This window comes from Heptranchias perlo, chromosome 2, assembly GCF_035084215.1.
Source record: "Heptranchias perlo isolate sHepPer1 chromosome 2, sHepPer1.hap1, whole genome shotgun sequence".
Taxonomy (NCBI): Eukaryota; Metazoa; Chordata; class Chondrichthyes; order Hexanchiformes; family Hexanchidae; genus Heptranchias; species Heptranchias perlo.
The window spans coordinates 166,042,372-166,173,482 of record NC_090326.1 but is presented as its reverse complement, the minus strand read 5'-3'; the positions used below and the strand labels follow the sequence as shown (position 1 = coordinate 166,173,482).

The 131,111-nt window shown below is 43.9% G+C and overlaps 1 protein-coding gene across 1 annotated transcript; it reads left to right on the top strand.

Annotated features, from left to right (window-relative positions):
• Positions 1-46,758: 46,758 nt before the first annotated feature.
• LOC137332540 (golgin subfamily A member 6-like protein 26) lies at positions 46,759-120,947 on the top strand. The gene is made up of 7 exons (XM_067996452.1): positions 46,759-46,774; positions 47,647-47,703; positions 48,215-48,247; positions 49,633-50,040; positions 58,268-58,360; positions 74,846-74,959; positions 120,613-120,947. Exons 1-7 carry the CDS (start codon positions 46,759-46,761, stop codon positions 120,615-120,617), a joined length of 726 nt encoding a protein of 241 aa, XP_067852553.1. The 3' UTR covers positions 120,618-120,947.
• The last annotated feature ends 10,164 nt before the right edge of the window (positions 120,948-131,111 follow it).

The following is a 131,111-nucleotide window of genomic DNA, read 5'->3' as shown; positions in this document are numbered from 1 at the left end:
CTGACCCACGGAGTGTTTTTATACCCTGACCCACGGAGTGTATTTATACCCTGACCCACGGAGTGTATTTATACCCTGACCCACTGAGTGTATTTACACCCTGACCCACGGAGTGTATTTATACCCTGACCCACTGAGTGTATTTACACCCTGACCCACGGAGTGTATTTATACCCTGACCCACGGAGTGTATTTATACCCTGACCCACTGAGTGTATTTACACACTGACCCACGGAGTGTATTTATACCCTGACCCACTGAGTGTATTTATACCCTGACCCACGGAGTGTATTTATATCCTGACCCACGGAGTGTATTTATACCCTGACCCACGGAGTGTATTTATACCCTGACCCACTGAGTGTATTTACACCCTGACCCACGGAGTGTATTTATACCCTGACCCACTGAGTGTATTTACACCCTGACCCACGGAGTGTATTTACATCCTGACCCACGGAGTGTATTTATACACTGAACCACGGAGTGTATTTATACCCTGACCCACGGAGTGTATTTATACCCTGACCCACTGAGTGTATTTACACCCTGACCCACGGAGTGCATTTATACCCTGACCCACGGAGTGTATTTATACCCTGACCCACGGAGTGTATTTATATCCTGACCCACGGAGTGTTTTTATACCCTGACCCACGGAGTGTATTTATACCCTGACCCACGGAGTGTATTTATACCCTGACCCACTGAGTGTATTTACACCCTGACCCACGGAGTGTATTTATACCCTGACCCACTGAGTGTATTTACACCCTGACCCACGGAGTGTATTTATACCCTGACCCACGGAGTGTATTTATACCCTGACCCACTGAGTGTATTTACACACTGACCCACGGAGTGTATTTATACCCTGACCCACTGAGTGTATTTATACCCTGACCCACGGAGTGTATTTATATCCTGACCCACGGAGTGTATTTATACCCTGACCCACGGAGTGTATTTATACCCTGACCCACTGAGTGTATTTACACCCTGACCCACGGAGTGTATTTATACCCTGACCCACTGAGTGTATTTACACCCTGACCCACGGAGTGTATTTATACCCTGACCCACTGAGTGTATTTACACACTGACCCACGGAGTGTATTTATACCCTGACCCACGGAGTGTATTTATACCCTGACCCACGGAGTGTATTTATACCCTGACCCACGGAGTGTATTTATACCCTGACCCACGGAGTGTATTTATACCCTGACCCATGGAGTGTTTTTATACCCTGACCCACGGAGTGTATTTATACCCTGACCCACGAAATGTATTTATATACTGACCCACGGAGTGTATTTATACACTGAACCACAGAGTGTATTAAAACCCTGAGCCACGAAATGTATTTATATCCTGACCCACGAAATGTATTTATACCCTGACCCACGGAGTGTATTTATACCCTAACCCACGGAGTGTATTTATACCCTGACCCATGGAGTGTTTTTATACCCTGACCCACGGAGTGTATTTATACCCTGACCCACGAAATGTATTTATATCCTGACCCACGGAGTGTATTTATACACTGAACCACGGAGTTTATTTATACCCTGACCCACGAAATGTATTTATATCCTGACCCACGGAGTGTATTTATACCCTGACCCACGGAGTGTATTTATACACTGAACCAGGGAGTGTATTTATACACTGACCCACGGAGTGTATTTATACCCTGACCCACGGAATGTATTTATACCCTGAGCCACGGAGTGTATTTATACCCTGACCCACGGAGTGTATTTATACCCTGACCCACGGAGTGTATTTATACCCTGACCCACGGAGTGTATTTATACCCTGACCCACTGAGTGTATTTACACCCTGACCCACGGAGTGTATTTATATCCTGACCCACGGAGTGTATTTATACACTGAACCACGGAGTGTATTTATACCCTGACCCACGGAGTGTATTTATACCCTGACCCACGGAGTGTATTTATACCCTGACCCACGGAGTGTATTTATACCCTGACCCACTGAGTGTATTTACACCCTGACCCATGGAGTGTATTTATATCCTGACCCACGGAGTGTATTTATACCCTGACCCACGGAGTGTATTTATACCCTGACCCACGGAGTGTATTTATACCCTGACCCACTGAGTGTATTTACACCCTGACCCACGGAGTGTATTTATATCCTGACCCACGGAGTGTATTTATACACTGAACCACGGAGTGTATTTATACCCTGACCCACGGAGTGTATTTATACCCTGACCCACTGAGTGTATTTACACCCTGACCCACGGAGTGTATTTATACCCTGACCCACTGAGTGTATTTATACCCTGACCCACGGAGTGTATTTATACCCTGACCCACGGAGTGTATTTATATCCTGACCCACGGAGTGTTTTTATACCCTGACCCACGGAGTGTATTTATACCCTGACCCACGGAGTGTATTTATACCCTGACCCACTGAGTGTATTTACACCCTGACCCACGGAGTGTATTTATACCCTGACCCACAGAGTGTATTTATACCCTGACCCACTGAGTGTATTTACACACTGACCCACGGAGTGTATTTATACCCTGACCCACTGAGTGTATTTATACCCTGACCCACGGAGTGTATTTATATCCTGACCCACGGAGTGTATTTATACCCTGACCCACGGAGTGTATTTATACCCTGACCCACTGAGTGTATTTACACCCTGACCCACGGAGTGTATTTACACCCTGACCCACGGAGTGTATTTACACCCTGACCCACGGAGTGTATTTATACCCTGACCCACAGAGTGTATTTATACCCTGACCCACGGAGTGTATTTATACCCTGACCCACGGAGTGTATTTATACACTGACCCATGGAGTGTATTTATACACCGACCCACAGAGTGTATTTAAACACTGACCCACAGAGTGTATTTATACCCTGACCCACGGAGTGTATTTATTTATGAGGGGGTGGACATATGAGGAGAGGTTGAGTAGATTGGGACTCTACTCATTGGAGTTCAGAAGAATGAGAGGCGATCTTATTGAAACATATAAGATTGTGAAGGGGCTTGATCGGCTGGATGCGGTAAGGATGTTTCCAAGGATGGGTGAAACTAGAACTAGGGGGCATAATCTTAGAATAAGGGGCTGCTCTTTCAAAACTGAGATGAGGAGAAACTTCTTCACTCAGAGGGTAATAGGTCTGTGGAATTTGCTGCCCCAGGAAGCTGTGGAAGCTACATCATTAAATAAATTTAAAACAGAAATAGACAGTTTCCTAGAAGTAAAGGGAATTAGGGGTTACGGGGAGCGGGCAGGAAATTGGACATGAATTTAGATTTGAGGTTAGAATCAGATCAGCCATGATCTTATTGAATGGCGGAGCAGGCTCGAGGGGCCGATTGGCCTACTCCTGCTCCTATTTCTTATGTTCTTATGTTATGTTCTTATACCCTGAGCCGCAAAGTGTATTTATACACTGACTCAAGGAATGTGTTTATAGCCTGACCAACGGAGTTTATTTATACCCTTACCTACGAAGTTTATTTCTACCCGACCCATGGAGTGTATTGATACACTCACCCACGGATTGTATTTATACCGACCCATGGAATGTGCTTCTACCCTGACCCACGGAGTGTATTTATTCCCTGACCCACGGAGTGTATTTATTTCCTGACCCACGGAATGTATTTATACCCTGACCCACGGAGTGTATTTATACACTGACCCACGGAGTGAATTGAAACACTGACCCACGGAGTGTATTTAAACTCTGACCCACAGAGTGTATTTGTACCCTGACCCACGGACTGTATTTATACCCTGACCCATGGAGTGTATTTATACCCTGACACATGGAGTGTATTTATACACTGACCCACGGAGTGTATTTACACAGTGACCCACGGAGTGTATTTATACCCTGACCCACGGAGTGTATTTATACCCTGACCCACGGAGTGTATTTATACCCTGACCCACGGACTGTATTTATACCCTGACCCACGGAGTGTATTTATACACTAACACACGTAATGTATTTATACCCTGATCCACAGAGTGTATTTACACACTGACCCACGGAATGTATTTATACCCTGACCCATGGAGTGTTTTTATACTCTGACCCACAGAGTGTATTTATACACTGACCCGAGGAATTTGTTTATACCCTGAACTACGGAGTTTATTTGTACCCTGACCCACGGAGTGTATTTAAACACTGACCAACAGAGCGTATTTATACACTGACCCAAGGAGTGTATTTATACCCTGACCCATGGAGTTTATTTATACCCTGAGCCATGGAATGTATTTATATAATGATCCATGGAGTGTATTTATGCACTGACCCACGGTGTGTATTTACACACTGACCCACGGATTGTATTTATACCCTGACCCACAGAGTGTATTTATACCCTGACCCACAAAGTGTATTTATACACTGACCCAAGGAATGTGTTTATAGCCTGACCAACGGAGTTTATTTATAACCTTACCTACGAAGTTTATTTCTACCTGACCCTCGGAGTGTATTGATACACTCACCCACGGATTGTATTTATACCGACCCACGGAGTGTATTTATACACTGACCCACTGAGTGTATTTATACCCCGACCCATGGACTGTTTTTATTTCCAGACCCAAGGAATGTATTCATATGCTGACCCAAGGAATGTGTTTATACCCTGACCCACGGAATGTATTATTCCCTGACCCACGGAATGTATTATTCCCTGACCCACGGAGTGTATTTATACCCTGACCCACGGACTGTATTTATACCCTGACCCACGGAGTGTATTTATACCCTGACCCACGGAGTGTATTTATACCCTGAACCACGGAGTCTATTTATGCACTGACCCACGGAGTGTATTTATACCCTGACCCACTGAGTGTATTTATACCCTGACCCACGGAGTGTATTTATACCCTGACCCACGGAGTGTATTTATACCCTGACCCACGGAGTGTATTTATACCCTGACCCACGGAGTGTATTTATACCCTGACCCACGGAGTGTTTTTGTACACTGACCCATGGAGTGTATTTATACCCTGACCCACTGAGTGTATTGATACCCTGACCCACATAGTTTATTTACAAACTGACCCACTGAGTGTATTTATACCCTGACCAACTAAGTGTATTTATACCCTGACTCACAGAGTTTATTTACACACTGACCCACGGAATGTATTTATACCCTGACCCACGAAATGTATTTATATCCTGACCCACGGAGTGTATTTATACACTGAACCACGGAGTGTATTTATATCCTGACCCACGGAGTGTATTTATACACTGACCCACGAAATGTATTTATATCCTGACCCACGGAGTGTATTTATACACTGACCCACGAAATGTATTTATATCCTGACCCACGGAGTGTATTTATACACTGAACCACGGAGTGTATTTAAACCCTGACCCACGGAGTGTTTTTGTACACTGACCCATGGAGTGTATTTATACCCTGACCCACTGAGTGTATTGATACCCTGACCCACATAGTTTATTTACAAACTGACCCACTGAGTGTATTTATACCCTGACCAACTAAGTGTATTTATACCCTGACTCACAGAGTTTATTTACACACTGACCCACGGAATGTATTTATACCCTGACCCACGAAATGTATTTATATCCTGACCCACGGAGTGTATTTATACACTGAACCACGGAGTGTATTTATATCCTGACCCACGGAGTGTATTTATACACTGACCCACGAAATGTATTTATATCCTGACCCACGGAGTGTATTTATACACTGACCCACGAAATGTATTTATATCCTGACCCACGGAGTGTATTTATACACTGAACCACGGAGTGTATTTAAACCCTGACCCACGGAGTGTATTTATACCCTGGCCCACGGAGTGTATTTATACCCTGACCCACGGAGTTTATTTATACCCTGACCCGCTGAGTGTATTTATACCCTGACCCACGGATTGTATTTATACCCTGACCCACGGACTGTGTTTATACCCTGAAATTGAGTGTATATACTGATCCACAGAGTGTATTTACACACTGACCCACGGAATGTATTTATACCCTGACCCACAGAGTGTATTTCGACCCTGACTCATGGAGTGTTTTTAAACTCTGACCCACGGAGTGTATTTACACACTGACCCACATAGTGTATTTATACCCTGACCCACGGAGTGTATTTCTATACTGACCCATGGAGTGTATTTATGCACTGACCCATGGAGTGCATTTATACCCTGACCCAAGGAATGTGTTTATACCCTGACCCACGGTGTTTATTTCTAGCCTGACCCACGGACTGTATTGATACACTCACCCACGGATTGTTTTTCTACCCTGACCCACGGAATGTTTTTCTACCTTGACCCATGGAGTGTATTTATGTACTGACTCACGGAATGTATTTATACTCAGACTCTTGGAGTTTATTTAAACACTGACCCATGGAGTGTATTTATTCCCTGACCCACGTAGTGTATTTATACACTGACCCATGGAGTGTATTAAAATACTGACCCACGGACTGTATTTATTTCCAGACCCAAGGAATGTATTCATATGCTGACCCAAGGAATGTGTTTATACCCTGACCCACGGAGTTTATTTATACCCTGTCCCACGCAGTGTATTTATACCCTGACCCAAGGAATGTGTTTATACCCTGACCCATGGAGTTTATTCATACCCTGACCTACGAAGTTTATTTATACCCTGACCCACGGAGTTTATTTCTAACCTGACCCACGGAGTGTATTGATACACTCACCCACGGATTGTATTTATACCGACCCACGGAGTGCATTTACACCCTGACCCACGGAGTGTATTTATACACTGACCCATGGAGTGTAATTGCACCCTGACCCACGGAATGTATTTACACCCTGACCCACGGAGTGTATTTATACACTGACCCACGGAGTGTATTTATACACTGACCCACGGAGTGTATTTACACCCTGACCCTCGGAGTGTATTTATACCCTGACCCACGGACTGGATTCATTTCCTGACCCAAGGAATGTATTTGTACACTGACCCACGGAGTGTATTTATACCCTGACCCAAGGAATGTATTTATACACTGACCCACGGAGTGTATTTATACCCTGACCCACGGACTGGATTCATTTCCTGACCCAAGGAATGTATTTATACACTGACCCAAGGAATGTATTTATATACTGACCCACGGAGTGTATTTACAAACTGACCCAAGGAATGTGTTTATACCCTGACCCACGGAGTTTATTTCTAGCCTGACCCACGGAGTGTATTGATACACTCACCCACGGATTGTATTTATACCGACCCACGGAATGTTTTTCTACCCTGACCCATGGAGTGTATTTATGCACTGATTCACGGAGTGTATTTATGCACTGACTCTCGGAGTTTATTTAAACACTGACCCATGGAGTGTATTTATTCCCTGACCCACGTAGTGTATTTACACCCTGACCCATGGAGTGTATTTATGCACTGACTCACGGTGTGTATTTATACTCAGACTCTCAGAGTTTATTTAAACACTGACCCATGGAGTGTATTTATTCCCTGACCCACGTAGTGTATTTACACCCTGACCCATGGAGTGTATTAAAATACTGACCCACGGATTGTATTTATACCCTGACCCACGGACTGCATTTATATCCTGACACAAGGAATGAATTTAGACACTGACCCAAGGATTGTGTTTATACGCTGACCCATGGAGTGTATTTCCGCCCTGACCCACGGAGTGTATTTATACCCTGACCCACGGACTGTATTTATACCCTGAAATTGAGTGCATTTACTGAACCACAGAGTGTATTTACACACTGACACACGTAATGTATTTATACCCTGATCCACAGAGTGTATTTACACACTGACCCACGGAATGTATTTATACACTGAACCACGGAGTGTATTTAAACCCTGACCCACGGAATGTATTTATGCACTGACTCACGGTGTGTATTTATACTCAGACTCTCGGAGTTTATTGAAACACTGACCCATGGAGTGTATTTATTCCCTGTCCCACGTAGTGTATTTATACACTGACCCATGGAGCGTATTAAAATACTGACTCACGGACTGTATTTATTTCCAGACCCAAGGAATGTATTCATATGCTGACCCAAGGAATGTGTTTATACCCTGACACATGGAGTGTATTTATACCCTGACACATGGAGTGTATTTATACCCTGACACATGGAGTTTATTTATACACTGACCCACGGAGTTTATTTAAACACTGACCCATGGAGTGTATTTATCCCCTGACCCATGGAGTGTATTAAAATACTGACCCATGGATTGTGTTTATACGCTGATCCATGGAGTGTATTTGGACCCTGACCCACAGAATGTATTTATACCCTGACCCACGGAGTGTATTTATACACTGACCCACTGAGTGTATTTATACCCCGACCCATGGACTGTTTTTATTTCCAGACCCAAGGAATGTATTCATATGCTGACCCAAGGAATGTGTTTATACCCTGACCCACGGAATGTATTATTCCTTGACCCACGGAGTGTATTTATACCCTGACCCATGGAGTGTATTTATACACTGACCCATGGAGTGTATTTATACCCTGACACATGAAGTGTATTTCTACACTGACCCATGGAGCGTATTAAAATACTGACTCACGGACTGTATTTATTTCCAGACCCAAGGAATGTATTCATATGCTGACCCAAGGAATGTGTTTATACCCTGACCCACGGAATGTATTATTCCCTGACCCACGGAGTGTATTTATACCCTGACCCATGGAGTGTATTTATACACTGACCCATGGAGTGTATTTATACCCTGACACATGAAGTGTATTTATACACTGACCCATGGAGCGTATTAAAATACTGACTCACGGACTGTATTTATTTCCAGACCCAAGGAATGTATTCATATGCTGACCCAAGGAATGTGTTTATACCCTGACCCACGGAATGTATTATTCCCTGACCCACGGAATGTATTATTCCCTGACCCACGGAGTGTATTTATACCCTGACCCATGGAGTGTATTTATACACTGACCCATGGAGTGTATTTATACCCTGACACATGAAGTGTATTTATACCCTGACCCACGGAGTGTATTTATACACTGACCCACGGAGTGTATTTATACCCTGACCCACGGAGTGTATTTATACCCTGACCCACGGAGTGTATTTATACCCTGACCCACGGAGTGTATTTATACCCTGACCCACGGAGTGTATTTATACCCTGACCCACGAAGTGTATTTATACACTGACCCACGGAGTCTATTTATACCGTGAACCACGGAGTGTATTTATACCCTGACCCATGGAGTGTATTTATACCCTGACCCACGGACTGTATTTATACCCTGAAATTGAGTGTATTTACTGAACCACAGAGTGTATTTACACACTGACACACGTAATGTATTTATACCCTGATCCACAGAGTGTATTTACACACTGACCCACGGAATGTATTTATACACTGAACCACGGAGTGTATTTAAACCCTGACCCACGGAATGTATTTATGCACTGACTCACGGTGTGTATTTATACTCAGACTCTCGGAGTTTATTTAAACACTAACCCATGGAGTGTATTTATTCCCTGTCCCACGTAGTGTATTTATACACTGACCCATGGAGCGTATTAAAATACTGACTCACGGACTGTATTTATTTCCAGACCCAAGGAATGTATTCATATGCTGACCCAAGGAATGTGTTTATACCCTGACCCACGGAGTTTATTTATACCCTGTCCCACGGAGTGTATTTATACCCTGACCCAAGGAATGTGTTTATACCCTGACCCATGGAGTGTATTTATACCCTGACCCACGGACTGGATTCATTTCCTGACCCACGGAATGTATTTATAGCCTGACCCACTGAGATTATTTCTACCCTGACCCACGGAGTGTATTTATACCCTGACCCATGGAATGTATTTATTTCCTGACCCAAGGAATGTATTTATACCCTGACCCACGGAGTGTATTTATATACTGACCCACGGAGTGTATTTATATACTGACCCATGGAGTGTATTTGTGCACTGACCCACGGTGTGTATTTACAAACTGACCCAAGGAATGTGTTTATACCCTGACACATGGGGCTCGAATTTAGCAGGCCTGCGGGTTCCCAGCGGGTGGTCCTCCGGGAGCGTGGTCAACACGCTCGGCGAAATTAGTGGGTTGCCCACGCGATCGTCGCAGGCAACCCACTAATAGGAATCAATTACCTGCTCCTCCGGGGTCCACGGCGCTGGCCTGCGCGTCGGTCGGGCTGCGCATGCGCAGTACGATCTGTCAGCTGGAGGCTCTCTAGTTAAAGGGGCAGTCCTCCACTGACAGATGCTGCAACCAATGGAACAAATTGCAGCATGGAGCTCCCAGTTTAATGATGCCTCACCCCAGGTATCATCAGATGGGGTGAGGAGGAGGGGGAGGATACAGATCTTCCCACCGGCGGGCGGGAGGAAGCGGCCTGCCTCTGCCACCAAGAAGGCCTGGCTCGAGGTGGCAGAGGGGGTCACCTGCGCCACCAACATATGGCCCACCTGCATACAGTGCAGGAGGCGCTGCAATGACCGCAGTAGGTCAGCCGCAGTGAGAACATGAAGTCTTTCCCCTACACTCCATCTGCCACAACACTGCCCCCACCCCACATCTCCTTCGGCACCGCCAACACTATTCTGTCACATCACCCTTCATACCCACTCAAACCCCATCCTCATCTTACCTCCACCTACTCACCTCGCCAGTACTCATCCTGCCACTAACACGCAACCCAATCCTCATACAATCTCATTGCTCCCATCCCATACTCACCCTCCCGTGCATCTCCCTCACGGCCAGCCTCACTCAACCTGCCACCACCTGTGCTGCAGCCACAGGGCATGCATCACATATGTGCAGTAGGCAGGGTAAGGCAAACGTGTTGTGAGCATGAAGGGGGTGCACAAGGGTGTCTGAGGGTTTGTCATCGGTGTTACCCATATTGAATTTCAGAGCAACAAACAGCACACATTATATTAACACCACCACTGCCATGTCTCCGCGAATCCTGTCCGATGTGCTCCTGGGTATCACTATGAGGACCCACCACTGATGCCACCCATCGTGTTACTGCAGAGTAGGTGCAGGTGTATTTGCAGGGCTCGTCCGCGCAGACGACTGAGAGACATCGGCTGTGTAGCCGGCTGCACCCTGGAAGGATGCGGAGGAGAAGGTGTGGTGGGCAGTGGTGACTTTGCCAGCGACAGGTAAGCAGTTGGTGCTGGGGCCAGCCAGGAGCAGCTCGGCATGAAAGAGGCTGCAGATCTCCACGACTACATGTCGAGCGAATCTGCGCCTCCCTGTGCACTGCTGCTCGGAGAGGTCCGGGGAGCTGCGCCTCGGTCTGTGGACCCTGTGGCGAGGGTAGTGCCCTCTGCGACGCGTCTCTCGCTGCGGTAGCCCTCCCTCCTGCTGTGCAGGTGGGCGTGCAACAACACCGTGTTGGGGGGATCCACGTCTCTGAGGCGGACGGCGTGGACTGCGAGGCTGCTGGTGCTGGTCATGCTCTTCGTCCTCCGAGGGTGTCCACACACCACCCAACTGGCAGGTGTTGGTCTGAGGGGTTGTGCAGGGTAGGTGTGTGGTTCCTTGGACTGGGGCTGCGGTTTTGTGTCGGTCTGTCCTCTGGCTTGGCGGGGGGTGGTGGAGGGCAGGGGTTGCCCTATGTGACGCGGTGGCCTCCTGCGTGGGTGAGGGCTCTCCCCCGTGGAGCGCACCTTGGCACCTGCCACAGGCTGCTGGCTGCAACACGCCTGGTTGGAGGGAGACTGTTTCCCCCAGTGTGGGAAACTCACTGCCTTGAACCTAAAACCCCACACTTCCTCTTTTGACAGCTGCTTCAGCTCATTAACTGACCACAACGAGCAAGTTAAGTACTCTCAAGTGGAACCCCGCTGGCTTTAATTGCCTGCGGGATTCCCACCAGCGGGGCTTGCGCGCGCAGCCCCGCACGTCAGCGTGGTACCCGGAAGTGGCCGGGATTTCGTCGCGATCCGGTCACGTGACCGGAGATCGGGATTTTCGGGGCCACCCCGCTGGGAACCCGCCGGAAACACGCTCCTAAAATCGAGCCCATGGAGTGTATTTTACACTGACCGACAGAGTGTATTTACATACTGACCCACGGAATGTATTTATACCCTGACCCATGGAGTGTATTTATACCCTGACCCACCGACTGTATTTATACCCTGAAATTGAGTGTATTTACTGAACCACAGAGTGTATTTACACACTGACACACGTAATGTGTTTATACCCTGACCCATGGAGTTTATTTATACCCTGACCTACGAAGTTTATTTATACCCTTACCCATGGAGTGTATTTATACCCTGACCCAAGGAATGTGTTTATACCCTGACCCATGGAGTTTATTTATACCCTGACCCACGGAGTGTATTGATACACTCACCCACGGATTGTATTTATATACCGACCCGCGGAGTGTATTTATACACTGACCCACGGAGTGTAATTACACCCTGACCCACGGAGTGTATTTATACACTGACCCACTGAGTGTATTTATGCACTGACCCACGGAGTGTATTTACACCCTGAGCCACGGCGTTTATTTATACCCTGACCCAAGGAATGTATTTATACCCTGACCCACTGAGATTATTTATACCCTGACCCACGGAGTGTATTTATTTCCTGACCCAAGGAACGTATTTGTATGCTGACCCACGGAGTGTATTTATACACTGACCCACGGCGTTTATTTATACCCTGACCCAAGGAATGTATTTATAGCCTGACCCACTGAGATTATTTATACCAAGACCCACGGAGTGTATTTTTACACTGACCCACGGAGTGTATTTACACCCTGACCCACGGAGTGTATTTATACCCTGACCCACGGACTGGATTAATTTCCTGACCCAAGGAATGTATTTGTATGCTGACCCAAGGAATGTGTTTATACACTGACCCATGGCATTTATTTATACCCTGACCCAAGGAATGTATTTATACGCTGACCCACTGAGTGTATTTATACCCTGACCCACGGAGTTTATTTATACCCTGACCCAAGGAGTGTATTTATACCCTGACCCAAGGAGTGTATTTATACACTGACCCACGGAATGTATTTATACCCTGACCCAAGGAGTGTATTTATACCCTGACCCACGGAGTGTATTTATACCCTGACCCACGGAGTGTATTTATACCCTGACCCACGGAGTGTATTTATACCCTGACCCAAGGAGTGTATTTATACCCTGACCCAAGGAATGTATTTATACCCTGACCCAAGGAGTGTATTTATACCCTGACCCACGGAATGTATTTATACCCTGACCCAAGGAGTGTATTTATACCCTGACCCAAGGAGTGTATTTATACCCTGACCCAAGGAGTGTATTTATACCCTGACCCAAGGAGTGTATTTATACCGTGACCCACGGAATGTATTTATACCCTGACCCAAGGAGTGTATTTATACCCTGAGCCAAGGAGTGTATTTATACCCTGACCCAAGGAGTGTATTTATACCCTGAGCCACGGAATGTATTTATACCCTGACCCACGGAGTGTATTTATACCCTGACCCACTGAATGTCTTTAGACCCTGACCCACGGAGTGCATTTAAACCCTGACCCACAGAGTGTATTTATGCACTGAACCTCAGAATTTGTTTATACCCTGACCCACGGAGTTTATTTATACCCTGACCCACGGAGTGTATTTATACCCTGACCCACGGAGTGTATTTATGCACTGACCAACGATGTGTATTTACACACTGACCCAAGGATTGTATTTATACCCTGACCCACGGATTGTATTCATACCCTGACCCACAAAGTGTATTTATACACTGACCCAAGGAATGTGTTTATTCCCTGACCCACGGAGTTTATTTATACCCTTACCTACGAAGTTTATTGATAACCTGACCCATGGAGTGTATTTACATACTGACCCACGGAATGTATTTACACCCTGACCCATGGAGTGTATTTATACCCTGACCCACAGAGTGTATTTACATACTGACCCACGGAATGTATTTACACCCTGACCCACGGACTGTATTTATACCCTGAAATTGAGTGTATTTACTGAACCACAGAGTGTATTTACACACTGACACACGAAATGTATTTATACCCTGATCCACAGAGAGTATTTATTTCCAGACCCAAGGAATGTATTTATATGCTGACCCAAGGAATGTGTTTATACACTGACCCACGGAGTTTATTTACACCCTGACCCATGGAGTGTATTTATACCCTGAGCCACGGAATGTGTTGATACCCTGACCCACGGAGTGTATTTATCCCAAGAACCACGGATTGTATTCATACCCTGACCCACAAAGTGTATTTATACACTGACCCAAGGAATGTGTTTATACCCTGACCCACGGAGTTTATTTATACCCTGACCCACGGAGTGTATTGATACACTCACCCAAGGATTGTATTTATACCGACCCACGGAATGTGTTTCCACCCTGACCCACGGAGTTTATTTATGCACTGACCCACGGAGTGTATTTACACACTGACCCACAGAGTGTATTTATACACTGACCCACGGAATGTATTTATACCCTGACCCACAGAGTTCATTTATACACTGACCCACGGAGTGTATTTATAGCCTGACCCAAGGAATGTGTTTATACCCTGACCCACGGTGTTTATTTCTAGCCTGACCCACGGAGTGTATTTATACCCTGACCCACGGAGTGTATTTAAACTCTGACCCACAGAGTGTATTTATACACTGACCAACGGAGTGTATTTATACCCTGACACACGGAGTGTATTTATACCCTGACCCACGGAGTGTATTTATACACTGACCCACGGAGTTTATTTTTCCCCTGACCCATGGCGTGTATTCATAGCCTGACCCACGGAATGTATTTATACCCTGACCCATGGAATGTATTTATACCCTGACCCACGGAATGTATTTATACCCTGACCCACGGAATGTATTTATACCCTGACCCACGGTGTTTATTTATACCCTGACCCACGGAGTGTATTTATACACTGACCCACGGAGTGTATTTATACACTGACCCACAGAGTGTATTTAAACTCTGACATACAGAGTGTATTTATACCCTGACCAACGGAGTGTATTTATACCCTGACCCACGGAGTGTATTTATACCCTGACCCACGGAGTGTATTTATACACTGACCCACGGAGTTTATTTTTCCCCTGACCCATGGCGTGTATTCATAGCCTGACCCACGGAATGTATTTATACCCTGACCCATGGAATGTATTTATACCCTGACCCACGGAATGTATTTATACCCTGACCCACGGAATGTATTTATACCCTGACCCACGGTGTTTATTTATACCCTGACCCACGGAGTGTATTTATACACTGACCCACGGTGTGTATTTAAACTCTGACACACAGAGTGTATTTATACCCTGACCAACGGAGTGTATTTATACCCTGACCCACAGAGTTTATTTACACACTGACCCACGGAGTGTATTTATACACTGACCCACAGAGTGTATTTACATACTGACACACGGAGTGTTTTTACACACTGACCCACGGAGTTTATTTATACGCTGACCCATGGAGTGTATTTATACCCTGACCCATGGAATGTATTTATACCCTGACCCACGGTGTTTATTTATACCCTGACCCACGGAGTGTATTTATACACTGACCCACGGTGTTTATTTATACCCTGACCCACGGAGTGTATTTATACCCTGACCCACAGAGTTTATTTACACACTGACCCACGGAGTGTATTTATCCCCTGACCCATGGAGTGTATTTAGACCCTGACCCACGGAGTGTATTATATAACCTGACCCACGGAGTGTATTTATACACTGACCCACAGAGTGTATTTATACACTGTACCACCGAGTGTATTTACACACTGACACACGGAGTGTTTTTACACACTGACCCACGGAGTTTATTTATACCCTGACCCACGGATTGTATTCATACCCTGACCCACAAAGTGTATTTATACACTGACCCAAGGAATGTGTTTATACCCTGACCCACGGAGTTTATTTATACCCTGACCCACGGAGTGTATTGATACACTCACCCAAGGATTGTATTTATACCGACCCACGGAATGTGTTTCCACCCTGACCCACGGAGTTTATTTATACCCTGACCCATGGAATGTATTTATACACTGACCCACGGAGTGTATTTACACACTGACCCACAGAGTGTATTTATACACTGACCCACGGAATGTATTTATACCCTGACTCACAGAGTTTATTTATACACTGACCCACGGAGTGTATTTATAGCCTGATCCAAGGAATGTGTTTATACCCTGACCCACGGAGTGTATTTATACCCTGACACACAGAGTGTATTTATACCCTGACCAACGGAGTGTATTTATACCCTGACCCACGGAGTGTATTTATACCCTGACCCACGGAGTGTATTTATACCCTGACCCATGGCGTGTATTCATAGCCTGACCCACGGAATGTATTTATACCCTGACCCACGGAATGTATTTATACCCTGACCCACGGAATGTATTTATACCCTGACCCACGGTGTTTATTTATACCCTGACCCACGGAGTGTATTTATACCCTGACCAACGGAGTGTATTTATACCCTGACCCACAGAGTTTATTTACACACTGACCCACGGAGTGTATTTATACACTGACCCACAGAGTGTATTTACATACTGACACACGGAGTGTTTTTACACACTGACCCACGGAGTTTATTTATACGCTGACCCATGGAGTGTATTTATACCCTGACCCATGGAATGTATTTATACCCTGACCCACGGTGTTTATTTATACCCTGACCCACGGAGTGTATTTATTCCCTGACCCACAGAGTGTATTTATACCCTGACCCACAGAGTTTATTTACACACTGACCCACGGAGTGTATTTATCCCCTGACCCATGGAGTGTATTTAGACCCTGACCCACGGAGTGTATTATATAACCTGACCCACGGAGTGTATTTATACACTGACCCACAGAGTGTATTTATACACTGAACCACCGAGTGTTTTTACACACTGACCCACGGAGTGTTTTTACACACTGACCCACGGAGTTTATTTATACCCTGACCCACGGACTGGATTAATTTCCTGACCCAAGGAATGTGTTTATACACTGACCCACGGCATTTATTTATACCCTGACCCAAGGAATGTATTTATACGCTGACCCACTGAGTGTATTTATATACTGACCCATGGAGTGTATTTATACCCTGAACCACGGAGTTTATTTATACCCTGACCCAAGGAATGTATTTATACGCTGACCCACTGAGTGTATTTATATACTGACCCATGGAGTGTATTTATATACTGACCCACGGAGTGTATTTATACACTGACCCACGGAGTGTATTTATACCCTGACCCATGGAGTGTATTTATATACTGACCCATGGAGTGTATTTATACGCTGACCCACTGAGTGTATTTATATACTGACCCATGGAGTGTATTTATACCCTGACCCACTGAATGTCTTTAGACCCTGACCCACGGAGTGCATTTAAACCCTGACCCACAGAGTGTATTTATGCACTGAACCTCAGAATTTGTTTATACCCTGACCCACGGAGTTTATTTATACCCTGACCCACGGAGTTTATTTATACCCTGACCCACTGAATGTCTTTAGACCCTGACCCACGGAGTGCATTTAAACCCTGACCCACAGAGTGTATTTATGCACTGAACCTCAGAATTTGTTTATAGCCTGACCCACGGAGTGTATTTATACCCTGACCCACGGAGTGTATTTATGCACTGACCAACGATGTGTATTTACACACTGACCCAAGGATTGTATTTATACCCTGACCCACGGATTGTATTCATACCCTGACCCACAAAGTGTATTTATACACTGACCCAAGGAATGTGTTTATTCCCTGACCCACGGAGTTTATTTATACCCTTACCTACGAAGTTTATTGATAACCTGACCCATGGAGTGTACTTATACCCTGACCCACAGAGTGTATTTACATACTGACCCACGGAATGTATTTGCACCCTGACCCATGGAGTGTATTTATACCCTGACCCACAGAGTGTATTTACATACTGACCCATGGAATGTATTTACACCCTGACCCACGGACTGTATTTATACCCTGAAATTGAGTGTATTTACTGAACCACAGAGTGTATTTACACACTGACACACGAAATGTATTTATACCCTGATCCACAGAGTGTATTTTTTTCCAGACCCAAGGAATGTATTTATATGCTGACCCAAGGAATGTGTTTATACACTGACCCACGGAGTTTATTTACACCCTGACCCATGGAGTGTATTTATACCCTGAGCCATGGAATGTGTTGATACCCTGACCCACGGAGTGTATTTATCCCCTGACCCACGGATTGTATTCATACCCTGACCCACAAAGTGTATTTATACACTGACCCAAGGAATGTGTTTATACCCTGACACACGGAGTTTATTTATACCCTGACCCACGGAGTGTATTGATACACTCACCCAAGGATTGTATTTATACCGACCCACGGAATGTGTTTCCACCCTGACCCACGGAGTTTATTTATACCCTGACCCACGGAGTGTATTTATACCCTGACCCACGGAGTGTATTTGCACACTGACCCACAGAGTGTATTTATACACTGACCCACGGAATGTATTTATACCCTGACCCACAGAGTTTATTTATACACTGACCCACGGAGTGTATTTATAGCCTGACCCAAGGAATGTGTTTATACCCTGACCCACGGTGTTTATTTATACCCTGACCCACGGAGTGTATTTATACACTGACCCACGGAATGTATGTATACCCTGACCCACGGTGTTTATTTCTAGCCTGACCCACGGAGTGTATTTATACACTGACCCACGGAGTGTATTTATACACTAACCCACGGTGTGTATTTAAACTCTGACCCACAGAGTGTATTTATACCCTGACCAACGGAGTGTATTTATAACCTGACCCACGGAGTGTTTTTACACACTGACCCACAGAGTGTATTTATACACTGACCCACAGAGTGTATTTACACACTGACACACGGAGTGTTTTTACACACTGACCCATGGAGTTTATTTATCCCCTGACCCACTGAGTTTATTTATACCCTGACCCACGGAATGTATTTATACCCTGACCCACGGTGTTTATTTCTAGCCTGACCCACGGAGTGTATTTATACACTGACCCACGGAGTGTATTTATACCCTGACCCACGGAGTGTATTTGCACACTGACCCACAGAGTGTATTTATACACTGACCCACGGAATGTATTTATACCCTGACCCACAGAGTTTATTTATACACTGACCCACGGAGTGTATTTATAGCCTGACCCAAGGAATGTGTTTATACCCTGACCCACGGAATGTATTTATACCCTGACCCACGGTGTTTATTTATACCCTGACCCACGGAGTGTATTTATACACTGACCCACGGAATGTATTTATACCCTGACCCACGGTGTTTATTTCTAGCCTGACCCACGGAGTGTATTTATACACTGACCCACGGAGTGTATTTATACACTGACCCACAGAGTGTATTTATACCCTGACCAACGGAGTGTATTTACATACTGACACACGGAGTGTTTTTACACACTGACCCACAGAGTGTATTTATACACTGAACCACCGAGTGTATTTACACACTGACACACGGAGTGTTTTTACACACTGACCCATGGAGTTTATTTATCCCCTGACCCACTGAGTTTATTTATACCCTGACCCACGGAATGTATTTATACCCTGACCCACGGTGTTTATTTATACCCTGACCCACGGTGTTTATTTATACCCTGACCCACGGTGTTTATTTATACACTGACCCACAGAGTGTATTTACACACTGACACACGGAGTGATTTTACACACTGACCCACGGAGTTTATTTATACCCTGATACCATAGAGTGTATTTATACACTGACACAGGGAGTGAATTTATACACTGACCCAAGGATTGTATTTATACCGACCCACGGAATGTGTTTCCACCCTGACCCACGGAGTTTATTTACACACTGACCCACGGAGTGTATTCATACCCTGACCCATGGACTGCATTTATATCCTGACCCAAGGAATGTATTTATACACTGACCCAAGGAATGTGTTGATACCCTGACCCACAGAGTGTATTTATACCCTGACCCATGGAGTGTATTTATACACTGACCCACAGAGTGTATTTATACCCTGACCCACAGAGTTCATTTATATACTGACCCACAGAGTGTATTTATACCCTGACCCATGGAGTGTATTTATACACTGACCCACGGAGTGTATTTACACACTGACCCACGGAGTGTATTTATTCCCTGACCCACAGAGTGTATTTATACCCTAACCCACAGAGTGTATTGATACACTGACCCACTGAATGTATTTATACCCTGACCCACAGAGTTTATTTACACACTGACCCACGGAGTGTATTTATACCCTGACCCACGGTATGTATTTAAACTCTGACCCACAGAGTTTATTTACACACTGACCCACAGAGTTTATTTTTCCCCTGACCAATGGAGTGTATTTATAGCCTGACCCAAGCAATGTATTTATACCCTGACCCACGGAATGTATTTATCCCCTGACCCACGGAGTGTATTTGTACCCTGACCCACGGAGTGTATTTATACCCTGACCCACAGAGTTTATTTACACACTGACCCACGGAGTGTATTTATCCCCTGACCCACGGAGTGTATTATATAACCTGACCCACGGAGTGTATTTTCCACTGACCCACGGAATGTATTTATACCCTGACCCACAGAGTTTATTTACACATTGACCCACGGAGTGTATTTATACACTGACCCACGGAGTGTTTTTATACACTGACCCACGGAGTGTATTTATACCCTGACCCACGGAATGTATTTATACCCTGACCCACGGAGTGTATTTATACCCTGACCCACGGAGTGTATTTATACACTGACCCACGGAGTGTATTTATACCCTGACCCACGGAGTGTTTTTATACCCTGACCCACGGAGTGTATTTATATACTGACCCACGGAGTGTATTTAGACCCTGACCCACGGAATGTATTTATACACTGACCCACGGAGTGTATTTATACACTGACCCACGGAGTGTATTTATGCACTGACCCACGGAGTGTATTTATACCCTGACTCACGGTTGAAGTGCTCACATGGAGTCACTCTTTCATTACTAGAGCAGTATGATTTGGTATGATCTTGGCTGATTGAAAGAAACTGATAACGGGAACTTTGATTCACCAGATGGGTGGAGTGTTGGTTTGGATTGAAGCCTTAAATGAAGGGTTGCCTTGTCAAGGGCAGATGGACATGGCAATCAAAAAGGCTGAGCATATGTTCATGAATTGATCGAGGCAGATGAGCGTCCCAGTCCAGAAAGAGGGAATATCAGTGAATGATTTATGCACACAGGCACACATGTACTCTCCAGAACAGCCTGAATGATTTGTAAAAGTTCCCGTCAGCACTCTGTAAACGATCTGTAAACATTAGTAACCCGTTAAAAAATAAATGGGCTAATATCTGTGCTAAAATAACAGGGAGTATGACTTTACATAAATGCTTTCAGCCTTAGTATCCCATGGTAACATTTCAGGACCACCTCTGATAAACACACGAGACCACAGGATAATTACAGATGAGGAAGATTGTTCAGCCTATATTAGTTCATCCACCCACAAGCAGCCTTTAGTCTCCCCAATGCAGCATCTTAATTGTTTCTTAAATGATTCCAGAGTTTTCGTCTCCATCCCTCTATCTGGAAGTCCAAGTATTGATTACTCGGTGTGTGAAGACAAGTTAATTTCCTGGTATCATTCCTAAAGTTTCCTTTTACTGGTTTGAACCAGTGTCCCCTTGTCCGACAATTTGAGTTCAAGCAATAGTGTGGATTTACATTTTCCATACCAGTTAACATTTTAAGACGCCTCTATTGATCACCTCATCAGACAACTCCTTTCCAGGCTCAAAAAACCCGAATTTCTCTTGTCTTTTCTCATATCTCAGACACTTGACATCAGCCTTTTCTCTGCACTGCCTCCAGCACTTGAATATCTCCCTAATGTCTCGGTGACCAGACCTGGCCACAGTACTCAAGGTGTGGTCTGACCAGACAACAACAACAACATCTTGCATTTATATAGCACCTTTAACACGGTAAAACATCCCAAGGCGCTTCACAGGAGTGTAATCGGACAAAATCTGACACCGAGCCACACAAGAAGATATTAGGACAGGTGACCAAAAGCTTGGTCAAAGTGGTAGGTTTAAGGAGCATCTTAATGGAGGAAAGAGGTAGAGAGGTGGAGAGGTTTAGGGAGGGAATTCCAGAGCTTAGGGCCTAGGCAGCTGAAGGCACGGCTGCCAATGGTGGAGTGATTAAAATCAGGGGATGCGCAAGAGGATGATTTGGAGGGTTGTAGGGCTGGAGGAGGTTACAGCGATAGGGAGAGGTGAGGCCATGGAGGGACTTGAAAACAAAGATGAGAATTTTAAAATGGAGGCATTGCTGGACTGGGAGCCAATGTAGGTCAGTGAGCACAATGGTGATGAGTAAACCTTGGAGCCATGTACAGTTTGATCATGACTTCCTCTGACTTGTATCCTACACTTTTGGGTCTGTAGTTTAACATTTTATTAACTTTGATGATTGCTGCTCTGCACTGGTTGGACATATTTAGTGTCAAGTCTACTTTCCACTTCATCCTTAGCTATTTCAACACCATTCATGCTGTACATATGTGTCTTATTTTTCCACCTTATGTGCAGTACTTTACACTTGTCTGCATTCAATTTCATTTGCTATTTATCTGTCCAAATCACTCTGTAGTTTTTGAGCTGCTTCCTCCAATTCCACTGCCCCTTCCAGTTTCACATTGTGTTTCTGAGTCTACGCACATGCACAATTATAATAGATATCGTGATAGAAATTGATGCAAATGGCAGGAATAGAAATTCAAGCATAAATGCGCATGTAATTCACCTCTCCTGTGAAGATAGTTAATAGCTCTGAAAGAACAGCCAGGAAGTGCCAAAGGACTGGCTACTTAGGTAATGAATCTTTTGACTGCCAAAGTATTTGGCTATCAAATGTAATGAGTAAGCAGCCTAACTTGCTACCTAAAGTGTGAATTTGTAGCCCTGCCTGGGGTCGTTTAATTGTTCATATTGTCAGATCATTACTTGTTCACCAGTTAATCGTCGTTTCCTTTCATAGGACCACACACTGTTAAAAATCTAAGCGACCAAGAAATGCAACAATATTTCCAACAAACTGGGCTTAATCTTAAAACTAGATATCCACCTCCACCTCCAGAACCAGAGAAAAAGAAAAGTAAGTTTGAGTCTGAAAGAAATTTGGGCTTGCTGAGGCAATGCATGCGCCTGTTTGTTTATTAGTGTTTGCACATGCATGGGCCAATGTGTCCAAGACTCCATGGGGCCAGTAACATGACGCTGGACAGCAGGTGTGATGAAGCTGCCTGGAAAATTGAATGCAGACGTCTGAGTTCTTCAGTGTGCCTGAACGCAAGTGCCAAGTGCAAAGGGAGCTGTGTGGCGGCATCCAAGTTGTGCAATAGGCTCATTAGACCCCCGCCCGGGTTCTGTTTAAATACCATCCCATAGTGCAGCTGGAATGCCTGGGCAGCCTGCACAAAGCTGCAGAAAAGGCTTCTGTTATTTAAAAAAATTAAAGTAAGAAAATTGGGCAACCCTGCCCTTTGTAAGAAAATTGGGCAACCCTGCCCTTTCCCCACTCCCCGCCCTTTCCCCGCTCCCCGCCCTTTCACTGCACCCCGCCCTTTCCCCGAACCCCGCCCTTTCCACGAACCCCCCCCATCCTCGCTCTCTGCCCTTTCCCCGAACCCCGCCCTTTCCCCGAACCCCGCCCTTTCCCCGCTCTCTGCCCTTTCCCTGCACACCGCCCTTTCCCCGAACCCCGCCCTTTCCCCGCTTCCCGCCCTTTTCCCGAACCCCGCCCTTTCCCCGCTCTCCGCCCTTTCCCCACTCTCCGCCCTTTCTCCGCCCTTCCCCGAACCTCGCCCTTTCCCCACTCTCCGCCCTTTCCCCGCACCCCGCCCTTTCCCCGCTCTCCGCCCTTTCCCCACACCCCGCCCTTTCCCCGCTCTCCGCCCTTTCTCCGCTTCCCGCCCTTTCCCCGCTCTCCGCCCTTTCCCCGCTCTCCGCCCTTTCCCCGCTCTCCGCCCTTTCCCCGCACCCCGCCCTTTCCCCTTTCTCCGCCCTTTCTCCGCCCTTTCCCCGAACCCCGCCCTTTCCCCGCTCTCCGCCCTTTCCCCGCTCTCCGCCCTTTCCCCGCTCTCCGCCCTTTCCCCGCAACCCGCCCTTTCCCCGAACCCCGCCCTTTCCCCGAACCCCGCCCTTTCCCCGCTCTCCGCCCTTTCCCCGCTCCACGCCCTTTCCCCGCTCCCCGACCTTTCCCCGAACCCCGCCCTTTCCCCGAACCCCGCCCTTTCCCCGCACCCCGCCCTTCCCTCGCACCCCGCCCTTTCCCTGAACCCTGCCCTTTCCCCGCACTCCGCCCTTTCCCCGCACCCCGCCCTTTCCCCGCACTCCGCCCTTTCCCCGCACCCCGCCCTTCCCTCGCACCCCGCCCTTTCCCTGAACCCCGCCCTTTCCCCGCACTCCGCCCTTTCCCCGCACCCCGCCCTTTCCCCACACTCCGCCCTTTCTCCGCCCTTCCCCGAACCTCGCCCTTTCCCCACTCTCCGCCCTTTCCCCGCACCCCGCCCTTTCCCCGCTCTCCGCCCTTTCCCCACTCTCCGCCCTTTCTCCGCCCTTTCCCCGCACCCCGCCCTTTCCCCGCTCTCCGCCCTTTCCCCACACCCCGCCCTTTCCCCGCACTCCGCCCTTTCCCCGCACCCCGCCCTTTCCCCGCTCTCCGCCCTTTCTCCGCTTCCCGCCCTTTCCCCGAACCCCGCCCTTTCCCCGCACTCCGCCCTTTCCCCACACCCCGCCCTTTCCCCGCTCTCCGCCCTTTCTCCGCTTCCCGCCCTTTCCCCGAACCCCGCCCTTTCCCCGCTCTCCGCCCTTTCCCCGCACCCCGCCCTTTCCCCGCTCTCTGCCCTTTCTCCGCCCTTTCCCCGAACCCCGCCCTTTCCCCGCTCTCCGCCCTTTCCCCGCTCTCCGCCCTTTCCCCGCTCTCCGCCCTTTCCCCGCAACCCGCCCTTTCCCCGAACCCTGCCCTTTCCCCGCTCTCCGCCCTTTCCCCGCTCTCCGCCCTTTCCCCGCAACCCGCCCTTTCCCCGAACCCCGCCCTTTCCCCGCACCCCGCCCTTTCCCCGCTCCACGCCCTTTCCCCGCAACCCGCCCTTTCCCCGAACCCCGCCCTGTCCCCGAACCCCGCCCTTTCCCCGCTCTCCGCCCTTTCCCCGCTCTCCGCCCTTTCCCCGCTCCACGCCCTTTCCCCGCTCCCTGCCCTTTCCCCGAACCCCGCCCTTTCCCCACACCCCGCCCTTCCCTCGCACCCCGCCCTTTCCCCACACCCCGCCCTTCCCTCGCACCCCGCCCTTTCCCCGAACCCCGCCCTTTCCACGAACCCCCCCCATCCTCGCTCTCTGCCCTTTCCCCGAACCCCGCCCTTTCCCCGAACCCCGCCCTTTCCCCGCTCTCTGCCCTTTCCCTGCACACCGCCCTTTCCCCGAACCCCGCCCTTTCCCCGCTTCCCGCCCTTTTCCCGAACCCCGCCCTTTCCCCGCTCTCCGCCCTTTCCCCACTCTCCGCCCTTTCTCCGCCCTTCCCCGAACCTCGCCCTTTCCCCACTCTCCGCCCTTTCCCCGCACCCCGCCCTTTCCCCGCTCTCCGCCCTTTCCCCACACCCCGCCCTTTCCCCGCTCTCCGCCCTTTCTCCGCTTCCCGCCCTTTCCCCGCTCTCCGCCCTTTCCCCGCTCTCCGCCCTTTCCCCGCACCCCGCCCTTTCCCCTTTCTCCGCCCTTTCTCCGCCCTTTCCCCGAACCCCGCCCTTTCCCCGCTCTCCGCCCTTTCCCCGCTCTCCGCCCTTTCCCCGCTCTCCGCCCTTTCCCCGCAACCCGCCCTTTCCCCGAACCCCGCCCTTTCCCCGAACCCCGCCCTTTCCCCGCTCTCCGCCCTTTCCCCGCTCCACGCCCTTTCCCCGCTCCCCGACCTTTCCCCGAACCCCGCCCTTTCCCCGAACCCCGCCCTTTCCCCGCACCCCGCCCTTCCCTCGCACCCCGCCCTTTCCCTGAACCCTGCCCTTTCCCCGCACTCCGCCCTTTCCCCGCACCCCGCCCTTTCCCCGCACTCCGCCCTTTCCCCGCACCCCGCCCTTCCCTCGCACCCCGCCCTTTCCCTGAACCCCGCCCTTTCCCCGCACTCCGCCCTTTCCCCGCACCCCGCCCTTTCCCCACACTCCGCCCTTTCTCCGCCCTTCCCCGAACCTCGCCCTTTCCCCACTCTCCGCCCTTTCCCCGCACCCCGCCCTTTCCCCGCTCTCCGCCCTTTCCCCACTCTCCGCCCTTTCTCCACCCTTTCCCCGCACCCCGCCCTTTCCCCGCTCTCCGCCCTTTCCCCACACCCCGCCCTTTCCCCGCACTCCGCCCTTTCCCCGCACCCCGCCCTTTCCCCGCTCTCCGCCCTTTCTCCGCTTCCCGCCCTTTCCCCGAACCCCGCCCTTTCCCCGCACTCCGCCCTTTCCCCACACCCCGCCCTTTCCCCGCTCTCCGCCCTTTCTCCGCTTCCCGCCCTTTCCCCGAACCCCGCCCTTTCCCCGCTCTCCGCCCTTTCCCCGCACCCCGCCCTTTCCCCGCTCTCTGCCCTTTCTCCGCCCTTTCCCCGAACCCCGCCCTTTCCCCGCTCTCCGCCCTTTCCCCGCTCTCCGCCCTTTCCCCGCTCTCCGCCCTTTCCCCGCAACCCGCCCTTTCCCCGAACCCTGCCCTTTCCCCGCTCTCCGCCCTTTCCCCGCTCTCCGCCCTTTCCCCGCAACCCGCCCTTTCCCCGAACCCCGCCCTTTCCCCGCACCCCGCCCTTTCCCCGCTCCACGCCCTTTCCCCGCAACCCGCCCTTTCCCCGAACCCCGCCCTTTCCCCGAACCCCGCCCTTTCCCCGCTCTCCGCCCTTTCCCCGCTCTCCGCCCTTTCCCCGCTCCACGCCCTTTCCCCGCTCCCTGCCCTTTCCCCGAACCCCGCCCTTTCCCCACACCCCGCCCTTCCCTCGCACCCCGCCCTTTCCCCACACCCCGCCCTTCCCTCGCACCCCGCCCTTTCCCCGAACCCCGCCCTTTCCCCGCACTCCGCCCTTCCCTCGCACCCCGCGCTTTCCCATCTCTCTGCCCTTTCCCCGAACCCTGCCCTTTCCCCACACCCCGCCCTTTCCCCGAACCCCGCCCTTTCCCCGCTCTCCGCCCTTTCCCCACACCCCGCCCTTTCCCCAAACCCCACCCTTTCCCCGAACCCCGCGCTTTCCCCGCTCTCTGCCCTTTCCCCGCACCTCGCCCTTTCCCCGCTCCACGCCCTTCCCTCGCACCCCGCCCTTTCCCCGAACCCCGCCCTTTCCCCGCACTCCGCCCTTCCCTCGCACCCCGCGCTTTCCCATCTCTCTGCCCTTTCCCCGAACCCTTCCCTTCCCTCGCACCCCGCCCTTTCCCCACACCCCGCCCTTCCCTCGCACCCCGCCCTTTCCCCGAACCCCGCCCTTTCCCCGAACCCCGCCCTTTCCCCGCTCCACGCCCTTTCCCCGCTCCCCGCCCTTTCCCCGAACCCCGCCCTTTCCCCGAACCCCGCCCTTTCCCCGAACCCCGCCCTTTCCCCGAACCCCGCCCTTTCCCCGAACCCCGCCCTTTCCCCGCACCTCGCCCTTTCCCCGCTCTCCGCCCTTTCCCCGCTCTCCGCCCTTTCCCTGCTCCACGCCCTTTCCCCGCTCCCCGACCTTTCCCCGAACCCCGCCCTTTCCCCTTTCCCCGCCCTTTCCCCTTTCCCCGCCCTTCCCTCGCACCCTGCCCTTTCCCCGCACCCCGCGCTCTCCCCGCTCTCTTCCCTTTCCGCGCACCCCGCCCTTTCCCCGAACCCCGCCCTTTCCACGCTCCCCGCCCTTTCCCCAAACCCCGCCCTTTCCCTGTTCTCCGCCCTTTCCCCGCTCCCCGCCCTTTCCCTGCTCCCCGCCCTTTCCCCGCTCCCCGCCCCGAACCCCGTCCTTCCCCGCACCCCACCCTTCCCCGCTCACCGCCCTTTCCCCGAACCCCGCCCTTTCCCCGCTCCCCGCCCTTTCCCTGCTCTCCGCCCTTTCCCCTCACCCCGCAGTTTCCCCGCTCTCCGCCCTTTCCCCGCTCTCCGCCCTTTTCCCGCTCCCTGCCTTTTCCCCGTTTCCTGCCCTTTCCCCGCTCCCCGCCCTTTCCCCGCACCTGCCCCGATGGCATCAATTCTGCCCCCTTCCTTTGCCCTCTGTACGGTGCCTCTCCCCTCACTGGAAAAGTGCCGAGTGCACTATGCTTCAGTCTGATATTGGCTGCTCGTGCTCGATCTGCAGCCCCCACATTCTCAGTGTGTTTCATGAGAGATTTACCCAGAGTTTGACTAAATTGTGGAGATGACTGACTGATCAGTCAGTTTTATCCGGGGTGGGGGGAGAGGTGGAGTGGTGAGGGACTCTGACCCTTTGTTTTATCCGGGGTGGGGGGAGAGGGGGAGTGGTGAGGGACTCTGACCCTTTGTTTTATCCGGGGTGGGGGGAGAGGGGAAGTGGTGAGGGACTCTGACCCTTTGTTTTATCCGGGGTGGGGGGAAAGGGGGAGTGGTGAGGGACTCTGACCCTTTGTTTTATCTGGGGTGGGGGGAGAGGGGGAGTGGTGAGGGACTCTGACCCTTTGTTTTATCCGGGGTGGGGGGAGAGGGGAAGTGGTGAGGGACTCTGACCCTTTGTTTTATCCGGGGTGGGGGGAAAGGGGGAGTGGTGAGGGACTCTGACCCTTTGTTTTATCCGGGGTGGGGGGAGAGGGGGAGTGGTGAGGGACTCTGACCCTTTGTTTTACCCCGGTTGGGGGGAGAGGGGGAGTGGTGAGGGACTCTGACCCTTTGTTTTATCCGGGGTGGGGGGAGAGGGGGAGTGGTGAGGGACTCTGACCCTTTGTTTTATCCGGGGTGGGGGGGGGAGAGGGAGACTGGTGAGGGGCTCTGACCCTTTGTTTTATCCGGGGTGGGGGGAGAGGGGGAGTGGTGAGGGACTCTGACCCTTTGTTTTATCCGGGGTGGGGGGGGGGAGAGGGGGAGTGGTGAGGGGCTCTGACCCTTTGTTTTATCCGGGGTGGGGGGAGAGGGAGAGTGGTGAGGGGCTCTGACCCTTTGTTTTATCCGGGGTGGGGGGAGAGGGGGAGTGGTGAGGGGCTCTGACCCTTTGTTTTATCCGGGGTGGGGGGAGAGGGGAAGTGGTGAGGGACTCTGACCCTTTGTTTTATCCGGGGTGGGGGGAAAGGGGGAGTGGTGAGGGGCTCTGACCCTTTGTTTTACCCCGGGTGGGGGGAGAGGGGGAGTGGTGAGGGACTCTGACCCTTTGTTTTATCCGGGGTGGGGGGGGAGGGGGAGACTGGTGAGGGGCTCTGACCCTTTGTTTTATCCGGGGTGGGGGGAGAGGGAGAGTGGTGAGGGGCTCTGACCCTTTGTTTTATCCGGGGTGGGAGGAGACGGAGAGTGGTGAGGGGCTCTGACCCCTTGTTTTACCCCGGGTGGGGGGAGAGGGGGAGTGGTGAGGGGCTCTGACCCTTTGTTTTACCCCGGGTGGGGAGAGAGGGGGAGCGGTGAGGGGCTCTGACCCTTTGTTTTACCCCGGGTGGGGAGAGACGGGGAGTGGTGAGGGGCTCTTACCCTTTGTTTTACCCTGGGTGGGGAGAGACGGGGAGTGGTGAGGGGCTCTGACCCTTTGTTTTACCCCGGGTGGGGGGAGAGGGGGAGTGGTGAGGGGCTCTGACCCTTTGTTTGCCAGTGATGCTCGTCAGGTGCTCTGGTCACATTATTGGCCCCTCCTTGTGAGGTCACATGTTAGTTTGTTCGGCCGCCTTTGAAGTTTTTCTCTTGTGTCCCTGCGCCACATGCTGTCCCTGCTGAAGTGGTGTTGTGGTGACTGTATGGGACGAGCAACCTGAGGTCAGGAGGTCAAATCCCAGCTTGGCAAGTCGTGAATTGAATTCAATAAATCTGCTAAATTGTGAGCTAGAAGCAGAAAAAAAAATTACACTTAAAGCTACCAGATTGTCATTGAGAAAAACCTAACTGCTCACTAATGTCCTTCAGGGAAGGAAACTTGCCACCCACTACCTAGTCTGGCCTAAATGTGACTCCAGTCTCACACTACATGGTTGACTCTTAATGCCCACTGAAGTAACCCAGCAAGTCACCCACATATGCCAACTGGCAATGGGCAATCAGTGCAGTTATGCCAATTTCATCACATCCTGAAAACTAATTAAAAATTGTGGCCCTCGAATATGCTTGTGACAAGCCACCTGCTTGACCAGTACGTTTCCAGACCAACGAGGAAGGAGGCATTGCTAGATTTGGTTCTGAGGAATGAGACGGGCCAAGTGGAGCAAGTGTCAGTGGGGGAACATTTAGGGAACAGTGATCATAGTATCATAAGGTTTAGAATAGCGATGTAAAAGGACACGGACCACTCTAAAGTAAAAATACTCAATTGGAGGAGGGCCAATTTCAATGGGATGTGAACAGAGCTGGCCTGGGTAAATTGGAATCAAAGATTGGCAGGCAAAGTTGAACAGTGGACGGCCTTCAAAGAGGAGATGGTTCAGGTGCACTCTAGGTACATTCCCACAAGGGAGAAAAGTAGGGCAATTAAAGCTAGAGCTCCCTGGATGACAAAAGAGATAGAGAGTAAGTTGAACCAGATGTCAGGTTGATAATACAAGTGAGAACCAGGCTGAATATAGAAAGTTCAGAGTGGAAGTGAAAAAGGAAATAAGAGGGGCAAAGAGAGAGTATGAGAATAGACTGGCGGCCAACATAAAGGGGAATCCAAAAGTCTGCTATAGGCATATAAACAGTAAACGGGTGGTAAGAGGAGGGGTGGGGCCGATTAGGGACCAAAAAGGAGATCTACTCATGGAGGCAGAGGGCATGGCTGAGGTCCTAAATGAGTACTTTGCATCTGTCTTTACCAAGGAAGAAGATGCGGCCAGAGTCTCAGTTGAGATACTGGATGGGCTAAAAATTGATAAAGAGGAGGTACCAGAAAGGCTAGCTGTACTTAAAGTAGATAAGTCACCCGGTCCAGATGGGATGCACCTTAGGTTGCCGAGGGAAGTGAGGTGGAAATTGTGGAGGTACTGGCCATAACCTTCCAATCCTCCTTAGATACGGGGGTGGTGCCAGAGGACTGGAGAATTGCAAATGTTACACCCTTGTTCAAAAAAGGGTGTAAGGATAAACCCAGCATATTGGCCAGTCAGTTTAACGTCAGTGGCGGGGAAATTTTTAAAAACAATAATCCGGGACAGAATTAGCAGTCACTTGGACAAATGTGGATTGATTAGAGAAAGCCAGCACGGATTTGTTAAAGGCAAATTGTGTTTAACTAACTTGATAGAGTTTTTTGATGAGGTAACAAAGAGGTTAGATGAGGGCAATGCAGATGATGTGGTGTATATGAACTTCCAAAAGGCGTTTGATAAAGTGCCACATAATAGACTTGTCATCCTTTTAAGATGGAAATGAGGAGGAATTTCTTCTCCCAGAGGGTCGTGAATCTTTGGAATTCTTTACCCCAAAAAGCTGTGGAGGCTGAGTCATTGAATACATTCAAGGCTGAGTTAGACAAATTTTTGATCAGCAAGAGAGTCAAAGGATATGGGGAAAAGTAGGAAAATGGAGTTGGGGTAAAAATCAGATCAGCCATGATCTCATTAAATGGTGGAGCAGGCTCAAGGGGCCGAATGGCCTACTCCTGCTCCTATCTCTTATGGTCTTATGCTCTTATGGTCGTATGGTTATCAAGATTGAAGCCCATGGAATAAAAGGGGCAGTAGCAGCATGGATACAGAATTGGCTAAGTAACAGGAAACAGAGAGTAGTCGTGAATGGTTGTTTTTCAGACTGGAGGGAGGCGTACGGTGGTGTCCCCAGGGGTCGGTACTGAGACCACTGCATTTCTTGATATATATTAATGGCTTGAACTTGGGTGTACAGGGCATAATTTCAAAATTTGCTGATGACACAAAACTTGGAAGTGTAGAGAACAGTGAGGAGGATAGTGATAGACTTCAAGAGGATATAGACAGGCTGGTGGCATGGACGGACACATGGCAGATGAAATGTAACACAGAAAAATGCGAGGTGATACATTTCGGTAGGAAAAATGAGGAGAGGCAATATAAACTAGAGAGCACAATTCTAAAAGGAGTACAGGAACAGAGAGATCTGGAAGCCTATGCACACAAATTGTTGAAGGTGGCAGGGCAGGTTGAGAAAACGGTCAAAAAAGCATACGGGATCCTGGGCTTTATAAATAGAGGCATAGAGTACAAAAGCAAGGAAGTTATGATGAACCTTTATAAAACACTGGTTCGGCCACAACTGTGTCCAATTCTGGGCAGCGCACTTTAGGAAAGATGTGAAGGCCTTAGAGAGGGTGCGGGAAAGATTTACTAGAATGATTCCAGGGATGATGGACTTTAGTTACGTGGATAGACTGGAGAAGCTGGTGTTGTTGTCCTTGGAACAGAGAAGGTTGAGAGGAGATTTGATAGAGGTATTCAAAATCATGAAGGGTCTAGACAGAGTAGATAGAGAGAAACTGTTTCCATTGACAGAAGGGTCAAGAACCAGAGGACATAGATTTAAAGTGACTGGCAAAAAAAACCAAAGGTGACATAAGGAAAGATTTTTTTACACAACGAGTGGTTAGGATCTGTAATGCACTGTCTGAGGGACTGGTGGTGGCAGATTCAATCATGGCCTTCAAAAGGGAACTGGAAAAGTACTTGAAAGGAAAAAATTTGCAGGGCTACAGGGATAGGGCGGGGGAGTGGGGCTAGCTGGATTGCTCTTGCATAGAGCCAGCATGGACTCGATGGGCTGATTGGCCTCCTTCTGTGCTGTAACCTTTCTATGATTCCTCAAGCTGCTAGTGAGCTATTCAACTGGGAGGCCTGAGACTGTCCCATAATTGGGCTTGGGGCCTCACTTCAATGAGCTGCTGGTGTCTATTGCGCTTCCACAAGCAGCTTGCCTATCTTGGAAAACAAATTTTGGTTCACTTGTCTCGCTGGCAGTAGCCCTCAGCTAAGTGCTAAGGGCGGTGGCGGTGGGGGAGGCGGTGGGGAGGGAGAGTGGGAGGGGAGCCGATCGTGAACATCAGGAGTGCAGCGGATCCTGTCCTGCTCCTCTTGACGCGACATGAATTTTTAAAATATTAAATTGACCTCTTTGGTGGCGGCCGCTTGCTGAGCCGCATCCATGCCTGGAAAAGCTGAGTGGAACAGGCCCGACACCAGCTACCCTCAGGGCAGCCATGTTTCCTGAAGAGGTCCTAATACAGTCATTAGAGCCCTGCTTAGTAAATGCAAGAGGCCTAATGCCTGTTTTAAGTGGCTGCTACGGACTCCTGAAAAATGACCCAACCCTTTTCGGATTGGACATTTTTCAGGCATCCTTGGGGCACAGGACATTGGTCCCCGAAATTGGGATTTGTTGTGCCCAGTTTACATCCGTAAAACAGATGCAACAAGGTCCAATTTCTGCCTCTATGAGTCCTGAAAATCTATTCCATCTCCTTGGCTGTGCTGCAGGTTAAGAAAGTTTGGCTTGTTTTATTTCAAAACGAGAAAAATTTAAGCTAACCTAGTTTAAGATTTCCAGATTAGTAAAGAAATTAAGACGATTGATTCAAACAATTCGTTCACTATGTTGACAGGATCAAATCCCTGAAATACAGTTAAAAAATAAGGAAGTTAGGGCAAGAGGGAAGTTAGGTGAAACCTTCTCACCTAAAGGGTGAAAGAATTAGGCATAATTTGTCAGGGAAGAACATTAAAATGGACAGTATAAATGGGTTCAAGCAAAAAGGGGGGCGATCACATTCGGGGTGGACGAGGGTTAGCAGCACAAGCGGGACTACGGCGGGAAGTCAACAGATTTTCAGGAGAGTTGTTAGAATGTGGAACTCGCCACCACATGGAGTGGTTGGTGCGAATAGCGTAGATGCATTTAAGAGGAAGCTACTTAAGTACATGAGGGAAAAAGGAATAGATGGTTATGCTGATATGGTGAGATGAAGTAAGGAGGGAGGACACTCGTGTGGAGCATAAACACCGGCATGGACCAGTTTGGCCAAAGGGCCTTTTTCTGTGCTGTAAATACTGTGTAATTCTATGTAACATTACTCTATCTGTGCTTTCATTGAAGGCTTGCCTGTCAGTGCTTACCGTAAGTCAGTTTTTTTGTTGATGTTCTAGATTTGAGCTAAGTGTCTGTCTTTTTTTGTTAACAGAGCCGGCGGGTTACAGCCCTTTTCCTCTTGCACGGACACCTCCACCACCCAAACCATGGCCAGATGTACGATCGTTGAAACCAGCACCACTGCCAATGTCACTTCCAATACCGAGGGCCCTCCAGACCCCAATGATGCCTGCTCGTAAGTTCTGAAATTGCAAGAATTCTTTAATGGCAAGATATTGGAGCACCTTTTTGAAAGTGTAATGATTAGAGAGGTGATCTAGTGAGTAACTGATCTGTATGTACCTGATAACAAGGAAAGCAGGAGCTCCCCCACCTTCCCCTTGACCGTGCCTCCTCTGATACGGGGTGGGGGTCACATTCGGGTTGGACGAGAGGTAACAGCACAAGTGGGAGTGCGGTGGGAAGCTCACAGATTTTTGGGGAGATTCTTTTTTTTGTGGTCGGTAAGATGTGATGTGACCTTAAATTGGCCTCCGAGCTGTGAAGATTATTGGTTGCTTTGAAAGTGGAGCCAAAGGCGGAACAAAAGAACTGGACACATTTGTTCAGAAACTGCATGACCAAGATCTACCAAGATATTTTTACTGGGTAAACAGCCTAACTGGCTACCAAAAAAAAACAATGTGGGCATTTTAATCTAGCCTGCCTGACAGGAAGCTGACAGGATCGGATCGACCTCCTGTTTCAAAATGGGCAGTTCCCATCAGTTCCCCGCCAGGCAGGTTAGGTTAAAATGACCCCACATTGTGAATTTCCTATGGGTAGTCCATCTGCCTGAATCACTTCTTGTGCAACATTAATTTACCTGTGCTTTCATTGCCGGCTTGCCGGCCAGTATATCCCGTAAGTAGATTCATTTTTGATGTTCTAGTTTTGAGCTAAGTGTGTCTGTCCTCATTTTTATTAACAGAAGCACCGGAGGTCTGCATGGTACAATCACCACAGCCACAACCACTATCATTGGTAGTGCCAGGGTCACTGCCAGCGCCAATGATGCCTACTTGTAAGTTCTGAAATTGCAAGAATTCTTTAATGGCAAGATAATGGAGCACCTTTTTGAAAGTGTAATGATTAGAGAGGTGATCTAGTGAGTAACTGATCTGTATGTACCTGATAACAAGGAAAGCAGGAGCTCCCCCACCTTCCCCTTGACCGTGCCTCCTCTGATACGGGGTGGGGGTCACATTCGGGTTGGACAAGAGGTAACAGCACAAGTGGGAGTGCGGTGGGAAGCCCACAGATTTTTGGGGAGATTCTTTTCTCTGTGGTCAGTAAGATGTGATGTGACCTTAAACTGGCCTCCGAGCTGTGAAGATTATTGGTTGCTTTGAAAGTGCAGCCAAAGGCGGAACAAAAGAACTGGACACATTTGTTCAGAAACTGCATGACCAAGATCTACCAAGATAGTTTTACTGGGTAAACAGCCTAACTGGCTACCAAAAAAAACAATGTGGGCATTTTAATCTAGCCTGCCTGACAGGAAGCTGACAGGATCGGATCGACCTCCTGTTCCAAAATGGGCAGTTCCCGTCAGTTCCCCGCCAGGCAGGTTAGGTTAAAATGACCCCACATTGTGAATTTCCTATGGGTAGTCCATCTGCCTGAATCAATTCTTGAGCCACAGTGATGTAATAGAGGTCTTTAAAATTATGAAGGGGTTTGATAGGGTAGATGTAGAGAAGATGTTTCCACTCATAGAAACACTCGCGGGGGAGTCCAAAACAAAGGGCCATGAATATAAAATAGTCACTAATAAATCCAATCCAATAAAGAATTCAGGTGAAAATTCTTTACCCAAAGAGTGGTTCGAATGTGGAACTTATTACTACATGGAGTAGTTGAGGTGAGTGGGATAGATGCCTTTAAGGGGAACATAGGAACATAGCAACAGGAGTAGGCCATTCAGCCCCTCGAGCCTGTTCTGCCATTCAATGAGATCATGGCTGATCTGTATCCTAACTCCATTCATATCCCTTAATACTGTTGGCCAGCAAAAATCTATCAATCTCAAATTTAAAATTATTAATTGAGCTAGTATCTACTGCTTTTTGTGGGAGAGAGTTCCATACTCCTACCATCCTTTGCATGAAGAAATGTTTCCTATCTTCTTTCCTGAATGGCCTGACTCTGATTTTAAGGTTGTGTTCCCTTGTCCTGGACTCCTCCAACAGTGGAAAAGGCTTCTCTCTATCTACCCTATCAATTCCTTTCAAAATCCTAAAAACCTTAATCAAATCAACCCTAACCTTCTATATTCCAGGGAATACAAGCCTGCTTTATCTAATCTCTCCTCATAATCTAACCTTTGGAGCCCTGGTAACATTCTGGTGAATCTGCGCTGCACTCCTTCCAAGGCCAATATATCCTTTAGAACATAAGAAATTGGAGCAGGAGTAGGCCAATCGGCCCCTCGAGCCTGCTCCGCCATTCAATAAGATCATGGCTGATCTGATCCCAACCACAAATCTAAAGAACACAAGAGGTAGGAGCAGGACCCGGCCACACAGCCCCTGGGCCCTCTGCGCCACCCACAGGGCATTGACCGATCCGAACTCAGCTTCATGTCCAATTTCCTGCCTGCTCCCCATAACCCCTAATTCCCTTTACTTCTAGAAAACTGTCTATTTCTGTTTTAAATTTATCTAATGATGTAGCTTCCACAGCTTCCTGGGGCAGCAAATTCCACAGACCTACCACCCTCTGAGTGAAGAAGTTTCTCCTCATCTCAGTTTTGAAAGAGCAGCCCCTTATTCTAAGATTATGCCCCCTAGTTCTAGTTTCACCCATCTTTGGTGTGGTGCCCAGAACTGTACAAAGTACTCCAGATGTGGTCTAACCACGGCTTTGTATAGCTGTAACAAAATTTCCTCCCCTTTAGCTAGCCTTTATATTCTAGCCCTCTAGTTATAAAGGCTAACATTCCATTAGCCTTTTTGATTATTTTTTGTACCTGACTACTACATTTTCGTGATCTGTGAACATGGACCCCTAAATCTCTTTGGACCTGCACTGTTCCTAGCTTTTCACCATTTAAAAAATACCCGGATCTATCCTTTTTTGGTCCATAATGGATGACCTGGCACTTGCATTAAAATCCATCTATCACAGTTTTGCTCATTCACTTAATTTGTCAATGCCTCTTTGTAATTTTATGCTCCCATCTACACTACTTACTATGCCACCAATCTTTGTGTCATCGGCAAACTTGGATATATAGCTCTCTATTGTGTTATCTAAGTCATTAATAAATACAGTGAATAGTTGAGGCCCCAGCATGGATCCTTGTGGGACACCACCAGTCAATTCCTTCTAATTTGGGTACATACCTATTACCCCAACTCTCTGACTTCTACCGCCTAACCAATCTCCTAACCAGGTCAATAATTTGCCTTCAATTCCATGAGTTTAATTTTAGCTAACAGTCTCTTATGTGGAACCTTATCAAATGGCTTCTGCAAGTCCATATAAATTACATCCAAAGACATTCCCCTGTTTATACTTTAGTTACTTCCTCAGAAAATTCAATTAGGTTCGTTAGACATAACCTACCCTTTACAAATCCATGTTGGCTCTCTCTAATTAGCTCAAATTTCTCTTAAGTGCTCAGTCACACTGTCCTTAATTATAGATTTCAATAACTTCCCCACAACTGATGTCCATAATTTCCTGGTTTTTCTCTCTCACTTTTCTTGTTTAAAAGGGAGAAAAGGATAGACCAAGTAATTACAGGCCTTACCTCGGAGGTGGGCAAATTATTGGAAACAATTCTGAGGGACGGCATAAATCGTCATTTAGAAAGGCATGGATTAATCAAGGACAGTCACCATGGATTTGTTAAGTGAAGGTCATGTCTGACTAACTTGATTGAATTTTTTGAGGAGGTAACAAGGAGGGTCGATGAGGGTAGCGTATTTGATGTAGTCTACATAGATCTTAGAAAGACTTTTGATAAGGTCCCAAATGGCAGACTGGTCAGAAAAGTAAAAGCCCATGGGATCCAAGGGAAAGTGATTAGTTGGATCCAAAATTGGCTCAGTGGCAGGAAGCAAAGGGTAATGGTCGACGGGTGTTTTTGTGACTGGAAGGCTGTTTCCAGTGGGGTTCCACAGGGTTCAGTACTAGGTCCCTTGCTTTTTGTGGTATATATTAATGATTTAGACCTCTATGTAAGAGGCATGATTAAGAAATTTGCAGATGATACGAAAATTGGCCATGTGGTTGATAGTGAGGAGGAAAGCTGTAGACTGCAGGAAGATATCAATGGACTGGTCAAGTGGGCAGAAAAGTGGCAAATGGAATTCAATCCAGAGAAGTGTGATGTAATGCATTTGAGGAGGGCAAACAAGGCAAGGGAATACACAATATTTTTTTTTTTATTCGTTCATGGGATGTCGGCATCGCTGTCAAGGCCAGCACTTATTGCCCATCCCTAATTGCCCTTAAGAAGGTGGTGATGAACTGCCTTCTTGAACTGCTGCAGTCTGTGTGGTGAAGGTTCTCCCACACTGCTGTTAGGTAGGGAGTTCCAGGATTTTGACCCAGCAACGATGAAGGAACGGCGATGTATTTCCAAGTAGGGATGGTGTGTGACTTGGAGGGGAACGTGCAGGTGGTGTTGTTCCCATGTGCCTGCTGCCCTTGTCCTTCTAGATGGTAGCGGTCGCGGGTTTGGGAGGTGCTGTCGAAGAAGTCGAGGTGAGTTGCTGCAGCGCATCCTGTAGATGGTACACACTGCAGCCACACTGCGCCGGTGGTGAAGGGAGTGAATGTTTAGGGTGGTGGATGGGGTGCCAGTCAAGTGGGCTGCTTTGTCCTGGATGGTGTCGAGCTTCTTGAGTGTTGTTGGAGCTGCACTCATCCAAGCAGTAGAGAGTATTCCATCACACTCCTAACTTGTGCCTTGTAGATGGTGGAAAGGCTTCGGGGAATCAGGAAGTGAGTCACTCGCCGCAGAATACCCAGCCTCTGACCTGCTCTTGTCAGTCAGGCCCTGGGAGTCCTCAACATTGACTCTGGACCCCATGAAATCTCATGGCATCAGGTCAAACATGGGCAAGGAAACCTCCTGCTGATTACCACCTACCGCCCTCCCTCATCTGATGAATCAGTCCTCCTCCATGTTGAGCACCACTTGGAGGAAGCACTAAGGGTAGCAAGGGCACAGAATGTATTCTGGGTGAGGGACTTCAATGTCCATCACCAAGAGTTGCTCGGTAACACCACTACTGTTGGAGGCCAATCATCTCAGCCCCAGGACATTGCTGCAGGAGTTCCTCAGGGCTGTGTCCTATGCCCAATCATCTTCAGCTGCTTCATCAATGACCTTCCCTCCATCGTAAGGTCAGAAATGTGGATGTTCACTGATGATTGCACAGTGTTCAGATCCATTCGCAACCCCTCAGATAATGAAGCAGTCCGAGCCTGCATGCAGCAAGACCTGGACAACGTCCAGGCTTGGACTGATAAGTGGCAAGTAACATTCGCGCCAGACAAGTGCCAGGCAATGACTATCTCCAACAAGAGAGAGTCTAACCACCTCCCCTTGACATTCAACGGCATTACCATCGCCGAATCCCCCACCATCATGTACAGCATAAACACCAGCAAGGACCTTTTGGGCCAAATGGCCCGTTTCTGTGGTGTACATTCTATGTAATTCTATGGGAGGGCTAGGGTACACAAGAAACTTCTATATTCAGTAATTTGGGAGATAGTGTATTTACAATTATATTTCAATTCTGTGTAACCTACATGAATGTTAAAATATTGCATTACTGGAATTTTATTATAAAATTTAAAATGTGTACTTCTGCTTTCATTGACGGCTTGCTGGTCAGTACTTACAGTATGTAGATTCTTTCTTTGATGTTCTAGTTTTGAGTTAAGTGTGTTTGTCCTCTGTTTAATTAACAGTTGCACCGAGACCAATGCCGACGTCACAGACATGCGCAGTGAGGCCCAAACGTAAGTTCTGCAGAAATTCTTTAATGGCAAGATATTGGAGCACCCTTTCAAAAATGTATTGAATGGAGAGGTGTTTCAGTGAGGGAAGGAAGAAGCGGGAGGGGGGAAGTAACTGTACTAATTAGACATAGCATAATGGCAGTAGAAAAAAGGGACATAACTAACAGAAGGATGGAAACAGAATCCATATGGATTGAAATAAAAGATAAGAAGGGATTGATCACGCTAAAAGGGGTATATTACAGACCACCTAATAGTGGAAAGGAGGTGGAGGAAGAAATATGTAAGCAAATATGTGAAAATGAGTAAAGGGCATAGAATAATAATCATGCACGATTTTAACCATCCCCAAATAAACTGACAAGAGATAGGTAAAGGGGTACGGGGAATGGAGTTTTTACAATGTGTGCAGGACTCCTTTCTTACCCAGTATGTAAAAAGCCCAACAAGAGAGGAAGCATTGCTGGATCTAGTAATGGGAAATGAACCAGAATAGGTAAGAAAAGCAAGCATAGGGGAACAACTAGGCAATAGCGATCACAACATAATAAGGTTTAAGATAAAGATTGAGAAGGACATAAGTAAGACGAAGACCAAAGTAATAAATTGGAAAAAAGCTGATTTTAAGGGGATGAGAATGGAACTAGGGAAAATAAACTGGACAAATTTACTGACAAAAGAAATAGAACAGCAGTGAGAAACATTTAAAATGCTGATCAAAGAGTCCAGGAGAAATATATCCCACTAAAAAGCAAGAACAAACTAGCCAGTAATGACACACCATGGATAAATAAAGAAATAAGGGCAAAATTGAAACTAAAGAAAAAGGCAGATATTAGGTACATAGACAAAGGAGAGGATGACAAAAGGGAATACGAAGAGGTTAGGAAGGCAAAGAAAAACTACAAAATTAAATTACCAAGGAATATAAAAAGAAATAGTAAAGTATTCTACAGTCACATAAATAACAAAAGAAAAATCAGGATAGGGAAAGGACCACTAAGGGATACACACGATAAAATCACAGGTAATGACAGTGAAATAGCAGAAATATTAAATAATTTCTTTGCCTCAGTATTTACCAGGGAGACTAATATAGTGGACATGACATTAGAAGATGAGATCAAAAAAGATATAAAGACATTTAAGATAGAAAGGGGGGAGATAATTGATAAACTAATCAAATTTAGAGAGGATAAAACCCCTGGTCCGGATGGATTGCATCCGCGCATATTAAAAGAAGTCAGGGAGGTGATAGCAGAGGCACTATTACACTTGTCAGTGGCTCCAAAACTAGAGGTCATAAATATGAAATAGTCTCTAATAAATCCATTAGGGAATTCAGGAGAAACTTCTTTACCCAAAGAGTGGTAAGAATGTGGAACTCGCTACCACAAGGAGTAGTTGAGGCAAATAGCATAGATGCATTTAAGGGGAAATAAGCACATGAGGGAAAAAGGAATAGAAGGGTCTGCTGGAAGGGTTAGATGAAGTAGGGAGGGAGGAGGCTCGTGTGGAGCATAAACGTTGACAGAGACCAGTTGGGCCGAATGGCCTGTTTCTGTGCTGTAGTTTCGATGTAACTCGATGTAAACCTATCGAATCCCTTAATCATTTTAAACGCCTCAATTAGATCACACCCCTCAGCCTTCTAAACTCAAGGGAATACAAGCCAAGTTTATGCAACACTGCTCCCCAGTGGCAGAGAAGAGGGAGCTCGATGCTGATAGTGGGACACTGCTTCACTCCCTAGCTCTGTAGTACCTTAATGCACAGTAAACAAGATTCATTAAGAATTTTTCAAATTACTGGCTTTCCCAGGGTGTTGCTCATGGGTAATCTCAGGCCTTCAGCTATAGTTGTGATGTTCGGTTGGTTACCTAATCTGTCCATTTAAGGCCACTGCTCGAGTACTTGCTGTAGGAATCCAATGATTTCTCCTCATATGTGGTCAGTAAATTGCTCATAAATTTCAGGCTCCAGGTTACAACCCAGGATGAAATAGCTGGTGTTCTTTTTTTTCAAAAGAATGTATTCCATCAGTAATAAAATGTGACATCTGGAATATGACATCTAGAGTACGTATGATATATCACTCCTCCACTAAACCACCTTAAGTTGGTGCCTCCTGGTCTTTGAAAGTGAGAAGAATTGTTTTAAATAAGATATTTTGGAATTCATTAGATATGACATGATCTTGAACTGGTCCAGCACAGCTTGTTGAGATACTTACTGGCTCTTAAAGTATGGTCAGAGGAAAAGCTAAAGCAATAGACATATTTGTTCAGGATTGCATGGCCCTAGGGCTATCAGGAATTCCAAGCCTGGAATTTCCAATGCTGCTCATCCATTATTGCAGCATTAATCAGGGGGCCAGAAGCATAAAATGGATGAAAATTCCACCTCCGATCTCTGCCCACTTTGCACCCTTTTTCCAGTGGGCGAGACTAACGGTGGCACCCTCATCAAACAGTCATGTGCTTCATTTAAATATTAGTAAGGTGGGCGTATCCACCCTACATACAATTTCCTTCCATTTGGGCATGTAGGACGTCCAACTATTTAAAATGGATGTTCAGTGTTACGAGGGATAGTGAGTATACTGGAGCTCAGAGAACTTGTGCATTCTGGATTTTATTCACTCTACCAATGATGGCCGTGCCTTCAGCTGCCTAGGCCCAAATCTCTGGAATTCCCTCCCTAAACCTCTCTGCTTCTCTACCTCTCTCTCCCCCTTTCAGACACTTCTTAAAACCTACCTCTTTGACCAAGCTTTTGGTCACCTGTCCAAGTATCTCCTTATGTGGCTGGGTGTCAAATTTCGTTTCATAATCGCTCCTTTGAATCATCTTGGGACGTTTAACTGTGGAGGCTAAAGGCCTGATATAAATGCAAGTTGTTGTTGTTGTTGAAGGGACATAGACTATAAGACCATAAGAGATAGGAGCAGGAGTCGGCCATTCGTCCCCTCGAGCCTGCTCCGACATTCAATGAGATCATGGCTGATCTGATTTTTACCTCAACTCCACTTTCCCGCCTTCTCCCCATATCCTTTGACTCCCTTGCTGATCAAAAATTTGTCTAACTCAGCCTTGAATGTATTCAATGACTCAGCCTCCACAGCTTTTTGGGGTAAAGAATTCCAAAGATTCACGACCCTCTGGGAGAAGAAATTCCTCCTCATTTCCGTCTTATTCTGAGACCAAGCCCCCTAGTTTAGATTCCCCCATGAGGGGTAACATCCTCCCAGCATCTACCCTATCGAGTCCCCTCAGAATCTTGTATGTTTCAATAAGATCTCCTCTCATTCTTCTAAACTCCAATGAGTATAGGCCCAACCTGTTCAATCTTTCCTCATAAGACAACCCTTCCATACCCGCAATCAACCTAGTGAACCTTCTCTGAACTGCCTCCAATGCAAGTATGTCCTTCCTTAAATAAGGGCTCCAGAACTGTACTCAGTACTCCAGGTGTGGTCTCACCAGCACCCTGTACAGTTGTAGCACGACTTCCCTGCTTTTATACTCCATCCCCCTAGAAATAAAGGCCAATATTCCGTTTGCCTTCCGGATTACCTGCTGCACCTGTATGTTGACTTTTTGTGTTTCATGTACGAGGACACCCAGATCCCTCTGTACCGCATCATTTTGTAGCATTTCTCCATTCAAATAATATTTTACTTTTTTATTTTTCCTCCCAAAGTGGATGACTTCACATTTTCCCACATTATATTCCATCTGCCAAATTTTTGCCCATTCACTTAACCTGTCAATATCCCTTTGCAGACACTTTGCGCCCTCATCACAACTTGCTTTTCCACCTACCTTTGTATCATCAGCAAATTTGGCCACAAGACACTTTGTTCCTTCATCCAAGTCATTGATATATATTGTAAATGGTTGAGGCCCCAGCACTGATCACTGCGGCACCCCACTAGTTACAGATTGCCATTTTGAGAATGACCCTTTTATCCTGACTCTTTGTTTTCTGTTAGTTAGCCAATCCTCTATCCATGCCAGTATATTACCCCCAACACCATGAGCTCTTATCTTGTGCAGTAATCTTTTATGTGGCACCTTATCGAATGCCTTTTGGAAATCCAAATATACTGCATCCATTGGTTCCCCTTTATCCACCCTGCCCGTTACTTCCTCAAAAAACTCTAATAAATTTGTCAGATACGATTTCCCCTTCATAAAACCATATTGACTCTCCTTGATTGTATTATGAGTCTCCAAATGTCCTGTTACTACTGCCTTAATAATGGATTCTAGCATTTTCCCAATGACAGATGTTAGGCCAACTGGTCTATAGTTACCTGCTTTCTGTCTCACTCCCTTCTTGAATAGGGGTGTTACGTTTGCGGTTTTCCAATCCGCTGGGACCTTTCCAGAATCTAGTGAATTCTGGAAGATTACAACCAATGCATCCACTATCTCTGTAGCCACTTCCTTTAAGACCCTCGGATGCAAGCCATCAGGTCCAGGGGACTTGTCAGCCTTTAGACCCATTAGTTTACCTGGTACTTTTTCTCTAGTGATAGTGATTGTTTTTAGTTCCTCCCTCCCCTTTGCCCCTTGATTTTCTACTCTTATTGCTATGTTATTAGTGTCTTCTACTGTGAAGACAGATATAAAATATCTGTTCAATTCCTCTGCCATTTCCTTGTTTCCCATTATTATTTCCCCAGTCTCATCCACTAAGGTACCAATGTTTACTTTAGCTACCCTCTTCCTTTTTATATACTTGTAGAAGCTTTTACTGTCAGTTTTTATATTTCTTGCTAGTTTACTCTCATAATTTATTTTCTCCCTCTTTCTTATTCTTTTAGTCATCATTTACTGGTTTTTAAAGTTTTCCCAATCGTCGGGCTTACCAATAATCTTTGCCATGTTATATGCTTTTTCTTTTAACCTGATACCATCCTTTACTTCCTTAGTTAGCCATGGTTGGTTCACCCTTTTTGTGGAGTCTTTCCTCCTAACAGGGATATATTTTTGTTGCGAGTCATAAAATATCTTTTTAAATGTTTGCCACATAGTAATACAAAGATATTACTGATGGCTAAGCCGTTTCTTAAATGTTTTTCTTCCTTTATTTTGTTTTTCTTTCTCTCGCTGGCACTCGTGAACCTTTGTGTCAGTTGTTTTAAAATATTTATTTTTTTGGCCCCATTGTCAACAACAATAACTTGTATTTATATCACACCTTTAACGTACTAAAATGTCCCAAGGTGCTTAACAGGAGCGATTATCAAACAAAATTTGACACCCAGCCACATCAGGAGATATTAGGACAGGTGACCAAAAGCTTGGTCAAAGAGATAGATTGTAAGGAGCATCTTAAGAGGGGAGAGAGAGGTAGAGAAGTGGGGAGGTTTAGGGAGGGAATTCCAGAGCTTAGGGACTAGGCAGCTGAAGGCATGGCCGCCAATGGTGGGGCGATTAAAATTGGGGATGTGCAAATGGCCAGAATTGGAGGAGTGCAGAGATCTTGGAGGGTTGTAGAGCTGGAGGAGGTTACAGAGATAGCGAGGGGCAAGGCCATGGAGGAATTTGAAATCAAGCATGAGAATTTTAAAGGCATTCCCGGACCGGGAGTCAATGTAGGTCAGCGAGCACAGGGGTGATGGGCGAATGGGACTTGGTGCGAGTTAGGATGAGTTCACGTTTATGGAGGATAGAAGATGGGAGGCCAGCCAGGAGAGCTTTGGAACAGTCCAGTCTAGAGGTAACAAAGGCATGGATGAAGGTTTCAGCAGCAGATGAGCTGAGGCAGGGGCAGAGACGGTCAATATTACGGAGGTGGAAATAGGCGGTCTTGGTGATGGAGAGGATATGGTGCCGGAAGCTTATCTCAGGGTCAAATAGAACGCCACAGTTGTGAATGGTCTGGCTCAGCCTCAGACAGTGGCCAGGGAGAGGGATGGAGTCAGTGGCTAGGGAACAGAGTTTGTGGCGGGGACCGAAGACAATGGTTTCGGTCTTCCCAATATTTAGTTGGAGGAAATTTTTGCTCAACCAGTCGGACAAGCAGTGACAAATGAGAGACAGTGGAAGGGTTGAGAGAGGTAGTTGTAAGGTAGAGCTGGGTGTCATCAGGGTACATGTGGAATTTGATTCACAGCTAGCATTCGGATTGGCTGTACTTTGCCAAGATGCCACCAACTATTTATGCAGGCCCTGGCACGCACATCTGGCAGTGACCATGACGAGCTCTCTGGGTCAGCAGAAAAGATTTCCAAAAGTCTTGCAGAATGTTGTCCCCCTCTGTTGCATTTCCCTTCAATTGTCTCAATCCTTTAAATTTCACTAGCATGTAATTTTCCGGCTCCCACCACTATGTGCTTCTTGTACCTGCCTGAATCTGTACCTGAAACTATACTAATGAGGTACCTTGGAAAACTGGATACAAACAGCCAACTTGCACTTTCCAGAAACTGCCAGGAGCCATTCTGGTGTAAATTACACTAGTGCCAAAACATCTAGGCTGTGGTGCGCTAGCAAATTTACTGAGTGTAACTGCATGCCAGAAACAATGTGAATCTCCTTTAGGTTGTCCACATCACAGAATAATTATTTGTTCAACGAATATTATTTAATTTATGGCTCGTTGACCAACGTTGGCTCCCGATCTGGCAAAACTTCGATTTTAAAACTCTCTTCCTTGTTTCCTCGCCCCCTCCCTATCTCTGTAACCTCCTCCAGCCCTACAATCCTCCGAGATCTCGGTGCTCCTCCAATTCTGGCCTCTTGCACATCCCTGATTTTCATCGCTCCACCATTGGCGGCCGTGCTTTCAGCTGCCTAGGCCCTAAGCTCTGGAATTCCCTCCCTAAACCTCTCCGCCTCTCCCCATCTCTCTCCTCCTTTAAGACGTTCCTTAAAATCTACCTCTTTGAACAAGCTTTTGGTCACCAGTCCTAATATCTCCTTATGTGGCTCAGTGTCAAATTTTGTTTGATAATCCCTCTTGTGAAACGCCTTGGGATGTTTTACTACATTAAAGGTGTGATATAAATTCAAATTGTTGTTGTCTACCACTGTTCAATATTTACTGTACTTATATTTTCCAATGTTTTTTGTTTACTAACAGACAAACCAGCCCCCATTACTATTCCACCAGAATATTTACAGGAGCCATATTTGTCACGTAAGTCCTGGAAGTGAAGAAGTTGTTTAAATGAAAGATATTTAAGCTCTCTTTTGAAAAAGTAACGATTGGATTCCATCTCCCTCCCCTCCCCAATGTCTGTGAATGTATTTAGTCAGTTGGTGAGCTAATGTTTTCCTGCAAAATCTGTTTGTGCCGAGTTTTCTGATTCTAATTGGGACTGTGTTCACTGTGCTAGCATTGGGCTCAGTGACCCTAGATTTGGAGGGAGAAAAAAATCAGCCTGAGTTCTTATCCTTGATTTTGTCCGTGATACTGTGTGATTAACATGACATATCAAGGAACATCATCAGTCTGATGCCCCCTGCAGTCATGTAGCCTGTTGGTACTCATTATCAAGGCTTATTTATGAAAAGCGTCAATTTGGGTGCCAACTGGTGCCCATAGAACTGCAACAAGGAAAACTGTTGAGGGATGCAGGAAACTCATGAGAAAAAAAAATTGTGCTGTGCGGTTCATGCTTGACAGTTTTTCTGTTCTCTGTTTGCAGAAGAAGCAAGGGACAAGTACAATGCAATGATAGGTAAGTTCCAAAATGAGTAGGGTTGAAAAAAATTGGAAAAGGTAGTGATTTAAGGGGACGCCCAGTGTGAAGAGGCAATGGAGTGTTCAAAGGACTTTATCAGAGTATGGGCACAGATGGGATTAAAGCCTAAGTAACTTAGCTCAGCTGTTGGTATTCTTATTTTTGGATCAGAAGGTTGTAAGTTCAAGTCCCACTCTGTAATTTTAGTGCATGAATCCAGGCTGACATGCCAATGCAGTACTGAGCAAATACTGCTTTGTCAAAGTTGCCATTTTTGATGAAGTGTTAAACCAAAGCCTCATCTGCCTGTTCAGGTGGATGTAAAAGATCCCATGACACCATTTGAAGAAGAGTCGGGAATTCTCCCTGGTGTCCTGGCCAACATTTATCCCTCAACCAACATCACTAAAACAGATTAACTGGTCATCTGTCTCATTGTTGTTTTTGGGACCTTGCTGTGTGCAAATTGGCTGCTGCATTTGCTTATATAATAGTGACTACACTTCAAAAATACTTGATTGGCTATGAAACACTTTGGGATGTCCAATTCAGGTGGAAATTGAAGATCACACTGGGGATCAGTCAGCATCTGTAAAAGGAAAAGCTAAAGTGCCTAACCCTTTATTTGGTGCTTGGGGTGTGTACCCTTCTTTCGATCTAATGAAGGGTACACACCTCAAATGTCACAGCTTGGCTTTTCTTTTTTACAGATGCTGACTAACCTGTGGTTTATTTCCAACATTACCTGTTTTTAGTTTAGATTTGCAGCATTTGCAGTAGTTTTCCATTTTAGTTCAAAGGTCCCATAGCATATTTGAAAAGCACTAAGTTCTCTTGGTGCCTTGCCAATGTTCTTCCCGCAATCACATCAATCAAAAGCAGATGAACTGATCATTCATTTAATGACTGTTTGCAGGACCTTGATGTTGCAAAATGGTTGTTGCGTTTGCCCACCTAACAACAGTAATTCATTGTACGCAAAGTACGTACCACCCTCATCAACCCTCTCCGGTACTTCATTTCTGCGCAGTCTTTCCTTGATTTCTGCACAGTCTTTAATATAGTTGAACACTCCCATCCTCCTCCATTGTCTTTCCTCCGAGGGCCACCTCCGCAGCACTACCTTTCTGTGATTTACCCTCCCGCAACCATAAGGCCACTTCCAGTATTCCTTTAAGTTCCATCCTGGGCTCCCTCCTATTTTTTCTCTATAAGCTGCCTTTTGCCAACCTAACAAATAAACCTGGGGGTCAGCCACCAGAAAAAATGTGAATTTCTCTTGGGTTGCGCACATCCTCTTGTACTGTTCAGCATTTACTGTACTTAGATTTACTTTTGATGTAGTTTTGTACTATTTGCTTGTATTGTCTCTTGATTAATAGGGAGACAGCGCCTGCATTTTGATTTCACTGAAATCCAGACACCAGAGCGAGTGCAGCAGCTATGGAAATTATTGGACAAACAGACGAAACAACAGGAAATGCATGCGAAACAACAGGAAAGGCGGGTGAAAGAATCGGATAAACTGCAAGAACTACGATACAAACACGAATTGATGCTTCATCAACACCAAGTGAAAATGACAGAACTGAAAAAGGCAATGAAATGCTCAGAAACGCCACCGGAACAAAAACAGCGAATTGCAAAGCAACTGAAGTTAATGCATGGGCAGCAGCAGGAAATAAAACAACAACTGATGATGATATTGGAACAACTAGTGAAGTATGCAGATGAAGAAGAAGCAAAGCAGAAAATGATACAACAGCACCAGCAAGAGGCACAAGCTACATGTAAGTTATGAAAGTTAAGAAGTCCTTTAGAGTTATTTGAACTCTCTTTTGGCAATGGGGACAATGCGGCTCTTGCCGATGGCAGTGAATAGCTGAGCCATGCAGACCTGAGAGGTCCCAGGTTTGATCATGTCCTGTGCACTCTTGGCTGGGCTCGCCAGGGCCACAGTACAAGCCCTGCAATTGGCCTCAGAGCCATTAAAGCAGTTGCAGACGCAATGCCGAAATAGCTTCAGGAACAAAGAGCTGGGGTGGCAGGGAAGGAAATCCAGTTACATCGAGTTACATCGAAACTACAGCACAGAAACAGGCCATTCAGCCCAACTGGTCAATGCTAGCGTTTATGCTCCACACGAGCCTCCTCCCTCCCCACTTCATCTAATGCTATCAGCATATCCTTCTATGTCTTTTTCCCTCATGTGCTTATCTTAAATGGTCTATGCTATTTGCCTCAACTACTCCTTGTAGTAGCGTGTCCCATATTCTTACCAACCTTTGAGTAAAGAAGTTTTTCCTGAATTCCCTGTTAGATTTATTAGCAACTATTTATATTTATGACCTCTAGTTTTGGACTCCCCCACAAGTGGAAACATTTTCTCTACATCTACCCTATCAAACCCTTTCATTATCTTAAAGACCTCTATCAGGTCACCCCTCAGCCTTCCCTTTTCTAGAGAGAAGAGCCCCAGCCTGTTCAGCTTTTCCTGATAAGTATATCCTCTCAGTATCATCCTTGTGAATCTTTTTTGCACCTTCTCCAATGCATCTATATTCTTTCTATAATATGGAGACCAGAGATGTTCTCAATACTCCAAGTGTGGTCTAAGGTTCTATACATGTTTAACATAACTTCTTTGCTTTTCAATTCTATCCCTCTAGAAATGAACCCCAGTGCTTGATTTGCCTTTTTTATGGCCTTATTACCCTGTGTCGCTACTTTTACTGATTTGTGTATCTGTACCCCTTTGCTCCTCAATCCCTTTTAGACTCTTATCATCCAGGTAGTATGTGGCCTCCTTATTCTTCCTACCAAAATCCACTACCTCACACTTATTTATATTGAAATTTATTTGCCAATTACACGTCCATTCTGCAAGTTTATTATTGTCCTCTTGCATTTTGACACATTCTTCCTTTATATTAACTACACTCCCAATTTGGTGTCGTCTGCAAATTTTGAAATTGTGCTTCCAATTCCCGAATCCAATTCATTAATGTAAATTGTGAACAACAGAGGTCCCAGCACCGATCCCTGTAGAACACCACTTCCCGCCTTTTGCCAGTCTGAGTAGCTACCCTTAGCCCCTACTCTCTGTTTTCTGTTTTGAAGCCAACTTGCTATCCATTCTGCTACGGGCCCCCTGACTCCACATACTCTGACCTTAGTCATAAGTCGACAGAGTGGTACCTTATCGAGGGCCTTTTGAAAATCCAAATATATTACATCTACACATTACTCTTGAATACCTTTTCTGTTACTTCTTCAAAGAATTCAATAAGGTTGGTCAAACATGAGGGTTCCTACTCCTGATCATGATCTGGAGACCACTGTTGGAAGTACATGTGTATACATTGGAAGAACAGGATCAGGCATAGCTGTGTTTCCCCTGTACTACCCCTAACACACAGTGAAATAGCTTATAGGCACTCAGTGTGGACCCTCACAAATGCATAAAGGTCACTTGGGCAAGGTATCGGATGGAGGCTAGAAGTTGTGGAACTATACCACACAAAGTGCCTACATCTCCAGGAGGGTTTGTGCAGGGGAGAAAATTGGCAAGAAAAAGATAATGATTTAAGGGTGGCTCAATATGTTGGGGCAACGGATGGTTCAAAGGATTGTATAGAGTGTTGGTACAAGCTGCAGTTCTCCACATTAATGTCAAAACTGGAAATGACAAATGCACAGTATCTGACAGGGAGAGACAGGCCAATGTTTATGGTGGGACTCTTAAGAGTGTTAAAGGCCTGGACACAGGTTGCACACTCTCCACTTCAGCATGGCATGGTCCCATGGCATCATCCCATGCAATGGTCCCACGTCATGATCCCATGCCGTCTGCTGAGGAGCTTCAGTAAGTGGCATTTTGGACATTTTATTGCTTAAAAGTGGATCTTTGATTTCAACTTGGAGCCCTGCTCTCCTTTGAAGGTGCTATTGTTGTAGCCTGGCAGAGTCAGAAAAATAAATATATTACTCTAGAAATTCCTCCTCTGCAGGCTGCAGAATTCTGGTAGTGTCACGGCGGGGTGGAGCAATTTGGGTCTGAACCTGGATCTGCTGGGTTTCCCGAGGGTAGGAGATGCTTTGCTATTGGGAACCATAGTTGAATCGTAGAATCATAGAATCATAGAAAGGTTAAAGCATGGAAGGAGGCCATTTGGCCCATCGAGTCCATGCCGGCTCTATGCAAGAGCAATCCAGCTAGTCCCACTCCCCGCCCTATCCCTGTAGCTCTGCAAATTTTTTGCTTTCAATTTCTTATCCAGTTCCCTTTTGAAGGCCATGATTGAATCTGCCTCCACCACCCCCTCGGGCAGTGCATTCCAGATCATAACCACTCACTGAGTAAAAAAGTTTTTTCTCATGTCATCTTTGGCTCTTTTCCCAATCACCTTAAATCTATGTCCTTTGGTTCTTGACCTTTCCACCAATGGGAACAGTTTCTCTCTATCTACTCTGTCTAGACCCTTCACGATTTTGAATACCTCTATCAAATCTCCTCTCAACCTCCTCTGTTCCAAGGAGAACAACCCCAGCTTCTCCAGTCTATCCATGTAACTAAAGTCCCTCATCCCTGGAATCATTCTAGTAAATCTCTTCTGCACCCTCTCTAAGGCCTTCACATCTTTCCTGAAGTGCGGTGCCCAGAACTGGACACAATACTCCAGCTGTGGCCGAACCAATGTTTTATAAAGGTTCATCCTGACTTCCTTGCTTTTGTACTCTATGCCTCTATTTATAAAGCCCAGGATCTCATATGCTTTTTTAACCGCTTTCTCAACCTGCCCTGATACCTTCAATAATTTGTGCACATATACCCCCAGATCTCTCTGTTCCTGTACCCTTTTTCGAGTTGTGCCCTCTAGTTTATATTGCCTCTCCTCATTCTTACTACCGAAACGGATCAGCTCACATTTCTCTGCTTTAAATTTCATCTTCCACGTGTCCGCCCATGCCACCAGCCTGGTCTATGTCCTCTTGAAGTCTATCACTATCCTCCTCACTGTTCACTACACTTCCAAGTTTTGTATCATCTGCATATTTTGAAATTGTGCCCTGTACACCCAAGTCCAAGTCATTAATATATATCAAGAAAAGCAGTGGTCCCAGCACCGACCCCTGGGGAACACCACTGTACACCTCCCTCCAGTCCGAAAAACAACCGTTCACCACTACTCTCTGTTTCCTGTTGCTCAGCCAATTCTGTGTCCACGCTGCTACTGCCCCTTTTATTCCATGGGCTTCAATTAGGATGACAAGCCTATTATGCGGCATTTTATCAAACGCCTTTTGAAAGTCCATATACACCACATCAACTGCATTGCACTCATCGACCCTCCCTGTTACCTCATCAAAAAACTCTATCAAGTTATTTAAACACAATTTGCCTTTAACAAATCCATGATGGCTTTCCCTAATCAATCTACACTTATCCAAGTGACTGTTAATTTTGTCCCGGATTATCGTTTTTAAAGGTTTCCCGCCATCGAGGTTAAACTGACCGACCTATAGTTGCTGGGTTCATCCTTACACCCTTTTTTGAACAAGGGTGCAACATTTACAATTCTCTAGTCCTCTGGCCCCACCCCCGCATCTATGGATGTTTGGAAAAATATGGCCAGTACGTCCGCAATTTCCACCCTTACTTCCCTCTGCAACCTAGGATGCATCCCATCCGGACTGGGTGACTTATCTACTTCAAGTACCGCTGGCCTTTCTAGTACCTCCTTTTTATCAATTTTTAGCCCATCCAGCATCTCAACTACATCTTCCTTTACTGAGACTCTGGCAGCATCTTCTTCCTTGGTAAAGACAGATGCAAAATACTCATTTAGTACCTCGACCATCCCCTGTACCTCCATGAGTAGATCTCCTTTTTAGTCCCTCATCGGCCCCACCCCTCCTCTTACTACCCGTTTATTATTTATAAACCCATAGAAGACTTTTGGATTCCCTTTTATGTTGGCTGCCAGTCTATTCTCATACTCTCTCTTTGCCCCTCTTGTTTCCTTTTTCAATTGGCCTCTGAACTTTCTATTTAGCCTTATTCTCACTTGTGTTATCAACCTGATATCTGCCATATGGCCCTTTTTTCTGCTGCATCTTACTCTCTATCTCTTTTGTCATCCAGGGAGCTCTGGCTTTAGTTGCCCTACCTTTCTCCCTCGTGGTAATGTACCTAGACTGTACCCGAACCATTTCCTCCATAAAGGCCGTCCACTGTTCAATTTTACCTGCCAATCTTTGATTCCAATTTACCCGGGCCAGATCTGTCCTCATCCCACCAAATTGGCCCTCCTCCAATTGAGTATTTTTACTTTAGAGTGGTCCATGTCCTTTTCCATAGCTATTCTAAACCTTATGATACTATGATCTCTGTTCCCTAAATGTTCCCCCACTGACACTTACTCCACTTGGCCCGCCTCATTCCCCAAAACCAAAAAGGCCAAAAGCCATGATACTTTACCCAAGTTGCCAAGAGGAGAAATGGTAAGAATCAACCGCATGTATAGGCCAAACCAGGTAGGGTCCCTTCGTTAAAAGGCATTAGTGAACCAGTTGGATTTTAAAATGATAATCCAATTAGCGTTAAATCACAAATTCGGTTTCATCCCATGCCATGGTGAGACTTAAGCTTATTATCACTGGGGTGCTAGACTCGTACCCTAAACACAACACTACTCCACTCGTGCTCAGAAAGTAATTGTTAGGTATTGCCAAACTTGGGTTTTCTAAGCCTGTAGCTTGTAGGGAGGAGGGAAGATTGCGGGGATTAAGTATTTCCACAGTTTTAGGGTTCTGGGAAAGAATGAGCTGAATAGATGAGGGTGCATTGAGTCTGGCTTTAAATACACTGAAGATGCAGGAGGAAGAAAAGGATGTAGTGTGGTGCAGAGGAAGACTAAACATATAGATAAACAGATCAATAGTAGAGTGGAGGGCGGGAGGAGAGAGAGAATTCAGAGACTAAAAGATAGAGAAGAATTGCCTGTCAGATGACAAGCAATTTTTTGAGCTCAAACAGGTGCCGGCAGACCCTCCCCAAATATGGGAATGGTATTCCACCGATTGAGCTTTCATTGAGTTGCTGAGGAGAAAAGAACAGTTTGTGGCACAAAAGAAAACGAATGAGATGAAGGTGTTCAGTATTTTTCAAAATCATGAGGGATTTTGATAGAGTAGATTGGGAGAAACTGCTTCCAGTGGCATAAGAGTCGCTAACCAAAGGACACAGATTTAAGATAATTGGTAAAAGAACCAGAGGCGACATGAGGAAACATTGTTTACACAATATCTCCACTTCAGCCTCACCGCGATCTCCCGCACTGTGATCTCCCCAACCGCAATCACCCTCCCCCTCCCCCGATGATCTCCACTTCAGCACCCCGCCATCTCCCACCGCGATCTCCCCCACCCCGATCTCCACTTCAGCCCCCTGCGATCTCCCCCCCGCGATCTCCCCCCCCGCGATCTCCCCCCCCGCGATCTCCCCCCCGCGATCTCCCCCCCGCGATCCACCCCCGGCGATCTCACCTGTGACCTCCCCCCGGCGATCTCCCCACCGCGATCTCTCCCCCGCGATCTCTCCCCCGCGATCTACCCCTGCGATCACCCCCCGCGATCTCCACTTCAGCCCCCTGCGATCTCCCCCACCGCGATCTCCCCACCGCGATCTCCACTTCAGCCCCCTGCGATCTCCCCCACCGCGATCTCCCCGCCGCGATCTCCCCCCCGCGATCTCCACTTCAGCCCCCTGCGATCTCCCACACCGCGATCTCCCCCTCGCGATCTCCACTTCAGGCCCCCACAATCTCCACTTCAGCCCCCTGCGATCTCCCACACCGCGATCTCCCCCTCGCGATCTCCACTTCAGGCCCCCACGATCTCCACTTCAGCCCCCTGCGATCTCCCCCACCGCGATCTCCCCACCGCGATCTCCACTTCAGCCCCCTGCGATCTCCCCCACTGCGATCTCCCCCTCACGATCTCCCCCTGCGATCTCTCATCCGTGATCTCCAGTTCAGCCCCCTGCGATCTCCCCCACCGCGATCTCCCCCACCGTGATCTCCCCCCCTACGATCTCCACTTCAGGCCCCCGCGATCTCCACTTCAGCCCTCCGCGATCTCCCCCACCGCGATCTCCCCCCGCGATCTCCACTTCAGGCCCCCGCGATTTCCCCACCGCGATCTCCACTTCAGGCCCCCGCGATCTCCCCCCCGCGATCTCCACTTCAGGCCCCCGCGATCTCCCCCCCGCGATCTCCACTTCAGCCCCCTGCGATCTCCCCCACTGCGATCTCCCCCACCGCGATCTTCCCCCCGCAATCTCCACTTCAGCCCCATGCGATCTCCCCCACCGCGATCTCCCCACCACGATCTCCACTTCAGGCCCCCGCGATCTTCACTTCACCCCCTGCGATCTCCCCCACCCCCATGATATCCACTTCAGCCCCCTGCGATCTCCCCCCCGCGATCTCCCCCCCGCGATCTCCCCCCCGCAATCTCACCACCATGATCTCCCCCGCCGCAATCTCCCCCCCGCGATCTCCTCCCGCTATCTCCCCCCACGATCTCCTCCCCACGATCTCCGCTTCAGCTCCCCCGCGATCTCCCCCACCGTGATTTCTCCCCCCCCCCCATAATCTCCACTTCAGCCCCCCATGAACTCCCTCACCGCAATCTTCCCCCGCGATCTCCCCCTGGCCGTAACCTTCCCCACCACAATCTCCCCCCTCCACGATCTCCACTGCAGCCCCTCGCGATCTCTCCCCCGCGATCTCCCCCCGCGATCTCCTCCCCACGATCTCCACTTCAGCCCCCTGCGATCCCCCCACAGCAATCATTCCCCCACGATCTCACCCCCGTGATCTCCCCTGCCGCGATCTCCCCCCAGCGAACTCCCCCCCGTGAACTCCCCCCGCGATCTCCTCCCCCGTAATCTTCCCCACCGCTATCTCCACTGCAGCCCCCCGCGATCTCTCCACTGCGACCTCCCCCCGTGATATCACCCCCATGATCTCACTCCCGTGATCTCCCCAACTGCGATCTCACCCCTGCAATCTTCCCCCCCATGATCTCCTCCCCACGATCTCCACTTCAACCCCCTGCGATCTCCCCCACTGTGATCTCCCCCCTGCGATCTCCACCCCCGTGATCTCCACTTCAGCCGCCTGCGCTTTCCCCCTCTGCCATCTCCCCGCCGTGATCTCCACTTCAGCCCCCCACAATCTCCCCCCCGCGATCTCCTTCCTGCAATCTCCGCCCCCCCCCCGGTGATCTCCACTTCAGCCCCCTGCAATCTTTTTTTTTATTCGTTCATGGGATGTGGGCGTTGCTGGCGAGGCCGGCATTTATTGCCCATCCCTAATTGCCCTTGAAAAGGTGGTGGTGAGCCGCCTTCTTGAATCGCTGCAGTCCGTGTGGTGAAGGTTCTCCCACAGTGTTGTTAGGAAGGGAGTTCCAGGATTTTGACCCAGTGACGATGAAGGAACAGCGATATATTTCCAAGTCGGAATGGTGTGTGACTTGGAGGGGAATGTGCAGGTGGTGTTGTTTCCATGTGCCTGCTGCCCTTGTCCTTCTAGGTAGTAGAGGTCGCAATCTCCCTCCTGCGATCTCCTTCCTGCAATCTCCCCCCCGGTGATCTCCACTTCAGCCCCCTGCGATCTCCACTTCAGCACCCCCCGCGAACTCTTATATACTCAGGGGCCGTCGTATTCGGCAGCACCTCCGCATTCCCCACTACAACCCCCTCCTGCTCCCTCCCCGTAAATATCAGGGTCTATGATTCTATGATTCAACATGAGGTTAAAAACTGTGAATGTGCTGCCAATGCTACTGTGTGGCTGCCAAAAGGAATTTGATCTTTCTCTGCAAGGGAAATGTCAGTAGTCACGTCACTAGACAAAGACGAGTCAACGTTATTGTACTTGAGTTTTGTTACCATTCAGTATTTAGCTTATTTTGATCTCCAAGTAACTTCAATTATCTATTTAATGGCAGGTTTAAAACCGGACACTCGGATGGCCGGAGATGAAGAGCTTCCCACTGGATTTGTACTTCAACCTCCGCCACTAGGAAAGAGATTAAAAAGATGTAAGTTCTGAAATGTCAGTCAGCTTGGATCAGTCGGTAATCCTCTTGCTCCTAGATCAGCAGGTTGTGGGCTCTGCATCAGGAGTTTTGGCTCATAATCTAAGTTTGACACTTCAACGCCAAAACAGAGGGAGTTGCTGCATTTTTCAAGCTTCTGTCCTTTATATCAGAGATTAACCTGAGGTCTTGACTACCTACTCGTGGTTCAGCTGGATTCCTTTTTAGTTATTTGTTCCCAGGATGCAGGTAATGCCGGCAAAGCCGTATTTATGTTGCCCATTGCTAGTTGCCCATAGAAGGTGATGGTGGGCCTTGCTCTTAACCAACTTCAGACCTCGTCCCACGATGATATTAGGTATGGAATTCCAAGTTTTTGACCCAGCAAAGATAAAGGAATGGCAATATATGTCCAAGTCAGGCTGGTGCGTGACTTTGAGGGGAATATGGAGGTGATGATATTTCCATGTTCTTCCTGCTCTTGTCATAAGAACAAAAGAAATAGGAGCAGGAATGGGTCATTCGGCCCCTCGAGCCTGCTCCGCCACTCAATAAGATCATGGCTGATCTTCGACCTCAACTCCATTTTCCTGCCTGATCCCCATATCCCTTGATTCCCCTAGAGTCCAAAAATCTATTGAGCTCAATCTTGAATATACTCAATGGCTGAGCATCCACAACCCTCTGGGGTAGAGAATTCCAAAGATTCACGGACTTCTGAATGAAGAGATTCCTCCTCATCGCACTCCTAAATGTCCGACCCCTTATCCTGAGACTATTTCCCCTAGTTCTAGACTCTCCAGCCAGGGGAAACATCCTCTCAGCATCTACCCTAACAAGCCCTCTTAGAATCTTATATGTTTCAATGAGATCACCTCTCATTCTTCTAAACTGCAGAGAGTAAAGGCCCATTATCCTCAACCTCTCCTCATAGGACAACTCTCTCATCCCAGGAATCAATCTAATGAACCTTCGTTGCATCACCTCCAAGGCAAGTACATCCTTCCTTAGGTAAGGAGACCAAAAATGCACACAACATGCCAGGTGTGATAACACCAAAGCCCTGTACAATTGTAGCAAGACTTCCTTACTCTTGTACTCCAACCCCTTTGCAATAAAGACTAACATACTATTTGCCTTCCTAATTGCTTGCTGTATTCCATTTTTCTATTTTCCCTACCAAAGTGATTAACCTCACATAAGATTAGGGCTCATGGGATTGGAAGTATTATATTAGCATGGATTGAGGATTGGTTAATGGACAGAAAACAGAGAGTAGGAAAAACGGGACATTTTCAGGTTGGCAGCTTGTAACTAGTGGAGTGCCGCAGCAGGGATCAGTGCTTGGGCCTCAGCTATTTACAATCTATATTAATGACTTGGATGTTGGGACCGAGTGTAATGTATCCAAGTTTTCTGACAATACAAAACTAGGTGGAAAAGTAAGCTGTGATGAGGACGCAAAGACTCTGCAAAGGGATATCGACAGATTAAGTGAGTGGGCAAGAAGGTGGCAGATGGTACAATGTGGGGAAATGTGCGGTTATTCACTTTGGTAGGAAGAACAGAAAAACAGAATATTTTTTAAATGGTGAGAAACTATTAAATGTTGGTGTCCAGAGGGATTTGGGTGTACTTGTACACAAAACACAGAAAGTTAACATGCAGGTACAGCAAGCAATGAGCTTGATTTACAATGGTGGCGGGTTGGCAGCGGGGGAGGGTTAAGGTTCACGTGGCAAACCCGCATGAACAAAACTTACTGTTTCCAACGCGATCGCATGTTGATTGATAGTGATTAACATCCTCTCCGGGTTTCAGGCCCGGCAGCTGGCCTGATTGACAGGTTGGCTGCCGTCAGGATCTGCAACACAAGGTGGGGGGAGAGAAAGAGAGAGAGCGAGACGTCATCCGGCGCTGGAACAGAAGATCGGAGGGGGTGGGGGAGAGTGGAAGATCAGGGGGTAGAATGGAAGATCGGGGGGGGGGGTGAATGGAAGATCGGGAGGGAGAATGGAAGATCAGGGGGGAGAGGGGAAGATTGGGGGGGCGGGAGAAGGGAAGATCGGGGTGGGAGGGGGAAGATCGGGGTGGGGGTAGAGGGGGAGATTTCCACGATTTTCGGAGCCCTCCCCCACTCCCATCGCACCCGCAATTGCCTCCTAAAATCATGCCCAATGTGTATGTTGGTATGTTGGTCATTATTGCAAGGAGGTTGGAGTACAAAAGTAAGGGGAATGAGGTGGGCCAAGTGGAGTAAGTATCAGTGGGGGAACATTTAGGGAACAGCGATCATAGTATCATAAGGTTTAGAATAGCGATGTAAAAGGACACGGACTACTCTAAAGTAAAAATACTCAATTGGAGGAGGGTCAATTTCAGTGGGATGAGAACAGATCTGGCCCGGGTAAATTGGAATCAAAGATTGGCACGCAAAACTATAATCGAACAATGGGCGGCCTTTAAAGAGGAGATGGTTCGGGTACAGTCTAGGTACATTCCCACAAGGGAGAAAAAAGTAGGGCAACTAAAGCCAGAGCTCCCTGGATGACATAAGAGATAGAGAGTAAGATGAAGCAGAAAAAAGAGGCGTATGACAGATGTCGGGTTGATAACACAAGTGAAGGCTGAATAAGGCTGAACATAGAAAGTTCAGAGGGGAAGTGAAAAAGGAAATAAGAGGGGCAAAGAGAGAGTATGAGAATAGACTGATGGACAACATAAAAGGGAATCCAAAAGTCTTCTATAGGTATGTAAATAGTAAACACGTAGTAAGAGGAGGAGTGGAGCCGATTAGGGACTAAAAAGGTGATTTACTCATGGAGGCAGAGGGCATGGCCGAGGTACTAAATGAGTACTTTGCATCTGTCTTTACCAAGGAAGAAGATGCTGCCAGTAAAGGAAGATGTAATTGAGACACTGGATGGGCTAAAAATTGATAAAAAGGAGGTACTAGAGTAGATAAGTCACCCGGTCTGGATGGGATGCACAATAGTTTGCTGAGGGAAGTAAGGGTGGAAATTGTGGAGGTACTGGCCATAATCTTCCAAACATCTGTAGATACAGGGGTGGTGCCAGAGGACTGGAGAATTGCAAATGTTACACCCTTGTTCAAAAAAGAGTGTAAGGATAAACCCAGCAACTATAGGCTAATCAGTTTAACCTCGGTGGCGGGAAACCTTTAGAAACAATAAACTGGGACAGAATTAACAGTCACTTGGACGAGTGTGGATTGATTAGGGAAAGCCAGCATGGATTTGTTAAAGGCAAATCGTGTTTAACTAACTTGATAGTTTTTTGATGAGGTAACAGAGAGGGTAGATGAGGGCAATGCAGTTGATGTGGTGTATATGGATTTTCAAAAGTCTTTTGATAAAGTGCCGCATAATAGACTTGTCATCAAGATTGAAGCCCGTGGACTAAAAGAGGCAGTAGCAGCATGGATACAAAATTGGCTAAGTAACAGGAAACAAAGATTAGTGGTGAACGGTTGTTTTTCGGACTAGAGGGAGGTGAACAGTGGTGTTCCCCAGGGGTCAGTACTAGGACCACTGCTTTTCTTGATATATATTAATGTCTTGGACTCAGGTGTACAGGGCACAATTTCAAAATATGCAGATGACACAAAATTTGGAAGTGTAGTGAACAGTGAGGAGGATAGTGATAGACTTCAAGAGAATATAGACAGACTGATGGACACGTGGCAGATGAAATTTAAAGCAGAAAAATGCGAGGTGATACATTTTGGTAGGAAGAATGAGGAGAGGCAGTACAAACTAAAGGGCACAATTCTAAAAGGGGTACAGGAACAGAGAGACCTGGGGATACAAGTACACAAATCGTTGAAGGTGGCAAGGCAGGTTGAGAAAGTGGTTAAAAAAGCATACGTGATCCTGGGCTTTATAAATAGAGGCATAGCGTACAAAAGTAAAGAAGTCATGATGAACCTTTATAAAACACTGGTTCGGCCACAGCTGGAGTATTGTGTCCAGTTCTGGGCACCGCACTTTAGGAAAGATGTGAAGGCCTTAGAGAGGGTGCAGAAGAGATTTACTAGAACGATTCCAGGGATGAGGGACTTTATTTACATGGATAGACTGGAGAATCTGGGGTTGTTGTCCTTGGAACAGAGAAGGTTGAGAGGAGATTTGATCGAGGTATTCAAAATCATGAAGGGTCTAGAGAGAGAAACTGTTCCCATTGGCAGCAGGGTCAAGAACCAGAGGACACAGATTTAAGGTTATTGGCAAAAGAACCAAAGGTTGACATGAGGAAAAACTTTTTTACACAGCGAGTGGTTGTGATCTGGAATGCACTGCCCGAGGGGGTGGTGGAGGCAGATTCAATCATGGCCTTCAAAAGGGAACTGGATAAGTACTTGAAAGGAAAAAATTTGCAGGGCTACGGGGATAGGGAAGTGGAGTGGGACTACTTAATAGTAGATTCCTGCATTTTCCCGACGACAGATGTCAGGCTAACTGTCCTATAGTTCCCTGTTTTCTCTCTGCTTCCTTTTCTGAATAGCAAGATTGTCCTTCTTGGTGGTAGAGGCCACAGGGCTGTGGGGTTCAACATCTCATGGCTCTTTTCAAATAGGTAGAGTGTTATTCTGGTGTCCTGGCCAACATTCCTCTTTCAACCAATACCATCAAAAAAAAATAACAGACTAACTGTTCATTCATTCCTTTGCTTTATGTTGGATCTTACTTTACCCAAAATCATACCAAGTTTGCAACAAAGCACTTCAAAAATATGACATAGGTGTTAAGTAATCACCTGGTTGAAGCGTATAGAAGAAAATCAGGCAGGAAGGATTACATGCAAGTAACCAAGTTTGCCCGATTTAGGAACATAGGAACATGAGTAGGCCCATTCTACCTTTCGAGCCCGTTCCACCATTGAATGAAAATATGGCTGATCTGTATCCTAACTCCATCCACCCACCTTGGCTCCATATCCCTTAATAACCTTGGCTAGCAAAAATCTATTGCTCTCAGATTTAAAATTATTAATTGAGTTAACATCTACTGCTTTTTGTGGGAGAGAGTTCCACACTTCTACCACCCTTTGTCTGAAGAAGGGTTTCCTAGCTTCTCTTACTTTTCACAGTTCTGATGAAGGGTCATCGACCTGAAACGTTAACTCTGTTCCTTTCTCCACACATGCTGCCTGACTTGCTGAGTATTTCCAGCATTTTCTGTTTTCATTTCAGATTTCCAGCATCCGCAGTATTTTGATTTTGATTTCCTAACTTCTCTCCTGAATGAGGAGAAATTTCTTCACTCAGAGGGTGGTGAACCTGTGGAATTCTCTACCACAGAAGGCAGTGGAGGCCAAGTCATTAGATGTATTCAAAAAGGAGATGGATATATCTCTAATTGCTAAAGGGATCAAGGGATATGGGGAAAAAGCAGGAACAGGGTACTGAGTTAGATGATCAGCCATGATCATTTTGAATGGCAGAGCAGGCCCGAAGGACCAAATGGCCAACTCTTGCTCCTATTTTCTATGTTTCTATGTTTCTATGAATGGCTTGGCAGAAAAAGTTTCTCTCTATCTACCCTATCAATTCCTTTCAAAATCCTATAAACCTCAATCAAATCACCCCTTAACCTTCTATAGTCCAGGGAATACAAGCCTAGTTTTGTAATTGCTCCTTATAATCTAACCCTTGGAGCGTTCAAATCCATCTGCCAGAGTTTTGTGCACTCACTTACTCTATCAATGTCTCTTTGTAATTTTATGCTCCCGTCTACGCTACTTACTATGTCACCAATTTTTGTGTCATTGGCAAACTTGAACACATAGCTCTTTATTATGTTATCTAAGTTATTAATAAATTCAGTGACTACTTGAGGCCCCAGCACAGATCCTTGTGAGACACCACTAGTCACTTCCTTCCAATTCGAGCATGCATCCATTACCCCAATCCTCTGTCTTCTACCGCTTAACCAATCTCCTAACCAGGTCAATAATTTGCCTTCAATTCCATGAGCGTTGTGGAAATTTATCGAATGCCTTCAGGAAGTCCATATAAACTACATGCATAGACATTCTTTAGTTACTTCCTCAAAAAATTCAATTGGCTTCTTTAGAGATTACCTACCTCCCCGTCCATTTTAAATGAATTATACGTGCTATGGCAGAGCCTTGTCCAAAGACATGAAATTCAGCATGGGTCAAAATTTAAATCATTACATGGTAATTGGACCACACATGCCTGCCGCATAGCCTCGTTTAGACTCCCAAAATTGCAGGCTGCAATTGCAGGTTGCAGGTCCATCATATTGACTTTCTTTAATGCGCCCTGTAGTTCTTTCTTGGAGCTACAGGGTAAATATGCTTGTTCATTGTGTTGTTTAAAGTACATGGGGTCGATTTTCACCGTCTCCGCCTGGCGTTAACAGGGTGGTAATGACCTCAAAGTGGGCTGGGTAGACCTACCACCCCTGTTAACACTGCCGATGTGACCAGCACCATTTTAAAAGGGTCCTACCGCCAGGTGTCCAAAGTGCCTGCCTGTTTCAGGCATTAGTCACCTAATATGGAAATCAGGGTCCTATAACATAAATAGGACTCCGATTGCCATATATGGTTGGAACTAATCGGATATTGTGCCATGCAGACTCCAATCAGTTCCACGGGCAATGGAACCGAAGAGGCTCGCCAAAGGTAAGTGACGCATCATTTTCATGGGCACCAGAGGAGCAGGAATGCACCTCCAGGGCACCCCCGCCCTACGTGATCACGACTGCCCACCCCCCACCACCCCCCCACAAATAATTTACCTTTCTAGTGGCAGCCCAGCCTGATCTTAAGGCCTCAATCTGGTGAGCTGTTTGGCGCTCCCCAACTTGCCTGCAAAATTTAAATAAGGCCGGGGCCTCAAAATGGCGGGGGCCTCACAGTCGCTAGAATGGGAAGCTAGCCAGCGCACTCCGCTGGTCACGCACTCGAAAGTCAAAATCGATCTCTATCTGTTTTCTGGCTGAAGACCATATATATATATATATATCATACATCTTAAGACACATTGCATAATATTTCAAAGGATGTTAGTGTTATCTTCAATTAAGAACATAAGAACATTAAAGAAGAAAGACTTGCATTTCTATAGCACCTTTCACGATCTCAGGATGTCACAATGTGCTTTACAGGCAATGTGCTTTTGAAGTGTAGTCACTGTTGTAATGTAGGAAATGCAGGAGCTGATTTGCACACAGCAAGGTCCCACAAATGGCAAGGACTCTGTATTTTAATGAGCACAGAATCCATCCTCTCTGTAAGGGGTTTCTTTTTTTACTGTTTCTCGGGCTTATAGTAGGTCAGCCAGTTATGTTTTTCCTGAGCTGCCCTGCCCGCAGTGCGGTTGCGAATCGCTTACCCCTTCCTGATTCTGAGCTGAGGACTTATCGAGTGGTAACAAAGACAGACAAACAGACCAGTGGATTGGTATAAGGAAAACCAATGTTTATTAATAAGAAAACTAAAACTACAAGGTAAATAGTATAATACAGAAGATAAAGAAATCGCTATGGATGTAATACAGTCTTACACTTATCGGGTTGAAAGAAACAGACACATCGAGGGAAAATTCTAAAATCACAAGTTTAGCAATATCCCTTAACCCCCAACCTTACACTTATGCTAGGTTGTCTTGTGGCAGCCAGAAAATTAATGCTCACCGGTGAAAACAGATGAAAAGGCCTGGCCCCTGTGCCTGCTGCTGCCGTCGACATGTGGTTGCGAGGTTTACTGGATGGCTTCCTTCTTAGTTGCTAGCAGACAGACAGGATAGGGCCAAGAGGCGAAGAGAGCAGCTACTACCCTGAAATATACTGGGCAGCTTCAGTTATACCCTCTTGGTAACAGGTTTTTTCATACCTTATCAGCTTGCTTCATTGTTTGATTTAAGCACGAAACGTAAGACAAAGGACCCCATCTCTGGCCCATTTACATTATGGCCGTTTCCTGTATCGATCTGTATGCTAACTGCTTTACCATTGTTCCGAATGTACCTTGATGGTTCACCTTTTGTCCTGCGATCACTTCCTGCTCGAATTTTGATGTGTTGGCCGGCCATGTTGATAGCTTGCCTCAGGGCTAGAATGCAGCTGCATTGTTTAAAGAAACCTGTCTAGACACGAAACCTGCCAAGTTGTTGAGAATGCAATTTCAAATCTGCCGGTCCTCGGCCATGTGTCTGACTGCAGCCATTTTGAGAGACCTTGGATTTTTTAAAACAGTCACACCAGGGTTTCTTTAATAACTCCAATAAATCTTCGGGGTGGGGGGAACATGTGAAATTTTGCGAATCCCTTCACTCCCCCCTGTGGATACTTAAACTTGCTTGAAGTGTCCATGCAAGGTGAGCAAAGATTTCTGACTGTCGCAAACAACCTTCCCCTTTATTTACCTATCCCTAATCCCTCGACACATACATTCCCTTACTTGGAGAGAACCCCAGTGTATGGCAGGCATTCGGATAGAAAACAAGGTTGAATTACAACAATCCCAGCACGGAGGGGTCCAAATACCCCTGCACCACTTGGGATGAAACAGTATTTCGCATACTATACAACACAACAATGAACAATCTTTATTCAAAATAACATCAAAACGTAAACATTACTTTATTGAAAACAACAAACGGAAGGGACCATCTTTATTAAAATAATGAAGCAGGCTGCCATCGCTCGCAAGGGATGCGTCCCCGAACTCACACGGGTGTTTCGTCTACCCGAGCATACTGGTCCTTCCATACCCTTTGTGTTCTAACTACTACCTCGAGACCCCTATTCCTACACTGGACGCAAACCAGGTAGAGGACGATCCCGAGCTGACAGATTACTAGCACGTGTGATGCCAGACGAATCCAGGAGGGGACCTCTATATTCTCAAAGATGTCCCACCAGGGTGGGGTCGTAATACTCAGAATATCGGCCCCTATCTGGACAGTCTTCTGTTCCAGCGTGTAAAAGTGTTTTTGGGACACCCCTACTGCTTTTAATAATTTAACGAGGTGTTCTGGGAGAGGGGGGATCTGATAGCCAAAGTGGGCTACATACTTTTGGAGGTTGGTGAAATTCTCTTTCACAGTGAGGTGAACAGTGGATGGTTCAGGGATGGGGACAATTCGTGTCTGTGCCACTTGAACTTCTGCCTGGGGTTTAAAGCAGAAACTGCTGTCACTCACCGCACACCAGCTGTGCTGACCGTGCTGGTAGTGAGACGCTGCTGTGGTGATGCAATATGTCCCACCTCCTATATACGCCACCTGTGGGGGAACATGGCCTTGTGCCGTGGCTTCCATGGTGCAGTTTATAGGCTTCGCGTCAGCAGCTCTGAACCCGCACTGCGGTTTTGAATAGGCGTTCAAGTGCTGGGGACACAGGATTATGTGTGATCCCCGGCTCTGGCACCCCGAGAGGTCAGTACCTGTCATACCATGCTCCCACTTTATGACGTAGGGCGGGACCGCTGTGAAATGAAGGTGTGCACCCCCCTGAATGACATCAATGTTCTCCACCCTGTACACCGGCGCGGGTCGGGCCGTCCCGCCCATGACTGGCATCCTTACAACTATCCCTATGATGGTGTGGTTGGAACGCCCACAGTCCACTGGGACTGGGTAGGCCTCAGAAGCTAGGCGGAGCTGGCACGGACTTAATGTATTCTCAAAAGGGTGGAGGGCTGCGAGGTGTTTGTTGCTGATCCAGGAGGGGACTAAACCTTGCTTTAAATCCTCCAGATTGCTGCGGGCCTCGCCCAGCAACCATGCCCCATACAGCACGCACACTTCATTCTGCGCCGCCTGGTCTGACGCATTCCGACCCTCCCTAATGAGCGCATTCACCGTCTTTGCATACTTTTCCAGCTCCGCTATGATCTCCTTTAAGTGGAGAGTCATGGCCTGATCTTCGTGCAGTTCCGAACCCACCACCTTATTCGCATCGATTAATATTTTCTTTAATTGAGTTTTTAAACCATTAATCTGGGTCTGCAGCTCGATGTCATCTAAGCTGTTGATGACAGAAGACCCCGTGTTAAAACCAGTTAAGACATCGTTAAAAACACCCCTTCTTTGTCTCCCAATCCCGTCCAAAAGCTCATGGGTGTATAGTCTGGTTCTGTCAACGTCTGAAAAATCAAACTGATAAAAATTTACGGAACATCTCTTTTAAGAGGGCTTGATACAACTGTGCGGTCTGTGTGGGGCACCACGCGGGTAGGTGTACCTCGGTGAGGTTCAAAATCACGGAGGCTACCGCGTAGTGCACCCCTTGATACAGTGCCTGGTCTGTAGGTACTAGCACCAAGCCGTTCCCTGGTCCCTTGGTGGTGGCGGGGCATCCCTCTACTATCATACGTGACGTCACAGTCGTGGGCAAGGGCTGTCGGGGGCGGGTTACTAATTCAGTGGCATTAACCGAGATTGGGGAGTATGGGATCACGCATGCGCTCAGGCGCGATTTCCAGTCAATCCCCCTCCCGTTATCTTGCCACTGGCTGTGGAAAATGATGGAAATGCCTGTGGGGCAGACTTTCTCTGAACCCCACATACAGACATAGATCCCCTGATCCGGTTCCCACCATTTGTCCCAGCACACACTTAACCCTCCCTGGGTCCCTGTGATGGTCCTGTGGGTGTTATTCCCTAACCTTTCCCACTCTACCCTGGGGTTCCCCATATCCTTACTTAATTTCCTAAGCCACCACCACCTATCCAGGGGAACATTGCCTTTACATGACAAACATATTCCTTTTCCCACAGTGACGCTAATCCTTGGGGTGACAATTCGTATCCTCGGGCACTGGAGGGAGGTCTCCCTGTATGAAAAACCGGCCTGGCTCGAGTACTGGGTCGAATTTGACCCCAGCCATCCGGGCCAGCTCCCCTCGTGAGTGTACAAGGCGATTTCATCCGCCTCGCGTAGGCCACTCCCATCGTGGGCGAGGGGCGCTGTTTTTCCGGAGCATCCGAAGATGTGGTGGTCCTCGGTATCGCCCCTTCTCGCGAGGCTCAGCCCAGACAGGGCGAGCAGGATCACTCCTCCGAACATTCCCTGTAAAAGATAAAGAACATCTAGCCGGGCTCCCGATAGGCTGCCTGGCTTGGGTGAAGTGTGAGCGGGTCCCTGGACCTCGGCTCACGGAGACAACACTGGAACGGTTCCACACCTTATAATAAACCTATACATCTTAACTTAAAACTACAAACTTAACTGCTAAAGTTATATACATCCGCCGCCCGTCTCCGAGCGGCCAGCTCAAATTCTGTCAGGACTGCTGCAGGCTGCTCCCTGCGGCGTGGCTGTACTGAGCTTTACTTCCGGTCCCTCACAGCCCGCGACTGCTGGCTGAGGACCTTTGTCTTTCGACTTAACTTTAGCACGGGAGGTAGCCCTTTTAAACTGGGGAGCCGGCGACCATGCCTTCCTAGGCTGGGGTGTCCGAGGGGACCTCCTAGGAAGTGCTGTTGGTGGGGCTACCCTGGCGAGCGGACCCTTGCTGTGGATCACAGTCCTCGCTGGCTGGGGACTTTTCCCCTGTGGCTCCTCCCTTCCCAAGTCTGAGCTGGGGACAGGCAACCCCCTGCTGTTTTCTGCCTGTTGCTGAGAGTCTTCCTCTCCAGGTTCAAAACCTAGGTCGGGGGCGGGACTACCTGCCTCGAGCTCCTCCTCCTCCCCACCTGAGTCCCAGAAGAGAGGGGGAGTGGTTTGGACAGGGGTCTGGGTGACTCCTCCCCTGACTGCACCTGCAGGTGCTGCCTGTGAGCTGTGACCTGCTGGGAGCTGGGGATTTCTAACCTCGGGTTGGATCCCAGCTGCCTGCTTTTTCGCCTCCACAGTACTGGGGACTGGTAGCTCTTGGACCGCTTCCCTCCGAGCCTTGTCTATGGCTCTTTCCCCTGCGCGGACGGTCAGGCCCAGGAATTTCACCTCCTGCTGACCGATCTGCGCTTTCTTCTCTAGTCATAGCGGGGCATCGTCAGGGGGGGCTGAGGGAGCTACCACACCAGTAGTGGCTGCTATTCTTCCCTGGCTGGCCATAAAAGATCGCATGGCCTCAAAAAATGACTCCATGGCAGCGGGGGCAATTCCTGCCTCTGCCTCCCCCGTCGCTGCCTTTTGCGCTGGGGCGGTGGGATTCTTTCCCTTAGTATCCTTCCAGGGGTTTTTACAATCTTTGCGCAAGTGGCCATCCTTCCCGCACCCAAAGCAGTTTAACTTAGCCTGGGCGGGACGATTCCCTTCCTGGTGCCATTCCCTTTTATGCTGGGCCCCTGGTTTAACCTCGTGGACTTTCCCCTTGAGTTGGGGCGTCTCGATACCCCTGATATTTTTAAATGCTATCGTGAGCTGGCGGATCACCGTTTCCTCGGTGGTCTGGGGGCTACGGGGGTCAAACCAGGCCGCAGCTCGTGTTCGAATTTGGGGCAGGCAGTTTGTCATGAGACAGCGGAGCCAGTGGGCTAATTGATCTCTGTTCAGGAGTGTCCGCCCTGGCATTCCCGGGCATGCGCTCCGGTAGACTGGCCACAGCCTGTCTGCGAAAGCCTGTGGGGACTCCCCAGGGAGCTGTACCATTTTTCCCACCCGGGCGAACGGACTCCCATCATTTAGTCCCATGGCCTCCAATATCTCTTCCCTTAACTCCTCGTAATCTTTCTGCCCCCTTTTGCACTCATCTGATAAGGTTTGGAGGAGGTCACCCCCCAGAGAAAACAGCAGCATTTTTGCTTGTTCTGCTTCATCGCAGTCATTAACGCAAGCTGCCTGCTCTATCTCACGGAAGTGTAGAGAGGGGTCTCCCTCCACTGTAAGCTTAGGGATATGGCTAACCATGGCCCTGAGCTGTGGGGTGCCATGCGGCACTACAAACTGGTTCTGGATGGCCCCTAGGTCCTCGCCATCGGCGGGCGGGCCATACCTCCGTTGTCGGAGGGGGTACACTGGTCCCGGTCCTGGTCTATCTACCAGGAATTGCTGGTTCTCCCCTAATGCTTCATCCTCCACCCCCCCTTGCTGCCAGACCTCCTGAAAACTCGGGGCTATGGGTGGTGGCCGTGAAGCCTCTGGTTCCCTAACCAGTGTCGTTCTGGGAGCTGCCTGTGGGACTTCCCTGCTTGGGTTGCCGGTAAAATCCGACTGGCCCGCCTTCGGGCTAAGGAGGCATACCATGCCCTTCGCCCTCGCTAAGGCCATGCCCAAACGTTCTATTTCTTGCCTGCAGGGGCGATGATCTGCGTCCTCAAACCCCTGGGCGCAGGCCAGCTTATATGCTGCCTTTACCTCGCCTACTTTCTCCTCCTGCTCTTTTAATTCTTGCGTGAGGCTGTGGATCTTATCCATTAACCTAGCCTCACTGCCTCTCGCCTCTCTGACCTGGTATTCCAGGTGTTCCATTCTACCTCTAGCGCTACTTCTGAGCTCAGCGATCTGGTATTCCAGGCGCTCTACCTTTGCCTGGTGGTCCCTTGCCATCTGCGCCCTTTCTTGGCTAATTGCCTGGAGCGCTGCTACCCCTTGCTCTTCGGCTGCTGTCTTTTCCTGCAGCTCTAGGGTCAACTGTTTAATCTTGGCTGCTCGCGCTGCTACAGCACGGTCTAGAACTAAGACCTGCTTTTTAAAACACAAGAGCCAGACCGCCTTCTCAATACCTTTCTTATACTGTTTACTTGCTGTCCACTGGATGGCTGCATCTATGGGACGCTCGGCCTTTAACATATCGCCCACCCACTTTTTCGCGATATTTACCTTGCCGCACACATAGGCAGACAACCTTATCTCCATTGCGGATTCCTCCTCCGCACCACTGTCTGTCTTGTTACACACTTTCGCCTCAGCTCCTGGCTGGCTCGCCATTTCTGTAAGGGGTTTCTTTTTTTTACTGTTTCTCGGGCTTATAATAGGTCAGCCAGTTATGTTTTCCTGAGCTGCCCTGCCCGCAGTGCGGTTGCGAATCGCTTACCCCTTCCTGATTCTGAGCTGAGGACTTATCGAGTGGTAACAAAGACAGACAAACAGACCAGTGGATTGGTATAAGGAAAACCAATGTTTATTAATAAGAAAACTAAAACTACAAGGTAAACAGTATAATACAGAAGATAAAGAAATCGCTATGGATGTAATACAGTCTTACACTTATCGGGTTGAAAGAAACAGACACATCGAGGGAAAATTCTAAAATCACAAGTTTAGCAATATCCCTTAACCCCCAACCTTACACTTATGCTAGGTTGTCTTGTGGCAGCCAGAAAATTAATGCTCACCGGTGAAAACAGATGAAAAGGCCTGGCCCCTGTGCCTGCTGCTGCCGTCGACATGTGGTTGCGAGGTTTACTGGATGGCTTCCTTCTTAGTTGCTAGCAGACAGACAGGATAGGGCCAAGAGGCGAAGAGAGCAGCTACTACCCTGAAATATACTGGGCAGCTTCAGTTATACCCTCTTGGTAACAGGTTTTTTCATACCTTATCAGCTTGCTTCATTGTTTGATTTAAGCACGAAACGTAAGACAAAGGACCCCATCTCTGGCCCATTTACATTATGGCCGTTTCCTGTATCGATCTGTATGCTAACTGCTTTACCATTGTTCCGAATGTACCTTGATGGTTCACCTTTTGTCCTGCGATCACTTCCTGCTCGAATTTTGATGTGTTGGCCGGCCATGTTGATAGCTTGCCTCAGGGCTAGAATGCAGCTGCATTGTTTAAAGAAACCTGTCTAGACACGAAACCTGCCAAGTTGTTGAGAATGCAATTTCAAATCTGCCGGTCCTCGGCCATGTGTCTGACTGCAGCCATTTTGAGAGACCTTGGATTTTTTAAAACAGTCACACCAGGGTTTCTTTAATAACTCCAATAAATCTTCGGGGTGGGGGGAACATGTGAAATTTTGCGAATCCCTTCATCTCCCCACAAGGAAAATCATAGAATCATAGAAATCAAGGCAAAGAAATAGGTCATTGAGCCATCATGCTTCAGCCATTGCTGGCTCTTACCTGGACCTATTGACCCTAATTCCATTGCCTTGCCCTTTACCAATATTCTTTTATATTCTCCCTTTCCAAGTACAGTAATTATCTGTTCCCTGGGACCTTTCTATTTTTAGTCCTGTTAACATTTTTTAAATACAAATTCCTTCTAAAATTTATCTTCAGTAGTGGCTCTTCTGTACTCTCCTCAGATATTCCTGCAGTTAAGCTTTCAGCTTCCCCCGTAAAAACAGAGGCAAGATATTTATTAAGCACGTCCACCTTACTTATTGTCAAGTGCAGCTGGCTCTCTCTATTTCTGACTATCCCCACTCCACCTTTGACTAAAGAAACAGCTTGCATTTATATAATGCTTCCACATCCTCAGGATGTCCCAAAGCGCTTCACTGTCAATCAAGTACTTTTCAAATGCAGCCATTGATGTAATGTAGGGAAACACAGCAACCAATTCTCACACAACAAGGTCCCACAAAGAGCAATGAGATAAATGACCAGATAATCTGCTTTGGTGGTGGCAGCTGAGGGATAAATATTGGCCAGGCCGCCAGGAAACTTCTACAGTTCTTCTTCAAATAACGGCATGGGCTTTTTTATGTGCACCTGAGAGGGACAGACGGGGCCTCAGTTTAACATCTCACACGAAAGTCAGCACCTCCGACAATGCATAGAATATGTACACAAGCCTCTGAAGTGGGGCTTCAAACCCACAACCTTCTGACTCTGAGGTGAGAGTGCTACCACTGTACCAATGCTGTATAAAAGCAACTCTTTTTTTCCAAGTTGACTATCCGCTTTATGTGCTTAAAACCCTGCTAATTTACATCGAGTCGACAACACAGAAACAGGCCATTCAGCCCAACTGGTCAATGCCGGTGTTCATGCTCCACACGAGCCTCCTCCCTCCCTACTTCATCTAACCCTCCCAGCATATCCTTCTATTCCTTTTTCCCTCAGATGCTTATCTAGCTTCCCCTTAAATAAATCTATGCTATTTGCCTCATTTACTCCTTGTGGTATTGCATTTCACATTCTTACCATTCTTTGGGTAAAGAAGTTTCTTCTGAATTCCCTATTGGATTTATTAATGACTACCTTATATTGATGACCTCTAGTTTTGGACTCCCCCACAAGCAGAAACATTTTCTCTACGTCTACCCTATCAAACCCTTTCATTATCTTAAAGACCTCTATCAGGCCACCCCTCAGCCTTCTCTTTTCTAGAGCAAAGAGCCCCAGTCTGTTCAGCCTTTCCTGATAAGCATATCCTCTCCGTTCTAGTATCAGTTTTCCTTTTCTGCTGTCCACCAGTTTTCATTTATATTCCCCTTAGCTTTCCAAATCTCCTTTTCTTTTTGCTTTCTTTTTATATTTCTCTTATTTTTCTTTTATATTATCCCCTTGCCCGATATTTATCACACCTTTTCTGAAGCACATTTTTGCTGAGATCATGAACTTTGGACTGATTATTTTTATTCTTTGTCTACTGACAGCAATGGCAACACATCCCCCCCTGGAAGAAAGATTCATCGAACCAGCACTTATGCTCCCCCAACCTTTAGCAGAATCAACACCAGATGTCTGCCCACTACCATTCGACACTCCAAGTAAGTTCTGGAATGAGAAGAGGATACAATAACTTTAACCTCAGTGATAAAGATGGGTACAGGAGTATGCTGGATATAGAAATAGTTAATTCACTCCTTTCAAAAAAAATTGGGGATCTCTGGGATTCGAAATTTAAAGGGGTAAATATAATCAGAAGGTAAAACATAAAATCTCTAAGGGACTCTTGGACTCCATGGAATAAATCCAGTCAATAGAATCTATTAATGCCATTAGTGGAATACTTAAAGCACATGAATTAAATGTAAAGAACACAGAAGATCAATGTGTAAATTCCAGCAGCAGAAGCTATAAACTCCACCAGTGGAATCTATAAACTCCATCAGTGGAATCTATAAACTCCATCAGTGGAATCGATAAACTCCCATCAGTGGAATCGATAAACTCCATCAGTGGAATCGATAAACTCCCATCAGTGGAATCGATAAACTCCATCAGTGGAATCTATAAACTCCATCACTGGAATCTATAAATTCCATCAATGGAATCTATAAACTCCATCAGTGGAATCAATAAAGTCCATCACTGGAATCAATAAATTCCATCAATGGAATCTATAAACTCCATCAGTGGAATCTATAAACTCCATCAGTGGAATCTATAAACTCCATCAGTGGAATCTATAAACTCTACCAGTGGAATCTATAAACTCCATCAATGGAATCAATAAATTCCAACAATGCAAACAAAAAAACTCCATCAATGGAATCTATAAATTCCACCAATGGAATGTATTAACACCATCAGTGGTACATATAAACTCCATCAATGAAATCAACAAACTCCATCATTGGAATCTCTAAACTCCATCAATGGAATCTATAAACTCCATCAATGGAATGAATAATCTCCATGAGTGGAATCTGTAAACTCCACCAGTGGAATCTATAAACTCCATCAGTGGAATCTATAAACTCCATCAGTGGAATCAATAAACTCCCATCAGTGGAATCGATAAACTCCATCAGTGGAATCGATAAACTCCATCAGTGGAATCTATAAACTCCATCAGTGGAATCTATAAACTCCATCAGTGGAATCTATAAACTCCATCAGTGGAATCGATAAACTCCATCAGTGGAAGCAATAAACTCCATCAGTGGAATCTATAAACTCCACCAGTGGAATCTATCAACTCCATCAGTGGAATCGATAAACTCCCATCAGTGGAATCGATAAACTCCATCAGTGGAATCAATAAACTCCCATCAGTGGAATCGATAAACTCCATCAGTGGAATCGATAAACTCCCATCAGTGGAATCGATAAACTCCCATCAGTGGAATCGATAAACTCCCATCAGTGGAATCTATAAACTCCATCAGTGGAATCTATCAACTCCATCAGTGGAATCTATAAACTCCATCAATGGAATCTATAAACTCCATCAATGGAATGAATAATCTCCATTAGTGGAATCTGTAATCTCCACCAGTGGAATCTATAAACTCCATCAGTGGAATCTATAAACTCCATCAGTGGAATCAATAAACTCCCATCAGTGGAATCGATAAACTCCATCAATGGAATCGATAAACTCCATCAGTGGAATCTATAAACTCCATCAGTGGAATCTATAAACTCCACCAGTGGAATCTATCAACTCCATCAGTGGAATCTATAAACTCCATCAGTGGAATCGATAAACTCCCATCAGTGGAATCGATAAACTCCCATCAGTGGAATCGATAAACTCCATCAGTGGAATCTATAAACTCCATCAGTGGAATCTATAAACTCCATCAGTGGAATCTATAAACTCCATCAGTGGAATCTATAAACTCCATCAGTGGAATCTATAAACTCCATCAGTGGAATCGATAAACTGCATCAGTGGAATCAATAAACTCCATCAGTGGAATCAATAAACTCCATCAGTGGAATCTATAAACTCCCATCAGTGGAATCGATAAACTCCATCAGTGGAATCGATAAACTCCCATCAGTGGAATCGATAAACTCCATCAGTGGAATCGATAAACTCCCATCAGTGGAATCGATAAACTCCATCAGTGGAATCGATAAACTCCATCAGTGGAATCGATAAACTCCATCAGTGGAATCTATAAACTCCATCAATGGAATCAATAAACTCCATCACTGGAATCTATCAACTCCATCAGTGGAATCAATAAACTCCATCACTGGAATCAATAAATTCCATCAATGGAATCTATAAACTCCATCAGTGGAATCTATAAACTCCATCAATGGATTCAATAAATTCCAACAGTGGAATCTATAAACTCCATCAATGGAATCAATAAATTCCAACAATGCAAACAAAAAAACTCCATCAATGGAATCTATAAATTCCACCAATGGAATGTATTAACACCATCAGTGGTACATATAAACTCCATCAATGAAATCAACAAACTCCATCATTGGAATCTCTAAACTCCATCAATGGAATCTATAAACTCCATCAATGGAATGAATAATCTCCATGAGTGGAATCTGTAAACTCCACCAGTGGAATCTATAAACTCCATCAGTGGAATCTATAAACTCCATCAGTGGAATCAATAAACTCCCATCAGTGGAATCGATAAACTCCATCAGTGGAATCGATAAACTCCATCAGTGGAATCTATAAACTCCATCAGTGGAATCTATAAACTCCATCAGTGGAATCTATAAACTCCATCAGTGGAATCGATAAACTCCATCAGTGGAAGCAATAAACTCCATCAGTGGAATCTATAAACTCCACCAGTGGAATCTATCAACTCCATCAGTGGAATCGATAAACTCCCATCAGTGGAATCGATAAACTCCATCAGTGGAATCAATAAACTCCCATCAGTGGAATCGATAAACTCCATCAGTGGAATCGATAAACTCCCATCAGTGGAATCGATAAACTCCCATCAGTGGAATCGATAAACTCCCATCAGTGGAATCTATAAACTCCATCAGTGGAATCTATCAACTCCATCAGTGGAATCTATAAACTCCATCAATGGAATCTATAAACTCCATCAATGGAATGAATAATCTCCATTAGTGGAATCTGTAATCTCCACCAGTGGAATCTATAAACTCCATCAGTGGAATCTATAAACTCCATCAGTGGAATCAATAAACTCCCATCAGTGGAATCAATAAACTCCATCAATGGAATCGATAAACTCCATCAGTGGAATCTATAAACTCCATCAGTGGAATCTATAAACTCCACCAGTGGAATCTATCAACTCCATCAGTGGAATCTATAAACTCCATCAGTGGAATCGATAAACTCCCATCAGTGGAATCGATAAACTCCCATCAGTGGAATCGATAAACTCCATCAGTGGAATCTATAAACTCCATCAGTGGAATCTATAAACTCCATCAGTGGAATCTATAAACTCCATCAGTGGAATCTATAAACTCCATCAGTGGAATCTATAAACTCCATCAGTGGAATCGATAAACTGCATCAGTGGAATCAATAAACTCCATCAGTGGAATCAATAAACTCCATCAGTGGAATCTATAAACTCCCATCAGTGGAATCGATAAACTCCATCAGTGGAATCGATAAACTCCCATCAGTGGAATCGATAAACTCCATCAGTGGAATCGATAAACTCCCATCAGTGGAATCGATAAACTCCATCAGTGGAATCGATAAACTCCATCAGTGGAATCGATAAACTCCATCAGTGGAATCTATAAACTCCATCAATGGAATCAATAAACTCCATCACTGGAATCTATCAACTCCATCAGTGGAATCAATAAACTCCATCACTGGAATCAATAAATTCCATCAATGGAATCTATAAACTCCATCAGTGGAATCTATAAACTCCATCAATGGATTCAATAAATTCCAACAGTGGAATCTATAAACTCCATCAATGGAATCAATAAATTCCAACAATGCAAACAAAAAAACTCCATCAATGGAATCTATATATTCCACCAATGGAATCTATTAACACCATCAGTGGTACATATAAACTCCATCAATGAAATCAACAAACTCCATCATTGGAATCTCTAAACTCCATCAATGGAATCTATAAACTCCATCAATGGAATGAATAATCTCCATGAGTGGAATCTGTAAACTCCATCAGTGGAATCAATAAACACCAACATTGGAATCGAGAAACTCCATCAGTGGAATCTATAAACTCCATCAATGGAATCAATAATCTCCATTAGTGGAATCAGTAAACTCCATCAATGGAATCAATAAACTCCATCAATGGAATCTGTAATCTCCATCAGTGGAATCTATAAACTCCATCAGTGGAATCTACAAATTCCACCAATGGAATCTATTAACACCATCAGTGGTACATATAAACTCCATCAATGAAATCAACAAACTCCATCATTGGAATCTCTAAACTCCATCAGTGGAATCAATAAACTCCATCAGTGGATTCAATGAACTCCATCAGTGGATTCAATGAACTCCATCAGTGGAATCAATAAACTCCATCAGTGGAATCAATAAACTCCATCAGTGGAATCAATAAACTCCATCAGTGGAATCAATAAACTCCATCAGTGGAATCAATAAACTCCATCAGTGGATTCAATGAACTCCATCAGTGGAATCAATAAACTCCATCAGTGGATTCAATAAACTCCATCAATGGAATCTGTAAACTCAATCAGCAGAATCGAGAAACTCCAACAGTGGAATTTTTAAACTCCATCAATGGAATCAATAACCTCCATCAGTGGAATCTATAAACTCCATCAATGGAATCAATAAATTCCATCAATGGAATCTATAAACTCCATCAGTGGAATCTATAAACTCCATCAATGGATTCAATAAATTCCAACAGTGGAATCTATAAACTCCATCAATGGAATCAATAAATTCCAACAATGCAAACAAAAAAACTCCATCAATGGAATCTATATATTCCACCAATGGAATCTATTAACACCATCAGTGGTACATATAAACTCCATCAATGAAATCAACAAACTCCATCATTGGAATCTCTAAACTCCATCAATGGAATCTATAAACTCCATCAATGGAATGAATAATCTCCATGAGTGGAATCTGTAAACTCCATCAGTGGAATCAATAAACACCAACATTGGAATCTATAAACTCCATCAGTGGAATCTATAAACTCCATCAATGGAATCAATAATCTCCATTAGTGGAATCAGTAAACTCCATCAATGGAATCAATAAACTCCATCAATGGAATCTGTAATCTCCATCAGTGGAATCTATAAACTCCATCAGTGGAATCTACAAATTCCACCAATGGAATCTATTAACACCATCAGTGGTACATATAAACTCCATCAATGAAATCAACAAACTCCATCATTGGAATCTCTAAACTCCATCAGTGGAATCAATAAACTCCATCAGTGGATTCAATGAACTCCATCAGTGGATTCAATGAACTCCATCAGTGGAATCAATAAACTCCATCAGTGGAATCAATAAACTCCATCAGTGGAATCAATAAACTCCATCAGTGGAATCAATAAACTCCATCAGTGGAATCAATAAACTCCATCAGTGGAATCAATAAACTCCATCAGTGGAATCAATAAACTCCATCAGTGGATTCAATAAACTCCATCAATGGAATCTATAAACTCCATCAATGGAATGAATAATCTCCATTAGTGGAATCTGTAAACTCCATCAGTGGAATCAATAAACACCAACATTGGAATCTATAAACTCCATCAGTGGAATCTATAAACTCCATCAATGGAATCAATAATCTCCATTAGTGGAATCAGTAAACTCCATCAATGGAATCAATAAACTCCATCAATGGAATCTGTAATCTCCATCAGTGGAATCAATAAACTCCATCAGTGGAATCAATAAACTCCATCAGTGGATTCAATGAACTCCATCAGTGGAATCAATAAACTCCATCAGTGGATTCAATAAACTCCATCAATGGAATCTGTAAACTCAATCAGCAGAATCGAGAAACTCCAACAGTGGAATTTTTAAACTCCATCAATGGAATCAATAACCTCCATCAGTGGAATCTATAAACTCCATCAATGGAATCAATAAATTCCATCAATGGAATCGATAAACACCATCAGGGGAATCTATAAACTCCATCATTAGATTCTGTAAACTCCATCATTGGAATCTCTAATGTCCATCAGTGGAACCTATAAAATCCATCAGTCGAATTTATAAACTCCATCATTAGAATTGATGAACTCCTCAGTGGAATCAATAAACTCCATCAGTGGAATCAATAAACTCCATCAGTGGAATCTATAAACTTGATCAATTGAATCTATAAACTCCATCAGTGGATTCTATAAACTCCATTCATGAAATCAATAAACTCAATCAGTGGAATTAATAAATGCCATCAGTGGAATCTATCAACTCAATCAATGGAAACAATAAACTCCAATATTGGAGTCAATAAACTCTTCCAGTGGAAACAATAATCTCGATAACTCGAAGCAATAAACTCCATCAGTGGAATCTATAAACTCCATCAGTGGAATCTATAAACTCCATCAGTGGAATCTATAAACTCCATCAGTGGAATCTATAAACTCCATCAGTCGACTCAAAAAACTTCCTCAGTGGAATCCATAAACACCGGCCGTGGAATCTATAAACTCCATCAGTGGAGTTTACAAACTCCATCAATGGAATGAATAAACTCCCTCAGTGGAATCAATAAAATCCATCATTGGAATCTATGAACTCCATCAATGGAATTTACAAACTCCATCAGTTGAATTTGTAAATTCCATCAGTGGAATCAATAAACTCCACCAGTGGAACCTATAAACTATATCAATGGAATCAAGAAACACCATCCGTGAAATCTATAACCTCCATCAATGGAATCTATTAAATCCACCAGCGGAATCTACAAACTCCATCAATGAAACCAATAAACTCCATCAGTGGTATCAATAAACTCCATCAGTGGTATCAATAAACTCCATCTGTGGAATCAATAAACAACATCATTTGAATCAATAAACTCCAACATTGGAATCTATGAACACAATCAATGGACTCAATAAACTCCATCAGTTGAATCTATAAACTCCATCAATGGAATCAAGAAACTCCGTCTGTGGAATCAATAAAATCCATCAGTGGAATCAATAAACTACATCATTGGATTCAATAAACTCTGTCAGTGGAATCCATCAACTCCATCGGTGAAGTTTATAAACTCATTCAGTGGAATCGATAAACTTGATCAGTGGAATCTATAAACTCAATCAGTGGAATCCATAAACTCCATCAGTGGAATCGATAAACTCCATCAATGGAATCTATAAACTCCATCAGTGGAATCTATAAACTCCATCAGTGGAATCTATAAACTCCCATCAATGGAATCAATAAACTCCATCAGTGGAATCTATAAACTCAATCAGTGGAATCCATAAACTCCCATCAGTGGAATCTATAAACTCCATCAGTGGAATCCATAAACTCCATCAGTGGAATCTATAAACTCCATCAGTGGAATCTATAAACTCCATCAGTGGAATCTATAAACTCCATCAGTGGAATCGATAAACTCCATCAATGGAATCAATAAACTCCATCAGTGGAATCTATAAACTCAATCAGTGGAATCCATAAACTCCATCAGTGGAATCTATAAACTCCATCAGTGGAATCTATAAACTCCATCAGTGGAATCAATAAACTCAATCAGTGGAATCCATAAACTCCATCAGTGGAATCTATAAACTCCATCAGTGGAATCGATAAACTCCATCAGTGGAATCTGCAAACTCCATCAGTGGAATCGATAAACTCCATCAATGGAATCTATAAACTCCATCAGTGGAATCTATAAACTCCATCAGTGGAATCGATAAACTCCATCAATGGAATCAATAAACTCCATCAGTGGAATCTATAAACTCAATCAGTGGAATCAATAAACTCCATCAGTGGAATCTATAAACTCCATCAGTGGAATCTATAAACTCCATCAGTGGAATCTATAAACTCCATCAGTGGAATCTATAAACTCCATCAGTGGAATCTATAAACTCCATCAATGGAATCAATAAACTCCATCAGTGGAATCTATAAACTCAATCAGTGGAATCCATAAACTCCATCAGTGGAATCTATAAACTCCATCAGTGGAATCTATAAACTCCATCAGTGGAATCAATAAACTCAATCAGTGGAATCCATAAACTCCATCAGTGGAATCTATAAACTCCATCAGTGGAATCTATAAACTCCATCAATGGAATCAATAAACTCAATCAGTGGAATCCATAAACTCCATCAGTGGAATCCATAAACTCCATCAGTGGAATCTATAAACTCCATCAGTGGAATCGATAAACTCCATCAATGGAATCAATAAACTCCATCAGTGGAATCTATAAACTCCATCAATGGAATCAATAAACTCCATCAGTGGAATCAATAAACTCCATCAGTGGAATCTATAAACTCCATCAGCGAAATCTATAAAATCCATCAATGGAATCTATAAATTCCCGAAATGGAATCAACGAACTCCATCGGTGGAATCTATAAACTCAATCAGTGGAATTTATAAACTCCATCACTGGAAACTCTAAACTCCGTCAATCAAATCAATAACCTCCATCAGTGGAATCAATAAACTCAATCAGTGGAATCAATAAATTCCATCAGTGGAATCGATAACTCCATCAGTGGAATCAATAAACTCAATCAGTGGAATCCATAAACTCAATCAGTGGAATCTATAAACTCCATCAGTGGAATCTATAAACTCCATCAGTGGAATCTATAAACTCCATCAGTGGAATCCATAAACTCCATCAGTGGAATCCATAAACTCCATCAGTGGAATCTATAAACTCCATCAGTGGAATCAATAAACTCAATCAGTGGAATCTATAAACTCAATCAGTGGAATCTATAAACTCCATCAGTGGAATCAATAAACTCAATCAGTGGAATCTATAAACTCAATCAGTGGAATCTATAAACTCAATCAGTGGAATCTATAAACTCCATCAATGGAATCAATAAACTCCATCACTGGAATCTATCAACTCCATCAGTGGAATCAATAAACTCCATCACTGGAATCAATAAATTCCATCAATGGAATCTATAAACTCCATCAGTGGAATCTATAAACTCCATCAATGGATTCAATAAATTCCAACAGTGGAATCTATAAACTCCATCAATGGAATCAATAAATTCCAACAATGCAAACAAAAAAACTCCATCAATGGAATCTATATATTCCACCAATGGAATCTATTAACACCATCAGTGGTACATATAAACTCCATCAATGAAATCAACAAACTCCATCATTGGAATCTCTAAACTCCATCAATGGAATCTATAAACTCCATCAATGGAATGAATAATCTCCATGAGTGGAATCTGTAAACTCCATCAGTGGAATCAATAAACACCAACATTGGAATCGAGAAACTCCATCAGTGGAATCTATAAACTCCATCAATGGAATCAATAATCTCCATTAGTGGAATCAGTAAACTCCATCAATGGAATCAATAAACTCCATCAATGGAATCTGTAATCTCCATCAGTGGAATCTATAAACTCCATCAGTGGAATCTACAAATTCCACCAATGGAATCTATTAACACCATCAGTGGTACATATAAACTCCATCAATGAAATCAACAAACTCCATCATTGGAATCTCTAAACTCCATCAGTGGAATCAATAAACTCCATCAGTGGATTCAATGAACTCCATCAGTGGATTCAATGAACTCCATCAGTGGAATCAATAAACTCCATCAGTGGAATCAATAAACTCCATCAGTGGAATCAATAAACTCCATCAGTGGAATCAATAAACTCCATCAGTGGAATCAATAAACTCCATCAGTGGATTCAATGAACTCCATCAGTGGAATCAATAAACTCCATCAGTGGATTCAATAAACTCCATCAATGGAATCTGTAAACTCAATCAGCAGAATCGAGAAACTCCAACAGTGGAATTTTTAAACTCCATCAATGGAATCAATAACCTCCATCAGTGGAATCTATAAACTCCATCAATGGAATCAATAAATTCCATCAATGGAATCTATAAACTCCATCAGTGGAATCTATAAACTCCATCAATGGATTCAATAAATTCCAACAGTGGAATCTATAAACTCCATCAATGGAATCAATAAATTCCAACAATGCAAACAAAAAAACTCCATCAATGGAATCTATATATTCCACCAATGGAATCTATTAACACCATCAGTGGTACATATAAACTCCATCAATGAAATCAACAAACTCCATCATTGGAATCTCTAAACTCCATCAATGGAATCTATAAACTCCATCAATGGAATGAATAATCTCCATGAGTGGAATCTGTAAACTCCATCAGTGGAATCAATAAACACCAACATTGGAATCTATAAACTCCATCAGTGGAATCTATAAACTCCATCAATGGAATCAATAATCTCCATTAGTGGAATCAGTAAACTCCATCAATGGAATCAATAAACTCCATCAATGGAATCTGTAATCTCCATCAGTGGAATCTATAAACTCCATCAGTGGAATCTACAAATTCCACCAATGGAATCTATTAACACCATCAGTGGTACATATAAACTCCATCAATGAAATCAACAAACTCCATCATTGGAATCTCTAAACTCCATCAGTGGAATCAATAAACTCCATCAGTGGATTCAATGAACTCCATCAGTGGATTCAATGAACTCCATCAGTGGAATCAATAAACTCCATCAGTGGAATCAATAAACTCCATCAGTGGAATCAATAAACTCCATCAGTGGAATCAATAAACTCCATCAGTGGAATCAATAAACTCCATCAGTGGAATCAATAAACTCCATCAGTGGAATCAATAAACTCCATCAGTGGATTCAATAAACTCCATCAATGGAATCTATAAACTCCATCAATGGAATGAATAATCTCCATTAGTGGAATCTGTAAACTCCATCAGTGGAATCAATAAACACCAACATTGGAATCTATAAACTCCATCAGTGGAATCTATAAACTCCATCAATGGAATCAATAATCTCCATTAGTGGAATCAGTAAACTCCATCAATGGAATCAATAAACTCCATCAATGGAATCTGTAATCTCCATCAGTGGAATCAATAAACTCCATCAGTGGAATCAATAAACTCCATCAGTGGATTCAATGAACTCCATCAGTGGAATCAATAAACTCCATCAGTGGATTCAATAAACTCCATCAATGGAATCTGTAAACTCAATCAGCAGAATCGAGAAACTCCAACAGTGGAATTTTTAAACTCCATCAATGGAATCAATAACCTCCATCAGTGGAATCTATAAACTCCATCAATGGAATCAATAAATTCCATCAATGGAATCGATAAACACCATCAGGGGAATCTATAAACTCCATCATTAGATTCTGTAAACTCCATCATTGGAATCTCTAATGTCCATCAGTGGAACCTATAAAATCCATCAGTCGAATTTATAAACTCCATCATTAGAATTGATGAACTCCTCAGTGGAATCAATAAACTCCATCAGTGGAATCAATAAACTCCATCAGTGGAATCTATAAACTTGATCAATTGAATCTATAAACTCCATCAGTGGATTCTATAAACTCCATTCATGAAATCAATAAACTCAATCAGTGGAATTAATAAATGCCATCAGTGGAATCTATCAACTCAATCAATGGAAACAATAAACTCCAATATTGGAGTCAATAAACTCTTCCAGTGGAAACAATAATCTCGATAACTCGAAGCAATAAACTCCATCAGTGGAATCTATAAACTCCATCAGTGGAATCTATAAACTCCATCAGTGGAATCTATAAACTCCATCAGTGGAATCTATAAACTCCATCAGTCGACTCAAAAAACTTCCTCAGTGGAATCCATAAACACCGGCCGTGGAATCTATAAACTCCATCAGTGGAGTTTACAAACTCCATCAATGGAATGAATAAACTCCCTCAGTGGAATCAATAAAATCCATCATTGGAATCTATGAACTCCATCAATGGAATTTACAAACTCCATCAGTTGAATTTGTAAATTCCATCAGTGGAATCAATAAACTCCACCAGTGGAACCTATAAACTATATCAATGGAATCAAGAAACACCATCCGTGAAATCTATAACCTCCATCAATGGAATCTATTAAATCCACCAGCGGAATCTACAAACTCCATCAATGAAACCAATAAACTCCATCAGTGGTATCAATAAACTCCATCAGTGGTATCAATAAACTCCATCTGTGGAATCAATAAACAACATCATTTGAATCAATAAACTCCAACATTGGAATCTATGAACACAATCAATGGACTCAATAAACTCCATCAGTTGAATCTATAAACTCCATCAATGGAATCAAGAAACTCCGTCTGTGGAATCAATAAAATCCATCAGTGGAATCAATAAACTACATCATTGGATTCAATAAACTCTGTCAGTGGAATCCATCAACTCCATCGGTGAAGTTTATAAACTCATTCAGTGGAATCGATAAACTTGATCAGTGGAATCTATAAACTCAATCAGTGGAATCCATAAACTCCATCAGTGGAATCGATAAACTCCATCAATGGAATCTATAAACTCCATCAGTGGAATCTATAAACTCCATCAGTGGAATCTATAAACTCCCATCAATGGAATCAATAAACTCCATCAGTGGAATCTATAAACTCAATCAGTGGAATCCATAAACTCCCATCAGTGGAATCTATAAACTCCATCAGTGGAATCCATAAACTCCATCAGTGGAATCTATAAACTCCATCAGTGGAATCTATAAACTCCATCAGTGGAATCTATAAACTCCATCAGTGGAATCGATAAACTCCATCAATGGAATCAATAAACTCCATCAGTGGAATCTATAAACTCAATCAGTGGAATCCATAAACTCCATCAGTGGAATCTATAAACTCCATCAGTGGAATCTATAAACTCCATCAGTGGAATCAATAAACTCAATCAGTGGAATCCATAAACTCCATCAGTGGAATCTATAAACTCCATCAGTGGAATCGATAAACTCCATCAGTGGAATCTGCAAACTCCATCAGTGGAATCGATAAACTCCATCAATGGAATCTATAAACTCCATCAGTGGAATCTATAAACTCCATCAGTGGAATCGATAAACTCCATCAATGGAATCAATAAACTCCATCAGTGGAATCTATAAACTCAATCAGTGGAATCAATAAACTCCATCAGTGGAATCTATAAACTCCATCAGTGGAATCTATAAACTCCATCAGTGGAATCTATAAACTCCATCAGTGGAATCTATAAACTCCATCAGTGGAATCTATAAACTCCATCAATGGAATCAATAAACTCCATCAGTGGAATCTATAAACTCAATCAGTGGAATCCATAAACTCCATCAGTGGAATCTATAAACTCCATCAGTGGAATCTATAAACTCCATCAGTGGAATCAATAAACTCAATCAGTGGAATCCATAAACTCCATCAGTGGAATCTATAAACTCCATCAGTGGAATCTATAAACTCCATCAATGGAATCAATAAACTCAATCAGTGGAATCCATAAACTCCATCAGTGGAATCCATAAACTCCATCAGTGGAATCTATAAACTCCATCAGTGGAATCGATAAACTCCATCAATGGAATCAATAAACTCCATCAGTGGAATCTATAAACTCCATCAATGGAATCAATAAACTCCATCAGTGGAATCAATAAACTCCATCAGTGGAATCTATAAACTCCATCAGCGAAATCTATAAAATCCATCAATGGAATCTATAAATTCCCGAAATGGAATCAACGAACTCCATCGGTGGAATCTATAAACTCAATCAGTGGAATTTATAAACTCCATCACTGGAAACTCTAAACTCCGTCAATCAAATCAATAACCTCCATCAGTGGAATCAATAAACTCAATCAGTGGAATCAATAAATTCCATCAGTGGAATCGATAACTCCATCAGTGGAATCAATAAACTCAATCAGTGGAATCCATAAACTCAATCAGTGGAATCTATAAACTCCATCAGTGGAATCTATAAACTCCATCAGTGGAATCTATAAACTCCATCAGTGGAATCTATAAACTCCATCAGTGGAATCCATAAACTCCATCAGTGGAATCCATAAACTCCATCAGTGGAATCTATAAACTCCATCAGTGGAATCAATAAACTCAATCAGTGGAATCTATAAACTCAATCAGTGGAATCTATAAACTCCATCAGTGGAATCAATAAACTCAATCAGTGGAATCTATAAACTCAATCAGTGGAATCTATAAACTCAATCAGTGGAATCTATAAACTCCATCAGTGGAATCTATAAACTCCATCAGTGGAATCCATAAACTCCATCAATGGAATCAATAAACTCAATCAGTGGAATCTATAAACTCCATCAGTGGAATCTATAAACTCCATCAGTGGAATCTATAAACTCCATCAGTGGAATCGATAAACTCCATCAATGGAATCAATAAACTCCATCAGTGGAATCTATAAACTCAATCAGTGGAATCTATAAACTCCATCAGTGGAATCTATAAACTCCATCAGTGGAATCCATAAACTCCATCAGTGGAATCTATAAACTCCATCAGTGGAATCTATAAACTCCATCAGTGGAATCGATAAACTCCATCAGTGGAATCTATAAACTCCATCAATGGAATCAATAAACTCAATCAGTGGAATCCATAAACTCCATCAGTGGAATCCATAAACTCCATCAGTGGAATCTATAAACTCCATCAGTGGAATCTATAAACTCCATCAATGGAATCAATAAACTCAATCAGTGGAATCTATAAACTCCATCAGTGGAATCTATAAACTCCATCAGTGGAATCTATAAACTCCATCAATGGAATCAATAAACTCAATCAGTGGAATCTATAAACTCCATCAGTGGAATCTATAAACTCCATCAGTGGAATCGATAAACTCCATCAATGGAATCTATAAACTCCATCAATGGAATCAATAAACTCAATCAGTGGAATCTATAAACTCCATCAGTGGAATCTATAAACTCCATCAGTGGAATCTATAAACTCCATCAATGGAATCTATAAACTCCATCAGTGGAATCTATAAACTCCATCAGTGGAATCGATAAACTCCATCAGTGGAATCGATAAACTCCATCAGTGGAATCTATAAACTCCATCAGTGGAATCGATAAACTCCATCAGTGGAATCTATAAACTCCCATCAGTGGAATCTATAAACTCCATCAGTGGAATCTATAAACTCCATCAGTGGAATCTATAAACTCCATCAATGGAATCTATAAACTCCATCAGTGGAATCCATAAACTCCATCAGTGGAATCTATAAACTCCATCAGTGGAATCTATAAACTCCATCAATGGAATCTATAAACTCCCATCAGTGGAATCTATAAACTCCATCAGTGGAATCTATAAACTCCATCAGTGGAATCTATAAACTCCATCAGTGGAATCTATAAACTCCATCAATGGAATCTATAAACTCCCATCAGTGGAATCTATAAACTCCATCAGTGGAATCTATAAACTCCATCAGTGGAATCGATAAACTCCATCAGTGGAATCTATAAACTCCATCAATGGAATCTATAAACTCCATCAGTGGAATCTATAAACTCCATCAGTGGAATCGATAAAGTCCATCAATGGAATCTATAAACTCCATCAGTGGAATCTATAAACTCCATCAGTGGAATCGATAAACTCCATCAGTGGAATCTATAAACTCCATCAGTGGAATCAATAAACTCCATCAGTGGAATCTATAAACTCCATCAGTGGAATCTATAAACTCCATCAATGGAATCGATAAACTCCATCAATGGAATCAATAAACTCCATCAGTGGAATCTATAAACTCAATCAGTGGAATCCATAAACTCCATCAGTGGAATCTATAAACTCCATCAGTGGAATCTATAAACTCCATCAGTGGAATCAATAAACTCAATCAGTGGAATCCATAAACTCCATCAGTGGAATCTATAAACTCCATCAGTGGATCTATAAACTCCATCAGTGGAATCTATAAACTCCATCAGTGGAATCGATAAACTCCATCAATGGAATCAATAAACTCCATCAGTGGAATCTATGAACTCCATCAGTGGAATCTATAAACTCCATCAGTGGAATCTATAAACTCCATCAGTGGAATCTATAAACTCCATTAGTGGAATCTATAAACTCCATGAATGGAATCAATAAACTCCATCAATGGAATCTATAAACTCCATCAATGGAATCAATAAACTCCATCAGTGGAATCCATAAACTCCATCAGTGGAATCTATAAACTCCATCAGTGGAATCTATAAACTCAATCAGTGGAATCCATAAACTCCATCAGTGGAATCCATAAACTCCATCAGTGGAATCTATAAACTCCATCAGTGGAATCTATAAACTCCATCAGTGGAATCGATAAACTCCATCAATGGAATCAATAAACTCCATCAGTGGAATCTATAAACTCCATCAATGGAATCAATAAACTCCATCAGTGGAATCCATAAACTCCATCAGTGGAATCCATAAACTCCATCAGTGGAATCTATAAACTCCATCAGTGGAATCTATAAACTCCATCAGTGGAATCTGCAAACTCCATCAGTGGAATCGATAAACTCCATCAATGGAATCTATAAACTCCATCAGTGGAATCTATAAACTCCATCAGTGGAATCGATAAACTCCATCAATGGAATCAATAAACTCCATCAGTGGAATCTATAAACTCAATCAGTGGAATCAATAAACTCCATCAGTGGAATCTATAAACTCCATCAGTGGAATCTATAAACTCCATCAGTGGAATCTATAAACTCCATCAGTGGAATCTATAAACTCCATCAGTGGAATCTATAAACTCCATCAATGGAATCAATAAACTCCATCAGTGGAATCTATAAACTCAATCAGTGGAATCCATAAACTCCATCAGTGGAATCTATAAACTCCATCAGTGGAATCTATAAACTCCATCAATGGAATCTATAAACTCCATCAGTGGAATCCATAAACTCCATCAGTGGAATCCATAAACTCCATCAGTGGAATCTATAAACTCCATCAGTGGAATCGATAAACTCCATCAATGGAATCAATAAACTCCATCAGTGGAATCTATAAACTCCATCAATGGAATCAATAAACTCCATCAGTGGAATCAATAAACTCCATCAGTGGAATCTATAAACTCCATCAGCGAAATCTATAAAATCCATCAATGGAATCTATAAATTCCCGAAATGGAATCAACGAACTCCATCGGTGGAATCTATAAACTCAATCAGTGGAATTTATAAACTCCATCACTGGAAACTCTAAACTCCGTCAATCAAATCAATAACCTCCATCAGTGGAATCAATAAACTCAATCAGTGGAATCAATAAATTCCATCAGTGGAATCGATAACTCCATCAGTGGAATCAATAAACTCAATCAGTGGAATCCATAAACTCAATCAGTGGAATCTATAAACTCCATCAGTGGAATCTATAAACTCCATCAGTGGAATCTATAAACTCCATCAGTGGAATCCATAAACTCCATCAGTGGAATCCATAAACTCCATCAGTGGAATCTATAAACTCCATCAGTGGAATCAATAAACTCAATCAGTGGAATCTATAAACTCAATCAGTGGAATCTATAAACTCCATCAGTGGAATCAATAAACTCAATCAGTGGAATCTATAAACTCAATCAGTGGAATCTATAAACTCAATCAGTGGAATCTATAAACTCCATCAGTGGAATCTATAAACTCCATCAGTGGAATCCATAAACTCCATCAATGGAATCAATAAACTCAATCAGTGGAATCTATAAACTCCATCAGTGGAATCTATAAACTCCATCAGTGGAATCTATAAACTCCATCAGTGGAATCGATAAACTCCATCAATGGAATCAATAAACTCCATCAGTGGAATCTATAAACTCAATCAGTGGAATCTATAAACTCCATCAGTGGAATCTATAAACTCCATCAGTGGAATCCATAAACTCCATCAGTGGAATCTATAAACTCCATCAGTGGAATCTATAAACTCCATCAGTGGAATCGATAAACTCCATCAGTGGAATCTATAAACTCCATCAATGGAATCAATAAACTCAATCAGTGGAATCCATAAACTCCATCAGTGGAATCCATAAACTCCATCAGTGGAATCTATAAACTCCATCAGTGGAATCTATAAACTCCATCAATGGAATCAATAAACTCAATCAGTGGAATCTATAAACTCCATCAGTGGAATCTATAAACTCCATCAGTGGAATCTATAAACTCCATCAATGGAATCAATAAACTCAATCAGTGGAATCTATAAACTCCATCAGTGGAATCTATAAACTCCATCAGTGGAATCGATAAACTCCATCAATGGAATCTATAAACTCCATCAATGGAATCAATAAACTCAATCAGTGGAATCTATAAACTCCATCAGTGGAATCTATAAACTCCATCAGTGGAATCTATAAACTCCATCAATGGAATCTATAAACTCCATCAGTGGAATCTATAAACTCCATCAGTGGAATCGATAAACTCCATCAGTGGAATCGATAAACTCCATCAGTGGAATCTATAAACTCCATCAGTGGAATCGATAAACTCCATCAGTGGAATCTATAAACTCCCATCAGTGGAATCTATAAACTCCATCAGTGGAATCTATAAACTCCATCAGTGGAATCTATAAACTCCATCAATGGAATCTATAAACTCCATCAGTGGAATCCATAAACTCCATCAGTGGAATCTATAAACTCCATCAGTGGAATCTATAAACTCCATCAATGGAATCTATAAACTCCCATCAGTGGAATCTATAAACTCCATCAGTGGAATCTATAAACTCCATCAGTGGAATCTATAAACTCCATCAGTGGAATCTATAAACTCCATCAATGGAATCTATAAACTCCCATCAGTGGAATCTATAAACTCCATCAGTGGAATCTATAAACTCCATCAGTGGAATCGATAAACTCCATCAGTGGAATCTATAAACTCCATCAATGGAATCTATAAACTCCATCAGTGGAATCTATAAACTCCATCAGTGGAATCGATAAAGTCCATCAATGGAATCTATAAACTCCATCAGTGGAATCTATAAACTCCATCAGTGGAATCGATAAACTCCATCAGTGGAATCTATAAACTCCATCAGTGGAATCAATAAACTCCATCAGTGGAATCTATAAACTCCATCAGTGGAATCTATAAACTCCATCAATGGAATCGATAAACTCCATCAATGGAATCAATAAACTCCATCAGTGGAATCTATAAACTCAATCAGTGGAATCCATAAACTCCATCAGTGGAATCTATAAACTCCATCAGTGGAATCTATAAACTCCATCAGTGGAATCAATAAACTCAATCAGTGGAATCCATAAACTCCATCAGTGGAATCTATAAACTCCATCAGTGGATCTATAAACTCCATCAGTGGAATCTATAAACTCCATCAGTGGAATCGATAAACTCCATCAATGGAATCAATAAACTCCATCAGTGGAATCTATGAACTCCATCAGTGGAATCTATAAACTCCATCAGTGGAATCTATAAACTCCATCAGTGGAATCTATAAACTCCATTAGTGGAATCTATAAACTCCATGAATGGAATCAATAAACTCCATCAATGGAATCTATAAACTCCATCAATGGAATCAATAAACTCCATCAGTGGAATCCATAAACTCCATCAGTGGAATCTATAAACTCCATCAGTGGAATCTATAAACTCAATCAGTGGAATCCATAAACTCCATCAGTGGAATCCATAAACTCCATCAGTGGAATCTATAAACTCCATCAGTGGAATCTATAAACTCCATCAGTGGAATCGATAAACTCCATCAATGGAATCAATAAACTCCATCAGTGGAATCTATAAACTCCATCAATGGAATCAATAAACTCCATCAGTGGAATCCATAAACTCCATCAGTGGAATCCATAAACTCCATCAGTGGAATCTATAAACTCCATCAGTGGAATCTATAAACTCCATCAGTGGAATCTATAAACTCCATCAGTGGAATCTATAAACTCCACCAGTGGAATCTATTAAATCCACCAGCGGAATCTACAAACTCCATCAATGAAACCAATAAACTCCATCAGTGGTATCAATAAACTCCATCTGTGGAATCAATAAACAACATCATTTGAATCAATAAACTCCAATATTGGAATCTATGAACACCATCAATGGACTCAATAAACTCCATCAGTTGAATCTATAAACTCCATCAATGGAATCAAGAAACTCTGTCAGTGGAATCCATCAACTCCATCGGTGAAGTTCAGAAACTCCTTCAGTGGAATCGATAAACTTGATCAAGGGAATCTATAAACTCCATAAGTGGAATCCATTAACTCCATTAGTGGAATTCATAAACTCCATCAGTGCAAACTCTAAACTCCATCAATCGAATCAATAACCTCCATCAGTGGAATCTATCAACTCCATCAATGGAATCGATAAACTCTAACAATGGAAACTATAAACTCCATCAGTGGCATCAATTACCTCCATTAGTGGAATCAATAAACTCCATCAGCGAAATCTATAAACTCCATCAATGGAATCTATAAATTCCCGAAATGGAATCAACGAACTCCATCGGTGGAATCTATAAACTCAATCAGTGGAATTTATAAACTCCATCAGTGGAAACTCTAAACTCCGTCAATCAAATCAATAACCTCCATCACTGGAATCAATGAACTCAATCAGTGGAATCCATAAATTCCATCAGTGGAATCCATAAACTCCATCAATGGAATCAATAAACTCAATCAGTGGAATCTATAAACTCCATCAATGGAATCTATAAACTCCATCAGTGGAATCTATAAACTCCATCAGTGGAATCTATAAACTCCATCAGTGGAATCTATAAACTCCATCAGTGGAATCTATAAACTCCATCAGTGGAATCAATAAACTCAATCAGTGGAATCTATAAACTCCATCAGTGGAATCTATAAACTCCATCAGTGGAATCTATAAACTCCATCAGTGGAATCTATAAACTCCATCAGTGGAATCTATAAACTCCATCAGTGGAATCTATAAACTCCATCAGTGGAATCTATAAACTCCATCAGTGGAATCTATAAACTCCATCAGTGGAATCTATAAACTCCATCAATGGAATCAATAAACTCAATCAGTGGAATCTATAAACTCCATCAGTGGAATCTATAAAATCCATCAGTGGAATCTATAAACTCCATCAATGGAATCAATAAACTCAATCAGTGGAATCTATAAACTCCATCAATGGAATCTATAAACTCCATCAGCGAAATCTATAAACTCCATCAATGGAATCTATAAATTCCCGAAATGGAATCAACGAACTCCATCGGTGGAATCTATAAACTCAATCAGTGGAATTTATAAACTCCATCAGTGGAATCTATAAACTCAATCAGTGGAATTTTTCAACTCCATCAGTGGAAACTCTAAACTCCGTCAATCAAATCAATAACCTCCATCAGTGGAATCAATAAACTCAATCAGTGGAATCAATAAATTCCATCAGTGGAATCGATAAACTCCATCAATGGAATCAATAAACTCAATCAGTGGAATCCATAAACTCAATCAGTGGAACCTATAAACTCAATCAGTGGAATCTATAAACTCCGTCAGTGGAATCTATAAACTCCATCAGTGGAATCTATAAACTCCATCAGTGGAATCTATAAACTCCATCAATGGAATCTATAAACTCCATCAGTGGAATCTATAAACTCCATCAATGGAATCAATAAACTCAATCAGTGGAATCTATAAACTCCATCAGTGGAATCTATAAACTCCATCAGTGGAATCGATAAACTCCATCAATGGAATCTATAAACTCCATCAGTGGAATCTATAAACTCCATCAATGGAATCTATAAACTCCATCAGTGGAATCTATAAACTCCATCAATGGAATCTATAAACTCCATCAGTGGAATCTATAAACTCCATCAGTGGAATCGATAAACTCCATCAATGGAATCTATAAACTCCATCAGTGGAATCTATAAACTCCATCAATGGAATCTATAAACTCCATCAGTGGAATCTATAAACTCCATCAGTGGAATCTATAAACTCCATCAGTGGAATCCATAAACTCCATCAATGGAATCTATAAACTCCATCAGTGGAATCTATAAACTCCATCAGTGGAATCTATAAACTCCATCAGTGGAATCTATAAACTCCATCAATGGAATCTATAATCTCCATCAGTGGAATCTATAAACTCCATCAGTGGAATCTATAAACTCCATCAATGGAATCTATAAACTCCATCAGTGGAATCTATAAACTCCATCAGTGGAATCTATAAACTCCATCAGTGGAATCTATAAACTCCATCAGTGGAATCTATAAACTCCATCAATGGAATCTATAAACTCCATCAATGGAATCTATAAACTCCATCAGTGGAATCTATAAACTCCATCAATGGAATCTATAAACTCCATCAGTGGAATCTATAAACTCCATCAGTGGAATCTATAAACTCCATCAATGGAATCTATAAACTCCATCAGTGGAATCTATAAACTCCATCAGTGGAATCGATAAACTCCATCAATGGAATCAATAAACTCCATCAGTGGAATCTCTAAACTCAATCAGTGGAATCCATAAACTCCATCAGTGGAATCCATAAACTCCATCAGTGGAATCCATAAACTCCATCAGTGGAATCTATAAACTCCATCAGTGGAATCTATAAACTCCATCAGTGGAATCTATAAACTCCATCAGTGGAATCTATAAACTCCATCAGTGGAATCTATAAACTCCATCAGTGGAATCGATAAACTCCATCAATGGAATCAATAAACTCCATCAGTGGAATCTATAAACTCAATCAGTGGAATCCATAAACTCCATCAGTGGAATCTATAAACTCCATCAGTGGAATCTATAAACTCCATCAGTGGAATCAATAAACTCAATCAGTGGAATCCATAAACTCCATCAGTGGAATCTATAAACTCCATCAGTGGAATCGATAAACTCCATCAATGGAATCAATAAACTCCATCAGTGGAATCGATAAACTCCATCAGTGGAATCTATAAACTCCATCAGTGGAATCTATAAACTCCATCAGTGGAATCTATAAACTCCATCAATGGAATCAATAAACTCCATCAGTGGAATCTATAAACTCCATCAGTGGAATCTATAAACTCAATCAGTGGAATCCATAAACTCCATCAGTGGAATCTATAAACTCCATCAGTGGAATCTATAAACTCCATCAGTGGAATCAATAAACTCAATCAGTGGAATCCATAAACTCCATCAGTGGAATCTATAAACTCCATCAGTGGAATCTATAAACTCCATCAATGGAATCAATAAACTCAATCAGTGGAATCCATAAACTCCATCAGTGGAATCTATAAACTCCATCAGTGGAATCTATAAACTCCATCAGTGGAATCGATAAACTCCATCAGTGGAATCTATAAACTCCATCAGTGGAATCGATAAACTCCATCAATGGAATCGATAAACTCCATCAGTGGAATCTATAAACTCCATCAGTGGAATCTATAAACTCCATCAGTGGAATCTATAAACTCCATCAGTGGAATCTATAAACTCCATCAGTGGAATCTATAAACTCCATCAGTGGAATCTATAAACTCAATCAGTGGAATCCATAAACTCCATCAGTGGAATCTATAAACTCCATCAGTGGAATCTATAAACTCCATCAGTGGAATCTATAAACTCCATCAGTGGAATCTATAAACTCCATCAGTGGAATCTATAAACTCCACCAGTGGAATCTATTAAATCCACCAGCGGAATCTACAAACTCCATCAATGAAACCAATAAACTCCATCAGTGGTATCAATAAACTCCATCAGTGGTATCAATAAACTCCATCTGTGGAATCAATAAACAACATCATTTGAATCAATAAACTCCAACATTGGAATCTATGAACACCATCAATGGACTCAATAAACTCCATCAGTTGAATCTATAAACTCCATCAATGGAATCAAGAAACTCTGTCAGTGGAATCCATCAACTCCATCGGTGAAGTTTAGAAACTCCTTCAGTGGAATCGATAAACTTGATCAAGGGAATCGATAAACTCCATAAGTGGAATCTATTAACTCCATTAGTGGAATTCATAAACTCCATCAGTGCAAACTCTAAACTCCATCAATCGAATCAATAACCTCCATCAGTGGAATCTATCAACTCCATCAATGGAATCGATAAACTCTAACAATGGAAACTTTCAACTCCATCAGTGGCATCAATTACCTCCATTAGTGGAATCAATAAACTCCATCAGCGAAATCTATAAACTCCATCAATGGAATCTATAAATTCCCGAAATGGAATCAACGAACTCCATCAGTGGAATCTATAAACTCAATCAGTGGAATTTATAAACTCCATCAGTGGAAACTCTAAACTCCGTCAATCAAATCAATAACCTCCATCACTGGAATCAATGAACTCAATCAGTGGAATCCATAAATTCCATCAGTGGAATCCATAAACTCCATCAATGGAATCAATAAACTCAATCAGTGGAATCTATAAACTCCATCAGTGGAATCTATAAACTCCATCAATGGAATCAATAAACTCAATCAGTGGAATCTATAAACTCCATCAATGGAATCTATAAACTCCATCAGTGGAATCTATAAACTCCATCAGTGGAATCAATAAACACAATCAGTGGAATCTATAAACTCCATCAGTGGAATCTATAAACTCCATCAATGGAATCAATAAACTCAATCAGTGGAATCTATAAACTCCATCAGTGGAATCTATAAACTCCATCAGTGGAATCTATAAACTCCATCAGTGGAATCTATAAACTCCATCAATGGAATCAATAAACTCAATCAGTGGAATCTATAAACTCCATCAATGGAATCTATAAACTCCATCAGCGAAATCTATAAACTCCATCAATGGAATCTATAAATTCCCGAAATGGAATCAATAACCTCCATCAGTGGAATCTATAAACTCCATCAGTGGAATCAATAAACTCAATCAGTGGAATCAATAAATTCCATCAGTGGAATCGATAAACTCCATCAATGGAATCAATAAACTCAATCAGTGGAATCCATAAACTCCATCAGTGGAATCTATAAACTCCATCAATGGAATCAATAAACTCAATCAGTGGAATCTATAAACTCCATCAGTGGAATCTATAAACTCCATCAGTGGAATCTATAAACTCCATCAGTGGAATCTATAAACTCCAACAGTGGAATCCATAAAATCCATCAGTCGAATTTATAAACTCCATCATTAGAATTGAAGAACTCCTCAGTGGAACCAGTAAACACCATCAGTGGAATCAAGAAACTCCATCAGTGGATTCAATAAACATCAACATTGGAATCGATAAACTCCATCAGTGGAATCTATAAACTCCATCAATGGAATCGAGGGAAAAACTTACTTGACATCGTCCTCACCAATCTACCTGTCGCAAATGCATCTGTCCATGAGAGTATTGGTAGGAGTGACCACCGCACAGTCCTCGTGGAGATGAAGTCCCGTCTTCGCACTGAGGACACCATCCAACGTGTTGTGTGGCACTACCACCGTGCTAAATGGGATAGATTTAGAACAGATCCAGCAGCTCAAAGCCGGGCATCCATGAGGCGCTGTGGGCCATCAGCAGCAGCAGAATTGTATTCCAGCACAATCTGTAACCTCATGGCCCGGCATATTCCTCACTCTACCATTACCAACAAGCCAGGGGATCAACCCTGCTTCAATGAGGAGTGTAGAAGAGCATGCCAGGAACAGCACCAGGCGTACCTAAAAATGAGGTGCCAACCTGGTGAAGCTGCAACTCAGGACTACATGCATGGTAAACAGCGGAAGCAACATGCTATAGACAGAGTAAGCGATTCCACAACCAATGGATCAGATCAAAGCTCAGCAGTCCTGCCACATCCAGTCATGAATGGTGGTGGACAATTAAACAACTAACGGGAGGAGGAGGCTCTGCAAACATCCCCATCCTCAATGAAGGCGGAGTCCAGCACGTGACTGCAAAAGACAAGGCTGCAACTATCTTCAGCCAGAAGTGCCGAGTGGATGATCCATCTCGGCCTCCTCCCGATATCCCCACCATCACAGAAGCCAGTCTTCGGCCAATTCGATTCACTCCACGTGATATCAAGAAATGGCTGAGTGCACTGGATACAGCAAAGGCTATGGGCCCCAACAACATCCCAGCTGTAGTGCTGAAGACTTATGCTCCAGAACTAGCTGCGCCTCTAGCCAAACTGTTCCAGTACAGCTACATCTCTAAACTCCATCAATGGAATCAATAAACTCCATCAGTGGAATCTCTAAACTCCATCAGTGGAATCAATAAACTCAATCAGCAGAATCTCGCAACTCCAACAATGGTATTTTTAAACTCCGTCAATGGAATCAATAAATTCCATCAATGGAATCGGTAAACACCATCAGGGGAATCTATAAACTGCATCAGTGGAATCTGTAAACTCCATCATTAGAATCTGTAAACTCCATCATTGGAATCTCTAACCTCCATCAGTGGAATCTATAAAATCCATCAGTCAAATTTATAAACTCCATCATTAGAATTGATGAACTCATCAGTACAATCAATAAACTCCACAGGTGGTATTTATAAACTCCATCAATGGAATCAATAAACTCCATCATTGGAATCAATAAACTCCATCATTGGAATCTATAAACTCCATCAATGGAATCAATAAACTCCATCATTGGAATCAATAAACTCCATCATTGGAATCTATAAACTCCATCAATGGAATCAATAAACTCCATCATTGGAATCAATAAACTCCAGAGGTGGAATTTATAAACTCCATCAGCCGAATCTATAAACTCCATCAGTCGAATCTATAAACCTGATCAATTCAATCTATAAACTCCTTCAGTGGAATCTATCAACTCCATTCGTGGAATTTATAAATTCCAACAGTAGAATCGATAAACACCAACAGTAGAATCTATCAACTCCATCATTGGAATTTACAAACTCCATTATTGGAACTGATAAACCCCTCAGTGGAATCTATAAACTTCATCAATGGAATTCATACACTCCATCATTGGAATTTATAAACTCCATCAATGGAATCAATAAATTCCATCAGTGGAATCAATAAACTCCAGAAATGAAATCAACACACTCCATCAGTGGAATCAACAAACTCCATCAGTGGAATCAATAAACTCAATCAGTGGGATCAATATATTCCATCAGTGGAATTCATAAACTCCATCAGTGTAATTTATAAACTCCATGGGCCCGATATTAGCACCTGCTATTGGGTGCATTCCTGGTGGGGGGGCTCCAAAAATCGGGGAATCCCGGAGCGGGTCGGGATCCCGGCTCCAACCCGCCCACTTCCGGATTCCCCACAGACGCGCCGACGTGCGCGCGCAGCCCCTGCAGGTAGGACTCCCGCAGGCAATTAAAGCCGGCGGGGTCCCACTTAACAGTATTTATCTTGCTATTTCAGGTCATTTACAGACCTGATTGACCTGTTATATTAGGAGGGGTGGGATTTTACAAACAACAGGGACTGTTTCCCGTATTGGGGAAACACTCCCAGTTGAAATGGACGTGTTGCAGCTATCAGCCTGTGGCAGCTGCAAAGGTCCATTTGACAGTTGTCGGGGGGAGATCCTCACTCATTGCAGGAGGCCACTCTGTCACTTGGGACAAAGTTTGGCCTCCACCACCCTCCTCCTAACAATCAAATTCACCAACTTGCACACTTACCCTGGGGTCCAGAGACATGTACCTACCTTGTGGACCCCCTCAGATGTACATCTTCCGAATGGAGGCCACCGTTGCTGCAGTCATGACCTCCTCAGAGGACGAACAGCATCACCAGCCTCGCCGGCCATGCCTTCCACCTCTGACACGTGGAGCTCCACAACACAGTGCTGTGACACATCCAACTGCACGGCAGGAGGGAGGGAAAAGGCAGAGAAAGATGCGTCGCAGAGGGCACTACCCTCACCACAGGGTCCACAGACCGAGGCTCAGCTTCCTGGAACTCTCTGAGCAGCAGTGCACATGGAGGCTCAGAGTCACTCGACATGTAGTCATGGACATCTGCATCCTCCTTCATGCCGAGCTGCTCCTGGCTGGCCCGAGCACCATCTTCTTACCTGTCGCTGTCAAAGTTACCACTTCCCTCAACAACTTCTCCTCCGCATCCTTCCAGGGTGCCACCGGGGACATCGCCGACGTCTCTCAGTCGTCTGCACAAAAGAGCCCTGCAAATACACCTACACCCACTCTGCAGTGACACAATGGGTGGCATCAGGTGTGGGTCTTCATTGTGATCCTCAGGAAAGGGCATTATTGCACAAACCAGACAAGATTCGCAAAGACGTGGCAGTAGTGGTGCCAATATAATATGTGATGTGAGTTGGTCAGAAATTAAATGTAAGTAAAAACCATGACAAACCCTCAAACACCCTTGTGCATCCCCTTCATGCTCACAACACGTTTGCCTTATGCTGCCTACTGCACATATGTGATGCATGCCCTGTGGCTGCAGCACAGGTAGTGGCAGGTTGAGTGAGGATGACCGTGAAAGAGATGCATGAGAGGGTGAGTATGAGATAGAGCCATGAGATTGTATGAGGATTGGGTTGAGTGGTAGTGGCGGGATGAGTACTGGCGAGGTGAGTAAGTGCAGGTAAGATGAGGATGAGGTTTGAGTGGGTGTGAGGGGTGATGTGACAGAGTAGTGTTGGCAGTGCAGAAGGAGATGTGGGGTGGGGGCGGTGATGTGGCAGACGGAGTGTTGGGGAATGAGTAAGTGTACTCACTTCGGCTGACCTACTTAGGTCATTGCAGCGCCTCCTGCACTGTATGCAGGTGGACGATATGTTGGTGGTGCAGGTGACCTCCTCTGAGCCAGGCCTCCTCCTCACCCCATCCAATGATACCTGGAGTGAGGCATCATTAAACCTGGGAGCAGCCTTCCCCCTGGGCTGCTCCATGCTGTAATTTTTCCTATTTCTTGCAGCATCTGTCAGTGGAGGACTGCCCCTTTAAATGGAGCTCCTCCAGCTGACAGAGCTTACTGCGCATGCGCAGCCCGCCTGACGCGCAGATCAGCAGTGGGGAACCCGGAAGACCAGGTAAGTGGATCCAATTAGGCTGCGATCGCACGCGGGGCAGATTGATTTCACCGGGCGCGTTGCCCACGCAACCAGTCGCCCCCCACCGCCCCGCCGCAAACCCGCAGCCCTGGTAATATCGAGCCCCATCAGTGAAATCCAAAAACTCCATCATTGGAATTTAAAAACTCCATCAATGGAAACTCTAAACTCCGTCAATCAAATCAATAACCTACATGAGTAGAATTAATAAACTCCATCAGTGGAATCTATAAACTCCATCAATGGAATCTATAAATTCCAACAATGGAATCAATAAACACTATCAGTGGTATAAAAAACTCCATCAATGAAATCAACAAACTCCATCACTGGAATCTATAAAAGCCATCAGTGGAATCTAGAAGCTCCATCAATGGAATCTATAAACTCCATCAGTGGAATCAAGAAACTCCATCAGTGGAATTTATGAACTGGATTCTGTGATCAGTGGAAACTATCAACTCCATCAGTGGAATCGATAAACTCCATCAATGGAATTTATGAACTCCAATATTGTAATTTATAAATTCCATCAGTGGAATCTATAAACCTCACCAGTGGAATCTATAAACCTCACCAGTGGAATCAATAATCTCCATAGTGGAATATATTAACTCCTTCAGTCAAAATTATATACTCTATCATTAGAATTGATAAACTCCATCAATGGAATCAATGAACTTAATCAATGGAATCGAACAATTCCATCAATGGAATCAATAAACTCCATCAGTTGAATCTGTCAATTCCATCAATGGAAGCAATGAACTTAATCAATGGAATCTCTCAACTCCATCAGTGGAATCTATAAACTCCATCAATGGAATCAATAAACTCCATCAGTTGAATCTGTCAATTCCATCAATGGAAGCAATGAACTTAATCAATGGAATCTCTCAACTCCATCAGTGGAATCTATAAACTCCATCAGTGGAATCTATGAACTCCATCAGTGGAATCTATAAACTCCATCAGTGGAATCTATAAACTCCATCAATGGAATCTATAAACTCCATCAGTGGAATCTATCAACTCCATCAATGGAATCTATAAACTCCATCAGTGGAATCTATAAACTCCATCAATGGAATCTATAAACTCCATCAGTGGAATCTGTCAATTCCATCAATGGAAGCAATGAACTTAATCAATGGAATCTCTCAACTCCATCAGTGGAATCTATAAACTCCATCAATGGAATCTATAAACTCCATCAATGGAATCTATAAACTCCATCAATGGAATCTATAAACTCCATCAGTGGAATCTGTCAATTCCATCAATGGAAGCAATGAACTTAATCAATGGAATCTCTCAACTCCATCAGTGGAATCTATAAACTCCATCAATGGAATCTATAAACTCCATCAATGGAATCTATAAACTCCATCAGTGGAATCTATAAACTCCATCAGTGGAATCTATAAACTCCATCAATGGAATCTATAAACTCCATCAGTGGAATCTATAAACTCCATCAATGGAATCTATAAACTCCATCAATGGAATCTATAAACTCCATCAATGGAATCTATAAACTCCATCAGTGGAATCTGTCAATTCCATCAATGGAAGCAATGAACTTAATCAATGGAATCTCTCAACTCCATCAGTGGAATCTATAAACTCCATCAATGGAATCTATAAACTCCATCAATGGAATCTATAAACTCCATCAGTGGAATCTATAAACTCCATCAGTGGAATCTATAAACTCCATCAATGGAATCTATAAACTCCATCAGTGGAATCTATAAACTCCATCAATGGAATCTATAAACTCCATCAGTGGAATCTATAAACTCCATCAGTGGAATCGATAAACTCCATCAATGGAATCTATAAACTCCATCAATGGAATCTATAAACTCCATCAGTGGAATCTATAAACTCCAACAGTGGAATCTATAAACTCCATCAATGGAATCTATAAACTCCATCAGTGGAATCTATAAACTCCATCAATGGAATCTATAAACTCCATCAGTGGAATCTATAAACTCCATCAGTGGAATCTATAAACTCCATCAGTGGAATCTATAAACTCCATCAATGGAATCTATAAACTCCATCAGTGGAATCTATAAACTCCATCAATGGAATCTATAAACTCCATCAGTCGAATCTATAAACTCCATCAGTGGAATCTATAAACTCCATCAGTGGAATCAATAAACTCCATCAGTGGAATCTATAAACTCCATCAGTGGAATCTATAAACTCCATCAATGGAATCGATAAACTCCATCAGTGGAATCAATAAACTCCATCAATGGAATCTATAAACTCCATCAATGGAATCTATAAACTCCATCAGTGGAATCAATAAACTCCATCAATGGAATCTATAAACTCCATCAGTGGAATCTATAAACTCCATCAGTGGAATCTATAAACTCCATCAGTGGAATCTATAAACTCCATCAGTGGAATCTATAAACTCCATCAATGGAATCTATAAACTCCATCAGTGGAATCTATCAACTCCATCAATGGAATCTATAAACTCCATCAGTGGAATCTATAAACTCCATCAATGGAATCTATAAACTCCATCAGTGGAATCTGTCAATTCCATCAATGGAAGCAATGAACTTAATCAATGGAATCCCTCAACTCCATCAGTGCAATCTATAAACTCCATCAATGGAATCTATAAACTCCATCAATGGAATCTATAAACTCCATCAATGGAATCTATAAACTCCATCAGTGGAATCTGTCAATTCCATCAATGGAAGCAATGAACTTAATCAATGGAATCTCTCAACTCCATCAGTGGAATCTATAAACTCCATCAATGGAATCTATAAACTCCATCAATGGAATCTATAAACTCCATCAGTGGAATCTATAAACTCCATCAGTGGAATCTATAAACTCCATCAATGGAATCTATAAACTCCATCAGTGGAATCTATAAACTCCATCAATGGAATCTATAAACTCCATCAGTGGAATCTATAAACTCCATCAGTGGAATCGATAAACTCCATCAATGGAATCTATAAACTCCATCAATGGAATCTATAAACTCCATCAGTGGAATCTATAAACTCCAACAGTGGAATCTATAAACTCCATCAATGGAATCTATAAACTCCATCAGTGGAATCTATAAACTCCATCAATGGAATCTATAAACTCCATCAGTGGAATCTATAAACTCCATCAGTGGAATCTATAAACTCCATCAGTGGAATCTATAAACTCCATCAATGGAATCTATAAACTCCATCAGTGGAATCTATAAACTCCATCAATGGAATCTATAAACTCCATCAGTCGAATCTATAAACTCCATCAGTGGAATCTATAAACTCCATCAGTGGAATCAATAAACTCCATCAGTGGAATCTATAAACTCCATCAGTGGAATCTATAAACTCCATCAATGGAATCGATAAACTCCATCAGTGGAATCTATAAACTCCATCAATGGAATCTATAAACTCCATCAGTGGAATCTGTCAATTCCATCAATGGAAGCAATGAACTTAATCAATGGAATCTCTCAACTCCATCAGTGGAATCTATAAACTCCATCAATGGAATCTATAAACTCCATCAATGGAATCTATAAACTCCATCAGTGGAATCTATAAACTCCATCAGTGGAATCTATAAACTCCATCAATGGAATCTATAAACTCCATCAGTGGAATCTATAAACTCCATCAATGGAATCTATAAACTCCATCAGTGGAATCTATAAACTCCATCAGTGGAATCGATAAACTCCATCAATGGAATCTATAAACTCCATCAATGGAATCTATAAACTCCATCAGTGGAATCTATAAACTCCAACAGTGGAATCTATAAACTCCATCAATGGAATCTATAAACTCCATCAGTGGAATCTATAAACTCCATCAATGGAATCTATAAACTCCATCAGTGGAATCTATAAACTCCATCAGTGGAATCTATAAACTCCATCAGTGGAATCTATAAACTCCATCAATGGAATCTATAAACTCCATCAGTGGAATCTATAAACTCCATCAATGGAATCTATAAACTCCATCAGTCGAATCTATAAACTCCATCAGTGGAATCTATAAACTCCATCAGTGGAATCAATAAACTCCATCAGTGGAATCTATAAACTCCATCAGTGGAATCTATAAACTCCATCAATGGAATCGATAAACTCCATCAGTGGAATCAATAAACTCCATCAATGGAATCTATAAACTCCATCAATGGAATCTATAAACTCCATCAGTGGAATCAATAAACTCCATCAATGGAATCTATAAACTCCATCAGTGGAATCTATAAACTCCATCAGTGGAATCTATAAACTCCATCAGTGGAATCTATAAACTCCATCAGTGGAATCTATAAACTCCATCAATGGAATCTATAAACTCCATCAGTGGAATCTATCAACTCCATCAATGGAATCTATAAACTCCATCAGTGGAATCTATAAACTCCATCAATGGAATCTATAAACTCCATCAGTGGAATCTGTCAATTCCATCAATGGAAGCAATGAACTTAATCAATGGAATCTCTCAACTCCATCAGTGGAATCTATAAACTCCATCAATGGAATCTATAAACTCCATCAATGGAATCTATAAACTCCATCAATGGAATCTATAAACTCCATCAGTGGAATCTGTCAATTCCATCAATGGAAGCAATGAACTTAATCAATGGAATCTCTCAACTCCATCAGTGGAATCTATAAACTCCATCAATGGAATCTATAAACTCCATCAATGGAATCTATAAACTCCATCAGTGGAATCTATAAACTCCATCAGTGGAATCTATAAACTCCATCAATGGAATCTATAAACTCCATCAGTGGAATCTATAAACTCCATCAATGGAATCTATAAACTCCATCAGTGGAATCTATAAACTCCATCAGTGGAATCGATAAACTCCATCAATGGAATCTATAAACTCCATCAATGGAATCTATAAACTCCATCAGTGGAATCTACAAACTCCAACAGTGGAATCTATAAACTCCATCAATGGAATCTATAAACTCCATCAGTGGAATCTATAAACTCCATCAATGGAATCTATAAACTCCATCAGTGGAATCTATAAACTCCATCAGTGGAATCTATAAACTCCATCAGTGGAATCTATAAACTCCATCAATGGAATCTATAAACTCCATCAGTGGAATCTATAAACTCCATCAATGGAATCTATAAACTCCATCAGTCGAATCTATAAACTCCATCAGTGGAATCTATAAACTCCATCAGTGGAATCAATAAACTCCATCAGTGGAATCTATAAACTCCATCAGTGGAATCTATAAACTCCATCAATGGAATCGATAAACTCCATCAGTGGAATCAATAAACTCCATCAATGGAATCTATAAACTCCATCAATGGAATCTATAAACTCCATCAGTGGAATCAATAAACTCCATCAATGGAATCTATAAACTCCATCAGTGGAATCTATAAACTCCATCAGTGGAATCTATAAACTCCATCAATGGAATCTATAAACTCCATCAGTGGAATCTATAAACTCCATTAGTGGAATCTATAAACTCCATCAGTGGAATCTATAAACTCCATCAATGGAATCGATAAACTCCATCAGTGGAATCTATAAACTCCATCAATGGAATCTATAAACTCCATCAGTGGAATCGATAAACTCCATCAGTGGAATCGATAAACTCCATCAGTGGAATCTATAAACTCCATCAGTGGAATCTATAAACTGCATCATTGTAATTTATAAACTCCCATCAGTGGAAAATCTAAACCCCATCAATGAAATCAATAAACACCATCAATGGATTCTATAAATCCCATCAATGGAATCAATACACTAAAGCAGTCGAAACTATTAACTCCATCAGTGGAATTTATAAACTTAATCAGTGGACTCTATAAGCTCCATCATTTGAATTTATCAACCGCATCAGTGGGAACTGTAAACTACATCAATGGAATCAATATACTCCATCAATGAAATCTACAAACTCCTTCATTGGAATCTAAAAACTCCGTCAATTGAATCTTAAACTCCTTCATTGGAATCTAAAAACTCCGTCAATGGAATCTATAAATTCCATCAACGGAACCAATAAGCTCCATCAGTGGAAACGGTAACCTCCAGCAGTGTAATTTATAAACTCCATCAGTGAAATATATAAACTCCATCAGTGGAATCAATAAACACCATCAGTGGAATCTACAAACTCCATCAGTGGGATCCATGCACTCCGTCAATGGAATCAATAAACTCCATCAGTGGAAACAAAGAACTCAGTTAGTGGAATTTATACACTCCACCAGTGGAATCAATAAACTCCATCAGTGGAATCAATAAACTCCATCAGTGGAATCAATAAACTCCATCAGTGGAATCAATAAACTCCATCAGTGGAATCCATGAACCTCATCAGTGGAATCAATAATCTCCTTCAGGGGAATTTATCAACTGCATCAGTGGAATCTATAAACTCCATCAATGGAATCAACATATCCCATCTGTGGAATCTATAATCTCGATCAATGGAATCAAGAAACTCCATCAGGGGAATTTATAAACTCCATCAGTGGAAACTCTAAACTCCATCAATCGAATCAACAAACTCCATCAATGGAATTTATAATCTCCTTCAGTGGAATCTATAAACTCAACCGATGGAATCTGTAAACTCCAGCTGTGGAAACTGTAAACTCCAGCTGTGGAATTTATAAACTCCAAAAGTGGAATCAATAAACTCCATCAGTGGAAACTGTAAACTCCAGCAGTGGAATTTATAAAATCCATCAGTGGAAACTCTAAACTCCATCAATCGAATCAACAAACTCCATCAGTGGAATCAATAAACTCCATTAGTAGAATCAAAAACTCCCATCAGTGGAATCTATAAACTCCATCAGTGGAATTTATAAACTCCATCAGTGGAATCAATAAACTCCATCAGTGGAATCAATAAACTCCATCAGTGGAATCAATAAACTCCCATCAGTGGAATCTATAAACTCCATTAGTGGAATTTATAAACTCCAAAAGTGGAATCAATAAACTCCATCAGTGGAATCAATAAACTCCATCAGTGGAATCAATAAACTCCCATCAGTGGAATCTATAAACTCCATCAGTGGAATTTATAAACTCCAAAAGTGGAATCAATAAACTCCATCAGTGGAATCGATCAACTCCATCGGTGGAATCTATAAACTAAATCATTGTAATTTATAAACTCCATCAGTGGAAAATCTCAACTCCATCAATGGAATCAATAAACACCATCAATGGAATCTATAAATTTCATCAATGGAATCAATAAACTAAAGCAGTCGAAACTATTTACTCCATCAGTGGGATCTATAAACTCCATCAATGGAATTTATGAACTACAATATTGTAATTTATAAATTCCATCAGTGGAATCTATAAACCTCACCAGTGGAATCTATAAACCTCACCAGTGGAATCAATAAACTCCATAGTGGAATATATAAACTCCTTCAGTCAAAATTATATACTCTATCATTAGAATTGATAAACTCCATCAATGGAATCAATGAACTTAATCAATGGAATCGAACAATTCCATCAATGGAATCAATAAACTCCATCAGTGGAATCTGTCAATTCCATCAATGGAAGCAATGAACTTAATCAATGGAATCTCTCAACTCCATCAGTGGAATCTATAAACTCCATCAATGGAATCTATAAACTCCATCAGTGGAATCTATAAACTCCATCAATGGAATCTATAAACTCCATCAGTGGAATCTATAAACTCCATCAGTGGAATCGATAAACTCCATCAATGGAATCTATAAACTCCATCAGTGGAATCCATAAACTCCATCAGTGGAATCTATAAACTCCATCAATGGAATCAATAAACTCCATCAGTGGAATCTATAAACTCCATCAGTGGAATCGATAAACTCCATCAATGGAATCCATAAACTCCATCAGTGGAATCTATAAACTCCATCAATGGAATCTATAAACTCCATCAGTGGAATCGATAAACTCCATCAGTGGAATCTATAAACTCCATCAGTGGAATCTATAAACTCGTTTAGTGGAATCAATAAACTCCATCAGTGGAATCAATAAACTCCATCAATGGAATCTGTAAACTCCATCAGTGGAATCAATAAACTCCATCAGTCGAATCGATAAACTCCATCAGTGGAATCTATAAACTCCATCAGTGGAATCTATTAACTCCATCAGTGGAATCTATAAACTCCATCAGTGGAATCCATAAACTCCATCAGTGGAATCTATAAACTCCATCAGTGGAATCGATAAACTCCATCAATGGAATCTATAAACTCCATCAATGGAATCGATAAACTCCATCAATGGAATCAATAAACTCCATCAGTGGAATCTATAAACTCCATCAATGGAATCTATAAACTCCATCAATGGAATCAATAAACTCCATCAGTGGAATCTATAAACTCCATCAGTGGAATCCATAAACTCCATCAGTGGAATCTATAAACTCCATCAGTGGAATCGATAAACTCCATCAATGGAATCTATAAACTCCATCAATGGAATCGATAAACTCCATCAATGGAATCTATAAACTCCATCAATGGAATCTATAAACTCCATCAATGGAATCGATAAACTCCATCAATGGAATCAATAAACTCCATCAGTGGAATCTATTAACTCCATCAGTGGAATCTATAAACTCCATCAGTGGAATCGATAAACTCCATCAATGGAATCTATAAACTCCATCAATGGAATCGATAAACTCCATCAATGGAATCTATAAACTCCATCAATGGAATCTATAAACTCCATCAATGGAATCGATAAACTCCATCAATGGAATCAATAAACTCCATCAGTGGAATCTATTAACTCCATCAGTGGAATCTATAAACTCCATCAGTGGAATCCATAAACTCCATCAGTGGAATCTATAAACTCCATCAATGGAATCTATAAACTCCATCAATGGAATCTATAAACTCCATCAATGGAATCTATAAACTCCATCAGTGGAATCGATAAACTCCATCAATGGAATCTATAAACTCCATCAATGGAATCTATAAACTCCATCAGTGGAATCGATAAACTCCATCAGTGGAATCCAGAAACTCCATCAGTGGAATCTATAAACTCCATCAATGGAATCTATAAACTCCATCAGTGGAATCGATAAACTCCATCAGTGGAATCCATAAACTCCATCAGTGGAATCTATAAACTCCATCAGTGGAATCGATAAACTCCATCAATGGAATCTATAAACTCCATCAATGGAATCTATAAACTCCATCAGTGGAATCGATAAACTCCATCAATGGAATCTATAAACTCCATCAATGGAATCTATAAACTCCATCAATGGAATCTATAAACTCCATCAATGGAATCTATAAACTCCATCAGTGGAATCGATAAACTCCATCAATGGAATCTATAAACTCCATCAATGGAATCAATAAACTCCATCAGTGGAATCTATAAACTCCATCAATGGAATCTATAAACTCCATCAGTGGAATCGATAAACTCCATCAGTGGAATCTATAAACTCCATCAGTGGAATCGATAAACTCCATCAGTGGAATCTATAAACTCCATCAGTGGAATCTATAAACTCCATCAGTGGAATCCATAAACTCCATCAGTGGAATCCATAAACTCCATCAGTGGAATCCATAAACTCCATCAGTGGAATCTATAAACTCCATCAGTGGAATCGATAAACTCCATCAATGGAATCTATAAACTCCATCAATGGAATCTATAAACTCCATCAGTGGAATCGATAAACTCCATCAGTGGAATCCATAAACTCCATCAGTGGAATCTATAAACTCCATCAGTGGAATCGATAAACTCCATCAATGGAATCTATAAACTCCATCAATGGAATCTATAAACTCCATCAGTGGAATCGATAAACTCCATCAATGGAATCTATAAACTCCATCAATGGAATCTATAAACTCCATCAATGGAATCTATAAACTCCATCAATGGAATCTATAAACTCCATCAGTGGAATCGATAAACTCCATCAATGGAATCTATAAACTCCATCAATGGAATCAATAAACTCCATCAGTGGAATCTATAAACTCCATCAATGGAATCTATAAACTCCATCAGTGGAATCGATAAACTCCATCAGTGGAATCTATAAACTCCATCAGTGGAATCGATAAACTCCATCAGTGGAATCTATAAACTCCATCAGTGGAATCTATAAACTCCATCAGTGGAATCCATAAACTCCATCAGTGGAATCCATAAACTCCATCAGTGGAATCCATAAACTCCATCAGTGGAATCTATAAACTCCATCAGTGGAATCGATAAACTCCATCAATGGAATCTATAAACTCCATCAATGGAATCTATAAACTCCATCAGTGGAATCCATAAACTCCATCAGTGGAATCTATATACTCCATCAGTGGAATCGATAAACTCCATCAATGGAATCTATAAACTCCATCAATGGAATCTATAAACTCCATCAATGGAATCTATAAACTCCATCAATGGAATCTATAAACTCCATCAGTGGAATCGATAAACTCCATCAATGGAATCTATAAACTCCATCAATGGAATCAATAAACTCCATCAGTGGAATCTATAAACTCCATCAATGGAATCTATAAACTCCATCAGTGGAATCGATAAACTCCATCAGTCGAATCGATAAACTCCATCAGTGGAATCGATAAACTCCATCAGTGGAATCGATAAACTCCATCAGTGGAATCAATAAACTCCATCAGTGGAATCGATAAACTCCATCAATGGAATCTATAAACTCCATCAGTGGAATCTATTAACTCCATCAGTGGAATCGATAAACTCCATCAATGGAATCTATAAACTCCATCAGTGGAATCTATTAACTCCATCAGTGGAATCTATAAACTCCATCAGTGGAATCCATAAACTCCATCAGTGGAATCTATAAACTCCATCAATGGAATCTATAAACTCCATCAGTGGAATCTATAAACTCCATCAGTGGAATCTATAAACTCCATCAGTGGAATCTATAAACTCGTTTAGTGGAATCAATAAACTCCATCAGTGGAATCAATAAACTCCATCAGTCGAATCGATAAACTCCATCAGTGGAATCTATAAACTCCATCAGTGGAATCTATTAACTCCATCAGTGGAATCTATAAACTCCATCAGTGGAATCCATAAACTCCATCAGTGGAATCTATAAACTCCATCAGTGGAATCGATAAACTCCATCAATGGAATCTATAAACTCCATCAATGGAATCGATAAACTCCATCAATGGAATCTATAAACTCCATCAATGGAATCTATAAACTCCATCAGTGGAATCGATAAACTCCATCAATGGAATCTATAAACTCCATCAATGGAATCGATAAACTCCATCAATGGAATCTATAAACTCCATCAATGGAATCTATAAACTCCGTCAGTGGAATCTATAAACTCCATCAGTGGAATCTATAAACTCCATCAGTGGAATCTATAAACTCCATCAATGGAATCGATAAACTCCATCAATGGAATCTATAAACTCCATCAATGGAATCGATAAACTCCATCAATGGAATCTATAAACTCCATCAATGGAATCTATAAACTCCGTCAGTGGAATCTATAAACTCCATCAGTGGAATCTATAAACTCCATCAGTGGAATCTATTAACTCCATCAGTGGAATCTATAAACTCCATCAGTGGAATCCATAAACTCCCATCAGTGGAATCTATAAACTCCATCAGTGGAATCTATAAACTCCATCAGTGGAATCCATAAACTCCCATCAGTGGAATCTATAAACTCCATCAGTGGAATCTATAAACTCCATCAGTGGAATCTATAAACTCCATCAGTGGAATCTATAAACTCCATCAGTGGAATCAATAAACTCCATCAGTGGAATCTATAAACTCCATCAGTGGAATCTATAAACTCCATCAGTGGAATCAATAAACTCCATCAGTGGAATCTATGAACTCCATCAGTGGAATCTATAAACTCCATCAGTGGAATCCATAAACTCCCATCAGTGGAATCTATAAACTCCATCAGTGGAATCTATAAACTCCATCAGTGGAATCTATAAACTCCATCAGTGGAATCAATAAACTCCATCAGTGGAATCCATAAACTCCATCAGTGGAATCTATAAACTCCATCAATGGAATCTATAAACTCCATCAGTGGAATCTATAAACTCGTTTAGTGGAATCAATAAACTCCATCAGTGGAATCTATAAACTCCATCAGTGGAATCAATAAACTCCATTAGTGGAATCTATAAACTCCATCAGTGGAATCAATAAACTCCATCAGTAGAATCGATAAACTCCATCAGTGGAATCTATAAACTCCATCAATGGAATCTATGAACTCCATCAGTGGAATCTATAAACTCCATCAGTGGAATCTATAAACTCGTTTAGTGGAATCAATAAACTCCATCAGTGGAATCAATAAACTCCATCAATGGTATCTATAAACTCCATCAATGGAATCTATAAACTCGTTTAGTGGAATCAATAAACTCCATCAGTGGAATCGATAAACTCCATCAGTATAATCTATTAATTCCACTGATGGAGTTTACTGATTCCACTGATGAGTTTATCAGTTTCAATGATGGTGTTTATAAATTCCACTGATGGTGTTTATTGAATCCACTGATGGAGTTTTTCGATTCCACTGATGTAATTTATTGATTCCACTGATTGAGTTGATTGATTCCACTGATGGAGTTTATTGATTCCACTGATGGGAGTTTATAGATTCCATTGATGGAGTTTATAGATTCCACTGAGGAGTTTATAAATTCCACTTATGTAATTTATTGATTCCACTGATGGAGATTATTGATTCCACTGATGGAGTTTATAGATACCATTGATGGAGTTTACAGTTTCCACTGATGGAGATTATTGATTCCTTTGAAGGCGTTTATTGATTCCACTGATTGAGTTTATTGATTCCACTGATGGAGTTTATAGATTCCACTGATGCAGTTTATTGATTCCTTTGAAGGCATTTATTGATTCCACTGATGGAGTTTATTGATTCCACTAATGCAGTTTATAGATTCCACTGATGGAGTTTATTAATTCTACTGATGGAGTTTATAGATTCCACTGATGGAGTTTATTGGTTCCACTAATGCAGTTTATAGATTCCACTGATGGAGTTTATTAATTCTACTGATGGAGTTTATAGATTCCATTGATGGAGTTTATAGATTCCACTGATGGATTTTATTGATTCCACTGGTGGAATTTATTGATTCCATTGATGGAGTTTATAAATTCCAATGATGGAGTGTATGGATTCCATTGATGAAGTTTATAGATTCCACTGAGGGGTTTATCAGTTCCAATAATGGAGTTCGTAAATTCCAGTGATGGAGTTGATAGATTCCACTGTTGGTGTTTATTGAATCCACTGACGGAGTTTATACATTCCATTGATGGAGTTGATAGATTTCACTGATGGAGTTTATTCATTCCATTGATGGAGTTTATAGATTCCACTGATGGAGTTTATTCATTCCAGTGATGGAGTTTATACATTCCATTGATGGAGTTGATAGATTTCACTGATGGAGTTTATTCATTCCATTGATGGAGTTTATAGATTCCACTGATGGAGTTTATAGATTCCACTGATGGAGTTTATTCATTCCAGTGATGGAGTTTATACATTCCATTGATGGAGTTGATAGATTTCACTGATGGAGTTTCTTGATTCCAGTGATGGAGATTATAGATTCCACTGATGGAGAAGAAGTTTCTCCTCATCTCAGTTTTGAAAGAGCAGCCCCTTATTCTAAGATTATGCCCCCAAGTTCCAGTTTCACCCATCTTTGGGAACATCCTTACTGCATCCACCCAATCAAGCCCCTTCACAATCTTATATGTTTCAATAAGATCGCCTCATTCTTCTGAACTCCAATGAGTAGAGTCCCAATCTACTCAACCTCTCCTCATATGTCCACCCCCTTATCCCCAGGATTAACCGAGTGAACCTTCTTTGATCTGCCTCGAGAGCAAGTATGTCTTTTCTAAAGTATGGACACCAAAACTGTATGCAGTATTCCAGGTGCGGTCTCACCAATACCTTATATAACTGCAGCAATACCTCCCTGTTTTTATATTCTATCCCCCGAGCAATAAATGCCAACATTCCATTGGCCTTCTTGATCACCTGCTGCACCTGCATACTAACTTTTTGATTTTCTTGCACTTGGACCCCCAGATCCCTTTGTACTGCAGTACTTTCCAGTTTCTCGCCATTAAGATAATAACTTGCTCTCCGATTTTTCCTGCCAAAGTGCATAACCTCACATTTTCCAATATTGTATTGCATCTGCCAAATCTCCGCCCACTCATCCAGCCTGTCTATATCCCCGTGTAGGTTTTTTATGTCCTACTCACTCTCTACTTTCCCTCCCATCTTTGTATCATCTGCAAACTTTGATATGTTACACTCGGTCCCCTCCTCCAAATCGTTAATATAGATTGTAAAGAGTTGGGGACCCAGCACCGACCCCTGCGGAACACCACTGGCTACTGGTTGCCAGTCTGAGAATGAACCATTTATCCCAACTCTCTGCTTCCTGATAGATAACCAATCCTCCACCCATGCCAGAATAACCATGCCAGAGATAAACTCCAACAGTATAATCTATAAACTTCATCAGTAGAATCAAAAACTCCATCAGTGGAATCTATAAACTCCATCAGTAGAATCTATAAACTCGTTCAGTGGAATCGAAAAATTCCATCAGTTGAATCTATAAACTCCATCAGTAGAATCTATAAACTCCTTCAATGAAATCTATGAACTCCATCATTGGAATCGATCAACTCCTCAGTAGAATGTATTAACTTGTTCAGTGGAATCAATAAACTCCATTAGTAGAATCAAAAACTCCAATCAGTGGAATCTATCAACACCATCAGTGGAATCAATAAACTCCATCACTGGAATCTATAAACACCATCACAGAATCTATAAACACCATCAATGGAATCTATAAACTTAGAATCATAGAATCATAGAAGTTTACAACATGGAAACAGGTTCTTCGGCCCAACATGTCCATGTCGCCCAGTTTATACCACTAAGCTAGTCCCAGTTGCCTGCACTTGGCCCATATCCCTCTATACCCATCTTACCCATGTAACTGTCCAAATGTTTTTTAAAAGACAAAATTGTACCCGCCTCCACTACTGCCTCTGGCAGCTCGTTCCAGACACTCACCACCCTTTGAGTGAAAAAATTGCCCCTCTGGATCCTTTTGTATCTCTCCCCTCTCACCTTAAATCTATGCCCCCTCGTTATAGATTCCCCTACCTTTGGGAAAAGATTTTGACTATCTACCTTATCTATGCCCCTCATTATTTTATAGACTTCCATAAGATCACCCCGAAACCTCCTACTCTCCAGGGAAAAAAGTCTCAGTCTATCCAACCTCTCCCTATAAGTCAAACCATCAAGTCCCGGTAGCATCCTAGTAAATCTTTTCTGCACTCTTTCTAGTTTAATAATATCCTTTCTATAATAGGGTGACCAGAACTGTACACAGTATTCCAAGTGTGGCCTAACTAATGTCTTGTACAACTTCAACAAGACATCCCAACTCCTGTATTCAATGTTCTGACCAATGAAACCAAGCATGCTGAATGCCTTCTTCACCACCCTATCCACCTGTGACTCCACTTTCAAGGAGCTATGAACCTGTACTCCTAGATCTCTTTGTTCTATAACTCTCCCCAACGCCCTACCATTAACGGAGTAGGTCCTGGCCCGATTCGATCTACCAAAATGCATCACCTCATATTTATCTAAATTAAACTCCATCTGCCATTCATCAGCCCACTGGCCCAATTTATCAAGATCCCGTTGTAATCCTAGATAACCTTCTTCACTGTCCACAATGCCACCAATCTTGGTGTCATCTGCAAACTTACTAACCATGCCTCCTAAATTCTCATCCAAATCAGATATTGTACAGCACTGAGCACACTACTGGCAACGCCCTCTGGGCATGTTGTAAGGTCTCCCTGAACCCTGCTTGAGTATTGCAAAAGTCCGCTTTACTGAGCCTCAGAGGCTGATGCTGGAACCTACGCCTGGCCCCAAAGCAGACTTTGGTCATATTTTCCCAAGAAGCGCCCACCCCTCCTGGACTGAAATTGTGGGGGTTCTTATGTGAGGCAAAAATCCAGCAGCTCTGAGTTGCACCCCCAAATTATGCCTCATTTCTACCCTACCTGGCCCCAGGAATTTAGGGCTCCAGCCTAGATTTGTAACATGGGGGATACTTGTCTCATGGAAACATTACCTTTATTTTTCCAGGTTAATAGAAAGTACTGATTCAGCGATCCATCCATCCATCCATCCATCCATCCAACTCTCTAATTCCAACGGCATTTGTTAACGAACATTTGAAGTGGGTGTGAAATAATACTAATGACCTCAAGCAATTCAAACTACCCATGGAGAATGTTCAATGAAATCTGTCATCCGTCTCACTGAGGGACATGCTCATTTTTTAATGAAATTTCTCAATTCACGACAGGAAACCAACGTTTATTCAGTAGAGGTCACTGCGTTGAGGAAAGGTCATCACACAGAAGAAAAGAGCTACTGACTGACCTCATTCACTCAATAAAACAACGTGAGACAATAAATTGTTTATGTTTTTTGATTTATTGTGAACGGTAGTCATCCTCATCATAATGAATGCTCCATTTAACTTAATAACACTGAACCTTTTCAGTTTGGACAAGTAATAGAATGTCTGATAATATAGTCTGATTTTCCTTTTGATGCCTGGCAAACAAATTTGGTGATGTAACCTGCATGTTTGTGTACATGAGTAATTTGAGACGTGACATGACGTGCTTGGGAGGAACAGATGACTTTGGACCTATGGTTCCCAAAGCTCTCCACCACTGGGGTTTTCCTCGCACATGCACATGTAGACTAACTGATAGAGATTGATGGCTCCGTTTAGTCAACAACTCCATTATCATTGTATCATGTGACTACAGGATGGTAGAAGACAAACTAGATGAACCTTGGTCTTTTTTCATGTAGCAATTCCTATGTTCGTGTCTTTAAATAATATTGTTAGCCTCAGTGCCAGTATATGCTATTAATGAGCTGATTTCCATATTCAAAACAAACTAAGCCAGTCATTAAGAAGCAGGCAGGCTGTAGTCCAAGCTTCCAGACTTATGGAGCAGCCAAAGATGCACCTCAAGAGGCACTTGCATGACTTGCCCCATGCAAATGAGGTTCCCTCCCAATGTCCCCACAAACTCTGGCAGGAGTCAGTATTGGAGGGCACAGGCAGGTGCAATCCCGTCACATTCGCCAAAATCGGCACCCGTGGACTATCAGGGCCAGGCTAATTAGCTGAACCCAAAGAACTGGACTGGCTCATCCAGGGTCAACTCAAGCATATGCGAAAAGCATATCGCCTGACTTAAGTTGAGGTAAGGGGAGGGGGAAGGAAGGAAAATTGCCCACAGTGCCCCTGCTACTTTATCATTGTTCGCCACACATACTATATTTTGCATTCATTTTTGCATCAGTTCCTCTGTATTTTTGGAAGAATTCCCCTGATTCCCAGTTATAAGTGTAAGGTATTTATTTGGACTCTTTTGATCTAACTCTGTAATTTTGAAATTAAGAGACCTAAAAGTCTTAGTGGACTCAATGGGCCCGATGGTAATACAGAGGTGGAATCTGAGCAAGGGGGATGATAGCGGGCGACAAATGCACAACATCGTGGGTCAAGTGGGAATGTCCGATTTCAATAGGGATTCCTCATTTTCATTTTACTTCCAGGTTTCGCGTCTCCATTGCGCATGAGCGGACCTGCAGGACAAGATCCCTAACCCTAACCCTCGACTATTTAAAGGGTCACTTCACAGATACAAATGTGGAGAAGGTTTGGAGTTCTGTGGATTGTGTTGTGTGAAATACAAGTTGAGAGATGGAATTAAGAATGTGGATGGCCCGACTAGAGAGGGGGCAAAACTTGACCTCCTCTTGGGAAACAAGGAAGGGCAGGTGACAGAAGTGTTAGTGAGGGATCACTTTGGGACCAGTGATCATAATTCCATTAGTTTTAAGATAGCTATGGAGAATGATAGGTTTGGCCCAGAAGTTAAAATTCTAAATTGGGGAAAGGCCAATTTTGATGGTATTAGACAGGAACTTTCAGAAGTTGATTGGGAGAGTCTGTTGGCAGGCAAAGGGACGTCTGGTAAGTGGGAGGCCTTCAAAAGTGTGTAAACCAGGGTTCAGGGTAAGCACATTCCTTATAAAGTGAAGGGCAAGGCTGGATGACTCGGGAGATTGAGGCCCTAGTCAGAAAGAAGAAGGAGGCATATGACATGCATAGGCAGCTGGGATCAAGTGGATCCCTTGAAGAGTATAGAGATTGCCGGAGTAGAGTTAAGAGAGAAATCAGGAGGGCAAAAAGGGGATATGAGATTGCTTTGGCAGATAAGGCAAAGGTGAATCCAAAGAGCTTCTACAAATACATAAAGGGCAAAAGAGTAACTAGGGAGAGAGTAGGGCCACTTAAGGATCAACAAGGTCATCTATGTGCGGAACCATTAGAGATGGGTGAGATCCTAAATGACTATTTCGCATCGGTATTTACGGTTGAGAAAGGCATGGATGTTAGAGAACTTGGGGAAATAAATAGTGATGTCTTGAGGAGTGTACATATTACAGAGAGGGAGGTGCTGGAAGTCTTAACGCGCATCAAGGTAGATAAATCTCCGGGACCTGATGAAATGTATCCCAGGACGTTATGGGAGGTTAGGGAGGAAATTGCGGGTCCCCTAGCAGAGATATTTGAATCATCCACCGCTACAGGTGAGGTGCCTGAAGATTGGAGGGTAGCAAATGTTGTGCCTTTGTTTAAGAAGGGCAGCAGGGAAAAGCCTGGGAACTACAGACTGGTGAGCCTGACATCTGTAGTGGGTAAGTTGTTAGAGGGTATTCTGAGAGACAGGATCTACGGGCATTTGGAGAGGCAGGGACTGATTAGGAAGTCAGCATGGTTTTGAGAGAGGAAAATCATGTCTCACAAATTTGATTGAGTTTTTTGAAGGGGTAACCAAGAAGATAGATGAGGGCTGTGCAGTAGACGTGGTCTACATGGACTTCAGCAAAGCCTTTGACAAGGTACCGCATGGTAGGTTGTTACATAAGGTTAAATCTCACGGGATCCAAGGTGAGGTAGCCAATTGGATACAAAATTGGATTGACGGCAGAAGACAGAGGGTGGTTGTAGAGGGTTGTTTTTCAAACTGGAGGCCTGTGACCAGCGGTGTGCCTCAGGGATCGGTGCTGGGTCCGCTGTTATTTGTCATTTATATTAATGATTTGGATGAGAATTTAGGAGGCATGGTTAGTAAGTTTGCAGATGACACCAAGATTGGTGGCATTGAGGACAGTGAAGAAGGTTATCTAGGATTGCAACGGGATCTTGATAAATTGGGCCAGTGGGCCGATGAATGGCAGATGGAGTTTAATTTAGATAAATGTGAGGTGATGCATTTTGGTAGATCAAATCGGGCCAGGACCTACTCCGTTAATGGTAGGGCGTTGGGGAGAGTTATAGAACAAAGAGATCTAGGAGAACAGGTTCATAGCTCCTTGAAAGTGGAGTCACAGGTGGATAGGGTGGTGAAGAAGGCATTCAGCATGCTTGGTTTCATTGGTCAGAACATTGAATACAGGAGTTGGGATGTCTTGTTGAAGTTGTACAAGACATTAGTTAGGCCACACTTGGAATACTGTGTACAGTTCTGGTCACCCTATTATAGAAAGGATATTATTAAACTAGAAAGAGTGCAGAAAAGATTTACTAGGATGCTACCGGGACTTGATGGTTCGACTTATAGGGAGAGGTTGGATAGACTGGGACTTTTTTCCCTGGAGAGTAGGAGGTTTCGGGGTGATCTTATGGAAGTCTATAAAATAATGAGTGGCATCGATAAGGTAGATAGTCAAAATCTTTTCCCAAAGGTAGGGGAGTCTATAACGAGGGGGCATAGATTTAAGGTGAGAGGGGAGAGATACAAAAGCGTCCAGAGGGGCAATTTTTTCACTCAAAGGGTGGTGAGCATCTGGAACGAGCTGCCAGAGGCAGTAGTAGAGGCGGGTACAATTTTGTCTTTTAAAAAGCATTTGGACAGTTACATGGGTAAGATGGGTATAGAGGGATATGGGCCAAGTGCAGGCAATTGGGACTAGCTTAGTGGTATAAACTGGGCGACATGGACATGTTGGGCCGAAGGGCCTGTTTCCATGTTGTAAACTTCTATGATTCTATGATTCTAAGAAAGGCAAAGGCTGTGCCCAGATTCAGTGATGCTTCCCTGGGCATACTGGATGGGTGCAGTAAGGGCAAGGAAGCAGGTCCTCTACCCTAGCAACAGGAAAAAAAAAGCCTGCAGCCACAACAAAGAAGGCATGGTTGGAGGTGGCCCAAGAGGTGAGTAGCAGGAGTCTGATCTTAAGGACTTGGATGCAGTGCAGAATGCATTTTAATTACCAGGTCAGGAATGGTAAGCAAAATTGCAGATTCACCGGTAGTGCACCCCACTCTCACTCTGTCTTGTACTCCATTCGTACTCCAGTGTACGCCATTCACATGACTCCTCACACTTAAGTTTCAGCAGCACCCATTGGTTCCTTTTCTATGCATTTCCTCACCTCCCACCTCCCCCTTCCTCCATCCACCATTGCCACACACCCCAATCCTTATGTAATGTAATACCACCTCAGTCAGCTGCCTCAATTCTCAGTACACGTCCTCAAATGTGTGTCAGTGCCACTCGTGCTGTATCTGCCTGATAGCCATTCTCACCAAATGCACTGCATCCATCGGATGCACAACTGCCTTACAGCCACTCATAGTTCTGGCGTGCCACTTTGCAGGAGACAGCGCAAGATACAAGGGAGTGGGAGAGGACTGGAGGCAGATCCCCACAGATGCCGAACAGGAGGCTTTGGACATAAGCGGCATATCAGCGTCCCTGACCATCGGAGATGGAGAAACTGGGACTTCATTGCTGCAGGATGACAGAATTAATCTCTCCGACCAACATCTCCTACAAGCCTAAGTCATCTTGACTTGAAGTCAGCGCTGAGAGAAATATGATCACCTTAATCATGCAGAGTTGCAACATTTTTACATTCCCATGACTAAATCATATCCGTCTCTTCTCTCCACCAGGGCCATCATGTGAAGAACAGAGGCCCGTATCCAGAGATGACAAGGATTCCTCAGAGGACCTGATTCCTTCTGAGGGTGCGCCATCACAGAACACATGTCAACCAGGCACCAGTGCAGATACGCACACTTTGGCGGGTCCTGTTAGACAGTTAAGTGGGTTCTCAACTAGTGAATCACAGTTCACAAGTGAGCACGAGCAGAGAGTGGTGGCAACGACAGCTGTGGAGAGTCTGCGTCGGAGGGCGCACTTCTCATAGAATCATAGAATGGTTACAGCACAGGAGGCCATTGGGCCCATCGAGCCCGTGCCGGCTCTTTGTAAGAGCAATCCAGTTAGTCCCATTCCCCCGCTCTTTCCCCGTAGCCATGCAATTTTTTCCCTTCAAGTATTTATCCAATTCCTTTTTGAAAGCCACAATTGAACCTGTTCCCACCACCTTTTCAGGCAGCGCATTCCAGATCATAACTACTCACTGCGTAAAAAAGTTTTTCCTCATGTCGCCTTTGGTTCTTTTGCCGATCACCTTAAATCTGTGTCTTCTGGTTCTCCACCCTTCCACCAATAGGAACAGTTTCTCTTTATTTACTTTATGATTTCATGATTTTGAACACCTCTATCAAATCTCCCCTTAACCTTGTCTGCTCTAAGGAGAACAAACCCAGCTTCTCCAGTCTCTCCATGTAACTGAAGTCCCTCATCCCTGGAATCAGTCTAGTAAATCCCTTCTGCTCCCTCTTGAAGGCCTTCACATCTTTCCTAAAGTGCAGTGCCCAGAATTGGACACAATACTCCAGTTGTGGTTGAACCAGTGTTTTATAAAGGTTCAGCATAACTTCCTTGCTTTTGTACTCCATGGGGGAAAAATTGGATCGGACCTGTTTTTGGGCGGGAGTAGCACGATCCGCTATTACCCCGCGCCCAATGGCCCCTGCGCAGGCAGGACGAGATTTTTGTCAGGCCTGAAGACTTATCTGCAATCTGCGTTGGAAATCAGCATTGAACGAGGATTCCTTGCAATTCACACTTTCCACCTGCAGGGGGAACTCCAATCTCTTAAAGGCAGGCTGTCTGTTCGAAATCTCTTAAAGGTAGCTGGTACTTGTTATTTGCTGAATATAACAGCCTGCTGTCTGCATGGATTCTGAATGGAGATCAGACATCGCACACATAAAGCACAGATGAAGGTCCCATCCCTATTTTTACATTCTGAGTTATGTTAAAACATTTGATAAAGGTTGCCCACTACTAAATCCCACATCCTCCAATCTGCATGCCAGACATCACCAATCTGCCGATCTGAGATTCTGTGCACCAAGGTTCTCTGCTGATGCATCAGAGGCCTTGGTGCAAGAGGTGGACAGAAGGAGGGACATCCTATATTCGCGAGGTCGGTGAGCAAGAGGCCCTACAGACATACACCCAAAAGGTAGTGGGAGGCAGTAGGGGATGAAGTCAATGCCAGGCGCACAGTATCATGAACATGGATGCAGCACAGGAAGAAGTTCAATGCTTTGACATGAGTGGTCAAGATGAGTGAGGTCAACTGTCAAGTGGCGTCTCCTACCAACTACACCACGAGCCGCATTCATTGCTCCATGCACTACACCCCCCATCACCCACACACCAACAAATTCTTTCCATCAGTACTCAACCCTCTCACCCTTACACATTACCACCATTGTAAGCCGCCCACCCACAACTCACCGGCCAAACACACTGGCAGCTATTCAACCATGATAGGCACATCACCCAGACACACGTCTCACTTTCTTGCAGGAGAAGCTGGCACATATCAGGAGGCAGCAAGTGGCAGTGGCATTTTGCCCCTTGAGCCTGTTCCACCATTCGATCAGATCAGGGTGGACCTGTGACCAAGCTCCATATACCTGCCTTAGCCCCATATCCCTTAATACCCTTGGTTCACAGAAATCTATCAATCTCAGATTTAGAATTCTCAAATGAGCTAGCATTAACTTCCGTTTGCAGAAGAGTGTTCCAAACTTCTCCCACCCTTTGCGTGTAGAAGCATTTCCTAACTTCACTCCTGCACGCCCTGGCTCTAAATGTTAGACTATGTCCCCACGTCCTAGTATTCAAGTCTAGGAGACCTCCAAAAACAGTTACAAATGTCTCGGCAGGCAGAAGAAATAATCCAGCCACTAACCTGTAAATCCTGCAGGGTCCCTTTAAATAGCACTGGTGGGGGGGTCCTCCAGGCACTCCAAGACACATTCAGATGGTCAGGGTTAAGACTGTGCGTTGAGTTGAGCGTTAAGTCCCAAAATGGTGTCGATCACTTTAAATCAGCGTTGCACACTGATTGAAGCCATTTTTTTATTATTTGTTCATGGGATGTGGGCGTCGCTGGCGAGGCCAGCATTTATTGCCCATCCCTAATTACCCTTGAGAAGGTGGTGGTGAGCTGCCTTCTTGTACCGCTGCAGTCCGTGTGGTGATGGTTCTCCCACAGTGCTGTTAGGAAGGGAGTTCCAGGATTTTGACCCAGCGACGATGAAGGAACGGCGATATATTTCCAAGTCGGGATGGTGTGTGACTTGGAGGGGAACGTGCAGGTGGTGTTGTTCCCATGTGCCTGCTGCTCTTGTCCTTGTAGCTGGTAGAGGTCGCGGGTTTGGGAGGTGCTGTCAAAGAAGCCTTGGCGAGTTGCTGCAGTGCATCCTGTGGAGGGAATGAATGTTTAGGGTGATGGATGGGGTGCCAATCAAGCGGGCTGCTTTGTCCTGGATGGTGTCGAGCTTCTTGATTGTTGTTGGAGCTGCACTCATCCAAGCAAGCGGAGAGTATTCCATCACACTCCTGACTTGTGCCTTGTAGATGGTGGAAAGGCTTTGGGGAGTCAGGAGGTGAGTCACTCGCCGCAGAATACCCAGCCTCTGATCTGCTCTTGTAGCCACAGTATTTATATGGCTGGTCCAGTTAAGTTTCTGGTCAATGGTGACCCCCAGGATGTTGATGGAGGGGGATTTGGCGATGGTAATGCCGTTGAATGTCAAGGGGAGGTGGTTAGACTCTCTCTTGTTGGAGATGGTCATTGCCTGGCATTTGTCTGGCGCGAATGTTACTTGCCACTTATGAGCCCAAGCCTGGATGTTGTCCAGGTCTTGCTGCGTGCGGGCTCGGACTGCTTCATTATCTGAGGGGTTGCAAATGGAACTGAACACTGTGCAATCATCAGCGAACATCCCCATTTCTGACCTTATGATGGAGGGAAGGTCATTGATGAAGCAGCTGAAGATGGTTGGGCCTCGGACACTGCCCTGAGGAACTCCTGCAGCCTCCAACAACCACCACCATCTTCCTTTGTGCCAGGTATGACTCCAGCCACTGGAGAGTTTTCCCACTGATTCCCATTGACTTCAATTTTACTAGGGCTCCTTGGTGCCACACTCGGTCAAATGCTGCCTTGATGTCAAGGGCAGTCACTCTCACCTCACCTCTGGAATTCAGCTCTTTTGTCCATGTTTGGACCAAGGCTGTAATGAGGTCTGGAGCCGAATGGTCCTGGCAGAACCCAAACTGAGCATCGCTGAGCAGATTATTGGTGAGTAAGTGCCGCTTGATAGCACTGTCGACGACACCTTCCATCACTTTGCTGATGATTGAGAGTAGACTGATGGAGTGGTAATTGGCCGGATTGGATTTGTCCTGCTTTTTGTGGACAGGACATACCTGGGCAATTTTCCACATTGTCAGGTAGATGCCAGTGTTGTAGCTGAACTGGAATAGCTTGGCTGGAGGTGCAGCTAATTCTGGAGCACAAGTCTTCAGCACTACAGCCGGGATGCTGTCGGGGCCCATAGCCTTTGCTGTATCCAGTGCACTCAGCCGTTTCTTGATATCACGTGGAGTGAATCGAATTGGCTGAAGACTGGCGTTAGTTGTTTAATTGTCCACCGCCATTCACGACTGGATGTGGCAGGACTGATACTAGTATTTTAATTCTAAATTTTATTTAATTAATTGAATTTAAATTCCCCAGCTACCGTGGTGGATTTGAACTCATAACTCTAGATTATTCGTCCAGGCCTGGCTGGATTACCAGTCCAGTAACATAACCACTATGCTACCGTACCGGAGGAGGAGGCTCTGTAAACATCCCCATCCTCAATGATGGCAGAGTCCAGCATGTGCGTATAAAAGACAAGACTGAAGCGTTTGCAACCATCTTCAGCCAGAAGTGCCGAATGAATGATCCATCTCGGCCTCCTCCTGAGATCCCCACCATCACAGAAGCCAGTCTTCAGCCAATTCGATTTACTCCACGTGATATCAAGAAACGGCTGAGTGCACTGGATACAGCAAAGGCTATGGGCCCCGACAACATCCCAGCTGTAGCGCTGAAGACTTGTGCTCCAGAACTAGCTGCGCCTCTAGCCAAACTGTTCCAGTTCAGCTACAACACTGGCATCTACCTGACAATGTGGAAAATTGCCCAGGTATGTCCTGCAGCAAAATCTGGTCCATTATCTTTAAACCATGGCACAAAAACTTGCATGTATGACACCTGAAGTATAACAGCCACATCTGATAATCGTTAAATATATATATTCATTCATGTAAGGAGTCGCACAACACCAGGTTATAGTCCAACAGCTTTATTTGAAATCACAAGCTTTCGGAGCTTTGTTCCTTCGTCAGGTGAGTGCTGACCTGACGAAGGAGCAAAGCTCCGAAAGCTTGTGATTTCAAATAAAGCTGTTGGACTATAACCTGGTGTTGTGCGTCTCCTTACATTTGTCCACCCCAGTCCATCACCGGCATCTCCACATCATATATTACATAAGAACATAAGAACATAAGAAATTGGAGCAGGAGTAGGCCAATCGGCCCCTCGAGCCTGCTCCGCCATTCAATAAGATCATGGCTGATCTGATCCCAACCACAAATCTAAAGAACACAAGAAATAGGAGCAGGACCCGGCCACACAGCCCCTGGGCCCTCTGTGCCACCCACAGGGCATTGACCGATCCGAACTCAGCTTCATGTCCAATTTCCTGCCCGCTCCCCATAACCCCTAATTCCCTTTACTTCTAGGAAACTGTCTATTTCTGTTTTAAATTTATCTAATGATGTAGCTTCCACAGCTTCCTGGGGCAGCAAATTCCACAGACCTACCACCCTCTGAGTGAAGAAGTTTCTCCTCATCTCAGTTTTGAAAGAGCAGCCCCTTATTCTAAGATTATGCCCCCTAGTTCTAGTTTCACCCATCTTTGGGAACATCCTTACTGCATCCACCCGATCAAGCCCCTTCACAATCTTATATGTTTCAATAAAATCGCCTCTCATTCTTCTGAACTCCAATGAGTAGAGTCCCAATCTACTCAACCTCTCCTCATATGTCCGCCCCCTCATCCCCGGGATTAACCGAGTGAACCTTCTTTGTACTGCCTCGAGAGCAAGTATGTCTTTTCTTAAGTATGGAGACCAAAACTGTATGCAGTATTCCAGGTGCGGTCTCACCAATACCTCATATAACTGCAGCAATACCTCCCTGTTTTTATATTCTATCCCCCTAGCAATAAAAGCCAACATTCCGTTGGCTTTCTTGATCACCTGCTGCACCTG

Coding starts and splice junctions, on each gene's coding strand:
- LOC137332540 (XM_067996452.1), top strand. Junction 47,704..48,214: donor ACAGGAGCCATATTTGTCAC/GTAAGTCCTGGA, acceptor CTCTGTTTGCAG/AAGAAGCAAGGGACAAGTAC. Junction 58,361..74,845: donor AGGAAAGAGATTAAAAAGAT/GTAAGTTCTGAA, acceptor GTCTACTGACAG/CAATGGCAACACATCCCCCC.